Source organism: Schistocerca serialis, chromosome 1, assembly GCF_023864345.2.
Source record: "Schistocerca serialis cubense isolate TAMUIC-IGC-003099 chromosome 1, iqSchSeri2.2, whole genome shotgun sequence".
NCBI classification, from domain to species: Eukaryota; Metazoa; Arthropoda; class Insecta; order Orthoptera; family Acrididae; genus Schistocerca; species Schistocerca serialis.
The window spans coordinates 229,046,404-229,190,582 of NC_064638.1; the positions used below are offsets into that span (position 1 = coordinate 229,046,404).

Below are 144,179 nucleotides of genomic sequence, written 5' to 3' on the forward strand. Positions count from 1 at the left end.
GGACAGGGCTTGCACCTGGGTTGTCCACAGATGAATGACATGTGAGATGCAATGCTGGGACAGAGATGACACAGAAATGGGAAAAGATATTGGTGTACTGCATTGTTTGATGGACAGCAGATCATTATTTTGTGTGATGAAGGCGAGATAATACCTCATCCCATAGCACAATAAGAGTAATTGAAGCCCTAGCAAAGGATATGGTTTTTCACAAGCTGGCTGATGTTGGATCAGAAGAGAGTACTTTCAAGAAGAGCTTTTCACACAGGAAACAGCAGATGGGAAATCAAACTTATTTAACTATGGGAATTTATCACACATTCTGCCTTTATTTGCAATTACCACTAATACTGGAGGTCAGCTTTAAAAGAAATATGGCATGCACAGTGAAAGATATAACAATCTTTTTCACACTGCCTCAATTTCACACTCAGTAATTTGTAACACACTAATTCCCGTTTCATGTAAATATGCGGGAATTCTCCATAGACAGTTACAATTTTTGGCAGTAGTTTGAGAGGGGAACAGATAAAATTCTTTTCATGTAGCACTTATAATTGATATACTGATAAAAACCAGTTTAACTACTCTCCAAATAGCCAGAAAACATAACTCAGAGTAACCATTACATTCTAATTTTTCAATAACTCCAAAGAATAGTAATTTTTGTGCACTCCACACATTCCTCAGATATATTAGTACAACATTGTCATTTGTCTCTTAATACTTATTGGAGAGTGTCATATTACAGGATGTAATTTAAAAACTTCAAAACGTGTGTTAAGTAATTCAAACTTAGAACATTACTCCCTCACAGTATTGATGGGAGAATTAGTCTCATTTAGGCACACATTAAGCTCAGTGTATGTCTGAGTAACAGGTTTTAACACTGTACCAAAAGGAAAATCCACTTGAGAAAACAATAAAATTATGAGTCATTACTTACCTTCATGAGGTGGAATATTAGTACTGCCAATAGCCCCCCGCCCCCTTCATCTTTCCCTCCGTTTGTCCTCACAACAGGTGAGCCCCTATCATCTGGGGTCTGAGTGACATGCCCTTCCTTTCGTACCTTCCCCAACCTATCCCTCTCTCTTCCCCTAAGAAAGAACTAATAGTACCAAAAATAAGGATATTTCATGAATATTTTTATATGTGGCTGTCAGTAGTACAAGTATTTTCCATCCCAAAATATTGTAGTACTGCATAATAATTTAATGATAGCACTGAGAACAAATAAAAACAGACTTCCAGTCATTCAAGAAACAAATTCCACTTTCACACCACACCACAGGTGATTATTTTTAATAGTGACTTTATTCTACACACTGCAAGGTATATAGATAAATAAGATCTGAACATGTTATATAAAATGACATTACTAAAATGCAACAGAATATATCCAAAAGATAAAACAGTCAAAAATAAAATAACAAAGTTTAAAAAAATCTTAATTAACATTCAGTCTTTACATTCCACTAATATTTCATTTCTGCTGTTGGCTCCTTATTTGTCTTGATCCGTATGGAAATTCTGGGTTGTTTCTCCAATTTAATTCTTCCTATATATGTATTGTATGGGGATCCAAAATAGAGGGCGTCTTCAAACTCAACAACATCACTGATTCCTGAGAGAGTACCATCCAAGCAATGCATGCTCTCTAATACTTTTCCATCCTTACCTAGTCTCAATAAGGTAAACCGTTTTGGTTCCATAAATCGTACAGATTCAAAATGTCCAATCTGAAAAATAATTTTTATTAATAAATTAATCATCTTTAACTGACCATTTGAAAAGTTGTTATTTCAATGAAACAAACTACATCTTTTTAAATGACATTTATGTCAAATACAACTTAATTACACCAAAATGCATGCACTATAGATGCATTTTAAGTAATTCCTTGTGGCTTCAGATTTAACACTGTTGTTAGAGCAACATGAACACACAAGAGTAGCAAGAGATCTACATGTTTGTAGTCTTTTTGTAGAACAACACTAAGACAGTACTTATTTTTCAGCACTGGTACGAAAGAAAGAATATCCCACCACCATCTCCTTGCAAGTGCAAATGTGTCCCAAAGTCTGATTTTTAAAAGCTGTGAATTAACTCTGGCAAAGAGACTGTAAGTCAAACATCATGGCCACTAAGTTCTCTTAACTTATGTGAAACTCTCATCAATTGTTTATATTTCCACAGGATGCCTAGAAAACAAGCAACTAAATATAGAATACGAAGTTAAACATAGAGCAGCAGCATTAACACTCTTCTAGCAATATACTGATGATGATGATGATGATGATGCACTTTTTTTACCATGTTACCACCTGAGAGGATATAGGGGGATCGAATCTCATGCAAAAAAATTGAAGACTGTGGCAACTAAATACAGGCAAATTGTGTCCACCAACAAGATAGTATACATAAATTCCAGGATGGTACTTTTTATGTAAAACAATGTAGTAGACACATACTATGAGATTTTGTGGCAAACATTAGTGACCTCTGACTAAATAGTATTTAACACTTCCACGTGTATTGGTAGCAATGGTGATTCACTACAGTATGGACCACACAAGGTACTAGACATCATCAATGTCAAATTATTCCTGTCACAGACAACTCTTGAACATGGTAGATGGTGTGGTACTGTCTCCAACATTTAGAGACTGTCGAAGGAAATCCTGAGATTTTCCATTGGTTTCAAATCTTGAGACACTCAGGCCAGTCCAGATGTGTGATTGCTGCAGAATTTTCCTCATACCATGCTGCTACAGTTTCAACTTGGTAGATAATGTTACAGTCCTCACTAAGGTGTTGAGAAAATAGCAGAAGAAAAATTTGGTTTTTTAGCACCTCAATGTTCCCATTTGACTTCAGGTACCTCAAAAATCAACAAAAGAAGATTAAACCATCCCTAGAATATCAAAAATCGTCCATCAGCATACACCAACCTTTGAACTTAAGCCCTTCCAGTAGGCTTGCTGAGATTCATGAACTACACAAATGTATTTTGTATGTCAAGATAAGATGTTTTCAGTTCATAAAGGTTCACTGTTGGTTTCTTTCTCTTCAGTCCAATCACAAAAGTTATGATCAGGTGTAAGCAAGAGTTTCTATCATTCAACTCTGATTCACACCTCAATGCATAATGTTCATATCAGATAGTATTCTTTGATAGAATTCTTGAATACAGAAGATGAAACGCTCATTCACATTCATGAAAGTTTGAAAAATTTGTACATTGATGCAACAGTGGATATCAGCTCTGTCAGATGGTGGGTTCATCACTGTAATGGAGCTGAAGGGCAAACACCTTTGGCTGATGAAATGCGAAATGGCAGGCTGGTTACTGCAGTCACTCCAAGCAACATTCAGTGGGTCAATGACATCATTTGTGGAGACGACTGTGTGACTCAGATGACTTGTGTTGCATTAACTCCCTCAATAAGGGCAATGTTATGATGATTCTTCGACAACTGGGATACTCAAAGGTTTGTGCAACTTGCATACCAAGAATGTTAACCAACCAAAATAAAAAGAGGCAAGAAAAACAATTGACTCCCAACTCTTGCAGGACTTCTATTTGAAGGAAGAGGAGTTTCTGGAAACAATTTGACCAGAGATAAAACATGGGTTCATTTTTTAAAAATCAGAATCAGAGAGGCAGTCAACGGAATGACGTCACAGAAACTCACCAAAGAAGAAAAAATTCAAAACTGTGCCATGGGCATGGAAAGTTAAGGGGGAAGAAAAAGAAACAGAAATAGGAGGCATTACTTTTTGACTGGGAATTTGTACAACATGCATTAGACAAGTAAATGCTGAACGAGGTGTGAGGGATAATAAAGGACCACCACTGAAGAGATTATCGGAACTGTGTTTCCCCAAACTAGCTCGAATGCTTCTTTAAGGATTTGGGAGATTCCATAAAATACCTGTTGAGGACAATTTTGAAACTTGAAATTGTCATCATATAGAGTAAATAAGTCAACAAACCAAGCATTTCACTCAGAGATAGAGGAGCAGAGGAGATAATATCAGCGTCAGCAGCACATGATGCAGCAATTTGTCCATATTACCTGGTGTAGGTGGGACTTCATGGCAAACTGCATCTTTAAGAGTGCTTCCACAGGAAAATAAATCAAGATGAGTCAAATTGAAGGACCTGGCAGGCCATTTTACAGCATCATACCCAGTAGTCAGAGAATTTCTCATTAGTGGTGTTTACACCAAAGTCACACATTCTGGCTACCTTACATCTCAGTTTAGCACATTCTTTAGATACGTTTGTGAAAATGTGACTTGGCTCACCCTGTACACAGTTCTCTTTCAAAATGTAACTATACAAACAATAAGCAAGTAGTAGCAGTATATAAGCAGCTATTACTCAATATACCTGAGAAAAAAGAAGCAGTATTTTTGTTCATTTTATTATGCTAAATTGAGCCTGATTAAGCAGAACAAAATTTATTACTGATTGATGATACTTAATTATTAATTACATGAAACAAGGGAAATGCAACCATTTATGTATAGAGGACACATGCGTTTTGCACAGGAACACATAATAGAAAACAGATGACACTAGCTTTCGAGCTCTACCTAGCTAGCACAAGTGTGTACGTTTGGCTGTCTGTGTGGTTGTTTGTGTGAATGTGTTTACTCTCAACAGAAAAAAAGAAAGAGCTCAAAAACTAGTGTTAATTGTTTTCTATTACATGTTTCTTTGTGCCATGCACCAGTCCTCTATATGTAAGTGGTTGTCTGTCCCCTGTTTTACGTAATTTTCCATCCATAAATTTCTGTTATTAATTTTGAACAGCTGCATGTGTCTGTTAATGTGAACCTTAATTTGGGCCATATTTCTGAAAGTTTTTCACCATGACAGAATTTGTACACTACCACTGAATGAAAGGGCTGTTGATCTTCAAATAGTTAATACAAAATGCTTACATAAAGAGTGTACAGCTATAAAAAACATACCCAGTGAGTGGCTCTCTTGACGTAATAGTTAGGATAAAAACGTTCAATGAACTGAAATGGCATCTCCAGCAAAGCCAGCAACCTGGCAAGAAATTTTCTTAGGACAGGATATTCACTAATGATGTGGTTAAATGCTGGATGATCTTTATCTGCTAGAAATGCTAGTGCAACAAAGTAGCTTCCTTTACCATCATGGCTCAAGTTGTCAGGAAAACCCGGTAATTTATCCACAAATATATCATTTGACCCTTTCTTTGCACCTTTAAGATAGTATCTGAAAAAGAAGGAAAAAATTAGCACACAGTAGCACCTAAAAAAGAAGGAAAAAAGTATATAATCAACATTTCATGCCTGCATGTAGAACAGAATAGGAAAAAATCAATATTAATCGAGTGTAGCAAGCCTTCTATATTGCATCTGGTAACACCTCACAATTCTTTCTGTGCCATCATTATGGTGTTTTTTATTATCACACAAAAAATACCTTTTAGGTTCTCTGTTCCTTGGGCTGTTTACCTGATATTTAAACAATGAAAACTCCACATAGTCTGCTACTTACCATAAAGGAGATACAGGAAATTGCAGACAGGCACAACTAAAAGACATTTACACAAAGCTTTCAGCCACTACTTTCATCAGCAAAAGAGAAACACAGAAACACACACCATCTGTATGCACAAACAAGCACACCTCGTACACTCATGAACCCCAATTCCAGCAGCTCAGGCCAGGATGCAGCTATCTGTGAATGGCAGCCAGCTATCTGTGGATGGCAGCAACAATCTGGAGGGACCAGGGAAGGTTAAGGGGAAGGGATAGTAGTGCACTGGTGGGGGCAGGGTGGGGGGAAGGAGGCAGAGTGTACAGGGACTAGAATGCCAACAGGTGCAGTGTCAGGAGGTTGTGAGGCAGGGAAATGGGGAAAGAAAGGAGCTAAAAGGAGAGGGGTGAAGAAAGATGGGTGGGTGCGTTAACAGAGGGCAGCAAACAGAAAGGCTAGGAGACGAGAATGGGGAGGAGATGATATGACAGAAGGGGTGGAAACTGTTGGGTGGAGGGTGTGAGGACAGTATGTAATTGTAGGTTGAGGCCAGGATAATTATGGGAGAAGAGGATGTGTTGTAAGGATAACTCCCATCAGCACAGTTCAGAAAACTGGGTGGTGTGTGAGAAATCCAAGTGACTTTGGTAGTGAAGCAACCAGTAAACAAGCACGTTATGCTCAGCTGCATGTTGTACCACAGGATGGTCTACTTTGCTCTTGGCCACAGTTTGGCAGTGGCCGTCATCCTGATGGACAGCTGATTGGTAGTCATACCAGTATAATAAGCTGTGCAGTGGTTGCAGCAGAGTTGGTAAATGACATAGCTGGTTTCTAGCCTGATCCCTGATGGGGTACAATAAAACTGTGACAGGACTGTAATAGGAAGTGTTGGATGAGTAGAATGGGCAGGTCTTGCACCTGGGTCTTCCACAGAGATATGATCCTTGTGCCAAGAGGTGGCAAAGGAAGGTATATAAACAAATCTGCAGCACTGCCATTGGCACCACATGGTATCCTCATATGCCATCCTGTTTATGAGCTATCTACTGGAGACCTTCCTAGGCCCCCAAAATGCCAAACCTTTGGCCTGGTACATGTCCACTGATGATATCTTCATGATCTGGACTCAGAGCCAAGACATCCTATCTTGATTCCTTCAGAACCCCAACACCTTCCCTCCCATCCGTTTCACCTGGTCTGGGGCTTGTGGTCTATGTCAAGCCTTGCTACTTCTGGATCATGGGGTCCTGGGTTTGATTCCCGGCTGCGTTGGGGATTTTTCTCTGCCTGGGGACTGGGTATTTGTGTTGTCATCACCATTCCATCATCATTGATGAATGTGGCTAGATTGGACGGTGTACAGATTGAGAATGTGTATGGGTGCTGATGACTGTGCAGTTGAGTGTCCCACAAACCAAACATCATCATCATCATCATCATCTGCTGCTTCACCTGGACCTCCTCTACACAGTGTTCCATGTGCCTAGACGTTGACCTCCTCCTCTCTGGTGATTGGCTCCAACTGCACAACTGTCCACATGAAAACCACCAAGCGTACCTGCATTTTAACATCTGTCATCCCTTTTGCACTAAAAAATCCCCCTCCCATATAGCATGGCCACCCAGGTGTGGTGTATCTGCAGTGACAAGAACTCCCTTGCTCAGAGTGCTGAGGGTTTCACCAAGGCCTTCACAGAAAGGCACTATCCCCCAGGCCTGATTTGCAACCAGATCTCCCATGCTGTTTCCCCCTTGCATCCCCAGTCCTTCAACCACCCCCACGAACTCGCCACAAAGGAGTGCCCTCTTCATCACCCAGTACCATCCCAAACTGGAACAAATGAACCACATCCTCCACCAGGGGTTTGATCATCTATAATCATACCCTGAAATGAGGGACATCCTATCCCAGATCATTCCCACCCCTCCTAAAGTAGTGTTCCAGCGCCCACCCAACATCCGCAACATCCTGCTCCATCCCTATGCCACTCCCAATCCCACAAGGATCATATCCCTGTGGAAGACCCACGTGCAATACCTGCCCAATCCACCCATCCAGCACTTCTTATTCCAGTCGTGTCACAAGTTTATCCTACCCTATCAAAGGATGGGCCAGCTGGGAAACTATCCATGCCATACACCAGCTTTGCTGCAACCACAGCACAGCGTTTAATAGTGATATGGATACCAATCAGCTGTCCACCAGAATGAATGGCTACCACCAAACTGTGGCCAATGTGTGTTTCTCTGTTTCTGTTTTGCTGTTGAAGACTATGACCACAAGCTTTTTTACAAATGTCTTTTAGTTGTGCCTATCTGCATCTCAACATTTCTTCTATACAGTAAGTAGCAATATTTACCTGATATTTATTTTTATTTGTTTATTTAGTAGTGCACTATGGGTGTACAAAAGGGGTGAGGTTTCAAATCTCTTGCGCCATCACGCCCCCCCCCCCCCCCCCCCCCTGCAGTATTATAAGTAAGAGCTGGATTTTCCATTACATTAGCATAGGTCCAGCAGAACAGTGACACCATTGGATGTGTAGAACCAGCAGCCCCAGGTAGCAGACAAATGCATTAAGGAATCTTCTTAGTGTGCACACACTAAAGATGTGGGCTATGTGCATACTGACAGCAGGTGGCCAATGACACAGACCATCATTACAAATGAGGCTTTGCTGTCACAAAGAACAGCATGTGACACTTGCGGTTGTGCCCACAGGTGGTGGTCAGGCTGCAGGAACGAGTGATTCATTCTTTGCACTATGACTCCTCCAACCACACTTGAGGCCATTGCTCTAGATACTGCAAGCAAGAACAAATTTGTCTTGTTGTCTCAGAACATGCTTTTCTAAAACCGAGAGAGAGAATGGATCACCAGAAGCAGAACCATTAGACGTACGTAGACAAACACTGCATACTGCACCAGCAGACATTTGTTTGGCAAAATCAGCTGTAAAGTTATTCTCAAAAATCATTAGGTCACAAAGAGAAGAAACTCTTCTTTTTATGTTGGTATTTCAAACAAAGTACTAAAAAGACTGAAGAACATGGGATAAACAAGTGACCTCTAATTATAAAACTGTTTCCTTTCTTTTCTTGTTCACAAACATTTCTGAGTAGGTGACTTCCAACAAATTACTTTCCTGAGAATAACTCATTAACGACAGCAAGCTTAGTGGTCAATGCAATAACCTTTTGACAACAGAATCCTTATAAGTGGTCAATGTATAATGCAAGAATGGCAAGATCAATTTATGAGGCAGAACTGCTGGCCTTCACATACCTTCAGGAGGTGAAATGTGTCCTATTGTCAAAAGACACACATAAAAGTAAAAGAAGAACTAACAGATCCTTCTTCTGGAAGAAAAGAGGAATTGGTTATAGAAGGATAAAATGAGAGATAGGTCACACAGATCCAGAATGAGAATGATCCACCTGTAGTGAGAACAAGGGTGTACATAGATGAAGGGGAGCGGCAAAGGTCATACACAATGACATGTGTGAAAAACTGCCATGTCTTGCATGGTGTTTATATGTGTTACTTCTGTGCTGCTAACTTTATTTGCAATAAATTTTGCACCCAGTATCCACATGTGCTGCTAAATGTACCTATAAACATATATCATGGTACCACACACAGTTAAGGAAATATGACATCATAAGCACTGAGATGCATTTAAAACTGCTGCATTGTGCATGGTGTTTAAATTTATTACTTCTTTTCAACTGTGTTTGCAACAAATTTTGCATACAGTAGCCACACATTCTGCTGAATGTACATACAAAATTATATCATTGGATGACACACAGATTGAGAGATATGAAGTCATAAACACTAAGATGGATCGAAAACTGCCACATTGTGTGTGACATACTTCTTTGCTACTAACTCTGTTCATAACATATTTTGCTGACAGTGCCCACATATGCTGCTGAACGTACCTACATAAATTTATAATTGTGTGACATACAGTTCAAGAGATGTAATATCATAAACATTGACATATGTAAAAAAATACCACATCATCCATAAGGTTTTAATACATTTATTCTTTACTACTAAGCCACGTCTAATGTTGAGTCAGCTTAAGAAAATCCCTGTCATCTGGCAGCACTTTCGACAGCTTTCAACTGTGAAGCACAAATGGCTGTAGGTGCAAATGATGATCTATGAAGAGGCATTGTCGTAGAGATGCTTATAAAATCGCATTGTAACAAGCAAAGAAGCTGAAATGGAATCATGTTCCTTAATATCGATACTGTACTTAAATTTATGCACATCTATTTCTGCAGCTGTTTCATAATTTAAACCCTGTTCTCACAAATACATGGAAAACTGTCAGGAGAGCAGTGTACTGATCATATGCCTCTCTATACCACATCCACATGACAATGCAAGGCGGAGGATGACATGGCAACTGGCAGACATCTCTTGGGCCTTCAAGGCCCCTTAAGGAGCTCATTTCAAAGTGTTACATAGTCTGGTGCTACAAGGTTATATACTTGTCACTGCAATTTATTTGTCTACTGGATTTTAAATTAACATCCAGGGTTCCTAAGGCATTTTTAATACATCACTAACCTGAGCTTTGTTTGGAGAGATACTGCCTACAAAAATCGTATGTACATGTGGTCGGAGTCATCTTATGTCTTGTTGACTTCTGAGTGGTTTCTGCCCCTGGGATAGCAACCCATGTGACTGCCTCATTAGTGCTATCATTGTTGGTTTTTTGCAGCCCCACCATTTCTACAGATTTCCTTAGCTTTCTTACGATTGTATGGTATCTAGTGAAACTGATGAGGTGTTTCCAGAATATAATTTTCTCTCTGCTGAGGAGTGTGCACTGTTATGAAACTTCCTGGCAGATTAAAACTGTGTGGTGGACCAAGACTAAAACTCGAACTCAAATCTTGGTCCAGCACACAGTTTTAATCTGCCAGGATTTTCATACTGGTGCACACTCCACTGCAGAGTGAAAATTTCATTCTGGAAATATACACCCCGCTGTGTCTCAGCCATGTGTCTGCTCCTTTCTTCCAGGAATGTCTGTCCCTCAAGTTTCACAGGAGAACTTCTGTGAAGTGTGGAAGGTAGAGGATGAGGAAATGGTAGAAGTAAAGCCATGAGGATGGGCTGTGAGTCTCGATTTGGTAGCTTAATTGGCAGAGCTTAATTGGCAGAGCACTTCCCTGCGAAACGTAAAGGTCCCAAGTTTGAATCTTGGTCCTCCGGCACACAGTTTCAATCTGCCACGGAGTGTGATGATGTATTGTTTACGATTTGGTTTTGAATGTTGTAATGAGGATGATTTTGTTTCAGCAACAATAAATTTCTTTCAACCACAAAGCAATGCTAATGTGAATCAGAGCAGCCATCAAAATATAAAAATGTGGAACTGCTTAAATGTAACACTAAAGATCTAATGTATTCGACTAATATGTGGAGTTAGTAGGAATTTGTGCAGCAGCAGAAGTACAGAAAGACAGAACATTATGAATAAATGGTTTAGCACTATTCAGGATAACATATAAAAGTTTTGTGCTCAGTGCAATTACTTATGGAAATGTTCAACCTTAGTCAAATGTGTTATGCTATAGCCCATTCAGCCACTAGTAAAATGGATTAAAGTTAAGATACAGTTGGCTACAGTAAAGTGTGTGAAAGAATCAAGCGAGGTTTATAATTGCACTGCCCTCAGTCCTAAAAGGAAGTTATGATTTTAGCTAGTGATTTTTGTCAGTTGTGTAATGAGAGTAAAGTTTTCATATAATAATAGGATTTATTACTGAAGAAAGGTTATTCTGCAGATTCCTTATTTGAATATCAAGATCAAAGTAAGTTTATATTTTAGTTAATGGAATAATGAAGTAAGTAAAGAAGCAAGGATAGATGGTAGTAATGATGCATTGATGGAATAACGAAGCAATAATGAGAAGAAATGAAAAATATGTTAGTTAGGACACCAGTGGTTAAGAAGCCTGACTTTGCGTTAGGGTAATTTTGGTGAATGCACTCCTCTAGCTCACAAAGTTCATAAAGAAACTCTATGATGAAAATGGAGACTTGAGTAAATATGACATGGAAAATATGTACAGACACATATCATTTTTGTGTAGTAGGACCTTTTTGTCAGTTAGGAAGCACATTAAGTATTTGTTATGTGAAGTGCGGCACTCAAAAGAAAAAGTTAAATGAAAGAGTAATGATCTGAAAACATAACAGCTAGGTGCAATATAAACTGCTGCTTATTTTGTTTTACATGATATTGACTTTGTTAATTAATTATATGAATATCATAGAAAGAAACATTCCACATGGGAAAAATATATTAAAAAAACAAAGATGCTGTGACTTACCACATGAGAAAGCGCTGGTAGATAGACACACACACACACACCTGCACATATACAGACACAGGCAGACATACATAAAGGCAAAGAGTTTGGGCAGAGATGTCAGTCGAGGCAGAAGTACAGAGGCAAAGATGTTGTTGAGTGACAAGTGATGTACGAGGGATGGCAACTTGAAATTAGCGGAGGTTGAGGCCTGGTGGGTAACGGGAAGAGAGGATATATTGAAGGGCAAGTTCCCATCTCCGGAGTTCTGATAGGTTGATGTCAGTGGGAAGTATCCAGATAGCCCGGACGGTGTAACACTGCCAAGATGTGCTGGCCATGCACCAAGGCATGTTTAGCCACCATCCTCATTACCAACAAACACTGTCTGCCTGTGTAGTTCATGCGAATGGACAGTTTGTTGCAACCATTACACCAACAACCTGAAAACAGCTTTCGCATCCCGCAACTACCCTTCCGAGCTGGTACAAGAGCAAATAACCAGAGCCATTTCCTCATCCCCTCAAACCCAGAACCTCCCACAGAAGAAACCCAAAAGTGCCCTTTCCGGGACTGGATCAGACTTTGAATGTGGCCCTCCAGCAGGGATATGACTTCCTCAAATCCTGGCCTGAAATGAAATCCATCTTTCATTAAATCCTCCCCAATCCAGCAAGAGTGTCTTTCCGCCATCCACCTAACCTTTGTAACCTCTTGGTTCATCCCTATGAAATCCCCAAACCACCTTCCCTACCCTCTGGCTCCTACCCTTGTAACCGCCCCTGGTGTAAAACCTATCCCATGCACCCTCCCACCACCACCTACTCCAGTCCTGTAACCCAGAAGGTGTACACGATCAAATCAGAGCCACGTGTGAAAGCACCCACGTGATTTACCAACTGACCTGCCTACACTGTGAAGCCCTCTATGTGGGAATGACCAGCAACAAACTGTCCATTCGCATGAACGGACACAGGCAAACAGTGTTTGTTGGTAATGAGGATCACCCAGTGGCTAAACATCCCTTGGTGCACGGCCAGCACATCTTGGCACAGTGTTACACCGTCCGGGCTATCTGGATACTTCCCAGTGACACCAACCTATCAGAACTCCAGAGACGGTGGGAACTTGCCCTTCAATATATCCTCTCTTCCTGTTACCCACCAGGCCTCAACCTCCGCTAATTTCAAGTTGCCACCCCTCGTACATCACTTGTCACCCAACAACATCTTTGCCTCTGTACTTCTGCCTCGACTGACATCTCTGCCCAAACTCTTTGCCTTTACATATGTCTGCCTGTGTCTGTATATGTGCGGATGGATATGTGTGTGTGCGTGTGAGTGTATACCTGTCCCTTTTTCCCCCTAAGGTAAGTCTTTCTGCTCCCGGGATTGGAATGACTCCTTACCCTCTCCCTTAAAACCCACATCCTTTGGTCTTTCCCTCTCTTTCCATCTTTCCTGATGAAGCAACCGTGGGTTGCGAAAGCTTGAAATTTGTGTGTGTGTTTGTGTGTTTTTTATTGTGTCTATCTACCAGTGCTTTCTTGTTTGGTAAGTCACAGCATCTTTGTTTTTTAATATATGACTTTGTTAACTGTATTTTTTGGAACTGATGTTGTTGTTGTTGTGGTCTTCAGTCCTGAGACTGGTTTGATGCAGCTCTCCATGCTACTCTATCCTGTGCAAGCTTTTTCATCTCCCAGTACCTACTGCAACCTACATCTTTCTGAATCTGCTTAGTGTATTCATCTCTTGGTCTCCCTCTACGATTTTTACCCTCCATGCTGCCCTCCAATACTAAATTGGTGATCCCTTGATGCCTCAGAACATGTCCTACCAACCGATCCCTTCTTCTGGTCAAGTTGTGCCACAAACTTCTCTTCTCCCCAATCCTATTCAATACTTCCTCATTAGTTATGTGATCTACCCATCTAATCTTCAGCATTCTTCTGTAGCACCACATTTCGAAAGCTTCTATTCTCTTCTTGTCCAAACTATTTATCGTCCATGTTTCACTTCCATACATGGCTACACTCCATACGAATACTTTCAGAAATGACTTCCTGACACTTAAGTCAATACTGGATGTTAACAAATTTGTCTTCTTCAGAAACGCTTTCCTTGTCATTGCCAGCCTACATTTTATATCCTCTCTACTTCGGCCATCATCAGTTATTTTGCTCCCCAAATAGCAAAACTCCTTTACTACTTTAAGTGCCTCATTTCCTAATCTAACTCCCTCAGCATCACCCGACTTAATTAGACTACATTCCATTATCCTTGTTTTGCTTTTGTTGATGTTCATCCTATATCCTCCTTTCAAGACACTGTCCATTCCATTCAACTGCTCTTCCAAGTCCTTTGCTGTCTCTGACAGAATTACAATGTCATCGGCGAACCTCAAAGTTTTTATTTCTTCTCCATGAATTTTAATACCTACTCCGAATTTTTCTTTTGTTTCCTTTACTGCTTGCTCAATATACAGATTGAACAACATCGGGGAGAGGCTACAACCCTGTCTTACTCCCTTCCCAACCACTGCTTCCCTTTCATGTCCCTCGACTCTTATAACTGCCATCTGGTTTCTGTACAAATTGTAAATAGCCTTTCGCTCCCTGTATTTTACCCTGCCACCTTTAGAATTTGAAAGAGAGTATTCCAGTCAACATTGTCAAAAGCTTTCTCTAAGTCTACAAATGCTAGAAACGTAGGTTTGCCTTTCCTTAATCTTTCTTCTAAGATAAGTCGTAAGTTCAGTATTGCCTCACGTGTTCCAGTGTTTCTACGGAATCCAAACTGATCTTCCCCGAGGTTGGCTTCTACTAGTTTTTCCATTCGTCTGTAAAGAATTCGTGTTAGTATTTTGCAGCTGTGACTTATTAAGCTGATAGTTCGGTAATTTTCACATCTGTCAACACCTGCTTTCTTTGGGATTGGAATTATTATATTCTTCTTGAAGTCTGAGGGTATTTCGCCTGTTTCATACATCTTGCTCACCAGATGGTAGAGTTTTGTCAGGACTGGCTCTCCCACGGCCGTCAGTAGTTCCAATGGAATATTGTCTACTCCGGGGGCCTTGTTTCGACTCAGGTCTTTCAGTGCTCTGTCAAACTCTTCACGCAGTATCATATCTCCCATTTCATCTTCATCTACATCCTCTTCCATTTCCATAATATTGTCCTCAAGTACATTGCCCTTGTATAGACCCTCTATATACTCCTTCCACCTTTCTGCTTTCCCTTCTTTGCTTAGAACTGGGTTTCCATCTGAGCTCTTGATATTCATACAAGTCGTTCTCTTATCTCCAAAGGTCTCTTTAATTTTCCTGTAGGCGGTATCTATCTTACCCCTAGTGAGATAGGCCTCTACATCCTTACATTTGTCCTCTAGCCATCCCTGCTTAGCCATTTTGCACTTCCTGTCGATCTCATTTTTGAGACGTTTGTATTCCTTTTTGCCTGTTTCACTTACTGCATTTTTATATTTTCTCCTTTCATCAATTAAATTCAATATTTCTTCTGTTACCCAAGGATTTCTACTAGCCCTCGTCTTTTTACCTACTTGATCCTCTGCTGCCTTCACTACTTCATCCCTCAAAGCTACCCATTCTTCTTCTACTGTATTTCTTTCCCCCATTCCTGTCAATTGCTCCCTTATGCTCTCCCTGAATCTCTGTACAACCTCTGGTTCTTTTAGTTTATCCAGGTCCCATCTCCTTAAATTCCCACCTTTTTGCAGTTTCTTCAGTTTTAATCTACAGGTCATAACCAATAGATTGTGGTCAGAGTCCACATCTGCCCCTGGAAATGTCTTACAATTTAAAACCTGGTTCCTAAATCTCTGTCTTACCATTATATAATCTATCTGATACCTTTTAGTATCTCCAGGGTTCTTCCATGTATACAACCTTCTTTCATGATTCTTAAACCAAGTGTTAGTTATGGTTATGTTGTGCTCTGTGCAAAATTCTACCAGGCGGCTTCCTCTTTCATTTCTGTCCCCCAATCCATATTCACCCACTATGTTTCCTTCTCTCCCTTTTCCTACACTCGAATTCCAGTCACCCATGACTATTAAATTTTCGTCTCCCTTCACAATCTGAATAATTTCTTTTATTTCATCATACATTTCTTCAATTTCTTCGTCATCTGCAGAGCTAGTTGGCATATAAACTTGTACTACTGTAGTAGGTGTGGGCTTCGTATCTATCTTGGCCACAATAATGCGTTCACTATGCTGTTTGTAGTAGCTTACCCGCATTCCTATTTTCCTATTCATTATTAAACCTACTCCTGCATTACCCCTATTTGATTTTGTGTTTATAACCCTGTAGTCACCTGACCAGAAGTCTTGTTCCTCCTGCCACCGAACTTCACTAATTCCCACTATATCTAACTTCAACCTATCCATTTCCCTTTTTAAATTTTCTAACCTACCTGCCCGATTAAGGGATCTGACATTCCACGCTCCGACCCGTAGAACGCCAGTTTTCTTTCTCCTGATAACGACATCCTCTTGAGTAGTCCCCGCCCGGAGATCCGAATGGGGGACTATTTTACCTCCGGAATATTTTACCCAAGAGGACGCCATCATCATGTAATCATACAGTAAAGCTGCATGCCCTCGGGAAAAATTACGGCTGTAGTTTCCCCTTGCTTTCAGCCGTTCGCAGTACCAGCACAGCAAGGCCGTTTTGGTTATTGTTACAAGGCCAGATCAGTCAATCATCCAGACTGTTGCCCTTGCAACTACTGAAAAGGCTGCTGCCCCTCTTCAGGAACCACACGTTTGTCTGGCCTCTCAACAGATACCCCTCCGTTGTGGTTGCACCTACGGTACGGCTATCTGTATCGCTGAGGCACGCAAGCCTCCCCACCAACGGCAAGGTCCATGGTTCATGGGGGGGTTGGAACTGATAGCTTAAGGTAAAGATGATATAATAAAAGAAGAATATTTTTGGTAATTAAATTGATAACAGCAACTCGAAATTAATATGAATATTCTGACAAGATCAAATGGTAATTGATAATTTGGGAATTTTGTGAGAATTTATATTTCAGGTTTTACGGAGGTAGTAATCAAATTTCAGTGAAGTAATGTAATAATTTGAGACAGTTTCCATCCCCTTCTCTTATTATAACCAGTAATTATGTAACAATGTTATGATAAGTAAAAATATGTGTTTTGTCATGTTGAAAAGTGAACTGGATCAAACTGTTGGTTATACGGGCACAATTTCTATTGTCTTTGTATTATTTTAGGTAATTTTGTGTGTCAGTTTGAGAAGTAAGTACTGGTTCTCCATAAATAAAAGTTCCGGTTTCAAAATGTGGGGCTGTAGGGGGAGGGGAGGGGGGGGGGGGCAGGAGTGGAGAGGAAGTTGAGGGGGAATGGGAGGAGTTGGGGTGGAAAGAGGATTTAGAGGTGGGCATGGGTACTGGGTTGAGAGAGGGGGCGGATATAACATGGTACACCACCAAGCTACGCTGAAGTGCAGGTATGGGTATTGAAATACAGAGACATGTACACAGGCAGAATATGGCGCTGTGGTCGGCAAAGCCTATATAAGACAAGAAGTGTCTGGCGCAGTTATTACATCAGTTACTGCTATTACAATGACAGGTTGTCAAGATTTACGTGAGTTTGAACGTGGTGTTATAGTCGGTGCATGAGCAATGGGACACAGCATCTCCAAGGCAGTGATAAAGTTGGGATTTTTCCCATACCACCATTTCATGAGTGTACTGTGAATATCAGGAATCTGGTAAAACATCAAATCCCCAACATTGCTGTGGCCAGAAAAACATTATGCAAGAACGGGAACAACGATGACTGAAGAGAATCGTTCAATATGACAAAAGTGCAACACTTCCACAAATTGCTGCAGATTTCAATGCTGGGCCATCAACAAGTTTCAGCGTGTAAACCATTCAATGAAACATCATCGATATGGGCTTTCGGAGTCGAAGGCCCACTCATGTACCCTTGATGACTGCACAACATTAAGCATTACGCCTTGCCTGGGCCATCAACACTGACATTGGACTGTTGATGACCGGAAACATGTTGCCTGGTCAGACGAGTCTCATTTCAAATTGTATCGAGGAGATGGACGTTTAGGGGTATGCTGATAACCTAGCCCATCCAGCTAGCTGTGCAGTCTAATGCGCTGCTTCCCAAGCGGGAGGGCATGCTGGTCCCCGGCACAAATCCGCTCGGCGGATTAGTGTCAAGGTCCAGTGTGCCCGCCAGCCTGTGGATGGTTTTTAAGGTAGTTTTCCATCTACCTCAGCGAATGCAGGCTAGTTCTCCTTATTCCACCTCAGTTACACTATGTCAGCAACTGCTGTGCTAACACTGTCTCCACATACGTGTACACCGTAATTACTCTGCCACACAAACATTTGGGGTTACACTCGTCTGGTATGAGACGTCTCCAGGGGGAGGGTGGGGGGGAGGGGTCTGAAGGGGGCCGAACCACACAATAACCCTGGTGTTGGTGTGGGGTGGCGGTGGAGTGGGTGCACTGCTGTGGCCTGATTTGGGTTTTGAACCACTGAGGGCTACAGCGAGACGAAGGCTCTCTATCGTTTCTAGGTCCCCTGTTTAATACACAATACAATGATGATAACCTCATGAATCCATGGACCCTGCATGTCAGCAGGGGACTGTTCAAACTGGTGAAGGCTTTGTAATGGTGTGGTGCATGTGCAATTGGAGTGATATGGGACCCCTGACACATACGTAAGCATCCTGTCTGAGCACCTGCATCCATTCATGTCCATTGTGCATTTCAACAAATGTGGGCAATTCCAGATGTGGGCAATTCCAGCGGGACAATGCAACACCACACACATCCAGAATAGCTACAGAGTGGCTCTGGGAACACTCTTATGTGTTGAAATATTTCTGCTTGAGCGTATCTGGGACATCTTCTGATGTGCTGTTCAGAAGAGATCTCTACCCCCTCATACCCTTACGGGTTTATGGACAGCTCCGCAGGATTAATGTGTTAGCTCTCTCCAGCACTGTTTCAGACATTAGTTGAGTCCATGCCATGTCGTGTTGCGGCACTTCTGCGTGCTTGCGGGGCTCTACATGATATTAGGCAGGTGTACTAGTTCCTTTGGCTCTTCAGTGTATATTATGTACTTAAACAAATACTTCAATATTACATGAATATCCATTAAATTCATATTAATGTAGTCTTACTGCTCATAGCATGTGAAGATCTGAACCAAACATAATACATTCTATATACATTTTCAAGTATGGCACATGAGTGAACTATATTATGTACCTAAACTACATATTGCAGTATTACACAAATAACATTAATTTCATATTTCTGTACTTTTATTAAAGACAGTGTGTGAATATCCGAACCAAAATATAATGGGTTCTACATACACTCCTGGAAATTGAAATAAGAACACCGTGAATTCATTGTCCCAGGAAGGGGAAACTTTATTGACACATTCCTGGGGTCAGATACATCACATGATCACACTGACAGAACCACAGGCACATAGACACAGGCAACAGAGCATGCACAATGTCGGCACTAGTACAGTGTATATCCACCTTTCGCAGCAATGCAGGCTGCTATTCTCCCATGGAGACGATCGTAGAGATGCTGGATGTAGTCCTGTGGAACGGCTTGCCATGCCATTTCCACCTGGCGCCTCAGTTGGACCAGCGTTCGTGCTGGACGTGCAGACCGCGTGAGACGACGCTTCATCCAGTCCCAAACATGCTCAATGGGGGACAGATCCGGAGATCTTGCTGGCCAGGGTAGTTGACTTACACCTTCTAGAGCACGTTGGGTGGCACGGGATACATGCGGACGTGCATTGTCCTGTTGGAACAGCAAGTCCCCTTGCCGGTCTAGGAATGGTAGAACGATGGGTTCGATGTCGGTTTGGATGTACCGTGCACTATTCAGTGTCCCCTCGACGATCACCAGTGGTGTACGGCCAGTGTAGGAGATCGCTCCCCACACCATGATGCCGGGTGTTGGCCCTGTGTGCCTCGGCCGTATGCAGTCCTGATTGTGGCGCTCACCTGCACGGCGCCAAACACGCATACGACCATCATTGGCACCAAGGCAGAAGCGACTCTCATCGCTGAAGACGACACGTCTCCATTCGTCCCTCCATTCACGCCTGTCGCGACACCACTGGAGGCGGGCTGCACGATGTTGGGGCGTGAGCGGAAGACGGCCTAACGGTGTGTGGGACCGTAGCCCAGCTTCATGGAGACGATTGCGAATGGTCCTCGCCGATACCCCAGGAGCAACAGTGTCCCTAATTTGCTGGGAAGTGGCGGTGCGGTCCCCTACGGCACTGCGTAGGATCCTACGGTCTTGGCGTGCATCCGTGCGTCGCTGCGGTCCGGTCCGAGGTCGACGGGCACGTGCACCTTCCGCCGACCACTGGCGACAACATCGATGTACTGTGGAGACCTCACGCCCCACGTGTTGAGCAATTCGGCGGTACGTCCACCCGGCCTCCCGCATGCCCACTATACGCCCTCGCTCAAAGTCCGTCAACTACACATACGGTTCACGTCCACGCTGTCGCGGCATGCTACCAGTGTTAAAGACTGCGATGGAGCTCCGTATGCCGCGGCAAACTGGCTGACACTGACGGCGGCGGTGCACAAATGCTGCGCAGCTAGCGCCATTCGACGGCCAACACCGCGGTTCCTGGTGTGTCCGCTGTGCCGTGCGTGTGATCATTGCTTGTACAGCCCTCTCGCAGTGTCCGGAGCAAGTATGGTGGGTCTGACACACCTGTGTCAATGTGTTCTTTTTTCCATTTCCAGGAGTGTAGATTTTCAAAGTGACTTACCTGTACAGTTATTTTACAGATAATGAAATATTACATCCATCAAAGACTATTAGACATTATTAAAAATGACAAAATTACTATCTATTGTTGAAAGGTCCTATGAGACACATCTTCACAGTCATTTTTGAGTTCAAATTTTGTCGTACATCCAAAAATATTTTATTTGTATTCTGTTTTCAGAGTACTAAATTGTATCTCTGTATGAGAGTGTTATGAATGTGTATTTGTGGATATGTTAAGCACCTAGCCAAATAAATATCTACCTTCCTTTCCTGGTAATGCCCTGGTAATCCAAAAATCATGTGGCTCACACAATAGTGCCAGTTTGTTACAATCTCTGCCACTGTTATGACAAGTGTTAACATCTTTTGATGCAAGAGTGTGATAACTGCAGGTCACAGCAATTTATCGGCTGCTAAATATGTCCTACTGTGTGTTAATGGTTATTCACTGAGCACAGTGTCAGATATAGTGAAAGTAATGTTTTTAAATACTCAATGACTTATTGTTCCTTTGCCCTGCACTGCATGATAACAAGTTTTATTAATTTTCAATGCAACATGCACTTGAGAATGATTATAAAGCAAAAGTCATGATTGTGTGAATTAAATGAACAGTAATTTACATTCAAATGGCAGAAATTTCTTTCAAAAAGTTCTAAATCACTAGTTCAAAAAATGTTCAAATGTGTGTGAAATCTTATGGGCCTTAACTGCTAAGGTCATCAGTCCCTAAGGTTACACACTACTTAACCTAAATTATTCTAAGGACAAACACACACACCCATGCCCAAGGGAGGACTCGAACCTCCGACGGGACCAGCCGCATCACTAGTTCCCCATGAAGGAAAAATGGATAGTGCTTTCACCAGCATTGTGCTCTTTCAGCAAAGATGCTATGGACCGCTGTCCATCCTACTTTACAAAGCAGAGAAGCCTCTGAACCCTGTGTTCTGTGAAGAGTCATCGACATCCATTCATTTAGCACATAGTGGTAGTTTCACTGTCCTTCTGCCTCTTTCTGTAGAAGCTCACAACAGAACCACATGAACATTCAACCAAATTCATCGTTTTCAAGATAATCGTTCATAGGGTCTGCTTAATAATAATCTGCCCTTTGTCAAAGTTGCTTAGCTCAATGGATTTCCCATTTGCAATCCATATCCTCACTAGGGTGATCACCTGCCCATGTCTGCTCCACTTACATACTTTTGTTACTCTGTCAAGTGCCAGCAATGCCACCAGGTGACATGCAAGGTCATAGTGAGCACTGGTCATCATGTTTTGGCTGATCAGTGTTGACAGTGTACGTAACAGAAATAAACTTGAGGACAATATTATATAAAGACAAGAGCACGTAGATGAAGATAAGATGGCAAAAATGATATTGGGAGAAGAATTTATCAAATCACTGATTGACCTGAGTACAAACAAAGCCCCTGGAGTAACTCATATTCCTTCAGAATTGTTGAGATCCTTGGGAGAGTTAGCTTGGTGTGTAATCTATATGAGACAGGCAAAATCTGCTCAGACTACATGGAGAACACTCATTCTAATTCCAGAGAAACCAAGTGCTGTCAGGTATGAATACTACCAAACCATCTGTTTAATAAGTCATGATTGCAAAATGTTGACACAAATTTTTAAGGAAGAATGGGATTTTCATAACACCAGCAGGAGCTCTGCTCACTTTGTACACATGTAGTCAAAAGCTGTCATTATGTTACCAAGGAAAACATGTATGAGCTAAATCCCAGTTTAATTTTAGTTTATTTAAACAACAATACGAGAGACTTATATTACATTGCCAATTTACTATTTGATTAAACAAATCAGAAACTTTCATGTCATTTTATTACTGCAGCTGACATATCAATATATTACAACACTTTTTTAAATACATACTGAACAAAGACACTCTTTCATTGCAATATAAAAGGACAAAGGCTTTATATATTGAAGAAGTATCAGTTATCACAAAGTTCCTTCCATCTACACAGTTAGTTGTCTTGCACATTTTCGGAAAATGCTTCACACTTCTCACTGTATGCACTGTTTTTACATGTCCTTTGCAAACAAAGCTCTTACCACTAGTTGAGACTTCATAAGAGACTGCTAAATCTTAAAAAAAAAATCCTCTCTTCTTTTTTGGATTTGCCTCATTTGCAAGAAAAATCATTTGAGCATTGATTCTTGCTATATCCATAAGAGCATAGGATACAACCAATCACCAGCTTCTTGTCACCCGTGCGACAGAACACGCACCTCCCAGTTGATCGGCTGTGTCGACTCCTTCCTTTGTTATATTTCAATCCAAATCTATCTCTGGTTTATGTGTAACTTCATCAGTGGTTCCAAAATTGTGTGTAGTTGAAAGTAATATAACTGCCTTGTTTTGTTTCGGCACATTCAAAACTAGTGTCATATCATTCTGAAAATCAAATAAAAAGGAGTGGTTAGCCCTACATTTCCCAGGTAAATATTCTTGTCAGATCTTGCATTTGTTTTTTCTCAATGTGTTGATGCATGTTAGTCGCTTATTCAAAAGGGAGTTGGCTAAGGAATAGCTAGTGTACCAATTATTCATTGTAACACTTCTTCCTCAGCCTTCAGTGTGGGTAACTAGCCTTCCTACAATACCATGGTCCTTTAGGTTGTTTTCCACAATATACTTCAAAATTACTAGTGAAGAATGTTTTAGCATCTTCTAAAGCAAAATTCTTTATCCCGTACTTCACTGGTTTGTTTGGGATATACTAAACAAAAGAACAGCGACCTCGAAAAGCTTGCACCTTTTTGTCTACTGTCACAAATTGTCCTACATTATAAGCGTTCTTGCAATTCACCATAGAGGCATCCAATATTTGCCTTATTGCAGCAAGTCTATTAGTTACTCTTCTTTCTTGCCTTGTACTCTTGTCGTCAAAACAGATACATCATAAAAGGAACAGAAATCTTCTGTGCCTCATCACAGCTCTCATAATCTCCATGCCAGTAGCATCTGCTGTCCACAGTTCAATGACATTTGTGTGGTTTGTTTTTTTAGTCCTATTGAGATACAGCAATCCCAACAATGCCATTATTTCACACCTTGTAGTTTTTTAGCATCTGTTTCTCTGGAATATTGTACACATTCTTTCTTAGATTCAATGTATATGTTCGTGTATTTTACAATTTCATCAATCATTTCCAGGCTAAGTATAGTTCATAAAGCCTCTGTTTCACTTGTGACCCCTCTGGTAACACGTGCAGGCCCATGGAATATTTTCACAATATTTTTCTTTCTGTTTTTGAAGTCACAGTAGGACATATTTTATTCCATTTACATGTTCTGTCCCTCCTAATAAAAATATCACCAGTGGAGAGTGTCTCTTCACAGTCATCATCTGAATTGTGGACTTGATCAGAATCTGAATCGTGGTCACTTTGTGTGATAAATTCCTCTTCTTCTTCAGAGTTGTCACCGTTTTTGTTGTCTGATACAAGGCTGAACTCTGGATCCCTATTGAGTAACCAATCAAGCTCATTGTCTGTCAGCTTTGATCTCACCCTGCACAGTGATATACCCGCTTGTTATGTGTGACCGTTTGATTCAGTTAAAAAGGAACAAAATAAAAGTGAAGGAAAAATTACTTACATGACTTGGAATGTGGCATACTTTGTACACTAAGATGACACACTCGCAGTTTATTTTAAATAACTGTAACTCACGAGAACCTATGACAACACAACTTCTCACTGTGCTATCTGAAATAATAATGCAGGAATAGGTAGGGGCTTGCTATTGTAAAACAACAATGGAACTGTGCACGACAATGTTCTTTGCGGTTGGCGCACTTTATACAGAGGCGCGCCTGCTTGAGAGTTAAATTCACTCTTGTTATTAACCACAAATACAGTTAAGGGTAAATGTATTGGTACATAGCTGTGGAGAATCCCAAGGTCCCAGAAGAGGCTGCAATAAGATGTATGGTTATAAATTTTAAATGCTATCCTTACCAAGCAATTTTACAGAATAAACACTTCTTTGACCTTTGTTGTGTTGTCTCACAAGACTAAGCCACAGCAAAGAACTGTGTAAAAGTATGCTAGCAACCCCAACGGGAGGTCCACACAATGACTGAGACTTCTAAGTGTAAAGCTGTCAGAAGTGAGCTTTTTGGTTAGGTCATCCACATGCTGGTGTCACCACAGTTTACTATACATCTGTATGCCAAGGGAATTTACACATCGTGACTTATCCAATGTGTGCCCATTGATCACTACTTCAGGTATGTGTATGTCATTTTATTTGTTTGTAATTGCATACTATAGGTCTTTGTAGGATTATAGATCAACTATTTGCTGTGAGCCAGTTGTAAATTTGCCCCATTATTCCCCTGGCTCTGTCTGCTATGGGTGTGCAAACATCAGACATTTTCAAGAGTTGTCCACCATACTGGGCAAATCACTGTCTTAATATATATGCAGCTTAGACTATGTTTATATATCTGAAAACTCCTGCCAGGCCCCTAGACCAAAGTGGACCAAACTCATTTCCCCCAAGGAGACCAACACAGGGGCATTTATAACGCTCTAGCTCTAATACTTGCAGAGATACAGACATATAATAGCATCAACCGGCATTATCCACCTACTCTGCAGGGTAGCCTACACATCAGGTCCCTTATGGGTAATCAGGTAGGTAATCTGCCATATGTGGATGTATTGCCTCCCCCCTAGCATATGCCCATCCATTCCCTTCCTTCCGCAGCAAATAATGTGTCGTTTCCAAGTTGATGACCATCAGTACATCATAGTAAGAATACTAAATGCAATGTGATTATACACCCAGAGCGTGCCCCACATTGTGTGGTCGCTGGACGTACACCATGCTCTTAGTGCAGGTATAGACCACTGTATTAACCCAGTTTGAAACACTGTATCATTATATTCATCCAGTATGAAATAGCTATTTGCTTCCATCACCATTATACTTACGTACAAATGCTGCATTCATTATGTATCTGACAAGGACATGGCTAAATAGCGTTGATACGTTCCAACAATAGACATGTAGTTGACAATGCCTGGGTGAAGGGTGAGATGGAGAGAGAGAGAGAGAGAGAGAGAGAGAGAGGGGGGGGGGGAGGTAGGAGGGGATGAGAAGGGACAGCGGGGGCAGGAGGGGATGTACAGAGAGGAACTGGGAAGAGGAGATGGACAGAGAGAGGAGAGGACGAGACGGGCAGAGAGAGGGGGGAGATGCAGATGGACAGAAAAGATGGAGGGAAGAGCATATGGGCTGAGAGGTGGGAGGGAATGATGGGCTCATAGGAGTTGTGCACTTTGTATAATACATACGTGTACGCAGGTAGAGCAGGGGAAAAGTCTACTGTAGATTATGAACAGGAGTAAGCCAATCACTAAAACTTTTGAGATCTTGCATTTAATTTATTCTCTACTCCTAATTTAGTCTTATACCTGTAGCACCATTTGTTTATGTGGTCATCTCTTATGTATGGTTATGACATTACTCCAAAAATGCCTTTAACGCCAAAACACTTTAGTTTTGCTGGTATAATTTTTAAGGTACACAGCTGAAGGCCTTGGCAAGATCACAAAAAAGATCAACAGGGCAATTTTTATTGTTGAGTTCTATCAGAATTGCATTTGTGAGATTAGATATTGCTTTCTCAGTAGAAAATATTTATGGAAGCCAAACTCTTGTTTCACATACTTGCATTGACTACTGATAAGGATACTATTAGAGCTACATACTTAGGGTACTTTCATGCAATTTGTAATATCACATCATTCGTTGGGGAAAATGACTGAAAATATTTCTTGTTGCTTAGAAATGAGTAATCTGAATTCTTCGTGGAGTATGTCCACAACATTCATGCGAGATTCTCTTCTGAAAATTAGAGATTCTTATAACAATATCACAATAAATCTTTCCCCTTAAGTAGTAATCAGAATCAGAATTATTCCCTAAAAAATAGTGCCTATAAAAAGTCACAATACAAGATCAAAAGATGGCTTGCACAACATTTCAAAAAAACAAATGTGAGACTTGTACACTTCTACATCTACATCTGTGCTCTGCAAACAACTGTTAAGTGCATGGCAGAGGGCATGTAGCATCATACCAGTTTTTAGGATTTTTACCCATTCCATTTACGTGTGAAGTGCAGGTGTTGTTAATGCAACACCTCAATTTGACAGCCAATTGAAGAAACATGTTTTTGAAGAATCTATTTATTTACTTGGTTAATATTTAAGGTAAATAATTAAGCAAATGGAGTTCAATGTATTACAGAAATGACACATTAGCTAAAACTTCATCCAATCTAGCATGTAACATAACTTGATGAAGTGCTTAGTTTTCAATTGTAAGATATTTTAACTTATTGCAATTGAGATATGCATCAATTATAATAAGTCATTTCATGTTCACATCACTTCATTGGAGTCTGCTACATGGTCTTTTGTTTACAGCATTGTAATTCTGCCATGTAAAACTCCGCTCATTCCACATTTTAGGAATTCATTGCATCAATGGACTGGATATAAAAATAAATAAAATAAAACTGAATGATGTCTATAAAATTTTTCTGTATGTTGCTTTTAAGTAACACCCGGTATGAACCTTATTCCTGTTTCCAGATTACATCTGGTTTGTGACAGTTTCTAGCAATTAGTATGCACTCTACAGGATATTAGCCTGATCAAATCACAGAGATGAATCACATAATAATCTTAACAGTGTTTATTTATATGCCTAATTTTGGTTCTTCCACCTTCAGCATTGTTTAGTTCCATTTTAAGTGGACTTAAAAACGTGAAAACAATAATCTCATGCTGTGTGCACTCTTTTTTTTTAATTTCTAGATATACTAGTTACAATATAAAAAAGCATATTGTTTCCTTTTACCTGCGAATTTGGGAACTGAGTGTCTCAGAAACCAACACAAAATCTTCATCATCTGATAAAAGTACACCATTGGCAAAATGCAGCTTTTCAAGCAATACTTCACTTGTATTCGTTGTGGGGCTATACTTTAGCAACCTGTATTAAGAAGAGACAAGTGAAAATGTATCTGACATCACAGTTAAAAGACTCATTGAAATAATTAAGTGGAAAAATAATGAACATGGCCTTATCTTACACAGAATGGTTATTACTGCCACTGGTGAAACATAGACTACACTCATTTAAAATGTAGCTGTCAGGGACAAAAAAAAATTAAAATAAAATAATATATATATATACACTGCTGGCCACCGTAAATGCAACACCAAGAAAGACAAGAGGTAGCACAACAAAATTTATTTTGTAGATAACATGTTGACCAAGTATCAAATGATTACGTTTACAGACGTCTGTGACATGTGGTTCCTGCCAGAATCAGTAGCCAGAGTAGCCGCCATTGTTGGAGATCACCGCTGCCACACGTCTCAGCATTGAGTCAAAGAGACGTTGGATGTGTTCCTGGGGTACAGCAGCCCAAGCAGCTTCCACACGTTGCCAAAGATCATCTGGTGTGGCAGCTGGGGATGTAAACTGGGTCACTCGTTAAGCAACCATGGACCACATGTTTTCTATCGGCGAAAGATCCGGAGAGCGAGCCGGCCAGGGAAGCACTTCAGTCTGGTTATTGACGAAGAACCTTTGGACAATGCGTGCCACGTGTGGTCGCGCATTATCCTGTTGAAATATGGCTGTGGCCGAGCCCTGAAGGTAAGGAAGGACAACTGGCTCCAGCACCTTGGATATGTAGCGCCGGCTATTTAAAGTACCGGCAATGCGTACTAGAGGCATGCGAGAGTAATATCCAATACCGCCCCATACCATAATACCCGGTGCAAGACCAGTGTGGCGGTGCATAATGCAGCTGTCCAGCATCCTCTCTCCACGGTGTCTCCACACTCGAATCTGACCATCGTGATGCTGCAGACAGAAGCGTGCCTTGTCAGTAAAGACAATGTCATTCCATTCTGCCGTCCACATCCGTCTGTCATCGCACCATTGGTGACGGAGACGTCTGTGGTTCTGTGTCAATGGTAGACGAAGCAACGGACGTCTTGTGGACAGACCACTCTGCTGTAAACGGCATCGAATGGTACGCACAGGCACTGGATGATGCTTATATTTAGATTAAAGTTCAGTCTTGATCACGTTATGTCTGTTTTAATGAGTAACCGGTTTCGGTTTTTCTATAAAACCATCATCAGACCCATTGGCTCCCTTGGGTTGGTAGGTGGAGCTCTCCTTGCTGCTGTGCAGTTGACTACACAGCAGCAAGGAGAGCTCCACCTACCAACCCAAGGGAGCCAATGGGTCTGATGATGGTTTTATAGAAAAAACCGAAACCGGTTACTCATTAAAACAGACATAACGTTATCAAGACTGAACTTTAATCTAAATATAAAAATTAATTGATCACTGTATTCCAAAAATGTTTACCAAAGTTGTACTGGATGATGCGTTACAGACGCAATGTGCTGTGCTATGGTTCGGGATGTCACTGAGCGATCCGTCACTGCCATGCGCACAATTTGCCTATCAGCACGTGCAGTGGTGCACCGAGGTAAATGCGATTGACCATGTCGGTCCGTCGTACCCTCCTGCATCCAACGGTCACATATCTGCATTACAGTTGTTTGGTTTCGTCCAACACGACTAGCGATTTCTCTGTATGGTAATCCGCAATCTCGGTAAGCCACTATCCTTCCTCTGTCGAACTCAGATACTTGATCAAACGATGTTCGCTGTTGTCTACCAGGCATAACTGATCGTCTTGTGAAACAACCACAAGGTAAACACAAGTGCCGAACGTACACTCATCGAAATCGCCAAGCCTTAAATGGCGCTATGAGGTGGTGCCACAGGCGCGCGTGATGTGCGTCTGCGCTGAAATTCTAATCAGTTGCATATCTCATCACTGCAAACCCATGGTGTAAATTTCACTTGATTCGGATGCTTCCTTCAGGGTGTTGCATTTACGGTGGCCAGCAGTGTGTGTGCCTATATATAATAGAGGGAAACATTCCACATGGGAAAAATATATCTAAAACAAAGATGATGTGACTTACCAAACGAAAGCGCTGGCACGTCGATAGACACACAAACAAACACAAACATACACACAAAATTCAAGCTTTTGCAACAAACTGTTGCCTCATCAGGAAAGAGGGAAGGAGACGGAAGGACGAAAGGATGTGTGTGTATATGTGTGGATGGATATGTGTGTGTGTGCGAGTGTATACCCGTCCTTTTTTCCCCCTAAGGTAAGTCTTTCCGCTCCCGGGATTGGAATGACTCCTTACCCTCTCCCTTAAAACCCACATCCTTTCGTCCTTCCCTCTTTCCTGATGAGGCAACAGTTTGTTGCGAAAGCTTGAATTTTGTGTGTATGTTTGTGTTTGTTTGTGTGTCTATCGACGTGCCAGCGCTTTCGTTTGGTAAGTCACATCTTCTTTGTTTATATGTATATATATGTATATGAATATAATAGAGGGAAACATTCCACGCGGAAAAAATATATTTAAAAACAAAGATGATGTGCCTTACCATACGAAAGTGCTGGCAGGCCGATAGAAACACAAACAAACACATACATACACACAAAATTCTAGCTTTCGCAACCAACGGTTGCCTCGTCAGGAAAGAGGGAAGGAGAGGGAAAGACGAAAGGATTTGGGTTTTAAGGGAGAGGGTAAAGAGTCATTCCAATCCCGGGAGAGGAAAGACATATACAGAGGCAAAGAGTTTGGGCCCAAATATGGCTGTGGCCGAGCCCTGAAGGTAAGGAAGGACAACTGGCTCCAGCACCTTGGATATGTAGCGCCGACTATTTAAAGTACCGGCAATGCGTACTAGAGGCGTGGTAAGTCACATCATCTTTGTTTTTTTATATATATATATATATATATATATATATATATATATATATATATATATATATATATATATATATATATATATATAGTTATAATAGAGGGAAACTTTCCACGTAGGAAATATATATCTAAAAACAAAGATGATGTGACTTACCAAATGAAAGTGCTGGCAGGTCGACAGAAACACAAACAAACACAAACATACACACAAAATTCAAGCTTCCTGATGAGGCAACAGTTTGTTGCGAAAGCTTGAATTTTGTGTGTATGTTTGTGTTTGTTTGTGTGTCTGTCGACCTGCCAGCACTTTCATTTGGTAAGTCACATCATCTTTGTTTATATATATATATATATATAAGAAAAACAAAGATGATATGACTTACCAAATGAAAGTGCTGGCAGGTCGACAGACACACAAACATACACACAAAATTCTAGCTTTCGCAACCAACGGTTGCTTCGTCAGGAAAGAGGGAAGGAGGAGGAAAGATGAAAGGATGTGGGTTTTAAGGGAGAGGGTAAGGAGTCATTCCAATCCCGGGAGCGGAAAGACTTACCTTGGGGGAAAAAAGGACAGGTATACACTCGCACACACAAATATCCATCCGCACATACACAGACACAAGCAGACATTTGTAAAGGCCTTTACAAATGTCTGCTTGTGTCTGTGTACGTGCAGATGGATATGTGTGTGTGCGAGTGTATACCTGTCCTTATGTATACTATGTAATCTTGATGCAGCTATAGTTTCACCTTGAATGTGTTAATAAGAAGAAATGTTTGTTTTCATTTGTATTAATCATAATTTGCGTGAGTTAGATCTGTTTCTCCAGCAAAGTGACATAGAAAGTTAAATGTGCATTCAGGTACATGTGCTCTTACTGGTATGAGTGGTAGCAGCAGCTACACGGACCCTTATAGATACAAGTCCATAATTTAAAGCTATCTGAATGTAAAGATTTCCTTTGTCTGGAGAAGCCAAGTAAAAATAGAATATAAAACTTCAGTAATAATTGTATAAAACAAAAAATTCAGTTAAAATGGTTACAATTACACAGAGATGGAAAGGGTGACAAGCACTTAATATCAGGAAACATAACTCACAGCACAGGCAACAGAAACGCTTACAATAGATAATAATAATACTCCCATTTTGCAACTACACAGTTCTTTTTCTTCAGGGATGAAAGAGGGATCGACAAGAGAGGGTTGAAAAGGGAGGACAAAAGGGGGTAGAGGAAGTGATGAGGCACACATCAATCAGCCTCTCTTGAGGAGCTAATTCCTAAGTCTAGAAGTATTATTTTCTATGTTAAATTATTCTATTAGGTGTAATGTGAGTTACTCCTTCTTGAGGTAAATACTGGTCAGCCTTTTTGTTGATTTGCAATTTTAACCTCAGTATTAATCAAGACACTTTCATATGATTTGTTGACTCAAAAAAAGTGTTCTACAATGTAGAATGATACAAGATGTTTGAAATTCTCAGGAAAAATGAGTATAAGCTATAGGGAAACATGGGTAATATACAGAGGAAACAACACGAATAGAAGACCAACTGAGGGTGCTCAGATTAAAAAGTAAGATCAGGGCGCAATTTTGGCTCCTGTTGTTCAATCCATTCATTGAAGAAGCTATAACAAATAAAAGGAATGTTCAGGAATGGAATTAAAATTCAAGGTGAAAGGATGTCAATGATAAGATTCGTTTATGACATTGATTGTCTGAATGTAAAGATTTCCTTTGTCTGGAGAAGCCAAGTACAAATAGAATATAAAACTTAAGTAACTGTCAGTGAAATTGAAGAAGAAATACAGCACATGTTGAATGATAGAAACAGTCTAAAGAACACATTATATGGGTTGAGAATACATCAAAGAAAGGCAACAGTAATGAGGAGTGACAGAAATGAGATCGTAATAGGGATCAGTTAAACTGCCAGCTACTGCTGAGGGGTATATCAGTTCCTTCACACCTCCCCTTCCTTTCATTCAAGTGCCAATGAGAAGCCTTTGGGCTAGTCAGCTTGGTCCTTAAAGTTTTGCCATCATGCCATTTCTGTCACAAATGCCTTTCACGCAGCATTGTAAGAAGCAAAAGCTACAGAAGAGACACTTATTGTTAACAGCTTTGTTGGTAACCACTGCTTGCTTACACTTTTTCTGTATGGAACTGTTATACAGTTGGGAAGAGAGCTGTAATTTTCATCACATAATGTAGCTATTCTTGTGTGCAAATTAAAACGAATAAGTTACAAGACACATGCAACCAAACATAGGGAGTCATACATAAATTTCTTCATGACCTTAAAGAAGAAATGAAATCTAATCAACACTGTAGACTGCAATGGCAAATGTGTGTGGTATTTTACTCCTAACAGTACAGAGAATATGTGCAGCAGCACAGGGAATGGAAAACTGCAGATACTAAATGAATTTTCAATCTCCAACAAATCCAAGACTGCCATTGATTTGGAACATATGCAGAAATGTTGTTCATTGAACTGTATTGGAATTTTGTGACTATGCCCAAAAGGCAAAATAGGCAGCTGATGTTTTACACAGCAAGACTGCTTTCACAGGTGGCCACTTCTAAACTGGCAAACCAAGAACTTGACCATCCAATTGCTGAACATGCTGTGGTCCACAACATGAATGACATCAGCAGCTACTTCATTGCATGAGACATTTTGATACTTCCTTCCAGCACTAGTTTCTATGAACTAGCAGGTGGGATTTGTCTCTACAGCATATCCTGTGCTCTTGCAATCCTGCTGACCTAAACATCCACCACCTTGTTTCCCATTGCCTCACCTTTTCCCTTCTCTCTTCTGCTCCCACCAGTCCTTCCTCATTTAGATATTGTGTAGTGTCTTCTCCTACACCCCCCCCCCCCCCCTTCCAAAGGGCAGATTTTCTCTCTCTCTCCCATACTCTCCTTAACCTCTCCCTCCACCTCTCTCCTCCATTTTCCATCCTCTCTCCTCCCACATCCCTCACTGTTTCCCCCTTCATCTGCACCCTCATCTCTTCCCCCCCCCCCCCCCCCCCCCCCATCCTTTCCCCACCCCTCCCTCTCTCTACCTTCCATATGCTATACCCTCTGAACTCATTCTGTCTTGTTCTGCAGCCACTGATTCATCTGTTAAAAGGCCTGCCTTGTACCATTCTGATGCTCCCCCCCCTTGACTTGTGCATCCTTCCCTACCCCCTCCCCAACCCCAACAACCAAGCAACTACCCTCAATAACCGATAACCAACAGTCAGTTTCATCATGGCTGCAGGAATTATGGGTGTCATTGAGCTAGTGTGTTTGAATGTGAATGTGTACACTTTTACTACAGATAGAGCACCAGCTCAAAATCTAATGTAAATACTACATTCTGTTGAGTGTTTCTAAGCACCATCCATTATTCAGCTATAGTTGAGTGGTTGCCTTTCCTCTATTTTATATAAAAATAGTAGTATATAAGTCAATCACTTCATCTCTAAGACAGTATGTCATTTTTTCCAGACAGGCTACTATTTCACTGCAGTATTTTCTAAATACTTTCTTGGCACACAGTTTCGTAGCCATCATAAACTGTTTAAAAGAAATCATCATCCACTTCTGACTGTAAGACCTTTATTGCAATTCACTGTCTGTTGATCTAGGTTATCCTGTCATCTTCAAATGAGTGCCTTGTAATGCATTATGTATACAGGTACCAGACAGCATTGTTTGATGGCATAGTTTCTAGGTTTGGCTCGACATGCATGATACTTTGGACTGAAGCCTTATAATTTGGGACAGCTGAAGTACATGACAGGGACACGAGTGGAGGGGGGGGGGGGGGGGGGGGGAGTATGCAGAAAATGTTGGAGGGGTGGCTTTCTATACTTGACTCACTAGCCACCAGTTTTGCTACTCCTTAGTACAAAGATAAAATTAACATAAAAACTGATGACCACGAAGTAGACAATGTAAAGAAATTATGCTACCTGGAAAGCAAAATAATGCATGACACAAGAAGTAATGAGGGTAAAAAAAAAAAAAAAAAAAAAAAAAGGGCAGACTAGCAATGGCAAAGAGGACACTACTTGCTAAAAGAAGTCTATTATTATTAAACATAGGCATTAATTTTAGGAAAAATTTCTGAGGATATACATATGGAGAACAGGATTATATAAAGTAAATCATGGACCATGGAAAAATTAGAAAAGAAGAGAGCCAAAGCATTTGAGATATGGTGCTATAGAAGGATGTTGAAAATTAAGTGGATTCATAAGATAAGAAATGATGTGTTTCTCTGCAGAACTGGCAAAGAAAAAGTATGTGGAAGCCACAGGATAGAAGAACAGACTGGATGATGTGACATACTTAAGACATCAGACAATAGCTGCATTTGTACTAGAGGGAGCTAAAGACAGTAAAAACTGAAGGCTGAAGGGGAACATATTTTAAGAAATGTCACCAAAGATGCATCATGATAGTGTAAAAAAGAAATTAAATATAGAATGCAACACATATCATTCAAAAACCTGAGAATACAGAAAATTGCTTTGACACTGAGTGCATTTCACAAGTCAGGGATAAAGACTGAAGAAAACAGGAACAAAAATGTAAACAGACAATCACAGACTGTAAAAGAAACAAGAGAAGAGAATATAAAAGAGAAGAACGTATATAAAAATACTAAAGCATGTTAGGGAAGTGAGGAGACTTGAAAAACAAGTGATAAAATTTAGCGGAAGGTGAAGCCGGATGTATAATGGGAAATACATGCTTGTGAGAGAGCAGGTTTACAGATGCAAAAGCACTGGACGAGAGGATCCTAGGTGTCATCATTATCCTAGTTAAAGTGTTGTAGAGCTTCATTACTGACTGGCTAATACCGATTAATACTTGTGCTATCATTTTTGCTGGCAATTGTTATTCATGTCAATATAATATTCCATGGAGTCTGGAGCTTCAGATGCCTCCTCTTTCTCATGGTAATTCCTCCCATCAATGATTTCAATGTGATATTCCACAAGGTACATGTAGTGAAGGGTAAAATTGCAAGAACAATGTGACAAAAAATTGATTCTGATGGCATACGAAATCCATCTGCATGCCAAATTGGGGGAACAGTAGGGAAGCATTAAGATTGAGATAAGTTTGGTCCTTTATTAGTACAGAATTTGTGTGATGATGACAACAAGTCTTTACGGAACATAACACTCAACATAGAAGGGATGATATTTATTTATTTACATAGTTTACACCCACATTGGAGCACTAAAATCAAATGTAATACAATAGAGTCTACAATTAAGTTTGGGTCTTAGCAGTCAGCAATTTCTTTGTTTCCCAAAATTTCTTCATTCACTGTGATCTGCTTGCTTGTTCTTCTGAAGATATGACATACTTTTTCCATTCTGATGGCTTGAATGTCAGCCATATGAATTTGTTCTTCAGAAGCAGTTTCTCTTCTCTGTGTTGAATTTGGTCTGTGGTGATGTTCAATTCATCCAGATCACTTTGTACTTCTTTAAACCAGATGTTTTTGGTTTTACTGTTCCAGAAGTAGTCAAAAAGTTGCTTCAAGATCCTAGTATTTGGTAAGCAAGATATGTGGCCGAAAAATGCAATTCTTCTTTTCCGCTTTGTATCAATAATGGATTCACTTTCTTTGTACACTACTGAATTGGGCAAAAGTTTCCACTGCCCATTAACTTGATGTTTTTTACTGATAATTGTTCGGAGTACTCTTCTATCAACTTTCTGCAATTTGTCAGTTTTTGCTTGAGTATTTAGTCTGAATAGTGTTTCACCTGCATATGTTGCTTCCGGTTTAACGACAGAGGAGTAATGTCGAAATTTAGCATTTATTGAGAGAGACTGTTTTTTGTAGGTTGGCCATGTGGTTCTCTGTGCTCACTGTAGTTTTAATGTTCTACTACCTATTGGTGCTCTTTCATTATCATTCCACCTAATAATCTCTCCAAGATATTTAAACTTTTTTACTACTTTAATTTTTTGATCATTATGGAGTATGATATGGAATATGTCAACTGGGAAGCTGCACATCATTTCTGTTTTCTCAAACAAGATTTGCAATCCAACCTTTGCCATTAATTGTTCTAGTTGTTCTATCTGAACCTTTGCTTCATCAATATTGTTTACTAACAACACCAAACCATCTGCAAATGGAAGACAGTTAAGTCGAATCTTTCTTCCAATCTTACCAGATGGTGGGCATATCTTGTTCCATTCACGGATGATTTTCTCCAGCACACAACTGAACAATAATGAAGACAATCATCCGTCATCTTTTTGAAGGTCAATATGAATCTCAAAAGGTTCAGAGAATTCATCTCTGAACCATACTCTATTGTAGCCTTTTTTTAAATTGACAAAGGTGATCACTAGCTTCTTGTTCCTAACCCTTTGATGTTTCATTACCCATTTGAGACTGATAATTTGATCAGGACAGCTTTGTCCTGGATGAAAGCCTCCTTGATATTCACCTAGTTCACCATCAAGCTGTTCATGAACTCTGAAATACAGAACCCTGGAAAAAATTTTATAAGTAATAGCCAGCTGGAATTGTAGAGAGTAAAATAAATGGTGGTTATAATTAAAGTTCCAGTTTCAAAACAAAGTAAAAAAGAACCACTACTCAGCGTGCTGTGAAATTTGAGTGGAATATTATAAAAGTAGGGGGAAACATTACAGTGACAAAAAAAAAAACTTAATGAAAATTTTACCACTAGACAGAACTGTAAGCAGCACAATAGGCACAACAAAAGCTGCAGGGTACATAGCTTTTCCTCAGTTTGCATCTGAGATGCTTATCATAACTGTCTGAATGCAGGATCACGTGCTGCAGGTAAAGGCCTTGTACAAGAAGGGTGACTGTGTTATAGTAGCTCTGCAGAAGTTCCAGATGGGTATAAATAAAGGTGTCGGTCTGATGTCTGCTAAGGGTCTGGAAAAAATGATAACAAAATTTAAAAAGACATGTTCTTTTCAAGTGTAATGTGGAAGAGGGAGAAAAACAACTGATACAGCATCAGTAGAAGATGTAGCCACAGCACTACAGGAGGGTTCGAGCGGAGGTGTGCAATCATGCAGTGCATGGGGAATTGCCTGAACTTTGGATATGCTTATGAACATGTGCATAAAATTCTCTGAAACATCCTGCATTATTATCCATACAAAATTACCCATGTTCAGGACCTGCCAATAAGGCAAATGTTTGCTCTAGAGTTTCTCGTTTGCATGGAAGTGGATAATGAATGGCCATGGACATTCTGTGGACAGAAAAAGCCCATTTCCATCTCTAGGGACATGTAAACATGCAGAATTGCAGGATATGGCTAACAGAAAATCTGCTCACACATCAACTGGTACCCGTTCATCTGCAAAGGATGGTGTGGGTTGATGTCATCAGTATCATAGGGCCATATTTTTCATGGATGTGCAGGTGGGGTCATTTTTATGTAAGATGGCATTCCTCCACACATTGCACAGCCAGTGAAGCAGCTGCTACAGATGCATTTAAAAAATGCTAGAATTATCAGCCACCATTTCCCTACAGCCTGACCGTCCAGATCACCTGATCTCAATCCGTGTAACTTCTGGCTTTGGAGTTACTTGAAGGATTTTGCATTCGGTGCTCTGATTACAAACATAGCTGAACTGAAGACACACATTGCACAACACATTCTGAACAGGACCCCTGAGACACTCCGATCTGTTGTGGAAGATGCTGTTCCTGAATTTCAACTTGTGGCAGAAAATGGTGGACACCGTACAGAACATGTCTTGTGCCAATCTCATGATAATTAAAAACTGATTTCATTGTTGCTTTTTATGTGGTTTCTTACCTCTGTACACACTGGCAGAATGTCTACACAGATCTGGAAGTGAACAAATGCATGGTGAGGCTTTGATCAAGGCATCTATCATCACAGCAACAAAGTCTTGCAAACCTTTTCTCTCTCTGTATGCAGCCAGCCACACACAGCTGTGATACCTGCACTGTTAGAATGTACAGACACTCTCATTCAATATGACTGATGGATCACAATGAAACACCTCACTGCTCAGATGGACATCTCTGTTGGTAATGCTGACACACTCGTCCACCAGTTGGGGTACTCAAAGGTGTGTGCCAGCTGGGTTCCTCTCCACCTGACAGAAGGCCATAGAGAGTAATGAAGGTACATCTGTTTGGCCCTGTAAACTTTGTGTCATTGCTCAGGTCTGCATTTAACTTGGAGCAGAGAGTGTAGGATATTCAAAGAAGAAAAGAAAATCCAGAAATTGAAGGTGACTAAATGTTTCCACAAAGACATCACATACAGATTCTGATACCAAGAAATGCTCTTGCAAACACGCATGCAAAATATCAATGCTGATGAAACTGCAGCTGTCTCCATGCAAACTCCAATGGCAAGCACTGCTTTTGCCACTGACATGGATGCCACATTGGAAGGCCAATTGCTGAACATTAATTTACCACAGCCAAAATCGATGTCATCAAATCTCAAGGAGAAGACTAAGGAGAATCGTGCTGTCTAGAAAGTGGAATCAAAGTAGGTGGACCATCAAATCCAGAAACACTCAGAGGATGATGACTCAACCATAGACTTTGATGTTTGGTTCAATGAAGCCTTGATACCTTTTAGTTCTCCCTCTTCTGAAGTGGGCTCTCCTACTTGAAGAAGAGCATGGGAAAAGCATGAACCTCCCAGATAAATGACTCCTGTGCTTCAATAGGACATTAAAGGGTACAGAACACATATGGAGGAGCTGAAACTGTTGGCGCAGGAGAGACCCCTCCATATGTGTCCACAGCAAACACATTTTAAACACAGCGACACCCTTGTGCTCAGGGGATACAAACTCCATCAAAAGAATGACCTCAGTGGACAGAGGGATAAAGATGGAGTGACTGCCTTTGTGAACAACACTTACCACTCCACCTCTGTCTTTCTCAGAACATATATTCAGGCAGTTGCTGTCACTGTGTATATTTCATTCAATGTTACAATTTGTAGTGTGAAAACTGTCACTCAACAAAATTTTGGCTAGAGTGGCTCATTCTGAGCTGATTTCACAATGTCTGCAATCTTGCAGGAGATTTTAATGCACACAATGTGCTATAGGGATTACACTGACCTGCTGCAGGGGTCAAGTTATCGAAAACATCATTGTGTCAGAAAAGTTATGCCATTTTAATGCTGGTGGTAGCGCACAATTTAGCAGTGTCATGGGGTCATTTTGCCCATAGATCTTGCTTCCTGTTCTCTTGCCCTTATAGATCCTGCTCACTGAGAAATGGTCAATGACTTGGCATTCAAGTGACCACTTCCCTATCTGGATCCACCTTTCAGACACAGGTGTCTCTGAAAGGAAGCAAGTAGGTGGCTGATGATATAAAATATAGGAAATAAAATGTGTTATTGCACCACATGTTGTTTGAAATTAAGTGAAAAGTAGAATTCCCCTTCCAATTTATATTGTATAGGAAGGGTAACACTTTCTGAACTGAGCAAGCATTGTTTTACTATATTAGTGTTGTGTTCTGTGAATACTTTGAATGTTATATATCATCTATCAAAACAATGATGCTTTGGAGAGTCTGATTCTTCAGTTTTAGAACATAGTCTCTACACCACTACTTTGAATATTCATTCATGAGTAGTGCTCTTTTCATAATTTTGTGACATCTTAATGCGATGCCTGGGCTCTGGGGTCCATATTCACTAGTATTCTCCCCTGTTTTTGCAATGTTTTTTTTCCATTCTGTTATTTAGCTACCACTCTATCTCTCCCTCTTTCTCTTACTTTGTAGGACCATAATTTCTTTTGTTTTCTTCTCGTCCCAGAATCTGTGTGTGCGTGTGTGTGTGTGTGTGTGTGTGTGTGTGTGTGTGTACATGATGTGGATGAGATTTGATAAAATGTGTGTTTAAAAGCTAAGTTTAACACTTTTGTATATTTTGTATATGAGCATGTGGGCTACTCAACAGGGCTTACAGGGAGAGTGATTGTCTCCTCTTGTGACGTTTTATAGGCACTTATACTAGTTAATCTGGCAGTAATTAAACAAAGTGAAATGCTAAAGCGCACAGAAAATAATAAGAAATCTACATAATAAACAACCATATATATTTATAGGGCATAACACATAAATAAAAATAGCACACTGCCATATGTGAGCTGCCCCTAAATGTTTATTATGATGACTTCTGACACTTCATAAACACACTGTCATGATACCCCATTCTCACATGAACCTTACACTATCAGTCAGTACTCCAATGTAGCATTCAAGACGTTGAAATGCATATAAATGAATACAAAATAAACTCTTGCAAATCACTTGGTTGTACCATGATATTATTTGGCTTCAGCCTTTGTCACTACTCAAAGAGAAGCCTACATTTAATGAAGGAATACCTGCCACTCCCATCTCCTAACAAAGTATATACACCATCTTGCAGAGTTACATCTGATGAAGAATGGCTCCAGTAGACAGTACCATCACGGGCAACATCAACACTATTTATTAGTAATGGTTTTTTCCCATTTATAGGAATATCTGCAGATACCAGTTTAGTAACCAAACCTGCAAAAAAGTTAATAGAAACATAATATAATAACACTTCATACTTGACAGAAAGTGACATTACAGTCTACATCTACATCTACATCTATACTCCGCGAGCCACCTTACGGATATGGTATAGGGAGGAAAAAATTTCCAAAGAATATGCAATACCTACATGTTGACTGCACCTAAATCTTTGTGTCTTTTATCAGATTCCAACCACAGGCATGTGCTACAAAGTCAGCCAGTAAGAAGGTAATAAGGGTCTTTTTCAATAAATGTACTCTCTATGTGGCCATTTCAGAACATTTCACTGTAATTTTTTTATTTTATTTATTTATTTATTTTTCAACAAAAGGTTTGAAAGGAAGAATGATACCAGGTTTATTCAGAGAGCACTTGATGAAATAATAGTACACACACTATTCTCTATGAACTACAAGGGGCAGACAGAATTATCTGAGTTCTTGGCTCATACCAGCTCATGCCATGAGAACATATGAAGACAGGTCATTTGCATGGTCTTCTAGCAAGATGTAAAAAGGCATCCAATAAAACCTTTGAATGTAGCCTATGTAAATAAAGAAGCTTCAGCTTGGAGGTAAATTGTCTAACGTTAACCTCAGACTTAAAATGTGGTCAATAGAAGTGCTTCTAGACAGACATTTACTCTCATTGGTTTCCGTCATCAGATTGGTAATGTATGCTTGTCTATTCATTTAAGGACTTTCTCAAAAATGCACTGTGAAGAAAAGTTAACTTTACGTTTTCAGTATACTAAGCTTTGAAATGTTACATTACATGAAGTTTCCATTAATATTCAAAAACAAAAAAGCACTCCGTCTTCAGGCCACAAGTGGCCCATCAGGACCATCGGACCGCCGTGTCATCCTCAGTTGAGGATGCAGATAGGAGGGGCGTGTGGTCAGCACACCGCTCTCCTGGTCGTTATGATGGTTTTCTTTGACTGGAGCCACTACTATTCGGTCGAGTAGCTCCTCAATTGGCATCACGAGGCTGAGTGCACCCCGAAAAATGGTAACAGCGCATGGCGGCTGGATGGTCACCCATCCGAGTGCCGGCCACACCCAACAGCGCTTAACTTTGGTGATCTCACGGGAAGCGGTGTATCCACTGCGGCAAGGCCATTACCAATATTCAAAAACAGGAATCAAAAATTAAAAGTGGGCATTATTTGTTTCCATTTTGCTACTACTTCAGGCAGTCTTGCAGATATGAAGTTTTCTTTTTCAAATGATGATATGGAAAGGATAGATTCCTTTTCACTGCATGCAGGAAGTGTTGAGTTGCAGACAGGCACATTGAAACATAGTGTTGTTCATGACACTGGTCATGTTTATGTGTGTTGTTTTCGTGTTTGTGTGATTTGTGCCTGTGTAAATGTCCGCTTGTTTTCTGGTTTGCAAGAAGGACTTCATCCAAAAGCTATATCTATTTCTTTCATTGGGCCTGTCTGCAATTCAATAACTCCTCTATGTGGTGAGCAACTATCTATCCTTTCCATAGTGTAGTTATTCCATCCTGGTCTTTCCAGTGTTTCTTTTCAAAACAAAATATTTCATATAAAATCTTGTTTCATTTCATAATTAAACTTTCCTTGAATGTCAGCCAATTTTCAATATGTGACAGATAAGAGACATTCTGTTTTTTGTTAAATGTTATCCTTGTCTCAACTTGTCGCCTGAAGATAGCCTGAGAAGCCGAAAGCAGGTTGTGACTGAACAAATATAATTTTGCTGAGCATTAAGCAGTGTTATCCTTTTTAATATTAATAATATATTAATATATTTGCAGTGAGGAATAATCCTTTCACCTGAGAATGATTTATCCACAATTAATTTTTTGTCTATTTATTTGAAAAAAATACCCAAATGTAAATTTATTTGAATAATGCCCGTCTCTGGACTGTAACAGTAAAACTTGAAGGTCTGTAACAAGAAGGCCTTCAAGAAGACTGGTACATGTCATCTACAAACATACACTCTTCAACTTTGGCGGGAGCTATCCATTACAATTGGGGGAATCAGTAGGGCTGTAACAAGAGGGCCTTCAAGAAGAATGGTGAGTGTCGTCTGCAAACACACACTCTTCATCTTTGTCGTAGGCTATCCATAATGACCGGGGGCATCAGTAGGTCTAAAATGTATTTTTTGTAAATACAACACAAGGGGCTTCCCCATGACAGAAGTTGGGTTCTTCCACATATCCAGAATCCGTTAACATGTCGCTGAAGCATGCGATCCATCTTAGGCGTGAGGTTTTTCCTTTTCTCTTCCCTTTTGTCTCCATTTATTTGGGGAGCCTGTGATGGGGAAATAACATGAGGATAGATTTGCTGCCTTCCTCTGGTAGATTCTACTTCCAAGGACTGTGTGGAAAGACTGACATTCAGTCAATCAGCCAAATGAAATATGGCATGCGTTGATGGCTTTAAGGACATACTCTTAGTTTTGATATTGTTTATTATTGTATATTCACTACAAACTGCTTGCCCATTTTTATCATGAGCCATTTCTTAGCCATGTAACTGGAGGAACTCAAAAGTGTTGGGCTGGTTCACTTCTGCAGCTACACTTGTTACACACAGTGGAAAGTCAAGTATGGAATAACAACAGTATGGAAAGTATAGAATACTACTCAACACACAGAGGAGGTGGTGAATCGCAGACACGCACAATGAAAAGAACACTAGAAGTATTTAAGCTATCACACAAAGTCCTTCCTCAGCTGTAGAGCTCTCCCACATTCACACAATAACTCACACACCTAGTATTCTTTCAACTGTACCTGTCTGCTATGTGACGCCTTCTCTATGTGGGGCACAAAAGTAACTTGTGTTATGCCACAGGGTAGTGAAGGGGAAAGAATTAAAATTTTACTATAGTTCACACAAGCACTGACACACACAACTCCAGGAAGACGTGGTTGATATAGCTATGGAGCTGAAAGAAACAATCAACACTGTAAGTCAGTGTTGTATGTGTGTACACCATGCTACATTGGCATCAATCACCAGGCACAAGTTACACATTCAGCAAAATGTCCACTGAGAGAGAGAGAGAGAGAGACAGAGAGAAAGAGAGTTCACCTAACTGTCTCCCTCCTGTCTCCATTAAAACTGCAGTTCTCCACATCTGAATTCAGTTGGTCACTAGGATCGATGGCATTTGTACCGAACTACTTTGATTATTGTTGCGCAGTGACATATATGTGTTAGATGTTCCAGAACTTCATTTGAACACACTGCTTGCTGTTCCTGAGATGGCAACATGCAAGTAACCATAACTTGCAGCTCTTGGGAATTTGCACTGGCCGCCTATCACATTGGCGATGGAGAGCTTCAGGGTCTTCCAACACCAGTACATCTTTGTCACTTTAACATCATCATCATTGCTGGGTGAGAGGGCCATCCAGTGCCTCTGTTCCTGATCATCACTACAATCACTTCCAGGTGCCAAGATCTGCCTGTCCCATGGGGTGCAGTACAGCCAAGAATGCTCTGCACTGTGTGGAGGCATAATCTCATGCTACAGTTACTTCTTGTCATCAGTCTTCTGACTGGTTTGATGTGGCCCGTCATGAATTCCTCTCCTGTGCTAACCTCTTCATAACAGAGTAGTACTTGCAACCTATGTCCTCAATTATTTGCTGGATGTATTCCAATCCCTGTCTTCCTCTACAGTTTTTGCCCTTTACAGTTCCCTCTAGTACCATGGAAGTCATTCCCTCATGTCTTAACAGATGTCCTATCGTCCTGTCCCTTCTCCTTATCAGTGTTTTCCACATATTCCTTTCCTCTCCAATTCTGTGTAGAACCTCCTCATTCCTTACCTTATTTGTCCACCTAATTTTCAATATTCATCTGTAGCACCACATCTCAAATGCTTCAATTCTATTCTGTTCCAGTTTTCCCACAGTCCATGTTTCACTACCATACAGTGCTGTTCTCCAGACGTACATTCTCAGAAATTTCTTTCTCAGACTACGGCTGATATTTGACATTAGTAGACGTCTCTTGGCCAGTCATGCCTTTTTTGCCATAGATAGTCTGCTTTTGATGTCCTCCTTGCTCTGTCCATCATTGGTTATTTTTCTGCCTAGGTAGGAGAATTCCTTAACTTCATCTACTTCATGACCATCAATCCTGTTGTTAAATTTCTCACTGTTCTCATTTCTACTACTTCTCATTACCTTCATTTTTCTTCGATTTACTCTCAGTCCATACTGTGTGCTCATTAGACTGTTCATTCCATTCAGCAGATCATGTAAGTCTTGAAACTTCCCGGCAGATTAAAACTGTGTGCCAGACCGAGACTCGAACTTGAGTCCCGAGTTCGAGTCTCGGTCCAGCGCACAGTTTTAATCTGCCAGGAAGTTTCATATCAGCGCACACTCCACTGCAGAGTGAAAATCTTATTCTGGCACGTAATTCTTCTTCACTTTCACTCCGGATAGCAATGTCATCAGCAAATTGTACCATTGATATCCTTTCACCTGGAATTTTAATTCCACTCCTGAACCTTTCTTTTATTTCCATCATTGCTTCCTTGATGTACAGACTGAACAGTAGGGGCAAAAGGCTACATCCTTGTCTTACACCATTTTTAGTATGAGCACTTCATTCTTGGTTGTCCGCTCTTATTATTCCCTCTTGGCTGTTGTACATATTGTATATGACCCGTCTCTCCCTATAGCTTGCCCCTCCTTTTTTCAGAATTTTGAACATCTTGCACCACTTTTACATTGTTGAACGCTTTTTCCAGGTCAACAAATCCTAGGAACGTGTCTTGATTTTTCTTTAGTCTTGTTTCCAATATTAACCACAATGTCAGAATTGCCTCTCTCTGGCCTTTACTTTTCCTAAAGTCAAACTGATCGTCATACAGCGCATCCTCAATTTTCTTTTCCATTCTTCTGTATATTATTCTTGTAAGCAACTTGGATGCATGGGCTGTTAAGCTGATCGTTGCGATAATTCTTGCACTTGTCAGCTCTTGCCCTCTTTGGAATTTTGTGGATGATGCTTTTCCGAAAGTCAGATGGTATGTAGCCAGACTCATACATTCTACATACCAACATGAATAGTCCTTTTGTTGCCACTTCTGCCAATGATTTTAGAAATTCTGATGGAATATTATCTATCCCTTCTGCCTTACCTGACTTTAAGTCCTCCAAAGCTCTTTTAAATTCTGACTCCAATACTAGATCCCCTATCTCTTCTACATCGACTCCTTCTTCTATCACATCCGACAAATATTTCCTCTCATAGAGGGTTTCAGTGTATTCTTTCCATTTATCTGCTCTCTCCTCTGCATTTAACAGTGGAATTCCCATTGCACTCTTAATGTTACCACGCTTGCTTTTAATGCCACTGAAGGTTGTTTTGACTTTCCTGTATGTTGAGTCTGTACTTCCGACAATCATTTCTTTTTCGATGTCTTCACATTTTTCCTGCAGCCATTTCATCTTAGCTTCCCTGCACTTCCTATTTATTTCATTCCTCAGCGACTTGTATTTCTGTATTCCTGAGTGTCCCGGAACATTTATGTACTTTCACCTTTCATCAATCAACTGAAGTATTTCCTCTGTTACCCATAGTTACTTTGCAGTTACCTTCTTTGTACCTATGTTTTCCTTCCCAACTTCTGTGATGGCCCTTTTTAGAGATGTCCATTCCTCTTCAACTGTACTGCCTACTGAGCTATTCCTTATTGCTGTATCTAAAGCCTTAGAGAACTTCAAGCATATCTCGTCATTCCTTAGTACTTCCGCACCTCTCTCCTTTGCGTATTGATTCTTCCTGACTAATGTCTTAGACTTCAGCCTACTCTTCATCACTACTATATTGTGATCTGAGTCTATAGCTGCTCCTGGGTACACCTTACAACCCAGTATCTGATTTTGGAATCTCTGTCTGACCATGATGTAATCTAACTATAATCTTCCCATATCACCCAGCCTTTTCCAAGTATACCTCCTCCTCTTGTGATACTTGAAAAGGTTATTCACTATTACTAGCTGAAACTAGTTACAGAACTCAATTAGTCTTTCTCCTCTCTCATTCCTTGTCCCAAACCCATATTCTCCTGTAACCTTTTCTTCTATTCCTTCCCCTACAGCTGCAGTCCCCCATGACTATTAGATTTTCATCCCCCTTTATATCCTGTATTACCCTTTCAATATCCTCATACACTTTCTCTTCATCTTCAGCTTGTAGTGTTGGCATGTATACCTGAACTATCATTGTCGGTGTTGGTTTGCTGTCGATTCGGATAAGAATGATCCTGTCACTGAACTGTTCCCAGAAACCCACTCCCTGCCCTACCTTCCTATTCATAATGAATCCTACTCTTGTTACACCATTTTCTGCTGCTGCTGGTATTACCCTATATTCATCTGACCAGAAATCCTTGTCTTATTTCTGCTTCACTTCACTGACCCCTACTATATCTAGAATCAGCCTTTGCATTTCCCTTTTCAGATTTTCTAGTTTCCTTACCACATTCAAGCTTCTGACATTCCATGCCCTGACTCATAGAATGTTATCCTTCCATTGATTATTCAATCTTTTTCTCATGGTAACCTCCCCCTTGGCAGTCCCCTCCTGTAGATCCGAATGGGGGACTATTCCGCAATGGAGAGATCATCATGACACTTCTTCAATTACAGGCCAAATGTCCTGTGGATACACATTATGTGTCTTTAACGCAGTGGTTTCCATTGCCTTCTGTATCCTCATGCTGTTGATCATTGCTGATTCTTCTGCCTTTAGGGGCAGTTTCCCACCCTTAGAGCAAGACAGTGCACTGAACCTTTGTCTACTCCTCCACCCTCTTTGACAAGGCCATTGGAAGAATGTGGGTGACTTCTTATGCCAGAAGTCTTCAACTCTCAATGCTGATTATTAATCAAAATTTACATGTTGGTAGGATTCGAATCTGGGACCGGAGACGTTTTGATTATGATTCAAAGACACTACCCCTAGACCACGCATGCTGACAGTTAGAATCATCAAAATCCCTCCATTTCACTAGCGTGAGACGTCAGCTGAGGCTGACAACAAAATGCAGAACTGTAAATCTGAACAAATAAATATTTACTTGCTAATCATGTTTGAATAGTGCTACAAGATACTCTACAGGTTCCACAACACCATCCTGACAACATAGAGGTGTCTCCATTTGGTGCCCTCACACTGGTCATGACGTGCCTGTGAAAATATTATTAAGTGGATATACGGAACAGCAATTTCTGAATGATTAAATGATTCATCCAGAATGTACATTACACTGTTACATTACTGCCCCCTCCCCTCCACCCCAAAAAAAGTCATTAGTTGTTTAGCTTTCAGAAAATTTCTAAATTTAAAACATATCTAGTAGTGAAACAAGCAAAAGTAATTTCACAGATATAGACTTTGTATTTTCATTTTTTTGTATTATTTTATGCAATTTTTGCTGACAAATAATATTGTAACAGGCTGTAAATTCATGTGAGAGGTATGTAACTGCCAAAGAACACAACACAATATAATTCATTTTTAAAATGACATTTTGTAACCCTTACACAAGAGGAACTGCTGCACCAAAAGCTGCTTAACCAGTGTCTGCTGCAGAATTTTCTACACTCCCATGCAATATTTCTCCAAACAGAAGAAAATATTCAAACTAATCATTGTGCATTGTGAACCTAGGACATGTATTTTATTGTTGTGCTATCAAATAAATTACAAACTAAATTTCATATTTTATTGAGAAAAAATGTGTCACATACTGTAAAAGGAGTCATCTTACCAACTGGCCCTGCGTTTTCACTTTTGGATAAATACAATTTTATAGCAACACTACAGGGAATACACAATAATAAACCTTACATAAAGAGATCGAAAATATTTAATACAGTCAGATTTTTCAACACTGAGAAGTGGCATAAAGTTAACTTCAAAGAAAATTTAAAATCACCATATTTTCAGTATTGAATTCAGATTTAGTTCAGTTTACAGAACACTTACCAGTTTCAATGTTAACTTTGAACAGTCCATAATAAGTATCGGCAACATAAAGATTGCCATGTTTGTCAAATTTTAAGCCAAGTGGGCGTCCACAAATACTCTCTTCCCAGTAACCACCTGAAATGCAGCAAACTAATAAGAATAACAATAATTTAAAAAAAATTAATTCATTTTTTCTACCGACTTTACCACTTGCACTTAAGTTACTGACCAGTGAAAGAAACTGGTTTCTTGGCACAAATCCTTTGCCTCTGTTTCACTCAATGCGTACACTATAAGGTTAAAAGCATCTGGATACCTATATCTGTTTGCCGCAACTGTGCAGCTAAAAGAATGCACAACTTACTCAATTTTTCACGAAACACTAAACATTGATATAATGAAGACAAATTTCATTTCTGTTTTTTCTTAAGCATTTTGGTTAATTGCTGCCAGGGTTCTGGGTGAATTGATTTATCATGTAACAAGTTCTACTTCATACCAAAGATGCTTACATATCTATAGTTGTAAATTCTTCCATAGTGTGGGGAAACATACTGTTGTGTAAAACAGTTTTATAAATTATTTTATTCGTTTTACGACTGACTTAAATTAACGATATGGTATTGAACAGGAAAAAGCTCCAGTTTATCACATCACTGTCATGAAACTTTCCAGTAGCCCTTATATGCTTTAAGGAAGCGTTCCTGCTACACCTTACACAGTTTAAGAAAGTTTTCCTGCTAATCTTTTCACACTTTAAGGAAGCTTTCCTGTTACCCATTAGACTCTTTAAAGAAGCTTTCCTGTTACCCATTCCACACTTTAAGAAAGCATTCATGTCAACTGTTACACACTTTACAAAATGTTTTCACTACTCTATATGCTAAAGGAAAGTTTTGCTAACACAATGCACTCTTATAGGAAACTTCCATCCTACTTCTTTATACAGGATCTATTCGCACTTACCTGTACATTATAGAAGCCTACTCCCTCTACAAATGACTCTGCCACGGATGAAGTTTAAGTCTCTTTAATACTAAAGGTTTTGTAATTCAAGACAAGAACAACAATATTAGAAAAAGGAAAGTTGTTACTCGCCATACAGCAGAGATGCTGAGTCACAAGGCCTTTTTGGGCGAAAGCTTATTTGTGAGAGTCTCTTTGTTGTGCCTATCTGTGACTCAGTATCTCTGCTATATGGTGAGTAGCAACTTTCAGTTTCATAATATTGTTACATCCAATCCTGGATTTTCCATTGTCTAAACCAAGAATAACAGTAAGACAATCAAACCACAAAGAAAATTTGAGACAGTTATCACTGCCAGTAAGTCTGTCAGTATACGCCATAGTCTTAAATAAATGAGTAACAATGATGTTTCGTACTTATACCCTATTAAGGAGTGAACAATCCAACACAGTGTTACAAGCAAATCAGGGCCAATAACCTGTTAGTATCATGAGAAGCTTCTGTGATTATTTTCTACTCTTGACACCTATAAGTCTTGTTTCAAGATGACACAAAGGAAATGGTCTTACACAATTGAAAAGAAAATGTTCATTATTCTTGCATGAAATTGCAAATGATACATGTTTTTATTTATTAAGTACATGGAGAATTTAATGAAGATTTAAAAGTCCATGTTTCATCAAGCATGATGAACATAAATATCAGAACACAAATATCAGAGGGCGTGTGAAAATAGTTACATTGACTAAACATTAAAGCTTGTGTAATGAAAATATTGAAGTTGTGGTACAGGAATCTGACAACTTTAGGAGCATTTCTTTTAGACAATGAGTAATCCATACTGGCCTGCAATAGCAAGGTGTTGAAACCACTTTTTGGGGCCTGGTGGTGTCCATTCTGTAGGATTGCCGTCCATCTTTGTCCTCCAACATTTCAGTGGCAGTGAAGTAACCCCCCACCACTACCACCTGATGGTGGTGGTGGGGGGGGGGGGGGGAGGGGGGGGGGAAGCTGAGATGAGTATCTGTCTTTGGGGCTATCTTCTTTCCTTCTTCAGTGTTATCATTGCTGATTTTTTCTTTCTTCTCACTTCCCTCTTTTGGGTACCATCTCTATCATCCCCTCGTTTCATATTCAATAGTCCTCATTGTGAGACTATTCTCTTTGTGTTACAATTTTATTTCCAATTTTTTGGGAATTAGTCAGGATTACAAGAGCACTGAGAAAAATGTTTCCTTAGCCACTCATTGAGTCATTATTCACAGGATTATAACAATACTGTATCACAATATTTTTCTGTATGAAGATAATAATTATGACTGATTTATTGTGCACTTCTGTTCAAGGATGCTAGCAATGTCAGTTTTATGACAGGAAGAACAGGTGCATGCATTACAAAAAGCATAATTTATGGCTTGCTAGCATCAATGTAATATTAGACAATAATTATATGCTTTCACAGCAGCAAAAGTAACATTATGGTAAAGTAAAATAAATTTATATTGAGTGCTAGCTAAAATAATATAACTGTAATTTATATGCAAGGGCTGCTGGCTACAGTGGTACAAATGGGTACTTAGAAAATGGATATAGGATAAACTATGCATAAAACCAACCAACTAAGTGTGATAGCTGATAAAGTAGGAGTAAGGATACAGATATTTGTATGTGTATCAATGAAGGAGGAGCTACACCTTTGACGAGGAAAGGGAGGAAGAATGTGAATCTGTAGAAACATTTGATTAAACAGGAGAAATGTGTATGAGAAAGGAGGTGTAAATGATAGTTTCTGCAGAAGTCGAACATTTAATATTTTGAGACTTACTTCAATGTTGTGTGGAAATAAATTTATCTAACAAGGGGTGGCCACAATATTGGGACCATGGATTTACTTCAAACTTTGTACACCCTTAGAAGGCCATTAAAACAACATAATGTGCAAGTAGTAAGGTGCACTAGCCTGCCAATTCTGAGAAAATTTCAGGAGAGGTTTACGTGTCTATTATGTAACTGATGTATCTGTGCGAAGGTGTCGGTCATAAGAATTAATTGTGGTCAAACAGTTAGTGTTCACGCCTTGCAAGAGAGCCGTGGTCAAGGCAATGGTTTGAATCCAGCTAACACTTACTTTGTAATCTATTTTTTTTTTCATCACTGGCCCCTTTATTCAATTTATATGACATTTGACCCCCCATGAACCATGGACCTTGACGTTGGTGGGGAGGCTTGCGTGCCACAGCAATACAGCTAGCCGTACCATAGGTGCAACCACAGTGGAGGGGTATCTGTTGAGAGGCCAGACAAACGTGTGGTTCCTGAAGAGGGGCAGCAGCCTTTTCAGTAGTTGCAAGGGCAACAGTCTGGATGATTGACTGATCTGGCCTTGTAACAATAACCAAAACGGCCTTGCTGTGCTGGTACTGTGAACGGCTGAAAGCAAGGGGAAACTACAGCCGTAATTTTTCCCGAGGGTATGCAGCTTTACTGTATGATTAAATGATAATGGCGTCCTCTTGGGTAAAATATTCTGGAGGTAAAATAGTCCCCCATTTGGATATCCGGGCGGGGACTACTCAAGAGGATGTCGTTATCAGGAGAAAGAAAACTGGCGCTCTACGGATTGGAGCGTGGAATGTCAGATCCCTTAATCGGGCAGGTAGGTTAGAAAATTTAAAAAGGGAAATGGATAGGTTAAAGTTAGATATAGTGGGAATTAGTGAAGATCGGTGGCAGGAGGAACAAGACTTCTGGTCAGGTGACTACAGGGTTATAAACACAAAATGAAATAGGGGTAATGCAGGAGTAGGTTTAATAAAGAATAGGAAAATAGGAATGTTGGTAAGCTACTACAAACAGCATAGTGAACGCATTATTGTGGCCAAGATAGACACGAAGCCCATGGCTACCACGGTAGTACAAGTTTATATGCCAACTAGCTCTGCAGATGACGAAGAAATTGAAGAAATGTATAATGAAATAAAAGAAATTATTCAGATAGTGAAGGGTGACAAAAATTTAATAGTCGTGGGTGACTGGAATTCGGTAGTAGGAAAAGGGAGAGAAGCAAACGTAGTAGGTGAATATGGATTGGGAGTAAGAAATGAAAGAGGAAGCCGTCTGGTAGAATTTTGCACAGAGCACAACTTAATCATAGCTAACACTTGGTTCAAGACTCATAAAAGAAGGTTGTATACATGGAAGAAGCCTGGAGATACTGACAGGTTTCAGATAGATTATATAATGGTAAGACAGAGATTTAGGAACCAGGTTTTAAATTGTAAGACATTTCCAGGGGCAGATGTAGACTCTGACCACAATCTATTGGTTATGAACTGTAGATTAAAACTGAAGAAACTGCAAAAAGGTGAGCATTTAAGGAGATGGGACCTGGATAAACTAAAAGAACCAGAGGTTGTACAGAGATTCAGGGAGAGCATAAGGGAGCAATTGACAGGAATGGGGGAAAGAAATACAGTAGAAGAAGAATGGGTAGCTTTGAGGGATGAAGTAGTGAAGGCAGCAGAGGATCAAGTAGGTAAAAAGACGAGGGCTAGTAGAAATCCTTGGGTAACAGAAGAAATACTGAATTTAATTGATGAAAGAAGAATATATAAAAATGCAGTAAATGAAGCAGGCAAAAAGGAATACAAATGTCTCAAAAATGAGATAGACAGGAAGTGCAAAATGGCTAAGCAGGGATGGCTAGAGGACAAATGTAAGGATGTAGAGGCTTATCTCACTAGGGGTAAGATACATACTGCCTACAGGAAAATTAAAGAGACCTTTGGAGATAAGAGAACCACTTGTATGAACATCAAGAGTTCAGATGGAAACCCAGTTCTAAGCAAAGAAGGGAAAGCAGAAAGGTGGAAGGAGTATATAGAGGGTCTATACAAGGGCGATGTACTTGAGGACAATATTATGGAAATGGAAGAGGATGTAGATGAAGATGAAATGGGAGATACGATACTGCGTGAAGAGTTTGACAGAGCACTGAAAGACCTGAGTCGAAACAAGGCCCCCGGAGTAGACAACATTCCATTGGAACTACTGACGGCCTTGGGTGAGCCAGTCCTGACAAAACTCTACCATCTGGTGAACAAGATGTATGAAACAGGCGAAATACCCTCAGACTTCAAGAAGAATATAATAATTCCAATCCCAAAGAAAGCAGGTGTTGACAGATGTGAAAATTACTGAACTATCAGTTTAATAAATCACAGCTGCAAAATACTAACGCGAATTCTTTACAGATGAATGGAAAAACTAGTAGAAGCCGACCTCGGGGAAGATCAGTTTGGATTCCGTAGAAATGTTGGAACATGTGAGGCAATATTGCCCCTATGACTTATCTTAGAAACTAGATTAAGGAAGGGCAAACCTACGTTTCTAACATTTGTAGAATTAGAGAAAGCTTTTGACAATGTTGACTGGAATACTCTCTTTCAAATTCTGAAGGTGGCAGGGATAAAATACAGGGAGCGAAAGGCTATTTACAAATCGTACAGAAACCAGATGGCAGTTATGAGAGTCGAGGGACATGAAAGGGAAGCAGTGGTTGGGAAGGGAGTGAGACAGGGTTGTAGTCTCCCCCAATGTTATTCAATCTGTATATTGAGCAAGCAGTGAAGGAAACAAAAGAAAAATTTGGAGTAGGTATTAAAATCCATGGAGAAGAAATAAAAACTTTGAGGTTCGCCGATGACATCGTAATTCTGTCAGAGACAGCAAAGGACTTGGAAGAGCAGTTGAACGGAATGGATAGTGTCTTGAAAGGAGGATATAAGATGAACATCAACAAAAGCAAAACGAGGATAATGGAATGTAGTCGAATTAAGTTGAGTGATGCTGAGGGAATTAGATTAGGAAATAAAACACTTAAAGTAGTAAAGGAGTTTTGCTATTTGGGGAGCAAAATAACTGATGATGGTCGAAGTAGAGAGGATATAAAATGTAGATTGGCAATGGCAAGGAAAGCGTTTCTGAAGAAGAGAAATTTGTTAACATCGAGTATAGATTTAAGTGTCAGGAAGTCATTTCTGAAAGTATTTGTATGGAGTGTAGCCATGTATGGAAGTGAAATGTGGACGATAAATAGTTTAGACAAGAAGAGAATAGAAGCTTTCGAAATATGGTGCTACAGAAGAATGCTGAAGATTAGATGGGTAGATCACATAACTAATGAGGAAGTATTGAATAGGATTGGGGAGAAGAGAAGTTTGTGGCAAAACTTGACCAGAAGAAGGGATCGGTTGGTAGGACGTGTTCTGAGGCATCAAGGGATCACCAATTTAGTATTGGAGGGCAGCGTGGAGGGTAAAAATCGTAGAGGGAGACCAAGAGATGAATACACTAAGCAGATTCTGAAGGATGTAGGTTGCAGTAGGTACTGGGAGATGAAGAAGCTTGCACAGGATAGAGCAGCATGGAGAGCTGCATCAAACCAGTCTCAGGACTGAAGACCACAATAACAACAACATGACATTTGAGAGGTATTATAATTTTTTTAAAAAAAAGTGCTTTTTAGGAAGCTGTAGTAAATTTCATATGTTATTTGACTATTTACTCTTTGTAATTAAATTTTCAAGGACAAGGGACAGGCCTGGAAAGCCCACATCAAATCTCGATAAATAATTATGTGAGTGACATTGTTCACAATCAATAATACAGTATGTCACTATGTGGCACACCACATGAGTAATGTACAATTACTTGTCGGATGTACTCTCGATATCACACATTGCAGGATGGTATTTGTCATAAAGACATGGAAAACATAAACTGAAACTTCATGCAAATACATGTGTTTTTTTTGCATTGTATTATCTCTCAAGTGTCATATCAACTAAATAATATAACTAGTAATGAAAAACAAGATTAATAATTAAGTTTGAGTGGTAATTTAACCGTCACCTGGCAGACGTTCATTTTACAAAGCTCGAATGGTTATCAGTTGACCACCATGAACTGTAACGTCTGGCACCTATGCACAGATACATAAGTCAATTAATAGATTTTTTTCAAATTGTGCATCTTCCTATTCCCACATTATGTTGTTTTAACGACATACTGAAGGTGTACAAAGTTTGAAGTAAATCTGTGATTCCAATGTCATGGCCTCCCCTTGTGAGTTGTCATAGTACAATGAGATAATTGAATAAGATATTTTTGAAGGAGTAAAAAGTGTCAAGTTTGTACAGTGGAAATAATGAATGTTGAATTACAATACACACATATTAAGAAAGCAAAAGGTTTCTAAGTACTACATGTCTATTACAGAAACTTATGGTAGCCAGAATCTGTTGTGTTAAAAAAAATAAAACCAACTTGCATTTCTTAAATTATTACAACTTTATTGCAACAGCACTACAAGGAAAATACAATGAAGATAAAGTAGGACTAAACAAAAAACACAAACACATTGCTTGCAACAAGTATGTTTTAGTAAATAATAAGGTTATATACTAGTCACATTCAAAAAATGTTATGTGCATTAATAAAGGCACATTACTTTAATTACAACAGAGACATAATCACTGGAGTATTGTAAATCACAGCAAGACATCCAGCAAGGAGAAACACAATCTTAATACGATACTGATAAGATGAAAGTTGTTAACTTTATAAAATGTTCAAATGTGTGTGAATTCCTCAGGGACCAATCTGCTGAGGTCATCAGACCGTAGACATACACACTACTTAAACTAGCTTATGCTAAGAAAACACACACACCCATGCCCGAGGGAGGACTCGAAACTCCGGTGGGAGGGACAGCGCAGTCCATGGCATGGTGCCCCAAACTGCGCGGCCACTCTGTGCGGCTATTAACTTTATAATGTAGCAGTAGGCAGAGATTCTTATATAAAGGATTTATTGCAAATATAAAAGGCATTGATCCTTCATAGAAATTAACACCTGAGTTAAGTAAAGTAGCTGAATGTGTCATGAGATCATTCGTCTAAGCAGGGGTCTTTAAGCTGTTACATATCATTCTGAAAGACTGATGTGTATGCCTATGTATTTCTTACTGACAAATGATACTCATGAATGAAAGAACGATAAAACTAATTATTATACAGAAGAGCATAAAGCACGAGCATTGTTTTTTGCATTTCAAGAACCAGCCCAAGGGATTATGTGTGTCTTCAAGAGATGCCAGTGATCCGGTAACTTCATAAGAGGAAGTACATACAAAGGCCCAATATAGAGGCTCCACAAATTGGCGGCCTACATTGAAGAAGCATGTCATCCCTAGGATAAATAAGGCAAACATGACAATGACTCAACTGAGACTGGAAAAATTAACGTTTTATGGTTCATTCATTCTTAATCCTTCATGGTATGTAAAGGGAACTTGTACATAGTGTTTCCATGTTAAATATTTTAAATAAAGCCTTTGTTATCTGATGGACACTGTAAACTTATCCAGACAATATATGGAGTATATATACAAAAGGTGTCTGAACAATTATTGAAAGAAAGTGGAAGTTGTCACATCGCATTTCCTTCCAGCATAAACTGTCCCTTCAGGTGAAGAAGTCATAGATTACTGCACCTAAAGCAACAATCAGCTAAGAAGAATAAGAAAAATAAAATAATATTTTACCCTCACTGATTCATGTAAGTTAAATCCAAATCCTGTAACCCAACAAAACACTACAGACCTCAATGATGTCATTGGTCATGACATATCATTTCCAAGTTGGTTTTCTGGTTTCCATGAGACAGAGGTTATTCTCCAGGCTGGAGATAAGTGCCAGTCTTCCTTTAATCCAGCTAAACGAAAGTGGTCTGGCCCACCACAGCTGTTTTTAAACACAAGTATTTGTCATATAAAAGCAGTGTTTCCTAATACCCTTTGGTAAACAAATTCTGGAAGTGTTGACAGGCAGCAGCATTTTACAGCAGTACAGTTAACACAAACTGGCCAATGAAAGTGGCTACACTCTTGTCTGGAAGCTGATTGGCTGATAGGTCTGAAAGTTAAAATAACTTTGTGGGACAGACTGGAGCATGCACAATCAGATAATTGGCCAGCACCTCTTGTGGGGTGTACAAGGCTACTCTTCCCCCCTCTGAGGCAGAGGTGGTGTTGCCATGTGTATTTCAGAAGTAGATAGTCAGTGATCAATAAAGTTGTTCTCCCTGTGCTGACAGTTTTGAAAGTGTTCGCAAGTGGGTTTCCGTGCACAGGCTCAGGAACTGGTTTAATATGTCATCTGTTTTCAAGAAGGGTGCTGCTGTTTGGTGAGCACATATGGACTCTGGAGGAACAGGTAGCCTAGCAGAGTGTGGAACAGCTAGCTAGCTGGAGGTGTTGTTTGATAACAAAGAGGTGGACTTGGAGACATTTATTACGGGACAATAAAATCTATATAGCTCCAGCGGTAATTTGAAGTGTGGGCTTCTTGTGTGTATCCTTAGCCTTTTTAACTATAGATTGTCATCCTTTCTTGTTTACAGAGGAGAATATAGAAATCATAGGATATAGGTTCCACCTTTTTGTAAAAACACTGTTTTTTTACTTTTTACCAAACATGTTTTGTCATCTTTGTTTATTGAAAACTATAAAAAGTGAACACATTTTAAGTTGCACCCAATCTAACAAAGTGAGGCCTAATGAATATTTATTATTTATTTATTTTGTTGTGATTTTACATTGTATGGATTTGTAGGACCATCTTTATGGTGTCCTGCAGGGATAGCTTAACAACTGCAAACCAAACGATGCAAATGTGAATTTCATCGGTGAGGTAACACATCCCTTGATTTATAAAAAATGTGATTTTGCCGTGTCAAAAGTTTTATGCGTATATATTTGTTATTATTCCTGTTTTGTTGTGACAGATCATTCTTTTGCATTCTGAGGGCACTGCACACACATATTAATGTATTTTGTATAATTTTGTTCTTTATAAATGGCTTTTTAATTTGCAAAATGCAGTGAGCACTTTGTTGTTGTGTTCCCTAATCCCGTTGCGTTCATTTGTTTCCAAGAGAATTCGGTGACAAATCTGAATTTGGTTTACTTTTTGTCTCCATTTCTATGTATGTATGTATATGTGTGTGTGTGTGTGTGTGTGAGAGAGAGAGAGAGAGAGAGAGAGAGAGAGTGTAAGCTCCTTTGGCGTTCATTTGTTCCCGAGAGAGTTTCCTGCCAAATACGAATTTTGTTTACTTTTTCTCTCTTTTTCTGTGAGTGTATGTGTGTGTAAACTCCTTTAGTTGTTTGTGTTGCCTTTTCTGTGAAGTTCTTTTAATGTGTTAAATAATGTGCCTTTACAGAGTGTAGTGTTTTCATTTAAAACTTGTTTGCCTTGTGCTATTGCCTTCTGTATGTAGAAGTTATCTTCTATTGTCAGTTTGTGGTACAGTACATTTGCTGATCATTTAACAGCCAATAACCACCACCCAACTACAATAGCAACAGATTTAAAAATAATGAAATCCAGCCACAGCCTCTGTTTCTTCAGTATGTTGCCTATTCTGTGGATAATTTTGTTATTGTAGGTGATGACGAGCCATTTTGTTTTGTGTGTGTGTGTTGTTGTACTGTTGTGTCTTGCATGTGGTCACTGTTTGTATGTTGTGTTGATACGTGATGTGTAAGGTTTTGTATGTGTGTGTGTTGTGTGTTCATTCATTTTCTGTTTACAGATTTGTTGGTTTAATTTCTCTATCATATGGGGCTTGTAACCATTTTTCTCTGCTACCTGTTTTATTGAATTTAGCTCTTGTGTATAATTCTGTTTGCTCACAGGTGTTCTGTTCAATCTGTGGAGCACGAATCTGAAGCTTGCTTGCTTGTGTGCCACCAGGTGGTTTGACAGGTTGTGAATGGTGATGCTTGTGGCTGTCGGTTTCCAGAATATTGTGAAGTAATGGGTGTTGTTTGTTTTTCGTATGGTGAGGTCCTGAAAATTTAGTGTATTGTCTGTTTCTGTTTCTAACATGAAGTGAATTTTTGGGTGTAAGTAGTTTGTTTCATTGTGTAGCTGTGCGCGGTTCATCATTCAGTCATATTATGTCACCAACCTAAAAGTAGCAGTATATGACTTTGTAATTTTTAGATGTTATTACGTGTGTGAACATCCTTTCTCTAAGTTGTTTATGAATATATTGGCTAGGATTACCAATTAGTGGCCTCCTAGTCAACATATCCATGAACAAATTATAGAACAGTATATTCACACACATAAAAAGACCAAAAAGAAAAACAAGTACAACAACACACACAAATCAAAATGGCACATACTCACCTACAATAACAAAATTATCCACTGAATAGGCAACATATTAAAGAAACAGGGAATTCAAATAGGATACAGGACAGCCAACACAACACAGAAAAAACTCAAAACATAGGAGACTTCATTCCACATTTGCACTTGGCAGTTTTTGCTGTTTTGTAGTATTTCCTGTGCTGCATTATTTGAAGTTCACTTTCTTTAACTGTTTCTCATTCTGCATTCTGCAGAATGGCAAGAACTGCCATGTGCAAATGTGAAATGAAGCCTTTTGAGGCCAACACTTCTAGCAAGGAGGGAAGGAGCAGAATATGTAAAGAAACACCAATAACTACGGAGGATGCTTTATAAATAAAAGCGAAACACTTCTGTGTAGTTCTCTTAGTTAAATTGCAGTCAGTGCAAGATGTATAACCTATAGTAACACATTATTTAACACATTAAAGGAACTTCACATAAAAGGCAACACGAACAGCTAAAGGAGATTACACACACACACACACACACACACACACACACACACACACACACACACTCACACACATGTGCACACACGCACCTACATACACACACACACACACACACACACACACACACACACACACACAGAAAGAGAGAGAACAAGTACGCAAAATTCAAATTTGGCGCAAAACGCTCTTGGGAACAAATGAACACCAATGGGATTAGGAAACACAACAATGTAGTGTTCACCGCATTTTTGCGAAGTGAAAAGGATTTTATAAAATATTAAATTACACAAAGTACATTAACATGTGTGTGCAGTGCCCTCAGAATGCAAAAGAAGATTATGATTAATAACAAACATATACGCAAAACAGTTTGACACGCCAAAATCACATTTTTTATAAATCAAAGGATGTGTTAACTCACCGATGAAATTCACATTTACATTGTTTGGTTTGCAGATGTCAAACTATCAGTGCAGAACACCACACAGATTGTCCTGCAAAACCATATAACGTAAAATCACAGTAAGAAGCAAACTGAACAAAAATTCATTTGGGCCCCACTTTTTAGAGTGGTTACAAACTAAAATATTTTCACTTTTTATGGCTTTCAATAAACAAAACCTACACAGGCACAGATGAGCCGAAACATGTTTGGGAGAAAAGAAAAAAACAGTGTTCTTGCTAAAAGGAAAACTCTATATCCTATAATTTAACTGCAAATACAGAAAGAAAGACAAGACCTGTAGATCCAAAAGATGAATATGATAGAAATTGATTGGAAAGGGTGCACTGACCTTTTTCGGTGCTCATTTTCAAATCCCATGGTTGGATCTGAGAGTTTATTGAAAGTAGTTACATTGCTACAGGGTAGTGATTAGTGGTATAGAAGAAGTGGCTATTTTAACTGTGTCTCATGGGTCAAACCAAGGCTGATGACCCTTATTTAGCATGATAGTATATTTTTAGCAATGCACAGAAGTAATATGAGTCCACCAACAAATGTTTGGGAGGAATGTTACAGAGGAATAGAGGAATACATTGCTTTATTTCTCTTGCACTGCACAGAATATTTGCACTGTACATAATTAAGAATATGTGGACTTCATCTGCACTCACAATTGGGACATCACCAGACACTATGGCAGCTCTCTGTGCAAGAAAAGGTGGAACATTTCACTTGCCATAGCCTTTCAGAATTGGAACCACTATCCAGAATTTCACCTTCACAGGGCCCCGGCATTGACCATTGGCTGCACAATGCAGAAAAATCCAAAGGTAAATCCTATGGTTCAGCATACTGCAGTTTTCAGCAAGCTTTGGGTGCGGTTGATTCCTTTTGTGTTTGGGTTTGCTGTTTCTCTTTAGCGTGCCGGACTGCTGCAATGTATTTCTAGGGTACAACGTTTAGATGAGAAATGTTGGAATAAGTAGCTAGGGATATTTATTATGACTAATTTTGAGAAATGTGAAACAAGGACAATGGAAGAAAATCAGTTAAATATTCGGAAAGTAAGCCAAAAGAAATTAGTGGAGATAAAATGGATCTACGAGCAAAATAGTTGGCACAGTTGGAGGCAGATCAGAAATAGAGGAAGGTAGAAAAGAAAGAAGAAGTAGCTGGGAGAGCACAGAATGAGGCCAAAAGATAAGGGACAGAGAATAGGAGAAGACTGAGAAAGAACATAAGAGGAAGTAACTGAAAGAAGAGAAAAAGAAGTGGCTTGAAGTTGTATCCAAGCAGTTTAGATTAGAGCATGAAACATGAAAGAGATATGGAGGGAACAAGTTAAGAGATGAAACAGAGAATTTGAAGAAGGGAGTTCATCACCAGATGGTCATGACTATGACTGAAAAGTAGATGTCCGCCTCGATAGCTGAGTGGTCAGCGCGATGTAATGCTAGGCAAAGGGGCCCGAGTTCAATTCCTGGCTGAGTTGGAGACTTTCTCCACTCAGGAACCGGGTGTTTTGTTGTCTTCATCATTGTCATCATATCATCCCCATCAATATGCAAGTCACCAAAGTGGCGTCAACTCGAAAGACTTGCTCCAGGCGACAGGTCTACCCGACGGGAGGCCCTAGCCTCATGACATTTCATTTCACTGAAAAGTAGATGATCGTTCCCAAAACAATTGGGAGAAGGATTATGGTTTTTTTCACAAAGGAAGTGAAAGAAGCCTTGGTCTTGCCTCTAAAAGCAAAGGAATGGAAACTGAGGGAGAGAGAGGTTGTCCCAATACACACCTGAAAAGAGGATGCCAGATTCTAAAATTATTGGGAGATAATCAGACATTACTAAGGAGTTGGCAACAGCAGTTAATAATGACCCCTGATAAATATATTCTCTACTGAAGCCAGAATTACAAAATGAATTGGAGATCTGGGGCAAAAAAGCTGTCAACTTGTTATCAGGTATGGAAGAGTCTTACAGAAATAGTCCAGAACGAAAAACAAGTAGGAAGAAGAAACAAAGAAAATGGATGAAAGGGGATCAACATTTTCCAGTAATGCAGGTACCACAGGAAAACAAAATGAAACTCAGGAATCACTATAATTCCAGTATTGCAAGAGTACTGAGAATGCCCAACAGGAATTGCAGTCACAAGCACTAATGCAATTTTTGTCATGGCTGTGACATCAGTGACATAGAGAGCAGGGATCACAGCTAAGTCAGTGGTGAAGCAAGATGAACCTTTAGCAAGTTTCTCATTGGTGCATCATCTATCAAAGAAATTGTAACGTGAAATATCAAATCTTCCCCGATGGCCTTTGTGGCCTCCACTACATCAGACACTGTGGCTCTCGAATCCTCCATAGTGATCCCATTTAGTGACTTCAACGTGCAGTAAGTTTGCATATATTATATCAGTGATACATGTATCCAAATAAATGTTCCAAATGCAGACACATATTGTATTTAAAGTTTTTAGTGAAAGTGCATGTGGATCACGAATATCATGTGTGTTCAGGTGGCCTCTGGGTGCCAACATATTCATGCTGGAAAGCTGCTTGGTGAGTGATGTTCAATAATGAGCATTTTTCTTTGTGGTACTGGCACATTTACGTATTGCTGAATGGACTGACAGCTACAGTATCCATTTTTAACACACATGTAGACTTAATTTTAATGTTGTCTTCATTAAACACAGTAATTTATTTGTACTGAAATCTCTGTCTACTCACTTCATATGCATTTGGCTTGCAGTAATGTGGAGGACAGGCAGATCTGTAAATTTCACGCTCTAGTTACTTATTATTTCTTTTTTAGTGTTCTGTGGATGTTAATTTATCTGAAAGCTTTCAGAAATAGCTGCAATTAGTCACGTTTTATGATGGTTCAATTTCTATTTTTGACAGACTGATTTCAAGTTGCCTAGTGACTCATCATCAGATGGTTCACAGTTTTTAGTGACTGTTTGCAGTATTGTGGAGGTCACTATATAGAGTTATTATCATCCATGGGTTTAATCCTGGTTAGTTACATTGAGTACACAAAATTACATAAACTTTGCTATGCATAACAATTCCCATGTGTTTTTAGTTTGCTGGAATTTTTTGTCAGTTTTACTTATCAATGTGAAGGTGCAGTAAAACTCTGTTTGCTTCTTTGGTTAAGTGAAAATTGTTTTGTTTATTATGGCACTTAATGACTCTTGTGTGTATGGACTTCAGAAAGTTAGTCTTCCCAAGCTAAGGCCATTGTACAACAAGAGTGGCATATTATCACAAGAGAGCACATGTTATGGTTTTCCCGGGGGGGTGCAGTTCTGATGTGGTAAATATAATGGGTGCCTCACAGTAGATGACTAAAACGACATGAAACTGAAAATATACTCCAAGATTGAACTGTGTGGAACAACACAAGTTTTGTGAGATAATCATCTAAACTCATACAGATTCACCACAAAATTCTGGTGGTATATGGATCTAATGCAATGTCATGTCAAGTCATAATAGAAAGATGCCAACAATTTGACTGAGTCCAAATAAACATGGGTGACAGTGGTCAGGAAGTCCAGACTTTGCACATGTGATTTCTATGTTTTTCGTAAGCTGAAAGAACATCTAGGGGGAAAGAGATTTTCCAGTGATATAGACTTCACACAGTGGTTCTTGAGTGGCTCTGCGACTAAGAAGCGGGCTTCTATTGTCGAGGAATGGAAAGTCCCCTATAGATTGCCAAGTTCTTAAATTATTCTACTTTTCACAGACTGACCCAAGATTATTGTTTCTGAATTTATATTCTTGTTTTAAAATTAGCCTGGGGTTTTTATTTTTTATTTTTGTATTTATTTCATTTTATTATTTGTCGAAATGGTGTTTCTTGCAGAAGGCTGCTATGTTAGACACAATTCTATTTTACATGGAGAGTTTTTTGACAATATTGAGATAGCATAGATTGCTACTCACCATACAGCACTTACGTTGAGTCGCAGATACGCACAACAAAAAGACTGTTAACACATGAGCTTTTGGCCAAAAGGCCTTCTTCTGAATTAGACAACACACACACACACACACACACACACACACACACACACACACACACACACATGTACACACACCTCATGATGTGAGACGCAATCTGGGTGGTGGGGGCAAGGAGGGGGAGGGATAGCAGGGTAGTGGGTGTGGATGGTAAAGGGTAGGGCAGCTAGGTGCAGTTAGGAAGTTGAACAGAGGGCATAAAGGAGGGAGTGGTGGGGGGTGGGGAAGGGGGAGGGGGAGCAGAAAAGGAGAGAAGTAAAAAGACTGTGGGTGGGTTGGTGGAACATAGGGCTGTGTAATGATGGACAATGGCTAAAGAAGGGTTTTGACTACCTTTTGCCATGCCCTGAAAAGAGGAATGTCCTACCCGCTATCCTTCCCACCCTCCCACAGTGGTATTCCGCTACTCACTGAACCAACACAATATCCTCATCCATCTCTATACAAACCCTGTTCCAAACCGCTTGTTCATGGCTCATATCCCTGTAATACACCTAGATACAAGACCTGTCCCATACTTCCTCCCACTATCACCAACTCTAGTTCAATGATAAGCATCATCTTATCCATCAAAGGCAGGGCTACATTCGAAACCAGTCATGTGATCTACAAGCCAAGCTGCAACCACTGTGTTGCATTCTACCTTTGCATAACTACCAATAAGCTGTCTGTCTGCATGGATGACCACTGACAAACTGTTGTCAAGAAGCAGCTGGAACATCCCATTGCTGGGTATGCTGCTTCATTTTAATGACTGCTTCACAGCCTGTGCCATCTGCATTCCTCTGCATCAGCTTTTCTGGACTGTGCAGGTGGGAACTCTCTCTGCAACATATCCTACTGGTCTCAATCTCTATTGTCATTGTCCGTCACCCACCTATCCCCTTCCCTGTTCCCACTCCAGAATTACACAGCCCTCTATTCACCAACCCACCCACAGTCTTTTTACTTCCCTCCTTTACTGCACCCCCACCCCCACCCCACCCCTCCCACCCTCTGTTCAACCTCCTGACTGCACCTAGCTGCCCTACCCTCTCTCCAGCTTGTCCTTGTATGCTCCCACAAGCAGCACTTTACCGCCCCCCCATACCCTGCTATCCCTCCCCCTCCCTGCTCAAGCCTCCTCCTTAGTCCCACCACCTACATTGCTTCTCCCATCATGCACAGCTGCTCGCAGTCTGACCTTGGCAGCCAGAGACAATGGTCATGCATGCATGCACACATTTGCATGAATGTGTGTGTGTGTGTGTGTGTGTGTGTGTGTGTGTGTGTGTGTGTGTGTGTGTGTGTGTGTGTGTGTTGTGTTGTGTTGTCTAATTCAGAAGAAAGCCTTTCGCCCTGAAAGCTTACTTGTTGTGCCTATTTGTGACTGAACATCTGTACTATATGGTGAGCAGCAATCTATCCTTTTCATAATATCATCATTATTCCATCTTGGATTTTCCAAGGAGAGTTTTTTCTGTTTCTGAATTTTCAATTCTTTATGAGTAATGATTGCTTATTAATTACAATGTATAGTTTAGTTCAATTATATTGCACTGATTTGCTGTTTTCTTTGTTCCTTTCTTGTTTTATAGATGACTGGTTTTAAGAAGTACTATAATTTTTACTTTTTCAAGTATTTTACCTTTATTTACTTTTCTTAGAAAGATCAGGCATCTGATGAAAATCTTTTTTGTTCAATATAGAACTGCATGTCCACTTCGACTGTGGTTCTAGGGATGACCAAATATCTGCAGTTCTACTGCTAATGCTGCAGTTAAATCGGGTGGCCCAGCCTAACCCAACTACTTTCAAAGATGACTGACTTCCACAGAATGGCTGGTGTTTCCTAATACCTTTCCAGAAGAAACTTCTGAAATGTCAGCAGGCAACAGCACTTGACAGCTGTACAGTAATGGCCAAAGGGTCTACATGGTGCTCTGGAGAGTGATTGGCCAGAACAGTCTTCATGTAAAAATATTTCATGGAGCAGTTTGGAGGATGCAAATTCGAGGAGATGGCCAGCAGCCATTTTGGGTTGCACAAGGCTATTTTTCTGCCTCCTGGGGCAGAAGCTGTGTCGTGGTATGTATTTCAGAAGTGTAATAAGTGATCAATAAAGTTATTCACTCTGTCTGGAAAGTTGTGAAATTATCTGGAAGTGTGTTCCTATACGTGGGCTCAGGAATTGGTCCGGTGAATTGGCATTGTTGTTACAGAATTTATTTATGTTCAATAAACATTGTGGGCCAAAGTGAGGGTTACAATGTTGGCAGTAAGACAGTTGTAGTACTTATTTAACAAGTGCTACTGTGGACGTTTGTGATTTGTAGACCTACTGCAGCAATAGCTGTCGCAACGGAAAAAAGATAAACTAGCAACATCAACAGCAGCAGGGGGTGTTACTATTCAGTGAGAATATCTGGACTCTCTAAGAAGAGGCAGCCTAGTCAGAGAAATGAAAAATTCATACAGTACAGGTATTTTTAATATGTCAAACAATGTATTGAAAGAAATCATATGTTACATTGCAGCACCATTAACATATTCTATAAACCTATGTCTCATAGAAGGGTTTTTTCCTTATCCTCTCAAACTATCCAAGGTAACTCCAGTCTTTAAGAAGGGTATCAAATCAGATCCTGCAAACTACAGACCAATTTCACTAATTCCAGTACTAGGAAAAGTCTTTGAAGGCATAATATATCGGCAGATGTATGAGTACCTGGAACTAAATGGTATGCTAAATGCATCACAATTTGGTTACAGAAAAGGAAGGTCAGCTATACATGCCATAGAGCTCTTAGTCAGAGATGTTTTAGCAGCATTCGAGGACCATGCTCACACACAGGTAACCTTATGTGATCTGAGCAAAGCTTTTGACTGTGTTGACCACTCACTTTTGTTCTCTAAACTTGAGTACTATGGAATATGTGATAAAAGCTTAAAAATCATCAAAGCATACCTCAATAAAGGGAAACAGGTTGTGAGTTCAGGGAGTCATCTGTCAAACACACTCGATGTTCAACACGGAGTGCCACAGGGATCTAAATTGGGACCACTTCTTTTCCTTGTACACATAAATGACTTACCAGGAAATATAGATGTAAAGACATATATGTATGCAGATGATACAACTTTTCTATCTGTAAACCATGTACTTGATAACCTTGTAAGTGATATGAAATTGGCAAAAGAAAATGCAACAGCATGGTTTAATGCAAATGGTCCCCTATTAAATGAGGAAAAGACTCAGAATATGTGGTTCAGTCTATCAAAGACTACAAAAATAGAAAAACAAAAGGCAAAGTTTTTCGGTATCGTACTTGACAACAGTCTAACATGGAACTCTCATGTTGATCACATAGTGGTTAGGTTGTCAAGAGTTATATATTTGTTGAAGAGACTGATGTGTTGTGTGACATTTGAGTACATAAGGACAGCGTACTTTGCCTTTTTTCAATCTATTTTAAGGTATGGGTTAATACTCTGAGGAAACAGCAGAAAAATAAATGAGATTATGGTGATCCAGAAGAAAGCAATCAGAGTAATGGCTAAGGTAGATAATAGAACACATTGTAAACCATTGTTCATTAAATATAGAATTTTAACAGTTATTAATTTATATATTCTTGACAGCATTAACTACATACTTGCTGAACTACCTAATTTAAGTCTAACAAATCAAAGGCATGACTACTATGCAAAACCTGTACTTCTCTGCTGTTGCCATAAAATAGATTAGCTAAAACTAACGATAGTCATAAGTATACGGCAATTAAAATATATAACATACTGTCTAAAAATGCATCAATCAAGCCTGATAGATTATTTAAAGAAAATGTACATAAATTCTTGTTAACTAATCCATTCTATTCATTAGAAGAATTTTTAGAAATGCCCAATATCAACTTAAATATGTAAAAATTTATTTTGTAAAATTAATAGGTTAAGTGAACTGACGAAGTCTATTTCATGTAATAATGCTGAATGACTAATAAAGAATCTGAATCTGAATCTATGGAGTAGTTAGTTAGCTGGTGGTGTTGCCTGATAACAATAAGGGACTTGGCAAGGTTTATTAGAGGATAATAAAATCCATTTGGCTCCAGGGGAAATTTGAAGTGTAGACTTCTTGTGTGTGTTCTTATCTCTTTTAACTGTTATTCTGTATAGTTTATAGAGTAGAAAATAGATGCTAGAAATTGGCTGGAGATGGTGAAGAGTCTGTTTGCGGTGTTTTTCTTCCAAATTGGTTGGAGATGGTGAAGAGACTGTTTGTAGTGCTTTTCTTCCAATCACGTGGCCACACCTGAAAGGTTTTTAAAAGTGTTTTGATAGCTAAGGGGCAAGGAAAAATGGCATGGAAAAATGACTATTTTAAAACTTGTCTTGCTGGTCAAAGTGAGGTTGGTGGGTCTTACTTAGCTTGATAGTATATGTGTAGCAGTGAAAAGACATAGACTGGGTCCACCATTTTGGGAAAAATCTACAAAACAATACATCACATGACTTATTTTGCACAATGCACACTGATAAGAACATATAAACTTTGGCCGTGGTCACAAATGGGACTTCACCAGGTGCTACAGAAACTCTGGAGACAGGACAAAGGAATGTTTAATTAATTACTTAATTAGTTAGTTAGATATTTCAGGGCTCATTTGAATCATTCTTTTCTTGAGATGATGTGAAACAAGTCAGCTTATACGATATGTATACATAATTAGTGATAACACTGATAAACGTATTATTTTTCCATGGACCAGAAGGAGTTGTTCTGGAAAAATGATTTTAGGTTAGATTTGGAGCAGATCTTCATAACAGGGTGTGCAACCCACATTCTGATGATGACAAATGGTTCTCAGTTCGCAGCTGGTCATTCCAATAGTTTTTCCACTCACAGTTGTATTACGCAGCTGACCATACCCCCTCTCCATCAATCCACAAATAGTGTAGCAGAACAGTTTGTTCGCACCTTTAATGTGCAAATGTTGAAAGCTTTAGGGTTTGTTAAATTGGCTTCAGCTCTACACTTCTTCTGGCTTCTTGCAAGTCCACATCTGTTGTTGTTGTGGTCTTCAGTCCTGAGACTGGTTTGATGCAGCTCTCCATGCTACTCTATCCTGTGCAAGCTTCTTCATCTCCCAGTACCTACTGCAACCTACATCCCTCCGAATCTGCTTAGTGTATTGATCTCTTGGTCTCCCTCTACGATTTTTACCCTCCATGCTGCCCTCCAATGCTAAATTTGCGATCCCTTGATGCCTCAAAACATGTCCTACCAACCGATCCCTTCTTCTAGTCAAGTTGTGCCACAAACTTCTCTTCTCCCCAATCCTATTCAATACCTCCTCATTAGTTACGTGATCTACCCACCTTATCTTCAGCATTCTTCTGTAGCACCACATTTCGAAAGCTTCTATTCTCTTCCTGTCCAAACTGGTTATCGTCCATGTTTCACTTCCATACATGGCTACACTCCATACAAATACTTTCAGAAACAACTTCCTGACACTTAAATCTATACTCGATGTTAACAAATTTCTCTTCTTCAGAAACGATTTCCTTGCCATTGCCAGTCTACATTTTATATCCTCTCTACTTCGACCATCATCAGTTATTTTACTCCCTAAATAGCAAAACTCCTTTACTACTTCAAGTGTCTCATTTCCTAATCTAATCCCCTCAGCATCACCCGATTTAATTTGACTACATTCCATTATCCTCATTTTGCTTTTGTTGATGTTCATCTTATACCCTCCTTTCAAGACACTATCCATTCCATTCAACTGCTCTTCCAAGTCCTTTGGTGTCTCTGACAGAATTACAATATCATCGGCGAACCTCAAAGTTTTTACTTCTTCTCCATGAATTTTAATACCTACTCCGAATTTTTCTTTTGTTTCCTTTACTGCTTGCTCAATATACAGATTGAATAACATCAGGGAGAGGCTACAACCCTGTCTCACTCCTTTCCCAACCACTGCTTCCCTTTCATGCCCCTCGACTCTTATAACTGCCATCTGGTTTCTGTACAAATTGTAAATAGCCTTTCGCTCCCTGTATTTCACCCCTGCCACCTTCAGAATTTGAAAGAGAGTATTCCAGTTAACGTTGTCAAAAGCTTTCTCTAAGTCTACAAATGCTAGAAACGTAGGTTTGCCTTTTCTTAATCTTTCTTCTAAGATAAGTCGTAAGGTTAGTATTGCCTCACGTGTTCCAACATTTCTACGGAATCCAAACTGATCTTCCCCGAGGTCCGCTTCTACCAGTTTTTCCATTCGTCTGTAAAGAATTCGCGTTAGTATTTTACAGCTGTGACTTATTAAACTGATAGTTCGGTAATTTTCACATCTGTCAACACCTGCTTTCTTTGGGATTGGAATTATTATATTCTTCTTGAAGTCTGTGGGTATTTCGCCTGTCTCATACATCTTGCTCACCAGATGGTAGAGTTTTGTCATGACTGGCTCTCCCAAGGCCATCAGTAGTTCTAATGGAATGTTGTCTACTCCCGGGGCCTTGTTTCGACTCAGGTCTTTCAGTGCTCTGTCAAACTCTTCACGCAGTATCTTATCTCCCATTTCATCTTCGTCTACATCCTCTTCCATTTCCATAATATTGTCCTCAAGTACATCGTCCTTGTATAAACCCTCTATATACTCCTTCCACCTTTCTGCCTTCCCTTCTTTGCTTAGAACTGGGTTGCCATCTGAGCTCTTGATATTCATACAAGTGGTTCTCTTCTCTCCAAAGGTCTCTTTAATTTTCCTGTAGGCAGTATCTATCTTACCCCTAGTCTATCAATGGTCAAAACCCAGCAGAATTCCTATAGGTGCCCTCACTGGATCTTTCTGGTTTTCCAGTGTGCACTCCCAGAGTATGAAGTGGGTGCAGCTACACCTTTCTATGTGGATGCCCAGGTGTGGTCATGCACATTTGGACAGAGTTGTTGGTGGATCCAGGGGCCATGGCAGAACAAGAGGGGCTCCAAATGGTGTGAGTAACCAGATTGCAGTACGTTGTGGTGTGAGGATGTAAGGGACATGTCATCTAGGTCCATCCCTCCTTTTCTACCCTCTCCCCTCCAAACATCTGAACTACACTTAGCAACCCTTTCCTGTCCCCACCAAGTCCCCACACACTTGCACAAGCAGTAGTACACCTCCCCTCACTCTCAGGCAGCCTTCCTTCCCCCTCCCCAACCTAGCACCCTCCCTACCCCCACCACCCACACCAGGTTGCTCCTCACATCAGGCACAGCTGCAGTCCACGTCTGGCCATGATGGCCAGAGGCAGTGGTCATTTGTGTGTGAGTTGTGTTTATGTGAATGTATATGAGTTTCCTACTTCAGAAGAAGGCCTTTAAGCTGAAAGCTTAATGGGCAGCAGTTTTTTGTTGTGCCTAGCATGACTTGAGGTCTCCTTTATATGGTGAGTTTCAATCTATCCTTCTTTTAATATTGTTATTATTCCATCCAGGGCTTTCAATTGTTTGTTACAATTTATAAATTACTTACACTGAGTTTACATCCACGCCTGAACAAAACAGAAAATGTCAGCAATACTTCAGTAATGCATTAATCAGTATTTATTTTAGTATCAGTTAAGACTGAATAATATAAATAGTATAAAGAGAGAGAAACATTATACAAATGGCAATAATGGTTGATTCTATCAATGTGAAGCAAACAGTTTATTCACAGGTTTAACGTATTTTCAATAAAATTATGATCTATCTCCAGTGATTATTCAAAACAGGAATGTAATTTGTGACAGCAATGAAGCATACAAACATTTGATCCTAAAAGCACTGCAACACAGTTTACAAATACTGTAATTCCAATCCTTCAAGACCTGTTTAAAAGCAAATGCAAAAACTAAAACATAATAAGTTTAAGTCTATTGGGGATATTTACATGGTGTCATCTAAAGAGCAAGGTGGTAAAGTAACCATAAGAAAAGAAACCTCTGGAAGCTACATCGACAGATAAGTAACAATGGTGTAGCCACATCCAGAAACATTTTGCTACAAGTACACTGCTGCAACAGATCTTCTACTTACGACCGCGCAAAGTACCGCTCACTCTAGTCCGTGGTCACTGACTAAGATGACAGTTTTGTCTTCTAGAAGGCCAACTGTGTGATCAATGTATTAAGCAGGCTACTACATTAAAATTATTGTCAAATGTACTCTGAGTGAGAGACTTGTATTTTGTCTGTATCAAGTGGTACGTTAATGTTCAGACAGTTGTAAATACTCATAACATCCCTGGGGAAATGGGTTTACAAAGTTAAGTAGTTCTTCTTATTCATGTTGTAATAAAGCAAACTAATATTTTATGTGTTATAGTATCCACTCGGTCACCTCCCAGAGCAAGCCAAAGAACCCACCGTTTTACAGATGAGTGTATTTTCATCCAGTACAACAATTTTGTTGTCCTCAAATTATTCTTACAAGTTATCTTTATTTCGTTCTGAGCACTTCACTGTAATTGTTTGTCCTTATCTGTGCTACATATTCTGCTTCATATTCTTCCAGCACAAATTTCTCACATAAGAATGGAAACAAAGGGAGTAGATAAAATCTTAAATCAGAATATTAGTTACCATGAAAAATACATGCAGCAAGAACAGTGACGGTACTCAAATGGTATTAATATTAAATTTTTCCATTCCCACACTGCAACTGGTAACAAATCAGTACAGTAAGAAAAAACTGCAGGATTCAATGATGATTTTTATTCTTTTGTTGCAAATTACAATATTGATTACAATTTGGAATGTACGTACCACATGGTTTTCCAAACTTTGCTACATGCACTAAACTGTTGTTTACAATTTTAACTACTTCTCCTCCATGTATTCCTGTATAAATTTCTCCATTGTGTACAGCAAATGCTTCAGGCCCCTTAAGAAGATCAACAAATAAATGTTCTGCATTGTTTAATCTATCATTTAGCTGTAATGGTCCTTCAAATGGCATGTAAGTAGGAGCACTGCAAAAAAAAGTAACAAAGCTTTGTAAATGACAAATTAGAGCAATTTCTTCACTAGCAATTTAACTCATAAATAGACTCATTTTAACACTTCTGATAACATCTTGTGTTCATTCCATATCTCTATTCATTTACCTTATTTGGCTTTTTTACCATGAAACAAAACAAAATTTTCAGTTGTACATTCAGTAAAAAAACTGCTCACTGTTGGTTTAGATGTTGTAATGAATTAATTTCCTGCTTCTGAACCCCACGGTTTTTATTTTATTAGTTATAATATGAAGCTGCCAACTGCCTTGCCACCATGGTAACACCGGTTCCCATCACATCACTGAAGTTAAGTGCTTTTGCACTTGGTTAACACTTGGATGGGTGACCATCTGGATGTGCCGAGCACTGTTGGAAAGCCAATTGAGGAGCTACTTGATTGAGAAGTAGAGGCTTCAGTAATAAAAAATGACAACGGTTGGGAGAGCAGTGTGACCACATACCTCTCCATATCCACATCCAGTGATATCTATTTGCCAAGGATGAAATGGCATCCGGTCAGTACCATTAGGCCTTTTGAGGCCTGTTCAGATAGTAAAGTAGTATGTGGGTCAAAAACATTCACACACTGAGATACAACATGCATGAAGTTGCTATCATGAGTACTCTATATGGCCACGGTACCAGGGTTATATCTGGTCACATTCTCAAACTAGGTGCTGCCTTAGTTTCCACTGAGTACATAGAAAATGAAGCAGTAAAACCATGTAACAAATTTGTATTTTATTATTGACTTATTTTCAAAGCATAAACAGACTGAAGCATACAGTCATAAAGGGTATTTAAAAATTCATTAAGTTCCCTTTTATTCTGTTCATTGTTTGTGAAACAGGCTGTTCCAGCACCAAATTTGTAAGGAACCAGTAATTTTCTTTTCTGTAAAGAGTAATGACCATTATGTATTTGGCACCCTACTTATTTCTTTTATTATTTTTTATTTACTTTTTTTCCTTCCTTGGGAAGTGTAGATGGTACATGGTGAGCTGTAAAGCAGTAAGTCACAACACTGGTCAAGACTGCTTCCAGCTGTCACTGCCCAACCAATGGAAATGATGTATTACTTGCAATTGCATAATAAAGTGTTAAGGAACATGCTACTGCAAGATCTGCTCTATGCACCCAACCAGTATTCCACCCAGCATATCCTATTCCAATCTCATCATAGGCATATCCTACCCTATCAGAAGAGGGGACATTTGTGAAAGTAGTCATATCACACAACTTCCACTGTAACTTTTCTGTATTCTTGGGATTGGGCCACTGATTATCTCTATAATTTACATGTGAGTCTTGATGTGAAAAACATTTGCTGTCAAGAGTATATGACACCACTTACACCAGAAATAAGAGATTCATCATTCATAGTGCTGTACACTGCTTCTTGATCATTTGAATTTCAAAATAGATATTCACCATCATAACTGATGACAAAATGTGGCTGTTATAATCTGATTCAAGGAAAAATTAGTAATCAATGCATCTGGATCATCTGTGATGGTTTTTCCCCAGCATGAGAGGAGTGTGTGGAAAATGAGGGTGCAATTTCTTGATTGTAGGAGGACACATTGCTATATTCACATTCAAAGAAAGTACAACAACAACAACAAATTGGAATACCATGGAGTTCCTTTGAAAAGTTCTTGAAAGAATTCGTGAGAATTGATTAACGAATGGGCTTGCGTCATATCTTGTTTCACTATGGCTACAGGACAGTACCCAAGACACTCAAAATACGAGCATTTCTTGGCTAGTCCTAAATCTGGACAATTCTATGACCAATTTAGGGCTGTGACTGGCCCCAAATAATTTCTTCCTTTTGCCAAAAATTAAAGAAACTTGCTATTGGCATCATTTAGAATTTACTCACATGAATGTATCTGCATATGTAGCATTTTTGACCAATGTTCCTAAGCATACATTGTGAAGTCTTTGCAGAATGGTTTAGGATGAAGAATTAGTGTGTACAACCATAAGTAATGTACACTGAAAAGAAGTGCAGAAACGTTTGTGAGAAAGTGAGATTGTGTATTACTTCCTTCAAACTATCAGAGTCTCTTTATATAGCATTATATAGCACATTTAAATTGATGAGAGCTGAACTACAATGTAATATGATGAGAGCACTAACAAGTCTAATATGGCATTTACAAGATGCTGAATAGAAGATTGATAACTCTAGTACCCTTTAAAGAAAAGGCCATTGTTTACTGGTAGCTATCTTAAGAGAGTAGTGTCATATGTTCCATGGGAATGGGTACAAATGAATATCATTCAGTGACAAACGATTTTTGTCAAAATGTTGAACTGCACTCCACTATGCTGAGAAAAGTTCAAAGAGATACTGCAACAGCACTCAACACAAATTATTACTGGTTACATGAATTTAAATGTGATTGTATGAGCAATGCATAGGTGGCACATTCCATACACCCTATTGAGCTTTCTTATCTATAACTGATACATAAACCATTTCCACCCAGTCCATTCCCCATATTGCAAGCTATTGTTTGTATAGTCCTTATGTTAGCTTCATGGGTACTTTTGTGAAACCAGCTCTAGGCTGACTTACTGCAACAAGAGTTGATTTTTATTTAAATTTATATGGTGTATCGTAACTACTACCCTGCTCTTCATTATGTTTCCAACTGTTAAATAAGCAGTAAAATATATATGGCAGCTAAACAATTTAACCAGAAAAGCAGCAGTATTTTTTTTTCAAAGTAGAACCTTTACTGTTGATCATTAAATACATTATATGAGTCAATGATGACAAATGTCCTTCACAAATAACATTAAACAACATCCTGATACTTAGCTTTTTGCTAGAATGTGGGATTAGTCCATCATTATATTTTATTTTGATATTTCCCACATCCTTGAGAATTTTTCCTCATAACTGGATCTACATAAGTAAGTAAATATTGCAGAGTTCAAAACAGAACAGCTGTCAACATGAGTCACTTAATAGCAGCAAAGCAATTTAATCAATTAATAAAAACAAGTCTTCCAGTCCAGAATGTATACAAACTGGGTTCTTTTCAGAGTAAGCTGACATAATAGCTCCATACTTAGCAGTCATACACAACTGCTCACTTGGTGGAAGATTCACACATATAGACTGGAAAGTTGTACAGGTCACATCAACACACAAGAAAGGAAATAGCATTAAGCTGCTGAAATACAGACCCATATCCTAAAACAAAAATAGAGGGGTATTATGCGAATGCTTAATAAACTAGCAGAAGGCTACGTATGTAGATCAAATTTAAAAAGTTTTGGCTGTAGCTCCTCTACACAGAAATGAAGATGGCAGAAAAATGTGAAGACTGGAGGTTTGCTATTATTGGTACTGCTGCCAACCTGACTGCTGTTGACCTGTCCTTGGACTGAGTGCAAGAGCAAACTAACTTTGTTTCATGTATCACAATTGGCCATGAAATAACTTGTTTAAAAAATGCTGACTACAAAAATATCATCAGTGAATATACATAATAATACATGTGCATAAATATCCTGACTGTCCTGAAGAGGCAATAATTGCAAGGTTTGTAACTTACAGTTCTTCATTGTAGTCTCAAAGCTCTTTTGTACAATATAAAAATTTTGTCATTTATTGCAATATTTCCTCAGGTTATCCTGTAGGACAGCACAAAAAGAATTCACACAAAAATACAGATGTACCCCACACTTGTCACCAACATGAATTTCGCATTTACCAGGGCCAGAGACAAGGAAATGAACACACTGACCTCCAGAGTAATTACAGTGAAATTGATTTGTGATGGCAATAGTTTGCTTTATGCCCTCGAAGATCACTGTACATCACAGCAACATGGTGTAAGATGGGCAGCACCTCTTGCTATTTAAGCAGAGCACCAGCCACAGTCAAGCAGATCTTTGTACTCTATTAAGCTGTGTGTTTTGCTGAATTCATTGTTTGCTTTACTGACTTTCCTGATGTATTTTGATTTCTCTTGTTTTGGATTATTCACAATAGCTCACAATTTCTTGGATATTCCCACACTTCTTTGAAGTAAGAGAATCATACCTGGTTTTCTCGAGCTTTTTGTAAAAGTATGAAATATGTCATATGCTTGAACAGAGTGTGTGCGCATCTGAAGGAATACAAAAGTGATGATAATAGTTCCTGCAATGTTTCATAGTTATAACTGGTGATAGCTTGATTGAGATTCCTTAAAATTGTGTTCATATATAATAAACATAGCTCAAATTGATGAAGACTACATAAGAATTCTATATCTGTCGAAGATTTATTTTCTTCTGGCATACCAAAACTGTTGTTTGTTTATTTGTTATGTATTGTGGTGATCCTTGTGCAGGCTGCCATTATACAATGATTGGGAAAAAAAAAAACGAAAAAGAAAGCCTCTCCAACATTCGTGAAGATAAAAGAAGTTATCAGTCAGCCACTACAACAAAATGTCAGACAAACATAATCAAAATTAAAATGGTAACTTAAACATAATATTGTGAACTATAGTAATATACAGAAAGGTTGAGCCAACAGATGACTAAAATGGAGTCCAGAACTATTTAACATAACATTATATTAGTAGCCATAGCAAGTACATGTGAAATGGTTAATAACAGATCAGAAAATTCATTGCAGATAAAAAATGTTATCAAAGCACATGGTTTCTTAAGTAGCCCATTATTTAGAAATGAGTTTATAAAACAGTCTTCATATAAAAATAGTTAAATAACAATCCTAAACACAATCCTCTTAAATAAGCACCCAACTGTTACTAAAACAATTCTTGATATCTCATACATTCCTTTTAGTTTATTTAACTTTTTTATTTTTATTTTTTACTTGAATGTGAACCCCAATTACAAGAAGTTACACAAGTATCTACTACCTTGTTGTTTACTATCTGGTCCTCTCAATATCAATTTTGATAATTCACTACTAAATAAACTTCCTCTAAGTCTCACCACTATAAGAAGTTTGAGTGAAGCTGATATACAGAATAGATTTACAGTTCTTAAGACAAACCTGTAGGCCGTAAATTCCATGTAAGGTGGCAGAGGCAGCACTGTAATAAGTATGAAGCAAATAGTGGCTTCAAATAGTCTGGCACCAATGAATTTTATAAAACCCATTTCCTGAAAAGCAGATTATGCAAAAATTACACATTCGTGTAAGAAAACATTACATTACACCCAAAATTCATACAGATTTTATTTCTCACAGGTTTATATGTCTGTGGATAAATAATCATCAAAGGAATTGCTACAACATGCTATAATGTCCTACAAGTGCATGCTTCACAAGAGTAACCACATTGTTTATATGCAATATGAAGGTAAAAATTAATACTAATCATATTTATTTATTAATCTTTATATCAGATACAACTACATTCAGGCAAAACAACAATAAAAAATTAAGAATATGACTGAGCATCCAGAGTTCAGATATCTTTTAAAATTACTTCAACAGGAGCAATATAAATTATTTAGAATAAAGGAATAATCAAGAGCAGGGAAAGGACTCCCAGAGTCCAACCACTCGTCCAAGTAGTGGGACATGGGCAATGGCAAGAAGTCGTGCACTACCAGCTGGAGTGCAATACAGTGGTGACATGTGCCCCATTATCATTACAATTGCTGGAAAGACCTCACAGAATCTTGGGAAGTGATGGCAGGGCCACCCATATGAGGGAGGGGCGGGGGACAGGGGAGGGGGGGGATTCTGACAAGTTCGGGAGGGGGGGGCCATTGAAAAAAATTATCTCTCTATATCTATTTTCGCTCACTATTCAACTGTGATTCTCTTTAATATTGAAATTTTCATCAAGCTGTCTGTGCTGGGCAATTGTACAATCATGTAAGGTCAACGTTGCTAGTGATGCTTTTGCTAGTTTATAAATTTAAAATAAAAGAAAATCAACACAACAAAAAGATATTATACCTTGTCCAACTTTTCTTGGGGCAATGCCCCCTAGTACTGCTTGACACTTGTCAATGGGATTCATAAGTTTTTGTGATGCTTAACACTGCTGCCAATTTATGCAAGCTGACACTGAGTGGTACTGCAGTAGCAATACTATTCTGTTCTTTGACCTTTATTGTGGCCTTACTTTAATTTCATATCCCTTTCATTGTTTCAAATAATTACCACACGTGAACATGAATGTCACTTTAATGGGCTTTGATAAAACGTTTGTACTTCTGTGTGTTACTTTCTGTATGGCAAATGGTCACAATAGGGCGTGAGCTGCAAATGTTGTCACCACTGCCAGAGACATCCCTGCACAACACTTCTTGCCTTGCAGCCACCAAACTGCTTACCTCTTTTTTCCCCATACTGGCATCTGACACGACTCAATAGTCAACTAACTATCAAACTCAATTTTACAACACATATTAATAATCAAGTATGGCAACGACTGAACACCCCCTACTGCGAAATTAAATGATAAATCCCCACAGCCATCATTTGGCACATTTGTGAGCAAGAAATAATCGAAACTTTTCTGGAGATTAAATTTATTTAAATATGGACTGACTGATTTTCTTTCGATAGCTATTACTACTACTATTATTATTATTATTATTATGTTATATTAAAATTTGTAACTATTTAAAGACAGTACATTCAATCAATCAATAAATAATTGACAGAGGACTGTGCAGGCAGCATTTATTTACCACTCATGTGTAAAACAACATACTGAAGAATTAATATTTGTGATAATTAACCGCTTTGGGCTGAGATGGCCTAGGGACCCTCACAAAAATTTGTCTAGGGGCCCATGAAATCTATGGCAACCCTAGGTGTCAGTAAATCATTGAAGGTGAACATGACTATGGAAGGTAAAAAGAAAGAAAGGTTGTTGTTGTTGTTGTTGTGGTCTTCAGTCCTGCGACTGGTTTGACGCAGCTCTCCATGCTACGTTATCCTGTGCAAGCTTCTTCATCTCCCAATACCTACTGCAACCTACATCCTTCCGAATCTGCTTAGTGTATTCATCTCTTAGTCTCCCTCTACAATTTTTACCCTCCACACTGCCCTCCAATACTAAATTGGTGATCCCTTGATGCCTCAGAACATGACCTATGAACCGAGCCCTACTCCTAGTCAAGTTGTGCCACAAACTTCTCTTCTCCCCAATTCTATTCAATACTTCCTCATTAGTTATGTGATCTACCCATCTAATCTTCAGCATTCTTCTAAAGCACCATATTTCGAAAGCTTCTATTCTCTTCTTGTCCAAACTAAAGATCGTCCATGTTTCACTTCCACAGATGGCTACACTCCATACAAATACTTTCATAAACGACTTCCTGACACTTAAATTAATACTCGATGTTAACAGATTTCTCTTCTTCAGAAATGCTTTCCTTGCCATTGCCAGTCTACATTTTATATCCTCTCTACTTCGACCATCATCAGTTATTTTGCTCCCCAAATAGCAAAACTCCTTTACTACTTTAAGTGTCTCATTTCCTAATCTAATTCCCTCAGCATCACCCGATTTAATTTGACTATATTCCATTATCCTCATTTTGCTTTTGTTGATGTTCATCTTATATCCTCCTTTCAAGACACTATCCATTCCATTCAACTGCTCTTCCAAGTCCTTTGCTGTCTCTGACAGAATTACAATGTCATCGGCGAACCTCAAAGTTTTTATTTCTTCTCCATGGATTTTAATACCTACTCCGAATTTTTCTTTTGTTTCCTTCAAAATGGTTCAAATGGCTCTGAGCACTATGGGACTTAACTGCTGAGGTCATAAGTCCCCTAGAACTTAGAACCACTTAAACCTAACTAACCTAAGGACAACATACACATCCATGCCCGAGGCAGGATTCGAACCTGCGACCGTAGCGGTCGCGCAGTTCCAGACTGTAGTGCCAGAACCGCTCGGTCACCAGCGGCCGGCTTTGTTTCCTTCACTGCTTGCTCAATATTCAGATTGAATAACATCGGGGACAGGCTACAACCCCGTCTCACTCCCTTCCCAACCACTGCTTCCCTTAGATGTACCTCGACTCTTATAACTGCCATCTGGTTTCTGTACAAATTGTAAATAGCTTTTCGCTCCCTGTATTTTACCCCTGCCACCTTCAGAATTTGAAAGAGAGTATTCCAGTCAACATTGTCAAAAGCTTTCTCTAAGTCTACAAATGCTAGAAACGTAGGTTTGCCTTTCCTTAATCTAGCTTCTAAGATAAGTCGTAGGGTCAGTATTGCCTCACGTGTTCCGATATTTCTACAGAATCCAAACTGATCTTCCCCGAGGTCAGCTTCTACCAGTTTTTCCACGTGTCTGTAAAGAATTCACGTTAGTATTTTGCAGCCTTGACTTATTAAACTGATAGTTTGGTAACTTTCACATTTGGCAACACCTGCTTTCTTTGGGATTGGAATTATTATATTCTTCTTGTAGTCTGAGGGTATTTCGGCTGTCTCATACATCTTGCTCACCAGATGGTGGAGTTTTGTCAGGACTGGCTCACCCAAGGCTGTCAGTAGTTCTAATGGAATGTTGTCTACTCCCGGGGCCTTGTTTTGACTCAGGTCTTTCAGTGCTCTGTCAAACTCTTCACGCAGCATCATATCTCCCCTTTCATCTTCATCTACATCGTCTTCCATTTCCATAATATTGTCCTCAAGTATATAATTTCCATAATATTGTCCTCAAGTACATCGCCCTTGTATAGACCCTCTATATACTCCTTCCACCTTTCTGCTTTCCCTTCTTTGCTTAGAACTGGTTTCCATCTGAGTTCTTGATATTCATACAAGTGGTTCTCTTTTCTCCAAAGGTCTCTTTAATTTTCCTGTAGGCAGTACTATCTTACCCCTACTGAGATAAGCCTCTACATCCTTACATTTGTCCTCTAGCCATCCCTGCTTAGCCATTTTGCACTTCCTGTCGATCTCATTTTTGAGACGTTTGTATTCCTTTTTGCCTGCTTCATTTACTGCATATTTATATTTTCTCCTTTTATCAATTAAATTCAATATTCCTTCTGTTACCCAAGGATTTCTACTAGCCCTCATCTTTTTACCTACTTGATCCTCTGCTGCCTTCACTACCTCATCCCTCAAAGCTACCCATTCTTCTTCTACTGTATTTCTTTCCCCCATTCCTGTCAATTATTCCCTTATGCTCTCCCTGAAACTCTGTGCAACCTCTGGTTTAGTCAGTTTATCCAGGTCCCATCTCCTTAAATTACCAAATTACCACCTTTTTGTAGTTTCTTCAGTTTTAATCTACAGTTCAGAACCAATAGATTGTGGTCAGAGTCCACATCTGCCCCTGGAAATGTCTTACAATTTAAAACCTGGTTCCTAAATCTCTGTCTTACCATTATATAATCTATATGAAACCTTTTAGTATCTCCAGGCTTCCTCCATGTATACAACCTTCTTTTATGATTCTTGAACCAAGTGTTAGCTATGATTAAGTTGTGCTCTGTGCAAAATTATACCAGGCGGCTTCCTCTTTCATTTCTTACTCCCAATCCATATTTACCTACTATGTTTCCTTCTCTCACTTTTCCGACTGACGAATTACAGTCACCCATGACTATTAAATTTTCGTCTCCATTCACTATCTGAATAATTTCTTTTATCTCATCATACATTTCATAAATCTCTTTGTCGTCTGCAGAGCTAGTTGGCATATAAACTTGTACTACTGTGATAGGCGTGGGCTTCGTATCTATCTTGGCCACAGTAATACGTTCACTATGCTATTTGTAGTAGCTTACCCGCATTCCTATTTTCCTATTCATTATTAAACCTACTCCTGCATTACCCCTATTTGATTTTGTGTTTATAACCCTGTAGTCACCTGACCAGAAGTCTTGTTCCTCCTACCACCGAACTTTATTAATTCCCATTATATCTAACTTTAACCTATCCATTTCCCTTTTTAAATTTTCTAACCTACCTGCCCGATTAAGGGATCTGACATTACACGCTCCGATCCGTGGAACGCCAGTTTTCTTTCTCCTGATAACGACATCCTCTTGAGTAGCCCCCACCCGGAGATCCGAATGGGGGACTATTTTACCTCCGGAATATTTTACCCAAGAGGACGTCATCATCATTTAACCATACAGTAAAGCTGCATGCCCTCAGGAAAAATTATGCCTGTAGTTTCCCCTTGCTTTCAGCCATTCGCAGTACCAGCACAGCAAGGTTGTTTTGGTTAGTGTTACAAGGCCAGATCAGTCAATCATCCAGACTGTTGCCCCTGCAACTACTGAAAAGGCTGCTGCACCTCTTCAGGAACCACACTTTTGGATGGCCTCTCAACAGATACCGTTGTGATGCACCTACAGTACGGATATCTGTATTGCTGAGGCATGCAAGCCTCCCCACCAACGGCAAAGTCCATGGTTCATGGAAAAGCTAAACGGACTATATCAGCAACAGAAGAGCTAAAAGAACCATATCAGCAGAAAGTAAGAAGAAAAAAGCCCTAGGTGAGTTGCAAACTGTGGAAGAAGAATGCAGGAGTTTTAAAGAGCACACTGGTAGAAGCATAATAGGAGGTGCATGGCAGAACTAATTAACAAGAGAAGATACAAGAAGTTAACTTGGTGAAATTCTCAAGTTAAAGAAGTGCTTTTCAATAACAATAAGGTGTTTAGAATATGGATTTTAATAAAGGATGTCAGAAGCAAGTGAAAAATATGAGGGCTATCTACAAAGTACATTACATTTTGGAATTAAAAATAAATAAAGTATTGGAAATTTTTTTTATTATATACAGATGAAAGCCACACTTAAATACTACTTTTCTACATAGTTGCCATTTAAATTAAGACACTTATCGTAACGATGGACGAGCTTGGAAATTCCTTCGTCATAAAATTCGGCCGCCTGCGCCTTCAACCACGTGGTTACCTCTTTGGGACAGAAAAGGTGTGATTTTTGTGGATTTCCTGGAAAGAGGCACTACAATAAACTCTCAAAGGTAGTGCCAAACTCTGCACAACGTCAGAAGAGCAATACAAAACGAGCGCAGGGGAAAGTTGGGCTCAAAGATATTGCTGATTCACGACAATGCCCGGGCCCACACGGCAAATGCCACTCGTGAAGTTCTCGAATCTTTTAAGTGGGAGTTGTTTCCTCATCCGCCGTACAGTCCCGACCTGGCACTGAGCGACTTCCACTTATTCACAGCAATGAAGAAGTGGTTGGCTATGCAGCGTTTTGATGATGACGCACAGCTTCAAGAAGAGAAAGATGAGGGGTGGAGGCAAAATTTTCAGAAGCCAAAGAGAAGACAAAGTCATTTGAAGCTGTAAATTAGGAGATACACAAGTCAGAGGAAAAGATTATGACATACCATTAAGTAAAACCTAATTAATTCTTCAAGAACTACAGATTTTAAAGGTCCAAATGTAAATGAAATGAAAAGAAGGAAGATTACCATTTATCATCTCATCACAATCAAATTCATTTGAACTGGGGCCCTATCTTAGCTGGCGAAGAAATTGGCAATAGCCTTTTCAAACAATCATCTCAGTACTTGTCTGAAGCAATTTAGAAAGGCTGCAGAAAACATACCTCTGGATGTACAGATAGTGATTTGCACCCTCCCACCACAAACATGAGTAAAGAGAAAAGTAAATCACAGTTAAGCTTTGAGGATAAAAGTGGAGGAAGATGAAGAACAGACATAAGTAATGTATAGTATATTGCCACCAGATGAGTGACAGGGCTGAAGCACACAATGGAAATCAGTTCCCAATTCATGAGCTCACAGCAAGTGCTGCTGAAATAGATACCCAGATAGTAAATAATCAAATATCCAGAGCCGTGCTGTTATGATCTGCAGAATTATCAGCAACAGGGTAATAGAATATTGCCACTTACAGCAATTTGTATATAGTTATGCATTATGACTTGACAATGCCCACTCAAAACAAAACCTTGAACACAACTTACATTTCAGATATGCTTCAATAGTTTGCCTTTCCTTTAGTAACCTTCACTCTGTTAGAAACGGAATCTGAGTATGCCTGCATGTGGTAACAATAGAGTACACTGACCATGTTTTACTATAAGGCAGCTCACACAGGCAGCTTCCATAGTGGTAAGGTATATAATTATGGGTAGCACAGGACCTAAGATGTATACTGCAGTTGATGCCTACGAAAATTATTTTGGAAATTTAGGATATATTTTTTGGCATAACCTAAAGATTTCATATCTCTAGCATGTAACCTGATTAAAAGATCATTGTCCACAATGTTTTAGTGCAATAAGACTAATAATTATTTTATTTGGACAAAGCCTCAGTTACATAATAGATCCACTTTCCACTGCTCCAAGTCTTTCTGTTTTAATTTTAACTGTAGCTGCTAAGTGGATATTTCTCTTCCGAAAACCTGTTTCATCCCTTTCTCTTGAGTTTCATTCCAAAAGTAAGTTACACATACTGATTTCCAATGTTAAGGGTTTAGTGCAAAAATTTTGCAGTATTATCCTTAAAAATATAAACAATTTCTTAAGTTGGCTATTTGAACTGGTGCCCTCACTATAAATGGAGTGAATAGTTTGTTATCAATAAGAAGTGTGAGCATTATCGCTGAAATGTGCCCAGCTAGTATTCTAGTATAATACTGAGAAGCTTTCTCATGTCAATTCTGTCATTTCTAATTGCTCTTCTGGGAAGAAAAGGTAACCACTAACTGTGAATACCAAACCCAGTTTCAGGACAAAAATAATGGCAGTGGAAGAATTGTAAATACCTTGTTCAAATAACTTTCGGGAATATATCTGGGTGATGTCATCAACGGCCGCTGATATTTGGACAGGACGTGCCCTGCCATTTCCAGTGCATAACTGCTGCTAGTAAGCACTGTGCAACGGAACTACTTGCTGCGTTATGCGTTGAAAATGGTAGGATCTGCTCCTGTCAAAATTTCGGCAGCTGTCGATGGGTGCCCTGCCATTTCCAGTGCATAACTGCTGCTAGTAAGCACTGTGCAACGGAACTACTTGCTGCGTTATGCGTTGAAAATGGTAGGATCTGCTCCTGTCAAAATTTCGGCAGCTGTCGATGGTGTCATCCGACTGTATTTGCTTAAGTTCTTTGAACATTGTACAAACATTCATTGCTTCACTATCATGAACAACAAATTTAAATGAGAAGATCAATTAATAAGATCAGACATAATCAATATGGGAATAAACTGGCATACCTGATTGAATAATCCTTGTGCATACTACCTTCCGCTACTTGTATGATCTTGCAAAGACTGTAAGATAGGAATAGTATGACAGAAATTCCTAAAAAGAGTTGACTTTTGGAGAATCTTCTTTGCAGATTCAATGGAGTCCTCCAATTGAGACCTTTTTCAGAGTTCCAGAATTGCGGACCATGTGCATTGAATTGAACATAAATCTATCACAGACTAATGAATAAACAGAGGAATGTCACATTATTTGTGAGGCGATTCTACATCTACATCTACATCTACATCCATACTCCGCAAGCCACCTGACGGTGTGTGGCAGAGGGTACCCTGAGTACCTCTATCGGTTCACCCTTCTATTCCAGTCTCGTATTGTTCGTGGAAAGAAGGATTGTCGGTATGCTTCTGTGTGGGCTCTAATCTCTCTGATTTTATCCTCATGTTCTCTTCGTGAGATATTCATAGGAGGGAGCAATATACTGCTTGACTCTTCGGTGAAGGTATGTTCTCGAAACTTTAACAAAAGCCTGTACCGAGCTACTGAGCGTCTCTCCTGCAGAGTCTTCCACTGGAGTTTATCTATCATCTCCGTATCGCTTTCGCGATTACTAAATGATCCTGTAACGAAGCGCGCTGCTCTCCGTTGGATCTTCTCTATCTCTTCTATCAACCGTATCAGGTACGGATCTCACACTGCTGAGCAGTATTCAAGCAGTGGGTGAACAAGCGTACTGTACCCTACTTCCTTTGTTTTCGGATTGCATTTCCTTAGGATTCTTCCAATGAATCTCAGTCTGGCATCTGCTTTACCGATGATCAACTTTATATGATCATTCCATTTTAAATCACTCCTAATGCGTACTCCTAGATAATTTATGGAATTAACTGCTTCCAGTTGCTGACCTGCTATTTTGTAGCTAAATGATAAGGGATCTATCTTTCTATGTATTTGCAGCACATTACACTTGTCTACATTGAGATTCAATTGCCATTCCCTGCACCATGCGTCAATTCGCTGGAGATCCTCCTGCATTTCAGTACAATTTTGCATTGTTACAACCTCTCGATACACCACAGCATCATCTGCAAAAAGCCTCAGTGAACTTCTGATGTCATCCACCAGGTCATTTATGTATATTGTGAATAGCAATGGTCCTATGACACTCCCCTGCGGCACACCTGAAATCACTCTTACTTCGGAAGACTTCTCTCCATTGAGAATGACATGCTGCGTTCTGTTATCTAGGAACTCCTCAATCCAATCACACAATTGGACTGATAGTCCATATGCTCTTACTTTGTTCATTAAACGACTGTGGGGAACTGTATCGAACGCCTTGCGGAAGTCAAGAAACATGGCATCTACCTATGAACCCGTGTCTACGGCCCTCTGCGTCTCGTGGACGAATAGCGCAAGCTGGGTTTCACATGACCGTCTTTTTCGAAACCCATGCTGATTCCTACAGAGTAGATTTCTAGTCTCCAGAAAAGTCATTACACTCGAACATAATACGTGTTCCAAAATTCTACAACTGATCGACGTTAGAGATATAGGTCTATAGTTTTGCACATCTGTTCGACATCCCTTCTTGAAAACGGGGATGACCTGTGCCCTTTTCCAATCCTTTGGAACGCTACGCTCTTCTAGAGACCTACGGTACACCGCTGCAAGAAGGGGGGCAAGTTCCTTCGCGTACTCTGTGTAAAATCGAACTGGTATCCCATCAGGTCCAGCGGCCTTTCCTCTTTTGAGCGATTTTAGTTTTTTCTCTATCCCTCTGTCGTCTATTTCAATATCTACCATTTTGTCATCTGTGCAACAATCTAGAGAAAGGACTGCAGTACAGTCTTCCTCTGTGAAACGGCTTTGGAAAAAGACATTTAGTATTTCGGCCTTTAGTCTGTCATTCTCTGTTTCAGTGCCATTTTGGTCACAGAGTGTCTGGACATTTTGTTTTGATCCACATATCGCTTTGACGTAAGACCAAAATTTCTTAGGATTTTCTGCCAAGTCAGTACATAGAACTTTACTTTCGAATTCATTGAACGCCTCTCGCATAGCCCTCCTCACACTACATTTTGCTTCGCGTAATTTTTGTTTGTCTGCAAGGCTTTGGCTATGTTTATGTTTGCTGTGAAGTTCCCTTTGCTTCCGCAGCAGTTTTCTGACTCGGTTGTTGTACCACGGTGGCTCTTTTCCACCTCTTACGATCTTGCTTGGCACATACTCATCTAATGCATATTGTACGATGGTTTTGAACTTTGTCCACTAATCCTCAACACTATCTGTACTTGAGACAAAACTTTTGTGTTGAGCCGTCAGTTACTTTGAAATCTGCTTTTTGTCACTTTTGCTAAACAGAAAAATCTTCCTACCTTTTTTAATATTTCTATTTACGGCTGAAATCATCGGTGTCGTAACTGCTTTATGATCGCTGATTCCCTGTTCTGCGTTACCTGTTTCAAATAGTTCGGGTCTGTTTGTCATCAGAAGGTCTAATATGTTATTGCCACGAGTCGGTTCTCTGTTTAACTGCTCAAGGTAGTTTTCAGATAAAGCACCTAAAAAAATTTCACTGGATTCTTTATTCCTGCCACCCGTTATGAACATTTTAGTCTCCCAGTCTATATCCGGCAAATTAAAATCTCCACCCAGAACTATAACATGGTGGGGAAATCTACTCAAAATATTTTCCAAATTATCCTTCAGGTGCTCAGCCACAACAGCTGCTGAGCCAGGGGTCCCATAGAGACATCCAATTACCATGTCTGAGCCTGCTTTAACCGTGACCTTCACCCAAATCATTTCACATTTCGGATCTCCGTCAATTTCCTTCGATACTATTGCACTTCTTATAGCTATAAACACGCCTCCCCCTTCACTGTCCAGTCTGTCTCTGCGGTATACATTCCAATCTGAGTTTAGGATTTCATTACTGTTTATGTCTGGTTTCAGCCAACTTTCTGTCCCTAGTACTATATGGACGTTGTGACCGTTTATTAATGAGAGCAGTTCTGGGACCTTCCTATAGACGCTCCTGCAGTTTACTATTAGCACATTAATATTGTTATTCCCTGTTGCATTTTGCCTACTCCTACCTTGTCTCAGGAGGCGTCTTTTCGGGCCTAGGGAGGGAATTCTCTAACCTAAAAAACCCCCATGTGCACTCCACACGTACTCTGCTACCCTTGTAGCCGCTTCTGGCATGTAGTGCACACCTGACCTATTCAGGGGGACCCTACATTTCTCCACCCAATAGCAGAGGTCGAGAAATTTGCACCTCAGATCTCCGCAGAATCATCTGAGCCTTTGGTTTAAGCCCTCCACTCGGCTCCAAACCAGAGGACCGCGATCGGTTCTGGGAACGATACTACAAATAGTTAGCTCTGATTCCACCCTGCGAGCGAGGCTTTCCGCCTTCACCAATTCCGCCAACCGCCTGTACAAACTGAGGATGACCTCTGAACCCAAACAGCAGGAGTCATTGGTGCCGACATGAGCAACAATTTGCAGTCGGGTGCACCCAGTGCTCTCTATCGCCGCCGGTAGGGCCTCCTCCACATCTCGGATGAGACACCCCGGCAAGCAGACAGAGTGAACACTGGCCTTCTTCCCCGACCTTTACGCTATTTCCCTAAGGTGCTCCACCACCCGCCTAATGTTGGAGCTCCCAATAACTAATAAACCCCTCCCCCTGTGTGCCTGCTCGGACCTTGCTGAAGGAGCAGCCACATGTCCACTCACAGGCAGAGCGGGCGATGCCACACGGCCAGCCTCCACATTTACCCTCCACCTTGTGCGCCGCGAACGCCGCTGAACCCGCCACTCCCCTTGGGGAGAGGGTGGCCCAACCGTGCCCGGTACCCGCGAAGATGTCTCGACAGCAGGGACAGTGGGTGAAGCATGTAACACCTGGGGTGTACCTTGCAACGCACCAGACTCCCCACTGCCGCTACACACCGAGGCAGCAGCCTGAAGACGGCTGACTGCGGCCATCAGCCCGTTCAGCTGTTCGCGAACAGTGGCCAGCTCCTCCTACGTCCGTACACAGCAGTCACACATACTATCCATCCTAAGGAATCAGTTTACTGAAGAGAGTTAATCAACCTTTAACTAGACTGCTAATTCACTAAAGGTGGCTGATTATTGACTAAACTGTGATTGCCAGCCAGTTCTTGTAGAAAACAATGAAAATAGCACTACCTGTCTCTGGACTGTATTGAAAGCAAACACTAGCACTACTGGCACTATGGTTGACTAAAGGGACTCTCTCTGACTGTATTCAAAACAAACACAAAATCTATGGAACACTATTAATGGCACTCGACAATTAAAGCTTCCTAAAAGCAAAAACACACATGTGAAAATAAACTGAAAAAATTCTATGAAGATACATGCGTCCGATTTTTTATCATTATAAAACTAGAGCAGGTTGAAGATTACACACATCCAAGAATGAGTATGGAGAAAAGTGTGAATATTACTTACCAAAATGCTGTGCAGGCATTGTGGCGGACAGAATAATGTTGGGACAGATGACTGATCCTTCCTAGAAGTTTGGGGTTTCTCCAACAGATGGCAGAACTGTGACATCGCACCAAGGCAACAGACGCAATCATACCCAGTGTGCAGTCACAGGTTGGATCAGCGAGCAGTCGTGAGGCTGTGTACATGTTGTGCCTGAGTGTTGTTTAACTGAGTAAGTCCAACAAGTTGAAAAGCGCATTGAGATGGGTAGACGACTTCTTGAACACCTCTTGCACGATTGATCGGTTGCCTGTCCCACCACTATACTGCCCACCACAGTGCTTCCACAGCATTTCAGTAATATTCACAGTCACACTTGTCTTCATACTCATGCATGGATTGTGTAGTCTTCAACACCCTCCAGATCCATAATGATTGAAAATCGGACACATGTTCATAGGATTTTTGCGGTTTATTTTCACAAGTAGAATCACCTCACAAATTATGTGACATTCCTTCTCAGTCACCTTGCACACAGTTTAAATCATACAAAATATCTTTTACTCTCTAGTTTACCAGATAGCAAAAAAGGTGGTCATTCCCTGATATAAATTTTGTACTGCAGATAAGTTTATCATATTAGTGTTCAACTCTTTTATTTTTTATTGGAAGCTTCTACATTCATATAATTTACAAAAATACTGTTTAATTTTGGCAGTACATTTGGTCACATCTAAGAATAGGGTTGCAATGTTTTACATAATTAAAACATTCCTTTTGTCATGCCACTAGCTCAAAGAATTTGAGCACCCCAGAAGGAAAAATTTCTGTTTGGATTTAAAATTTGCTTTACTATTTGTCAGAATAATAATGAATAAAAAAAATAGGAGTGCGGGTAAGCTACTACAAACAGCGTAGTGAACGCATTATTGTGGCCAAGACAGGCACCAAGCCCATGCCTACTACAGCAGTACAAGTTTATATGCCAACTAGCTCTGCAGATGATGAAGAAATTGATGAAATGTATGATGAGATAAAAGAAATTATTCAGGTAGTGAAGGGAGACAAAAATTTAATAGTCATGGGTTACTGGAATTCGACAGTAGGAAAAGGAAGAGAAGGAAACGTAGTAGGTGAATATGGATTGGGGCTAAGAAATGAAAGAGGAAGCCGCCTGGTATAATTTTGCACAGAGCATAACTTAATCATAGCTAACACTTGGTTCAAGAATCATAAAAGAAGGTTGTATACATGGAAGAAGCCTGGAGATACTAAAAGGTTTCAGATAGATTATATAATGGTAAGACAGAGATTTAGGAACCAGATTTTAAATTGTAAGACATTTCCAGGGGCAGATGTGCACTCTGACCACAATCTATCGGTTATGAACTGTAGATTAAAACTGAAGAAACTGCAAAAAGGTGACAATTTAAGGAGATGGGACCTGGATAAACTGAAAGAACCAGAGGTTGTACAGAGTTTCAGGGTGGGCATAAGGGAACAATTGACAGGAATGGGGGAAAGAAATACAGTAGAAAAAGAATGGGTAGCTTTGAGGAATGAAATAGTGAATGCAGCAGAGGATCAAGTAGGTAAAAAGACGAGGGCTAGTAGAAATCCTTGGATAACAGAAGAGACATTGAATTTAATTCATTAAAGGAGAAAATACAAAAATGCAGTAAATGAAGCAGGCAAAAAGGAATACAAACGTCTCAAAAATGAGATTGACAGGAAGTGCAAAATGGCTAAGCAGGGATGGCTAGAGGACAAATGTAAGGATGTAGCAGCTTATCTCACTAGGGGTAAGGTAGATACTGCCTAACGGAAAATTAAACAGACTTTTGGAGAAAAGAGAACCACTTGCATGGATATCAAGAGCTCAGATGGAAACCAGTTCTAAGTAAAGAAGGGAAAGCAGAAAGGTGGAAGGAGTATATAGAGGGTCTATACAGGGGCGATGTTCTTGAGGACAATATTATGGATATGGAAGAGGAGGTAGATGAAGATGAAATGGGAGATGTGATACTACATGACGAGTTTGACAGAGCACTGAAAGACCTGAGTCGAAACAAAGCCCCTGGGAGTAGACAACATTCCATTAGAACTACTGACAGCCTTGGGTGAGCCAGTCCTGACAAAACTCTACCATCTGGTGAGCAAGATGTATGAGACAGGCGAAATACCCTCAGATTTCAAGAAGAATATAGTAATTCCAATCCCAAAGAAAGCAGGTGTTGGAAGATGTGAAAATTACTGAATTATCAGTTTAATAAGTCACAGCTGCAAAATACTAACATGAATTCTTTACAGACGAATGGAAAAACTGGTAGAAGCTGACCTCGGGGAAGTTCAGTTTGGATTCCGTAGAAATGTTGGAACACGTGAGGCAATACTGACCCTACGACATATCTTAGAAGCTAGATTAAGGAAAGGCAAACCGATGTTTCTAGCATTTGTAGACTTAGAGAAAGCTTTTGACATTGTTTACTGGAATACTCTCTTTCAAATTCTGAAGGTGGCAGGGGTAAAATACAGGGAGCAAAAGGCTATTTACAATTTGTACAGAAACCAGATGGCAGTTATAAGAGTCGAGGGACATCAAAGGGAAGCAGTCTTTGGGAAGGGAGTGAGACAGGGTTGTAGCCTCTCCCCGTTGCTATTCAATCAGTATATTGAGCAAGCAGTAAAGAAAACAAAAGAAAAGTTCGGAGTAGGTATTAAAATCCATGGAGAAGAAATAAAAACTTTGAGGTTCACCGATGACATTGTAATTCTGTCAGAGACAGCAAAGGACTTGGAAGAGCAGTTGAACGGAATGGACAGTGTCTTGAAAGGAGGGTATAAGATGAACATCAACATAAGCAAAATGAGGATAATGGAACGTAGTCCAATTAAATCGGGTGATGCCGAGGGAATTAGATTAGGGAATGAAACACTTAAAGTAGTAAAGGAGTTTTGCTATCTGGGGAGCAAAAAAACTAATGATGGTCGAAGTAGAGAGGATATAAAATGTAGACTGGCAATGGCAAGGAAAGTGTTTCTGAAGAAGAGAAATTTGTTAACATTGAGTATTAATTTAAGTGTCAGGAAGTCATTTCTGAAAGTATTTGTATGGAGTGTAGCCATGTATGGAAGTGAAACATGGATGATAAATAGTTTAGACAAGAAGAGAATAGAAGCTTTCAAAATGTGGTGCTACAGAAGAATGCTGAAGATTAGATGGGTAGATCACATAACTAATGAATAGAATTGGGAAGAAGAGGAGTTTGTGGCACAACTTGACTAGAAGAAGGGATCGGTTGGTAGGACATTTTCTGAGGCATCAAGGGATCACCAATTTGGTACTGGAGGGCAGCGTGGAAGGTAAAAATCGTAGAGGGATACCAAGAAATGAATACAGTAAGCAGATTCAGAAGGATGTAGGCTGCAGTAGGTACTGGGAGACGAAGAAGCTTGCACAGGATAGAGTAGCATGGAGAGCTGCATCAAAGCAGTCTGAGGACTGAAGACCACAACAACAACATTTGTCAGGCCTTTTACGATATTGGGCAAATGAGCAAAGATTTTTTGCAGCATATCAATCACCTTTCTTATGTCATTAATAACTTTAATACCAAGCAACTATGGTACATGTTCTTATAGACATGTACATCATTATCCTTTTAGAATAGTATTTGAACTAGCTATTACCCATAGCTATACTCATGTGTCAGTAGTTTTGTTATAAAGAGTGATGGTGAGTAAGTAAGCAAGCTATTGTACGTGCAATAATGTCAGCTGGCTTCACATATCTGCCTCTTCGGGTAAGCATAGTTCTTGATGGGAGTCCTCTCGGCCCCCCTCGATGCATGACGACATGGTGCATGCAGCGTCATTGCCAAGCAGAGCATGCAGAGGGGCTTGGGCATCTATAAATTATACAACATGTGTACATTAACAGATTTAATAATTTTTTTGACATGGTTCATGTTCACTCAAGAAAAAAAAAGATGTTCCATTCCTTACTTCTTACTTCGTCCTCTTAGGGGGTCAGCTTCTTTCTTTTTACATCCTAAAGTAGCCTGATTTCTTTCACAAAGTTCAAGCTACCTCCATAGCAAATTTCATCAAAATTGGCTCACCAGTTTGGTTGTGAAAATGTAACTGACAGAATTACTTTCACATTTAACAATATTAGCATGGAAATATAGATAAACACACTGAGGATTGTGTAAGAATTGTACTCTAGCTGTTACATGCAATTGTGCTCCCACACCAGCAAAATGAAATGTGCCTGTGGCTTTATTGGCAGGAAGATTTCGGATGTTCAGCTGCTTGGTGCAAGTCTTTTATTTAATGTCACTTTGCTGCCTTGCATGTCCATCATGATAAAACGATGATGAGGTCAACACGCACATACCCATTCCCCAGAGGGGAAAATCCAACCCAGCCAGGAATCAAAGCCGGGACTCCATAATTGAGGGGTAGAAACTGTAACCACAACACCAAGACCTCTTGATCAACATCAGTAGTTTTGTCATGAAGAGTGATGTGACTAACATAAAATTGGACTTTCTAAAATTATTAAGAAGCTTTAAACTGACAACAACGGAAAATAAATAATTTCTAGTTTGGTGCAGTGCAAATTTTATAATATTTGTTCATGCAATAAAGAAAGCTACCCCCACATGTATGCCTGTTACCCATGGCTGCGTTCACATATCATAATCGAATACAGTCTCACTAAAAGTCCCCCATGTTCTACATCTAAGGACACAACATCTCTCTGTTTGTCATACAGCAATTCAAACGATGCTGTTGTTGTGAGTCCGCAATCATCTCAGAAACTAAAGGGTGCGGTACCGTTCATAGTAGGATATTAAAAACACACCATCAGGCAGTAACTGTAATTTATTTATTACCTCTTATGTCAATTAATAATTAAAGGTATGCCATTTACTAACATGTAAGTCACTGTCCATTCCATGGATTACTTTTTGAATATGACTCCTGTCAAATGATGCCCCCTCTGCGCAACACTTTCATCTAGGTGGTGTTGGAAGCTTTCCATAACTCGGCATAACGTATTCCCTGGGACATTGCCAACGGCAGTTCTGATGTGATCCTTCAACTCAGGAATAGTGGCACAACGTGTTCAGAACACTTCTTGCTTCAGGTAGCCCCAAAGGAAAAAGTCTGCACATGGAAAGTCAGGTGAGTGAGGTGGCCATGAAATGTCACCAAAATGGGAAATTACTCTACCGGGAAATGTCTGTCACATTCTGGCTGATGCGAGGTGACTCTGTCTTGTTGAAACCATAATTGTTCCACATTCACATCGACCATACCTAACTGGGGAAGAACAAAGTATAGCAGCATCTTTAGGTAGCATTCACTGGTGATAGTTATAGCCACACCGCTGTCATCCTCAAAGAAGTAAGGGCCAATAATCCCAAAGGACACAACTACACATCACACTGTGACACGAGAAATGTGCAAGGGCTTGATGTGCAGTTCATGTGGGTTTACATCACTCCAATAACACATATTCTGTTTTTTCACTGAACCACATAACTCAAAATGAGCTTCATCTGCTATCAGGATGGTGTGCAACATTTGTGAATTTTGGCTATGGAGATCACACATGGTTAAGCAGAATGTTTCATGTAAAACCCAATCGTGAGGCCTAATTTCCTGAACAATCTGCAGCTTATATGGGTGAAAATGGAGATCTTCGTGCAATATTCTCCTGAATGAGCGATCGGATGCACAGTTTGTGCATGATGACAAGCGGTGCACGTACCCACCTCACAATGGTCTATCCATCTGCAACTTTCCCATGATGTCCCTAAGTTGAAATGTTGCTGAAACAGATGCTGGGTAGCAATAACAGAGTTATTATTCTTGAAATAACTTTCAACAGCAAAGGCACGATGCTGTGCACTCCACTGCTCCATATCACTGTCACATTCGAAATGGCAGCTCTTTAGTGCACAAATGCGGCACGAGCTAGCATGCATTCCTGCAGTACATCATTGTACTATGCAAGTCAAATTATGCAATGAACACTGCCATACCCTGTATAAGAGGCACCTGACACTCAGCGGCTAAAATGTGATGGGAATGTGACTGGTTTTAGGATGGAAATGTGGACTAAACACATTCAAGAGTGTATAAGCTTTGTATTCATTATGCTGAATCTTATTATGTAGAACATATCAAACACGAAAAGCAGTCATGATAAAGTTCGAAAATCATAAGTCAAAACTTTCTCAATGAGTAATTATTGTTCCGTGTTTCGCTGTACATCTTCAAATCAATAAATATGTCACACTACACATTTTCTAAAGCAACCTATTTTCTTCCTCAGTGTTCAAACTATCGCCAAAGCAAATTTCATCAAAACCAATTCAGCAGTTTAGTCATGAAGTGTAACAGAGTTACTTTCACATTTATAATATTAGTGTGGAAGTATGGATTTCATTGGTGAATGTGTGTGTGTGTGTGTGTTTTGTTTGGATGTAATTAGGATAGCCTAATTAAATCCTTGAAGAGGTTCAAATGGCTCTGAGCACTACGCAACTTAACTTCTGAGGTCATCAGTCCCTCCTTGAAGAGGTATATTGCGTTATGGAACAATACATAAAATAAGACAAAAGCAATCACTCACCTATAGTAGAATGATGTGTGGTGCAAGACAAATGTAACAGAGAACAGTGTTCACTAGCCTTTGAGTTCTGGCTCTAGTTCTATAAAAGTGGATACATTCACACATATAGCCACATTGGGAAAAAAAAAAAAACTATTTCATCATGATGTAAGATATTAATGAGTCTAAATACCCAAGCACGTTAAGGTGATTCTTTTGTTTCCGATACAAGCAGTTATGCGTGGATCAAAAGATGAATTTGACAGCTTGAGCAGCTTAATCTGTTTCCCCTTGCTCAAATACCCGCCAATACATAGTTCCAAAAATTGGGACATTCTGTTCTATTTGGTGATTCTCATTCATCATGTACTAAATTTATTGTTGTTTTTACTCCACTGAATATACTTTTAAAAAAATTGCAGTACAGACCATTTTCTGAGAACCACAATACAACTCCATGAGAAATGTGTGTAACAGTTTCTTCTGTTTCTGTAATTCCAAAATTAAATATGTTTGTGTCATCTTCAGAGAGTACTGAATCTGCTTGATGTATGTTAAGTGGATAGTGGTTCACCTAAACAATGAATAAGAGGGGATGCAACACTGAACCCTGTTAGATGCCACTCATGACTTCTACCCAGTCATTAAAATTTTCCCATCTCTATCTCTGACTCTATTTTCTCATAAGAGTCACTAGGTGCATCTTGTCCTTTGTTTTGCCAGGTAACTGTAATGGGTAGATGGAGTCAGCTTAAACAAATACTGCTCATACTATGTTTCATGAGATGCCCAGTGCCAACACGAAACATGTTTCTATCTTGTTACAATTCCCCACCCCCCACCCAATGCAGTTTTATGTTCCATTTGACAGAACAGTACCAAATCACACTCATATGATGCAATATTGCAATATTTGGTTTAATAGTACAAGACCTGTCTTAAAAAGTATCTGACCTTTGGCCCTAATCCCCTTTAAAGTAGGCCCCTTGTGCTTGCACACACTGCCAGAAACACCTCTGTAAGGTTTCTTTTGGAATGGTGTTCAGCTCCGTCAGCATGTTCTGTATTATCTCTTCTCTACTCTCAAAATGGGATCCTTTCAGTGGCATCTTCAATTTTGGAAACAACCAGAAGTCACATGGAGCCATGTCTGGAGAGTAGGGAGGATGGCGAACGGCTGTAATTCCATGTTTGGCAAAGAAATTTTGGATCAATTGGGATGAATGTGTGGGAGCGTTGTCGTGATGCAGTTGCCAGTTTTTCGCCGTCATCTCCAGTTATCATGGTGTTCAGAAACCCAGGATTAGTGTTGGCGGTGTCCATAAAGTCCTGTGCAACGTCAAAATGGAGGTCTTTTTATTCCAGCGACAACAACTTGGGCATGAATTTCACAGTCACTCAGTGCATGTTCAAATCATCATGTAAAATTGCATGTGCAGAATCTTTACTCACTCCAACCTCTTGGGCAATCTCCCGCACGGTCAAAAGACGATCTGCCATCACCAAATTTTACACACTCTCAACAACAGCTGCACTCTGAGCAGTTTGGGGCCTGCCAGAATGCTGGTCACTTTCCGCTGATGTGCGGCCATTTTTGAATTGGTTGAACCACTCCTTAATTTGTGTTCACCCATCACATCTTCTCCAAACACCTGCTGAATCTTACAAATTGTTTTGCTTTGAGAATCACTAAGCTTTTGACAAAATTTTATGCAGTATCTTTGCTCAACACGTTCAGTCATCTCGAGAGAATTGGTAATCCAATGAACACGTTGTGTAGCACCTCCCTCAGTGACCGACAGGCAACGACTGGCACGCTAGAAGGCGTGGACAAAATTCATGCATGTGCATAAAGGTCTCTTCCTTTACTGTGTACAGTGGCGCTGCACTATTGTCTCTATTTTATGTGGGAAAATCAAAGGTCAGAAACTTTTTAGACAGTCGTATGTGCCAGTAGGGCAGCAAAACAAGGAGAGTAACCATTACTCCAGCCATGAATGAGTAACCCTGTTACATGGTGGCAACAGATAGTATGTTGCAAGCTGGCACGTGTGACATATCAAGTTGAAGAAGGAAAACGTGGCAAATGAGTTTTAACCAATCCTTCACTGTCTGTTGTTATCAACTATTTTGGATACTGACTGAGAATTAGCCATATAGGCACCATACTAGCAAAGTCTGGTAAAGTATTCAGTCGATGCTGGAGTACTAAGTTATGATATAACTATGCCTAGATAATACCCTTTTAAACTGTCATACAAATTCAGTCCTAGGAAACAAGGCGCCTCCTGTTGTCATCTGCAGTGTTGTGACAGTGACAATTCATCAGCCTGGTGTATAATACTTGTGATGAGATCTACTACATTCATGATGCTGCCTCATAAACATGTAAAGGGTTTAATATGCCAGGAATTCTGAGGTCATTAAAAATGAAAGGGAGTCCAATTGCAGAAATAAGAGGGAGAAACTGATTGCAGCTCAAGTAAAGGAAGCACCTCAGCACTTTTCTGAAATCATTTTCAGAAGTCACAGGATACAGAAATCAGGAACATCAGTCACAGGGATCCTATTCACAAAAAAAGCAATTTGCTGTTCAGTGTGCAGTTTGCTCTGCTAGCTATCCATCTCTGTAGCTTTCTCTCATGAACTACTCTGACCAAATAGACAAATTCTGACTGGAGAATGGTTAATGGAATGAAAATCATTAAAAACTTCCCACTACGACGAACCTACAATGATGGGGAAACAAAATTGTGGCAGAGGAAGATTCTGTAGCAACACCAAATTGCATGTTGTGTCACCTATTGCACATACATAGCTTATAGGACATCATGGGAATTTCATCAACTTGACACCTGAGAAAATCTGATGTTGGGTCTCCTAGCATATCAAATACATTAAAGGATGCGAGAAAGAGTAATAGTAGGCACAGATGTGTTACAAGGTCATTGATTAATTCATAATATGTAGCCTCTTGTGTTGTAAACTAACTGAGACATACTTTGATCCCAAAAAAAAAATACAAGCATTAGCAGCCACTGTTTGGATGCCTATGACATGTAAGGGGCATTAAATGTTTTTTTATACAGGAAGCCATTCCACATTTAGACATATTCTCTGTGAGGTCAACCTTTAAGTAGTGATAGCAGCCTCTTAGCTCAAGTGTGTTACATGATTAAAAATGCACTTATTCTAGAGAAGCAAACATACTTGTAGGTCTTCCTTGAGTTTCAGTTTTTTGAGATGTGTGCTGAACCTGCTCATTTCCCACTGCAATGTGAGATCTATTTCACAGATGATTTTTTTATCCTGTCCACTTACTTTCCTGTTGAATTTGGGTCCTCTGATAACCTTGTGTTACTTGAGGAACCAGATTATTCTTTTAAGCATACTAGATACTTCATTGTTTCTGTACAATGGCTGTCACATAATGGCTGATGAATAAGTTTTGTCTGATGTTTTACACCCGTTTTTGTTTTAATCTCTGCCTGACCTATAGCAACACAGTGGAAACTTTATAACTGTTTGCAAACCAGTTGATTTCTCCACATGAAAACTTCCATTTTGCAGCAGACTGGCCACTGTTGGGAAACTTTCTCTCAGAATAAAACTGTGTGCCAGAATGGGACTCACATGTGAGCCCTATCCTTCTGCAGGGATTCTTCTTACCAACTAAACTGTCCAGACATTTCTTACGAGCTGCCTTAAAGCTTCCCTACACACATCAAAAAAAGTTTTGCATCACTTCAGTTCCAAGAGTTCCGGAACCTGTATGGAAAACTGGAATAGAGATCAACATAAACATCATTTTTTCCATTTTTATTGCTGATGAAAACCACACATTGCATGTTGTACCACCATACAGCTAGATCTTCAGAGGTGGTGGTCCAGATTGCTGTACACACTGGTATCTCTAATACCCAGTAGTAAGTCCTCATGCACTGATGCATGCCTGTATTCATCGTGGCATACTGTCCAGAAGTTTATCAAGCCATTGTTCGTCCAAATTGTCCCACTCCTCAACAGCGATTCGGCGTAGATCCCTCAGAGTGGCTGGTGGGTCACGTCGTCCATAAACATGCCTTTTCAAACCATCCCAGGCGTGTTTGATAGGGTTCATGTCTGGATAACATGCTGGCCACTCTAGTCGAGCAATGTCATTATCCTGAAGGAAGTCATTCAGAAGATGTGCACGATGGGGGTGCAAACTCTCATCCATGAAGACGAATGCCTCGCCAATATGCTGCCGATATGGTTGCACTATCGGTCGAAGGATGGCATTCACATATCATACAGCCATTACAGCACCTTCCATGACCACCAGCAGTGACGTCAGCCCCACTTAATGCCACCCCAAAACAGCAGGGAACCTCCACCTTGCTGCACTTGCTGGACAAAGTGTCTATGGTGTTTAGCCTGATGGGGTTGCCTCAGAACATGTCTCCGACGATTGGCTGAAGGCTTATGCAATGCTCATTGGTGAGGAGAATGTGAGGCCAATCCTGAGCTGTCCATTCGGCATGTTGTTGGGCCCATCTCTATTGTGCTGCATGGTGTGATGGTTGCAAAAATGGACCTCACCATGAATGTCGGGAGTGAAGTTGTGCATCATGCAGCCTATTGCACACAGTTTGAGTCGTAACATGACATCCTGTGGCTGCACGGAAAGCATTAATCAACATGGTCACGTTGCTGTCAGTGTTCCTTCAAGCCATACTCCATAGGTAGCGGTCATCCACTGCAGTAGTAGCCCTTGGGCAGTCTGAGCGAGGCATGTCATCAACAGTTCCTGTACCTCCAAGTCTGAACAACATCACTTTGGTTCACTCCAAGACACCTGGACAATTCCCTTGTTGAGAGCCCTTCCTGGCACAAAGTAACTACACGGACGCGATCGAACCATGGTATTGACCATCTAGGCATGGCTGAACTACAGACAACACGAACCATGTACCTCCTTCCTGGTGGAATGACTGGAACTGATCAGCTGTCGGACTCCCTCCGTCTAATAGGCACTGCTCATGCATGATTGTTTACATCTTTGGATGGGTTTAGTAACATCTCTGAACAGTCAAGGGAACTGTGTCTGTGATACAATATCCACAGTCAACATCTATGTTCAGGAGTTCTGGGAACCGGGGAGATGCAAAACTTTTTTTGATGTGTGTATTTCCACTTTCCAAACTCCAAAGAAGCTCTCCTGCATTCTACACTGAACTTACGAGCCCTATGAAATAGGATATGGCTATAAATGCTTTGCCAAAAGCCTCTGTGGTTGTATCAGTATATAAAATTTGGCCTTGCAGCAGAATGCACACTATTAGGAAGGCTCCTCAGAGATTAGTGCAGTGCGTTGGACCACAGGGCATAAACTTCAAGGCAGATCAGAGTATTTGGATGGATAGTTCCGTAGAGGATGGATATGACCCCTACTGTGGTAGATGGATTAGTTGCTACTGTGTTGTGATGGAGTGCTATTTCCCCTACCTGGACCTGGGTGCAGTTGTGGCGGTGAGCTGGAGTTGAACAGTAAACTGTCAGTAAAACAAACATGGTTAAGACAGACATTAATTCATGACAGTTATACATACAGAATTGTAGCTGGAGAGGAGATAGCTGCCATCGGTGATACTTGTTGACCACAGTCGCTGAAGTGTGCCAGCTTAGAAGTAGTCTGCCAGGAACGTGATGCATGCTTGGGTCATCATATGTTAGTAACAGCACAGTAGCAGAGAGCTGACGTAAGGTGGCGCAATTGTTGGCAACACATGAGAGAGAATGGCTCATGCAGCTGACCGCTCCCATAGTGGCAGTGTGCTAGATTGGGCAATGCTAACTGAATCCAGGCTCACCAGGCATGTGGCCATCAACAGGAGGTAACCACCCAGCAGATGACACAATGGTACAAAGGCACAATATTGACTACATGCAGACTTCACCTGAGGCATATGCCTGCAGCTGCTGACATCTAAGAAGTAAGCCAACTGGCTAGTGTTTCTCTTACAGTGGGACTCCCACTCTAGAATGCATAGCAGGTTGGAGTGCCTGGACATCACCATTGGGCAATGATTACTACATTTCTTCCAGTTTTTCTACCTAGTCAGCTCATTCAGAAGTACAGCCAGAGCTGTAAGATTTAACAACTTCAGCTTTCAGAGGTGCTGGATTACACCTATATTGTCAGCATCCAGAATGAATGTTCTTGGTACTAAACATGTCCTGCTGTTACATAGTGCAAGCTTGGTCATCAGGCTGATGAGCACCTCTCCTCTACGACGTCATTCTGCCAATCAACACAGGAACAGTTCATCGACCCAGCAAAGCCATGGTCCAACAGTTCAAGTGGCAAGAACAATGTCCTCAAAAAGCAATGTTATCTGTTTAAAACAAAGTTTGATTTTGTCATGTCTTCTCTCAACAGAACTAAACCAGCATGGTTTGCAGAAGGATCTCTGCGGAACATGAAAAAGAGGATAGCTGTTCCAGTGGACAACTTTTCAGGCAGGCTGAAGGAGAGAGTAGTATGGAAGCAAGTGTACCTTTGTAGCGGCACTTGCAAATACAGATATTTGTGCTACTGTTACTTACCTGCCTCTGTCAATGCAATACAGCTAAACCTGTGGTATTTCTTCATAATATATCACATTACTTTGAGACATAAGCCAGTCTTAATATGGTCTGGGAGAAGTAGCTTATTATATGTCAAAATGAAGACACCTATTTTCATCAACTCCTAATTTTCTTCACATTTTTAAGCTTAGTCATACACTTCTCCTGTAATTGATTGACAGCCATTTCTTTGACATCTTTATATGAAAGAAAATCCCACCTAAAATCTAGGGTATTGACCAGCAAATGACAGTTAGATATAAGCCACACAATTTTGCATTTCAGAGGTTTCTGAATTTTTCCTATTAAACAGTTGCATTTCATAACTTTGGCACAGATTTCTAAATAGCACCTGGTACTTGAAAAATCTTCTGGGTATAGCAGGTTTCCGCTCCTTAAAAGTTCAATCATCTCATTTAACAATGATAAATACATTTGGCAGTTTGCCTGTTCTCTTAATATCAGTACTGTAATTCTTGCCATTTGCTTATCCGAAACATAAGTCGGGGTGAACGCTCGTGGGAGTGTTGTACAGTTGAACTACAAGAAGATAATGAGACGAAAACAGAGACTTAATAGGACACTGCTGACTCAGGAACATCTACATCTAAAACAGAGGTCAGGTAACATGTTTCGCTTCAACACTCCTTCATCTGCCAGCATGTAGCTAAATCTAAGCTTGAGGAATTTTTCTGCCTTAATATAGTTGTTTTTGCAATCTTTTCCATTAATTTAAGCCAAGGTCCCAATTCACTGAAACAGAAACTGATCAATAAGAATACAGTGGTGGGCACAGAAGTATGTACGGAGCTCACAGTAATACAGGAGCATTAGCCAGTCCCAGTTCAGCAATTCCACATTTGGTAACCCATACCAGCCTCTGCTGACAAGGTCGATGAGTCTTTAATACTTCTTCACTACTTTCCGCTCCCAGTAGCTGAATGGTCAGCATGACGGATTGTCAATCCTCTGGGCCCGGGTTCAGTTCCCAGCTGGGACGGGGAATTTTCTCCACCCAAGGACTGGGTGTTGTGCTGTCCTCATCATCATCCTATCATCCTCATTGACTGCAGGTCACTGAAGTGGCATCAAATTGAAAGACAGGCACCCGGGGACCGGCCTGCCCGATGGGGGGTCCTAGCCATACGATTAAATAAACAAAAAAATAAACTACTTTAGTGCTTTTGGTAACTCTGAGTCTGAGATTTCTTCAGTAAGTGAGCATGTACAAAACTGTTAACCATTCTATGAAATTAGAGGCCGGCCTGAGATCTGTAGTTGAGGTTCCGCACAGAAAAGTCAGTCTTCATGTCTTCTCATTCAACACCATCAATTTTTTACATTCTTATTTTTACAATATACAATGTTCAGTAAATTAGTGTATTACACAATAAACAACCCACTCGTGGACTTTAATAAAGCATATGTCTGTATCCATGTCTGCTTCCTTCAATGTTAAAAATCTTAAGAAATTTTGGGCTCCCTATAAAATTAATCAAATTGATAGAACTCACCTTAACCAACACTGTACCAAAGTCAAGTTCAGGGGGGAACTCTCTGAGCCATTCATCATAAAAACAGGTTTAAGACAAGGAGATTGTTTGGCACCCCTGCTGTTCAACTGTGCTTTAGAATACATAATGAGGGAATGGTACAAGATTAACCCAAAGAACATCCAAACTGGAAGAACCAAAGACAACAAAAGTTTAAATTGTCTAGGATTTGCTGATGACCTTGCTCTCTTGTCCAACAGTATTCAGGAAACCAAAAAATTTATCTCACTACAGGAAATAGCACAGAAAATTGGTCTTGGAATATCCTTTGAAAAAACAGTCATCATGTTAACTGACCCACCAATCATAAACAAAATTGCCTTAGGAAACCAAGAAATGAAAATTGTAGATAAATTTAAATATCTGAGAGAAATCATAACATATAACCTCAATGAAAAGCCAGCATGGCATAACAGAATAAACAAATTTATTAGAGCACAATATATCACCAAGAACATCTACAACAAAAAGAGCCTGTCAGTAGCAACAAAATTAAAACACTACAAAACAGTCACTCAACCAGAAATAATGTACGCAAGTGAAACCATCTTCAAAACAACTAACACTGCACAAATAGAAAAAATACTCAAAACAGAGAGAAGAATCATCAGAATGTGCATCAACAAATTGTACCAGAAAGATGGACACTGGAGAGTAGCTACAAATGAAACAGTCTGCAAGGAAATAGAACCGGTAATGAGAACAATCAGGAAGAAAAGCATTTCACTTTTCGGACATCTAATCAGAACACCAGAGAAAAGGATCATCACGAGATTTATAGAAAAATTGTGGAATAGTAAGTGCAACATTAAATGGATTACAGAAATCAAGGAAGGTATGGATGAGCTACAGGTTACATTGGAAGATCTAAGAAATAAAACTGACAAAATCAGGAAACTCACAGACAAACAAACCAGATTGAAAACAAGAATCAACAAACAGACAATAGGAAGGGTGATTTCCGATGAAGAAGGAAGGATGAGATCCGAAAGAATTAAGAAGTACTGGGCCGACAGGAAACTGAAAAATTCTTTGTATAAATTTGGCTAGAGTGGACCAATGAAGGCCATAAAATGTAAATAAATAAATAAAAACAACCCACTACATGTTTTAATAAATCAGTCTTTTGAACAAGTTTGTTTTCCTGATTTCGTGAAATGTCCAGGAATAAAGTAATTCTTCAAGAAGGGGTCTGTGGAAGATAGGGTTATTTATTACTCAAACACTTTTCCTCCTGTCTGATCACAGGTGTTTGAGAAAGTAATTGCAAGTAACATACAATATTTTATTGGAAAACACGAGATTAGTTTGAACAAACGAAACTGATTTCCAGAGCAGAAACAGTACTGTAGATGTCTTTTTATGACTTCTTTCTCAAGATCAGCAACTCACTAGTAAAGTGGAAGGTATCTTCTGAGACCTTGAAAAGGCTTTCAACTCAGGAAATCATAACTTGCTAATACAAAGGTTTAGGGGGCAGTGTGCTACAGTTCTTATATTGTACCTACATGACACAAGACAAAGAGTAATTACCTCCTCAAAAGCAGCAAATTATCCTTCAAAATTAAGAAAAGTGACCATAATGTACCTCAAGGCTCTATTCCATCCTACTCTCTTCTGGTTCTTTGTTAATGTCAACTCTCCATCAGTTCCATTTGCAGATGAAGCATTTGTTTTAATCAAAATTGTGAAGCAGAAATAATCTGACTGCATCATTAATATTTTCTGTAACATGGTAACAGTTAAACAGATTGTCTCTGAACATCTCAAAAATGCATATGGTACTTATAGCTCAGGGTGCAACTATTAACTATTGAAATCACAAAATTAAAATAAGTCATAAAAAAGGGTACAGCAGAAGTGGAACTAGTCACATTACTGGGTCTAAATCTGGATAAAAATTTATACTGGAATATGCAAAGGGAGTACATATCAACTAAATATGTTAGCTTTGCATTTGCAATGCAATTACCCAGTGCCACTGACATTGTCACAAAGACAATTGAAAAATAGACTTATTTTTAATCAGTGCTGGTATGGCATTGTATTTTTGGGAAATGCTGGTAATATATCATATATATTTAAGTTCCAGAGAACATATCATCAGAAATACATGTGCTGCATGTCTAAGAGAATCCTGTTGCTCATTTACTCGCAAACCTGGTAGTTTTAACAGTCCCTTGCCCCCCCCCCCCCCCCCCGCCCCCCCCCCCACAACAACTACAAAACAATAATCTTTTAATGTAACAAACCAGAATTATTAATGAAAAATCATTTTGATTATTCATATAATACAATAAACAAAGATAAATTTATACTTCCTACCCAAGGATTAAAATTATATAACAAGACTCTCCAGTACTTGATACTGAAAACTTTCAATAGAATAAAAGGCAAGAATATTCTGAACATGCATCAAGTCTAGTGAAAAAGAAACTGTGTCACTCAGTGCAAGAGTTTATGAAAGATGAATTGATAATTTAGGCTCAATGTCACTGATCATTAGCCTTATTATGCAACTATAGTTGTACATACTCATAAAAAATTTTAAAAATTCTGCATTCACAGTGCAGCAGTTCAGTTTGCATGCTTCAAGTATAACACAGAGGATGCAAGGCAAAGGGAAACCATGTGACGAATACCACTCCATAGCACTAGCTATTATCTTACATAAGGCTTAAGGAATTAAATAACTATTTTTTGACATTTTTCCTGTATCCTGATCATATGATTAATAAGTGTATGTTATGTGATGTATAAATCACTAATCATTGTAACGTGAAAGAACATGCAGCTATGCTGACATTTTCTGCATTCCAAACTATCGCTTTCCTAAATTAAAAACAAAACGCAACTTAAAAATTAGGATTTGAGCATTGTCCAGGAGAATTCGGGGTGAGCAGGGTGTCCAGCTGCCATGACTTAATTTTCTAATGATTTCCATAAACAACACAGGCAAATGCTAGGTGGTTCTCCAACAAGACCATGCATGATTATGCCTAATTTTCTCCACATTCTTGTCCATTCCATGCAGAAAATTAAAACCTGAAACTTCCTTTGTTCCGTCTTTATATAATAGTTGGGTAACCTTCTGCATGATTCTGCTAGTTATACAACAATATGAATGACTGCATTCACAGTGCAGCAGTTCAGTTTGCATGCTTCAAGTATAACACAGAGGATGCAAGGCAAAGGGAAACCATGTGACGAATACTACAAAGATAGCAATAGCTTTTACATAGGATGATGAATGAAGAGGAAAGTGCATGCACACAAGCATATGCTTACATATGTGTGCGTGCACACATACGAAACCGGGTGCCCCTTTGCGCGAAGTTTTAAAAGACTGTGAACATTCTTTGAAGCTGGGAAGCAACCGTCTAATAATAGGAGGTGCTAATGATGTTTATAGGAACGAGGGCAAACTCGCCACAAGAGCTCTAAGAAGTACATTACAGAAAATTACAGATGTCAGCTTCTTCATTGCCAGTATCCCCCAAAGACATGATCTTATAGAAGAATCCTGTGTCAACAAAGAAATCACAGTTACTAAGAGGAAATTTGAGAAAATCTGCCGAAGCCTCCCAAATGCCACATATGTGGACGTACCATCCGCAGAGAAAAGTCATTTTACAAGGCATGGGCTTCACAGAAATAAACTCGGAAAATCATTCATCAGTCGAGAAATCCTTAATGCAGTGAAGGCAGTTAAGGACAAGAATAGCACGACCACACCACTTCCACCACCAAACACAGCAACTGAAAATTTCCAACAAGAAAATGAAACTGAATCACTGACAACAGGTCCAGCACTAGAATCTCCACTTTCTTCAAAAACAGTTGAGATAAATGATTCAACTAGGACAGAAGTTTCCAAAGCAACTTCAGCAGATGCTGCTACATACTACGCAACTGCATCATTAACAAGAAAAAAACGCCTGATGTGCCAACAGCCAATGACCTTTCATCAGTATTGGCCGCTCCTCAGTCTTCAACAGTGAAAGACTTTTCACCAGCTTCTCCATCATCAGCAGTAACAGAAGCAAACAGAAGAAGCACAAGAACCAGGAAACTTACAACTCTGCAGGATTTTTGGTACCTGGCCTCAGTTACAAGACTAACATAAGGCAGATACCTTCAGATACACCAACTTCCAAGTCAAACTGGCAACAGACTCACCTCCACTGTCATCAACAGAAGAATAACCATGCCACCGGCTCATCTAAAGGATTGTTTAGCATCAGGTTTAAAAGGAAAGGCGCCACCAAGATAAGTGAAAACAAATGCCTAACAGTGTTTCACCAAAACATTCAAGCCATAAAGAACAAAGCACAACAGCTAGAAGTAGAATTGGAAAAATTTGATAGCCAAATTTTGTGTATCACTGAACACTGGTGCAAAGGGAAGCAAACTGAACACATTGCATTAGCCTCATTTGACCTTGCATGTTACTATAGCAGAAACTCAATGAATGGTGGAGGTTCAAGTATCTATGTAAAAAAAGGTATGTCATTTAAAGTAAGATATGATCTTTTAGATCTAGGTGAGGACAAACATTTCGAACTTTCCGCTGTTGAAATAATAGGACCTGGCCTAGCAAAAAAATTAGTCATATTTTGTGTGTACCGCTCTCCCAGTGGAGACATTGATATATTCTTCTCAAAACTGAATCAAAGCTTAGACAAGGTTTCTGGACCAAAAGCAAATGTAATTATCTGTGGTGACTTAAACATTAATATGATGAAGCCTGATAAGGCTAGCAACATATATGTGAATATTCTAAGCTGTTATGGAATATCCTCCCTTGTTAATTGTCCAACTAGAATAACGAAAGAATCCTCCTCATCTATAGATCATGTAGCTACAGATATTGATAGTAAAAAATGTCATATTGTTGTCCAAAACCTGGGCCTAGCAGACCACCTCTGCCAGATCTTAAAAACTAACATTCATGTAGAAACTCCTCCTTAACTTTGTACATACAAAAGAATGTTTTCCAAATCAGCCCTGCATCAGTTTAAATCCCAGCTAGAATATGAAGATTGGAGGGAAGTCTATGCAGAAACCAACGCAAATCAGAAATTTATCAAGTTCATGTCAATTTTCAAACTCAGATTTGAAGAGATGTTTCCCAAAACTCTTTATCAAATTAAAACTACAAAGAAAAATCAGTGGGTGACTACAGGTAGCAAAAAATCCTCAGAAACTCTTAGATATCTCAACTCCATAAAAAATAATCAATCTAACCCAGAAGTTCTGCAATCCTACAAAAAGTACAGGAAAATTTACAGAAAGGTGTTGCTAGCCGCAAAAAAACTTTCAAACAACAAAATTTTTACTTGAAGCTGAAAACAAGAGCAAAGCAGCCTGGAACATCGTCAAACAGGAAACATCTAACTCTGCTAAAAAGGACCTCAATTCACATATTAAAAACAAAGATGTACCAGAAGGTAACCCTAAAAAATTAGCTGATTTTGTAAACTCATATTTCAGTAGTATTGCAAAAAAATTACAGCAGAAATTTCCAGATACGTATGATTTACCTACTCAGAACCAGCCAACAAACTCAATGGTGCTCTTGCCAACTACAGAAAGGGAAGTGGCACTAGTAGTACACCAAATAAAAAATAAAACTTCAGTAGGACTTGATGAAATCCCAGTCTGCGTAATTAAAGATTGTATAGACTCCATAAAGGGCCCATTAACAGACATAATTAATGAATCTTTCGAATTTGGATACTTTCCGGAGTACCTAAACAAGTAAAAGTTATACCTATCCTTAAAAACGGAGATGTGGAAAATGTAGATAACTACAGGCCGATCTCTATACTGTCTATCATTTCTAAAATAATAGAAATACTAGTCGAAAAGAGACTGCTAAATTACCTGAATAAATACAATCTTCTTTCCAATGACCAATTTGGTTTTAGGCCCGGAAAAGGCACACAATATGCTACAGCACAGTTCACTAAAGTAATTTTAGAAGCACTGGACAAAGGTAAAAATGTAAGTGGTATCTTTTTAGACTTGTCCAAGGCCTTTGATACAGTTGATCACAAAGTCTTACTTCATAAATTAGGGCAAATAGGAATAAGAGGTGTGACAAAGAAGTGGTTCAAATCATACTTGGAAAACAGAGTTCAACGAGTTGAGATATCACAAGTTTCAAACAATTCCCTTATAAAACACCTGTCTGACCCAGAAAATATGAATATAGGCGTCCCACAGGGAAGTGTGCTAGGGCCAATATTGTTTCTTATATACATTAACGACTTCCCACAAAGTATCAGACATGGCGAAAAAATACTTTTTGCTGATGACAGCAACATAGTAATAACAGGTGAAAATCCAACACAACTGTCAGAAAGAGCAAACGAGGCTCTCAATGATGTCCACAACTGGTCATTAAAAAATAAAGTAACCCTAAATGTAAAGAAAACTAACTATATTAACTTCCAATTGAACAAAAAACACAATGCCACTAGAATATAAGTTAATAATAATGAATTAGAATGTGTAACAAGTACCAAATTCTTAGGTATGAATGTAGACAGCCAACTGAAATGGACAAACCATGTCAACATTTTGGCAAAGAAATTATCCACAGCATGCTATGAAATTATCCACAGCATGCTATGCTCTTAGAATCCTTGCACCGGTATGCAATAATACCTGTCTTAAAATAACATATTACGGATATCTACACTCAGTCCTCAGCTATAGGATCATGTTTTGGGGAACAAGTGCCAGTAACATACAAACTATGTTCAAAGTACAAAAAAGAGCCATAAGGATAATAACAAATAGCAACAACAGGACCCACTGTCTAGAATTATTTAGAAAGCTAGGAATTCTAACTGCTTCTTGTGAGTATATCTTTCAGAACATAATGTTCATTAAGAAAAATCTCAACATGTACAACACAAACAGCCTAATACATGACCATGAAACAAGAGCTTGTCACCACCTCCATCTAGATAGAAATAACAAGGCAAAGACGCAAAAAAGTATATTTTATAATGGGATAAAACTGTATAACAAATTACCACAAGAAATTAAAGAAATAAATAAGCCCCTCACTTTCAGACAAAAGCTTAAAACCTTTTTAGTAAGTAAAAGTTGTTATAGTGTAAAAGAATATTTAACATAGATGTAGATTATTAGCAACATATGACATTATCGCCAAAATATTATGTAATTATAAATATGCGTATGACTAGTTATAAAAACTACACAAAATATGAGAAACCTGTTTAATTGTAAATGTATGTGTGCTCATGTGTTGTAATCTGACGACATCCATACAATATTTATTGTTCCACGGATGAATAAATAAATACGCATGCCCCCCCCTCCCCCGCCCATACACACACACACACACACACACACACACACACACACGCACAAAACAGAGTAGAAGGGGATTGCAGCAGGACTAAAGAAGAATGCTAAGAAAATACTGTGGATGGTGGCTAGAAACCACAATATTGATAAAAATATGGAAGTTGCGTTAAATGGACAGCAAGCAGAGTCTGTCATGGCATGAAAATTTTTCTTCCTTTTACAGAGTATATATTAAGTTGATTACATGTAACGAATTAGAAACTATGTACAGAGTGGGGTTAAAACACAAATGTTTGTATTTCATGGATAGTGTATTACCATTTGTGCTATCCATGTATACCTTAAGGGTCAATTCAAAGATTCAACCGTCCACTATAGTGTAATAAGACAGCCTCTGCAGTGTTTGCAAAGGCATGCTTTCTGTCAGTCCATCACGCACACTTGAATAGTGCAACAAATTGCACACTCCTTGCAGATGGGAGAAACCATGTCCGTTAAAGCAGTCTTACAGCCACATATAACCAAAACTCTCATGTTTAATCTCTTGGGAAAACACTATACTTTTAACGTAAAATAGTATGAAGAGCTTTCTAACAGCAGCCTATTTAATTCCTTAAGACAGTCCACACTTTTTTTTAATTGTAACCCAGCACTGTGAGTGACTACTTCTGGATATAGGGCTATGTGTCATCAAGAAATTGGTTCTTCTCTGCAGCAACGAGTGGCTACACAATCCAACACTGAACATACTGCACTCACAGAAAGCCTTTTGCAGTCTTGGTATGTCATCTCAGTAGTTTTTAACACCAACAGATTCAAAAAATTTAAATACTTGAGCAATAATTGATTGGTGTGTATGTCTATCATAAATTAACCCCCACTGGCATATGACCTCTCTTCAGCAAAGGAAATCGTAAAGTTTTAAAGGAGAGAGTAAGAGGATGAGTGTCCACAGAATGTAAACAGCATGTGAAACTCTTAATAGGGGTGGGTTACTAAGTTATTGTGACAAGTTCTAAATTCGAATTAATGATCTGAAGAGCTGAAGGGACGTTGTCTGTTCCTAGGTGCTATTTTTATTTCTTTGTGTTTAAGGGTTTGTTAAAACACTGACAGCTCAGTTATATACATATTGGGGAAATTCATCACAACTGGTTTTGTTAAAGAACCAGCCTTGGCAAATGCTTGAACATCTTCAGATGAAATGGTGATAAAGATCTGCAACAGTTCTTGGTATTTGTAGATCATTTATAAAATGGAGTGGAAACAATTCTGCAAAACGAATTCATTCTGGAACATGTAACAATCTGCTGCTTGCCTTCCTCGAAAATGCGTTCGAAATGTTACAGATGTTTAAAGATACCGCTATACGATCGGTTAACAACACAGCAAATAAATGAAAGTGAAAACTTTTAAATGATTTTTTTTTAAGATTGCAGTTATTTCACTAGACAATACTGTAAATTGTTGCGACGTAATGTGTGGCTGTCTGAAGACAATTAAGAGGGTGCTTCCATACCCAAAAGCTTTTAACAGCAGTTTCAGGCTCGTATGTGGCATTCCGATAATATATTTCTGGCAAACACGCCATTAAGAATTTGTTGTTACGTTTGGGATGAAAACTCTGCTCAGATAATCAAGTTGCAATAACAAGAGTGATCTAACTCCTATATAGGTATACTGCTTGCGCACTTCCGCAATTGTTGTCCCATGGACTAGTGATCTCGGCGTTCTTGTTAAGAGCTGACATGTAAATAATACATTACTATATAAAACGTCTAACCTTTGGATGAAGTACTGCGAAAGGAGGCAGATAAACATTCAAAATTTTTTCGCCGCACGCACTACCTCCGCACTTCCACGCAACTAAATACTCGTTAACAGGAGCGTGACTTTCCAATTCTCCGTATGGCCCGATGACAAACAAGTTCTTAAATTGCTTCTGCTGTATCTCATTAACAACTCGTGTTGACAGGAGAGCTAATCTAATGCAGACGACGACGAATTAGTCACTCTGTGATTATATACATTTAATTGATAATTTCGTATTGAGATTGTGATAAACAATGTCGTCAATATGTGACTTATGTTCCGAAGTCCATGCTGATGTTAAAGGGCAGATCGTCGACTTGATCAGCTCGTTAAGTGTCCATTACAATAATTACTATTGAACGATGCCTGTTTCGTCGCAGTTTCGCGACACTTCTTTTTTTTTAAATTCGACAGATACGGTACCCTGTCTTAACTGCTTGTTATCTCCCTATGAAGCATCCACGAAACCAACAGGTCGGCAAATTAACAATTCGGTAACACATTCCTCTTTCGTAGTTATTTTTAATTCCATGTTACGCACGCAAGTGCTTCTGCGTTTTCTGCAATTTCCAGCACATAACAGCTGGTGGTGACTTAGTACTATCGAAAATTGAAAATATTCACCCAACCAGTAAAACGCGACCACACACACAGATCGATAATATCGACGAATCGAACTGGTCAACCATGGGTAAATCTCTTCGTTTATTTCAAGAGCAGTTCACAGTTCACGCACTATGACTTATCTGCGCAAAAATTCTGAGAAGGCAAATCATAGGGTTTACACGGAAATTTTCGCAAGTTGGAGCAAATGCACTCTAATTTATGGGCGCAGTTTACATCTATGCAGACAAATCGTCGCGTATGGTCAGGAAATTGCCGCTAAACTGGTGAGCGAAATGTTTTTTAAGCCTGGTTTCCACACACTCACATGTCCATGCCCCCCATCACCGCTTGCGTAAAGCCGGGTGTACACTGAATTTGAAACATGTTTTGCAACAATGTTTGCAACGTTGTTTGCGGCCACTAACTGGTTGTCGATGATTGCAACGTGTTGCGAACCCAAAACGGTCTTCCATGGCTGTGTCGGAACAGATAAAAGGAAACACTGTTTCTGAACTGCTAGAACTAAATGCAGCTATACTGCGATAATGTTCATTTATGTTCTGTCTTCTTTATGTAGTGTTGTGTGATCCGTTTATTCTTCATCAACGTCACTATAAGTTCTTCAGTTAAAAGTTACATAACTCCCGTACAAATAATGTCACACCTCGCCATTTTGGAAAACACATACAAAGAAAATAGGCTCTCTAAGGTAGGACATTTGAGGTGGGCCCGCTGACAAGGTTCCCACGGTGCCCCTCACGCTGTGACATCATTCAGCAGACAGCCGGCTGCGTGCGAATGGCGTGTGCACAATCAAGACGCAACTCGAGGTGCAGTCTGCGAGCTCTACGCTATGAAAACAGAGATGGGCGAAAGAGGCAGTTGGTGTCTTGGAATCTGTATCGCAAAAGAAGAGGAAATTAGCCCAAGTAACAAATGCAGTGCCCATCTGTGAACCCAGTGATTTAAGACTTAAGGTTGAAGAAATCAAAAGACTGAATGAAAAAACAGAAGTTTTTATTAGAGTCGACTCAGGTGAATAAGTAATAGTGAGGAAAATACATTTAGTGCCAGTAACTATATTTGCATTTCCAGGTAAAATACATTGAACACAACAACCAAGGAACATTTAATTACATATGTAAAACTGCGAGCGTACAATAGCACCAGAGAGGTCTATTATATTCCACATGATGCACTTTGCTGCCATTTCATACGAAATATATTATTCACACAATTCCAACACCCCCCTTTGAACATATATTTTGTGGCTTGCCTTCACAAGATAAACCAAATAGTCCTACAATCTTTTCAAACTTCTCTATGTCTAACACGTCTTCTGTGTGCAGGTATTACACGGCGATGTTCTGTCGCTCTATGTGGTCCTGAATAAAATGGTGCCTTATATCAATATGTTTTGTTCTAGCACTAGTGACATCATTTTTAGCTAGGTTAATGGCTCCTTTATTGTCACAGAAGATCGTTATGGATTCCACTATTAAATTGGGTTCTATTTCACATATTAATGTTCTTAGCCACAATGCTTTTTGTAAGGTGTAAGACAGCGCCATATACTCGGCCTCTACGGTACTCAATGGAACAGTTTTTTGCTTTTGACAGGACCATGAAATGAGGCCTCTCATTAATTTAAAGCAGCAACTCGTAGTGGAGTGCCTATCTCCCAATTCACTCTCCCAGTCTGCATCGCTGTAGCCTTCTAGTTTTGCATTACCTCCTCTATGGTATCTTAATTCGTTGTTTGAAGTTCGTCTTATGTAATTTCCTTTTCACAGCTTTCCAGTGTTTTTCCTTTGGGTCTCTGCAATATCTGCTCACTGCACTAGTGGCAAAAGCAATGTCGGGTCGTGACATTTGAGACAAATATAACAGACCCCCTACTGCATCCAAATATGGAACATTTTTATCACATTCCAATCTGTCTCATTATATTTAGCATCACTTCTGCTTCCATTGGAGTAGTTATGGGTTTACAATCACTCATGCCAAATTTCTTTAAGATTTTTTTCTGTGTATGATAATTGATTTATTCTCAATTTTTGTCTCTCTTCATCCTTAGTAATCTGCATACCTAAATAACGTTTAACTTTTCCCAAGTCATGCACTTTAAACTTGGTTTGCTTCTGTTTCTTAAAAATTCTCATTTGACTTTCATTTTTAGCCAGGATAAAGAAATCGTCCACCCATATTGCCATTATTATTATCTCTTCTCGTTCACTTTTATGGTATATACTGATCTGCCTTAGATTGCTGCATATTCATATTTACTAGAGTTTTATGTAGACATCGATTCCAACAATGTGCACTCTGTTAAAGTCCATAAATACTTTTCAGCAAACGCCAAATCTTTTCCCTTTCCGATCTGGGTTTCATAGCTTCTCTTGGTGGAATGTGGAATGACATATATCTCCTCGTCCAGTTTCCCATTTAAATATGCTGTTTTTACATCCATGTCAAATTTCGTTTTGCTGCCAAGGCTAAAAGATATCTCAACGAGGCATACTTGACTACGGGTGAAAAAGTTTCTTTGTAATCTACCCCCTATTTTTGCGAATATCCTTTTATTACAAGTCGTGCTTTATATCTTGGTAATTAGTTTTCAGAGCTCTTCAAAGTGAATACCCATCTTCCCTGTAATGGCTCCTTATCTGCTGGCATAATTACCCATTCAAAGGTTTCGTTCAGAGATAGAGATTCCAATTCTCTCTCCATCGCTTCTTTCCTTTCTTGAGAGTTTGGACTGCTCATTACTTCTTCTACTGTTTATAGTTCATCATTAAAAGATTGGGCTGCATACATTTCAAAATCTGGATATTCTTTCAGTGTTGGTAGGCGATAAGAACGCCTTAGATTGTTCACTCTATTTTGTTTGTCCTCAAACTAAATGTCATCATAAATGGTCTCCATTTGCCTTTGACTGTCCTCTTCCTGTTCTTCACTTTTTCTTTCTTCACATAAGGTTTCACTCTTGGAACTAGGTGCAGTTACTTAGTAGTCTTGCCTTCTTCAGAGTCCTTTCTATTTTCAAAGAATGCTACATCTCTGCTTGTAACAATCCTTTTATTCAATGGATCCATTAATCAGTAGCCCTTTGAATTCTCATAATAGCCTACAAAAATATACTTTTCAACTTTTGGGTCCCATTTTCCTCTTAGCTGTTTTCGAATGTACGCCATTGCACCACACCAAAAAACCCTTATATTGCTTAGGTCAGGTTTCCTTCCTATCCATACCTCATAGGGGTTTTTATTCCTTAATTCTTTTGTTGGTGATCTATTTTTCAGGTATATGGCCATTGATACCGACTCTGCCCAAAAATCTTTTGATAATCCAGCATCAGTTATCATGCTACTTGCTTTTTCGATAATGGTCCTATTAGTCCTCCAGCAACCCCATTTTGAGATGGGGTGTACCTTATCGTAGTTTGATGCCTGATTCCCATTTTTGCCAGAAGTGCCTTGAATTTCTAGTTAATGTATTCTCTCTCATATCAGACCTGATGATCTTATTCTTCTGTCCCGTCCACCTTTCGACCATATTTCAATATTCCTCAAAAATGTCACTGACCTAGTCTTTGGAACTAAGGAAATAAACAAGAGTATATCATTAATAATCATCAACAAATGTAAGAAAATAATGGCTCCCACATATGAATTCGCACTCTATCGGGCCACATACATCTGTATGGATTAACTGCAAGATATCCATAGATTTACTTTTACTAGTCTTAAAAGGTAGTCTCGCTTGTTTTCCTTTTATGCATATCTCACAAGGGTCCTTGGTTACACTATAATTCTGTATTCTCTTCACACTATCCCTCATTAAAGACATACTCCTTCTATTTAGGTGTCCAGGTCTGTGATACCATAAAAAACCTTCTGCTGAGTATACTGAATGACTAACATTTCTATGTTTACTGTCAATGGTATCCAACTTAAAAATACCCCTTTTGTTACTGGCTGTAGTTATAACTTCACCATTTTCGTCGATTACTCTAGCTCCGTGCATGTCAAAAATGACTGTATTTCCCTTCTTGACAATTTCCCCTACAGACAGTAGGTCAGTTGCAACATTTTTACATAATGAACATCATGTGCTGTAACTATATCGAGTTCACCATTTACACTTACATGTAGGTCTAGTTGCCCAGCCAAATGTAGTAGTAGTAGTAGTATCTTTATTCATCCTTAGATCTCTTTTTATGAGGATATAGGAGATGTCAAAGTATTTACAAATTTAGATTAATTTAAAATAAGCTAATTCGTATACACATACATTTACAGACTTCTAGTTAGAGAAACTCATTAGTTTTACTTCTGACATACAATACTTTTTTTACAAATAACTTATTAAATAATGTAATGCCACATTGTTCACTCATATCTCACTATCAGTCTCTGTACACACTGTACACACATTGTTTCATTACACTTCACTCACTACAACACACACACACACACACACACACACACACACACGGTGATCTCTGGCCATTTTCTGTACCTCAACTTCTCATTTGCTATTCTGAAAAACTGAGTCAGCATCCCTCCATATTGAGTGAGATGCTGAACTCAGAAAGAGGAAGAGGTGTTAGTATTGTGCATCATAGTTTGGGGGTAAGTATTTCTAGGGAAGAAAAAAAGAACAAAATAACATAAAGTGAAGGCGTTATGTGGAATGCTGAATATTTTATAATCATTATTATTATTTATTTGTATAACATTTTTTATCAAATCCCTACTTTGATTCAGCTAAGTAATCCTTCAATGTATAAAATGTATTGCACAATAGATATTTTTTAGCTGCATTTTTAAATAATTGTATTTTTGCAATTTATTTAATCTCTTATGGTATTTTATTGTACAGTTTTATTCCTTGGTAGAAAAAGCTGTTTTGAGTTGTATGTTTATTTTTTCTTGGTAAATGTAAGTTGAGTCTATCTCTTGTTGTATGGTCATGGACAGAGCTGTTTGTGCAGTAATTACCAATGTTATTTTTGATGTGTACAACTGACTGACCGTAAATGTATTCACATGGAGCAGTTAAAATCCCCAGTGTTATGAACAGATCTTTAGAATGAGCTCGACTAGTATTTTTGGTTATTATTCTTATGGCTCTTTTCTGGACCTTGAAAATTGTGTTCCTATTTCGTGCATTTGTTCCCCAAAAAATAATGCCATTGCTAAGATTTGAGTGTATATATGAATAATATGTAACTAAAAGACACTGCATGTTACACACTGATGATAAGTTTTTAAGGGCATAACATGCTGATGACATTCTGTGTGCAAGTACCTTTGTGTGTTCACACCAGTTCAACTGAGAATCAATATTCATTCCTAGAAATTTTGCATTTGTTACTAGTCTAGAGAGGTGCCACCTACATTTAATTTAACTTTGCTAACATTCCTTATATTAATGTATTTCGTTTCTGATAAGTGTTTTACTAAATGTTTAGATCTATTTGAAGTATGTGTTATCTCTACTCTTTGACCCTATCTGTTAGTTATGATCGGAACCACTCATCAAGTACAACTTTTGTGAATTCTACTATGGCTGGCTGTATTTTTGCCACTTCGGAAACCAAACTGTGATTTGCTTAAAAGATTGTTTTTATTCAGGTAATTCATTAATCTGTCTTTCATAATTGCTTCTATCATTTTTGAGAATCCTGACAGCAGGGAAATGGGCTGGTAATTTCCTATGTCTTCTGCATTACCTTTCTTAAGCAAAGGTATAACTCTTGCCTGTTTTAACTGCTCTGGAAATGTCCCTGATGTGAAGGATTCATTTATTATATTTGTTAAGGGACCTTGTATAGCCCCTATGCATTGTTTCAGTACACACATTGGTATTTCATCTAAGCCTACTGACTTTTTAGTTTTTGAATTGTTTTATTGACTTCATTCTCTGTGGCTGGAAATAACATCATTGTATTTAGTGCAACAGTATTTACAGGCGTTATATTTGTTTCTCTGCAATACTTGAAAAATGCTCGTTTACATAGTTTGCCAAGTGTTGTAGATCATTTATTACTTTATCCCCCTCCCTTAGCAACAGAAGCGTCCGATTCCACCAGTTGGTTTTGACCTGTGATGAAAGGCTGTTGTGTTGTGTGATGTCATGACAACGCAGAGTTTAGTTTGTGAGAGTGGTGTGTTTGTAGGTGTCGTTTTGATGTGAATGGTGGTGCTCTCTGGTGGTGTGTTTATGGGTAGCGTGTCATGTGGCATATGGGGTTCATTTGCGTGGTAGCATTGCACGTGTGTGATATTAGTGGTGTCTGTGCTTTCAGTGGAATATTTTTCAGTGCGTTAACGATTTTGGTTTTGTTATGTCGACGTTATAGTAGTTTTTTTCTGTTTGTTGTGTGAATTTTGGTACATTGTTTTGTTTATGTCTTTGGTATGTATGGATATGAATGACAAGGTCAACAGTTTTCGTTTGTCGGCAATGATGGGGGACAGCACGTCGTCTCTAATAAAATTTCTTCAACTATTCGGATGTTTGGATGAAGTCGTGAAGAAATGAGGCTTACTAAAGTTCTGGCGTTTCAGACCAGGGACGGCTATTTGTGGAGATGTCGTAAGGATAACCGCTCAAGGGAATTGTTCGATTCCAATGTGAGGTTGTTGTGAGTGTTCCGGTATCGGTTTTTTTCGTCGTTTTCTGTAGTTTGGTATGGTGGTGTGTGTCTAATGGCTCTGAGCACTATGGGACTTAACTGCTGTGGTCATCAGTCCACTAGAACTTAGAACTACTTAAACCTAACTAACCTAAGGACATCACACACATCCATGCCCGAGGCAGGATTCGAACCTGCGACCGTAGCGGTCCCGCGGTTCTAGACTGTAGCGCCTAGAAACGCTCGGCCACTCCTGCCGGCGGTGTGTGTCTAAATTTGTTTATATTTACTTTGTCTCCACTCAAAAACCCCCATTTTCCCACTCTTGTCCCGTTAGTTTCATTAGGTTTTTGTGGAATGTGTGTATGTTGGTTTTTCAATGTATTTTCGTGTTTGTGCTCATGTTTACATACTGACGTCATAGGCGCCATATTGGAGTCGCAGTATATGATCGTTTCCGCCATATTTGTGATGTCATGGGAAAGGCAGACGGGTGGAATCGGACGCTTCTGTATTTCCGTATGTTACTCTGTGCTTGTTTGCCTCTCCCCATTTCCTTTTTTATAACATCCCAGACTGCTTTGCTTTTATTCTCTGCATTATATATTATTTTGTCATTAAATGACTTTTTTGCATCAGTCAGCACCTTCCCATAAATTTTTTGTATCTGTGATAGAAATTTAAGAATTCTGGATCATTGCGCATCTTCTTCATGGAACTGAGTTGTTTAATTGTTTGGGAGGACTTCTTAATACCTGCTGTCAGCCATCTGTTTTTCTGAGATGTTGATAGAGACATGCACTGACACTGAAGCTTGCTGCCATCAACAGTAGATATTCCCACATGAGTCTTATCTTTAACATCATAAAGAAGAGATTTGTCTTGAACAATATGCAGAGATACACCTGAGTCTAAAATCCATTCCAGTTGACGATTACCCACATCTCCAAAAGAATAAAAACATGAGAATGCCTTACCTTTTCATTGGTCCCTCTCTCTAGGCTAGCAGCAACATACTTCTTTTGCTGCGTGTCTGGCCTTGGGTTTACTTTTTCTCTGCACTGAGATGCAATACGCCCTTTCTTCTGACATCTATAGCACCTCACTGATTTCTTTCTCCAATACATGATAGCTTGAAGTTCTCTTTACATCCTGTACGATTTTCACTTTAACACTGTCACCTGTGATCGGACCGAGCGAGGTGGCGCAGTGGTTAAACACTGGACTCGCACTCGGGAGGACGACGGTTCAATCCCGCGTCTGGCCATACTGATTTAGGTTTTCCGTGATTTTCCTAAATAGCTCTAGGCAAATGCCGGGATGGTTCCTTTCAAAGGGCACGGCCGACTTCCTTCCCCGTCCTTCCATAATCTGATGAGACCGATGACCTCGCTGTCTGGTCTCCTTCCCCAAAACAACCCAACCTGTGATCGGCATACCTGTGCTTTCTAGCCCTATAATCATAGGCTTACACCTCTTGGGCAGTCCTGCCAACAGTAGTTTCCCTATCCATTCGTCAGCGATCTCAAATCCAATGTTTCTCAGTCTGTTCGATGTGGCTATTATTTTGTTGACGTATTCGTCTGCAGTCTTGCATTTGTCCAGCCGGGTGGTAATTAACTAACGTAATAATTCTTCTTTCCTTGTAAGACCTCCATCCTCAAACACACGTCGTAATTTGTCCCAGACTTCTTACACCGTTGCAGCTTTTTAACGTGAACATATTCACTGGGTCAGCTAGTAATATCAACATTGATTTTGCTTTCCTATCCTTACTTGAATAATTATGATCTGTGGATTTCATTGCCCCATCCACCACATCCCATAGATCGTCTAAACGTAAAAATGTTTCTACTACAAATTTCCACTTTGCATAGTTTTCGCGCCCCTTAAATCTTTCAGTCTGCAGAATTTGTACCACGCTCGTTTTAACGTTTCTTTCTTGATGAAAAGAATAATACCGAAGAATAATACACAAGAGTTGCGTTCGTCTTGTAAGGATAGCTCGTACTTCACGCAAGTGCACTACATGGAACTTTTCCAATACTTTCTCACTACAATGTTATGTATATACTTATTCCAAATGCATCGCTGGGCTCAAAACCTAATAGAGTCGACACAGGTGGAGAAGTAATAGTGAATAAAATACACTTAGTGCCAGTAACTATATTTGCACTTCCAGGTAAAATACATTGAACACAACAACCAAGGAACATTTAATTACATATGTAAAACTCAGAGCATAAAATAGCACCAGAGAGGTCTATTATATTCCACATAATGCACTTTGCCCCAGCTTCACACGAAATATATTGATCACACAATTCCAACAGTTTTGAAGAAGAAAAATGCAGTGTTAGAAATTACCTTAAAAGAACGCATTGCACCCCCGAGAAAGATCAACACTGTAAGCTGCGTCTTGTTGAAAAACCGTGAATTAAGTACAAATGTTAAAGAAAGTGTGGTGATCAAGAGGGTAGAAAATTGTTTTCTAAATGTTTCACTCTGGGACAAATTCTCTGTTTGTTACATAGCAACATATGGTTTAAATGAAGTTCCCAGGATGTTGACAACAGACTAACTATAAAGTTCTTTTCTCGAAGACCTTGTACGTATTTCAGAAAGCACAACATTCCATTGCCCTGTCGTGCAACGCTCCAGAATTAGACTACAGATTTTAAGTGCAATCCAGGTGTTTCAGAAGAAGTTACGACTATTTTGAGAGCAAAGACTCATACATTTATTATGTTAGAAAAAAAACAGTGCTGTGTTTTGACGAGATGAACACTGACGGCTGCATCTGCTACGATGTGATGGAAGGCAAGATTTTAGGACATCACAGCTATATTAGTTGTGATGATTTGTGGTTTATGTAAATCTTGGATACAACTATTTTATCGTGATTTTGATGTGACAATGAACAGTAACCTGCTGCAAGATATAATAATGAAAGCTGAATGTTCAGGGCTACATGCTGTAGCCATAACGTGTTGTGTGGGAGGAACAATATCAATAGAGTGTGGAATGAGCTTTGTGTTGACACATCCAAAACATTTTCCACAAATCCAGCGGACAATAAAAGGAAGATCGTGGTTTTCTACGATGCGCCTCACTTCCTGAAGCTTCTTTAAAAAAAGTAATTCTCCCTAACGTTCGTTGAGAGTCTTTTAGACAGTCAGAAAAGTGGCCTGAATATAATATGCCTCTTATCAGCGCAATAAACCGTTAGCATGGCTGCACGTTATTTTCACACTACTCGGCTAAAGCTCTGTTGTATGTTCCAGGAAAAGAACGTGAATGTATTTTTTTTAAATTAGTCAATGATGAGTTCGACGTTTTGAATTCTAGAGTTCCCTTTGAGCATGGCACGCCTCTATGCTGTGGGCTCATTGTAAATCTTCCAAACCTAGAGAACATTTTAAGAAAGTTTCTAGACGTTTGTCATGATATACGCTTTGGAAACAGAAAGGGGTTTATCATATCTCCATCACATCGCCTCTAGGACTGTTTGAAGAAGAAAGGAAAGATAAAGGAAGGTATACCTTAACATCCCAACTAAATGAAGTCTGTCTCGAAAATTTTTCGAGAATTCGAGATCTTAGTGCTTTCTATAAAGAGCCTTCAGCAGTCGAGATCAAGCACAGAATTGGGCTTCTTGTTTTAACAGGAAATGCAGACGATGTGCATCGGTTGCTGATGAGATAATCAGTACAATTGCTATGGGCATCGAAACGCATGGTGATGAATTGACGAAATTCATTACCAGTGAACTTTGTATTGCCGTGATAGAGGAAAACCAAGTGAAAGCCAGTGTACAAGTATGTGTTATATTGCGCACATTATGGAAGAGGAAGAAGAAATCCTGAGAACAATCCACGAAATAGAGGAAGTAAATTCTGATGCAGAAGACGTTTCGTCTGACTTTGTCCGCTACATGGCAGGCTATCTTGCATTTCCCAAGTGTTGAGCCACTGACAAATCCTTGGGATTGCGAACTTAAAAGTGCTCAATTCCTGGAGTAGGTTCTGATACCTGGATATCTAGTGTTTCTCAAGGAGGTCTTCTAAATCTGACAACAGACTGGGTGAACACAGTAAAACAGTTTGAAATTATATTTTTTGAGTTTTATGAACATGGTACACGAAGATGTAATCAGTTTGTCTGCAATAATGAGAACATTAATTTGCATTAGGCATTTGACGAAAGAGCATGGAAGAAGAATGTGGCATAGAAGAATTTGATGCGGACAGCACCTTGACCATGTAAAAATTGAAGATTGTCCTTTTACTCACGACAGGAAATTCACACACTTACAATTACAGGATGAAGACATGTTCGTTTTCCGAACTGAATTACTGCATCTAGTGCAAAATTATTTTTATTATGCACTTTTTTGGGCCTAATATTTATTTATGTTTCTTTAACACCTTTTATAAGCACTTCATTTACAAAGGGCACATTCTATCTAAACCTTCCCTCAACCCTCATACAGCGAGCTGCCTGCCACAGTCTGTTGACGTCACGTGAGAGCAACAAATCACAGTTCCTTTTTTGGACTGGCCCCCCTTGGAAACGTAAGTAGTATTTCCAACTTCAGCGTGTGGAAACGCTATGAGTAGTGAAGGTGATTGAGGAGGGGGTGGGGAGGGGGTACAACTGTAGATAGGGTGAATCACCTAAAACTTGCACGGCACATATTGTAGAAATGGAAAGTGCTTTTGATGTGCAGTTTTCGTTGAATGGATTGGTAGTCGTATTGTTAACCAATCAAACAGATTGTAATAATATTAAGAAAGTGTATTTTTGTGAAAACATACACTTTTTAAATTGAACAATGTCTATTGAGATTAACATATTAAAAGTAGGGTAAATTAAAATGTCAGTGGTGTTTATTGCAGGGTTCTAGTGACAGTCTTCTAAATCCGACAGCAGACTGTGCGAACACAGTAAACCAGTTTGAAATTAGTTTTTTCCAGTTTTATGGAAATACCACTCCTCTGGTACATGAAGATGCAATGAGTTTGTTTAGGAGATACCGTATTTTGAAAAGTTTGTACTTGTTTGAGCCATTCAACCTGCATTGTTGCTAGGTACGATTTTGTTATATATGCTTACAGTGTGCTAGTTTGTCCCTTGAATGTATTGCGACTTGCTTGTCAGTGAGTCGTGAGTAGGTGATGGGATTTACCAATTCAGAAAAAGCTGACATGCTCGTCGAGTATTGAGAGTGTACGGAAAATGCAGTCCAGTCTTGTACAGCGTAAGTAGCAAGATAGCCCAATAGACATCAACCATGTCGGCAATTATGTATCAGCCTCTTTAAACAATTATGTGAAAGTGGTAATACCTAGACAACGTGACAGAAGGAAACAATTGACAACCGAAGAGAGGGAAATTAATGTTGTTGCTGCTGTTGCAGTTACCTGCACATTATCTCCTGCACTATCACATGAAGAAGTAGTATAAATCAGGCAGGTGGCCTATGCAGTCACCAACGACATAGGTTCCATCCATATCACATGTCTCGCCATTGAGATCTGCATGGAAATGATTATGAGAATCGTGTTAACTTCTCTACATGACTATTAACACAGGATATGCCAGATGTATCACGTGTCTTGTTTAGTGATGAAGGCACATTTACCAATCATGGTCAGGTAAGTCACCGAAACTCGCACTATTGCCCTGCTGACAACTCCCGGTGGAACATCAGTGTCGACAGAGTGTAAACGTGTGGCGTGGGATGGTGAACCATCAGCTTATAGGCTCGTTTCTCATAGATGGAGCACTGAAACTGCACAAGCATCACAGCCTACTAACAGGGCATCTTCCACAGACGCTAGAACACGTTCCTCTGCAGACTGGGAGGAACCTGTGGTATCAACATATTGGCTGTCCAGCCCATAGTGCTTGAAGTACTACAGCATGTCTTCACCAATTGCTTTCTGATCGTTGGATTGGACTCAGAGGATCTGTATCTTGGATGACTTGTTCCCAGATTTAACACCTGTAGAGTTTCTTATGGGGGAAAAGCTAAAAGACGCTGTCTATAAGGACATACCAGCTATACTCAATGATACACAACGATGTATTAGTGAAGCCTGCTCAGATATCTCCGTTGAGGTACTAACATGTATGCAGCAGTCAGGCTGTACCAGATTGGAAGTGTGTATTGCCACTGCCAGTGGTCATTTTGAACACTACCTGTGATGGCCAATTGTCTTGTTAATGGTCAGAATCCATATAACTAGTGTATACAACTGTGTTGTTCTTTGCTTTGTGCAAACACAGGTACAGGTGTCAGTGTGGGAACAGTACAAAATATATCTCGTCAACGACTTGCACTAGCATCTTGCAACAAACACCATTAACATTCTAATTTACCCTGCTTTCAGTTTGTTACTGTCAGTGGGAATTGTTCCATTTTAAAAAAATGTGTGTCTGCAGAAAATATACACTTTCTAAGAATTATTAAAATCTGTTGATTGGATGATAATACAAGCCACTGACTGCCAATCCAATCTGTGGAAACTGCACAACAGTAGAACTTTCCATGTACACAATATTTGCACTGCACTGCATTACAAGATCCCACAAAACTGGAGACCAATGAGACTGTTCATTCTCACAACACAAGGAACAGAAAACAATTGTGATGCATTTCATGTAGTTTTCAGATTTATGAAAGAAGACCTAAATACTGTGGTATAAAGTTAATACATGCATTGCCAAGGAACTTAAAAATCCTCAAAACTGAGAAGATGTTTTCTGCATCCCTAAAAAAGTTTTTAATAGCAGAGGTATTCCAAAGTGTGACTGAGTACACGAGCAGATGGCGAGAAAAAGTTAATACTGTGAGTCAAAAATGTCATGTTCAACATTAAGAGAAACTAGAATTACAAATTAGTGCAAGAAACTAAACTGGAATTCGAACTACTCTGGTGTATGTATTGTAAATCGTTAATATATACTGTGCTAGCTGTTGTGTGTTTTTATTGTGTAACCTATTATATGTATATTGTCTAGGTGTAAGCAAAATGATGTGTCCTATATTACAGGTACATACCCATATAAAAGCCTTAAGTAATAGCATTTGCATGGACCCTGGACTACCAGGCGAAGTCATAGATGTATCTGCAATCTGCTCTTGTGCTTTGGCCCTTTCTAGCAGGCCTCCACACATGACAGTTGGATTGCAATAATCTGTCACATGTAGATATGATGGCTTTGTAGATCACACGATGTAAATTGTATTGATCAGTCACTGACTGCATAGAAAACTCAGGCAATCTGATGGATCACATGTGACTCATGCAAGGAATATGGCTGCTTGGCTGTGCCCCATTTGTATAGTTACTGAGCATGATGGTGTGGTTTTATTTTTTTTCACTTTAAACTAAAATTTACACCTATTCAGAGACGATCTCCACTCTGAGAAGTGTAGTTAGTGTTGGAGTTTCCATTTAAATTAATAAGAAATGCAAATGCCAAAAAAAATTGACACCATCTAATTTTGCAAAGGTTAGCATTTTGAATTGATGGGCATTTTTAATTATAAAACATCTACATGGATTAATAAACTTTTAAACTTCTAAACAGAATTATGTAACGATACTATAATGTTAAATGAATAATTCAATTTGAATGTTCAGGGCATGTCTATTACAGCTATACTCAAGTCCCCTTTCATAACATATAATCTAACTCTTCCTTACACAATTTTCAACAAGAGTTATGGAAATCAGCAGTGCTACTATTGACAACATTTCTGATTATTAAACAAATTGTGTACATACTTGCAGTTAACCTATATGACAAATTGATGGAAAACTAAATGAGGACTAATAAATAAAAAAACCAAACTGTTAGTACACTGAAAAGATGTGCACAACTTACATAGCATGTACACTGTTGTCCAAAATTAAAGCAGCAAATTCAATTTCCTCACCCTGAATCTAATTCACATTATAGTCATACAAACTGTCAACAGATCTCTTTACGATCGTGTTCTTCATGGAAGATGGCATACCAACCAACGGACAGCAACACCAGCAATGACGTCGGGGCACCTATCAAGCGGGGTAGACGTTGCAGGATAGTCCCATATCCATAATCACTGTGTAAACAATCACAGATGGTGCAACATGGCACAGAGAAGACGCCTACAGACTTCCTGCTGTGGAGGGCCATAGGAAGGGTAGAAGCAGTAGAGACACAAACTGATGTGGTCTGGTGGCTTAATGTGAATCGTTCTGTCGTTTCTTGCATGAGGCGACACTTTATAGAAACCGAAACTGTATTTCACACAATGGTGAAATGATCACAGTTCATCACATCTGCAGTTATCAAGTACACTAACGTGGTTTGGTGTGGATTAAAGGCTTTAAATGACCTTCATCAAACCCTGAAGGTTTCTCTGAATGTGATAAGTCACTAAGTCAGCACGATCCTCCTTAAAACGAGAAAAACAGTTCCTTACCATACTCTGTCCAATGGCATTACCCTCACACCTGGTGCAAATATTTCTGGCTCCTTCCACTGCTGTCATTCGTCTACTGAATTCAAACATAAGAATATGATGGAAATGTTCTGATTTCTCTACTTGGCACACCCTTTCCTAGTGTTCACAGCTTCACTCACTATATCCAAATAGCAATAAGTAAACTCAAATAGCAACAGTGAACTACAAATAAAAAATTACAATCGATAAATAAACCTTCATCAACCGAATACAAACATGGAGAACGAAAACGCTATGAATTTATGCACCAACCTAATACAAACAAGGTTTAAACTATGTGCATACCTCGAGAAGATTATAAAAGACTGTGGAAAACACTACATTTATGTTAAGAATAGACAACAGTATTATGGTTGAAGAAGACTGATAACTGTAATCTTTGTGTTAAAGAACAAGTCCACAAAATCCTAAGATTTGTACTAAATTTAAGCCACATCATTTATTTATTTACTTACTTTTTATAGAGCCATCAAAGAGATAGGATTTTGCAAATGTGAGTTTAAAAAATAGTAATATTAAAAATTATAACCCATGTTGCAATATGTTGTACAATTTTTATGTGTTCTATGTGTAGTACTATGTCACAGTTGAAAAGTTGCCCCTCTTGCATTGTAGACAATAAATCATCAGTTATATTTTATTTTTGTGTTAATTCTTTGATTATTGATTTTGTTTCTGGATTTCAAACATGTGAATCAATGATGTGACAATAAATATAAATTTGTAACAGTAGTGTCTTTCCAAGGACAGGCACAGAAAGATGTTTCTATGGACCAAGTATTTTGATCCTACATGGCAGAAGCATTTCTAGCAGACAAGGTAAATCAATAGCTCATTATAACTTCAAGTAGGACTTTTGGAAACTATTGCTGTCTTTTCTTCCTTCATAAATCACAACCTGCTGACTTCATTCTTACAAGATACACGTTTTTTATGAAAAGTAACTAGAAGTTCACAACTAGTAAACGACTTTATAAATATGTTTAGATAGCAGGAATTGTTGGGCTCTGTCACTCAGTCGACATGCTAAACCTTTAACCTAAAGCTCTGGGGTTCAATCGCACTTTGGTGCAAGGAGTTTTTTTCACTCCATCATCTCTGACAAGGATTTGCTAATGTGAAAAATTCCAAGCTACACCGTGACATAGAATCTTTGTTAAACTGAATAAGGTTGGAAGAAGGCAAAGGCATACCCGAGGCAACAGGCTCATTCTGGTGGTGGCAATATTCACTTATTTGAGTGACCTCTGCAAACCACACTCACGTACATGGGAAATTGTTCTTCCCATTGTGAAACATATTAGGAGTTTTTCCTTTCCATTCACATATAATGCATATAAATAATGGCTGCTGGAATACCTCTGTATGCACTGTAATTAGACTAAAACTCATTGGCACCATTCCTTCAGGAAAATACATAGGGGCAGTGGTATATTTGTAAATTTGCTAATCCGCACCCACAAATTGAGCAAAATTCAGTTATTTCAAATGTGTTGTCCTTCCAACACACTGAAAAAGAGAAAAAATATCATATTGATTCTAATTAATTCTATAAAGAAAACCTTCACTACAAATGATGCTCTGATAGCAACGAAGAATATCGTGGATCTGTTTAATATGCGACATAGTTGTTTGAAAAGTTGTGAAACTCTTTCAGCACTTCTCACTCTTAGTTTTGTAACCCATTTTGAATGTTAAGCAATCTGTCGCAAGTGATTATTGTGCAATCAGCTGCTCATTTCAACCCTGCCATGCACAAGCGATTTTCCAAGCAATTTCAGCCAGTATTATGAAAACCATTGTACTGAGAATTTCTCCTATAAAAAAATAAACTGCTGTATTTAACACCAGAGGCAATTGATGTCTGTATCTGCATGATTACTTCCAAGAGCTAGAAATTCTGACATATCTGTGTTAATTCATATATAACCACATAATTTATATAAAAAAGAAGTCTTAATCTGTAAACCACAAACATCACAATATTGACCATGGAATCAAATCCAGACACTATTTACATCTAAACAGAAGAAACAAGTCAAAAACTCAAAATAGTTTATTACATAATGGAATAAAATTGTTCAAAAGGCTGCCACATGATGTAAAAGTTGTAAAAGATCGCCACACTTTTAGCCAAATGTTAAAAACACTGTAAATGAATTCTTAAAATAGCTACAAATAGTGGCTTCATGTATATGAACATTATACTATGTAACAATTTATCACATGATTAGAAAAGTAGGACTCAGTAGAAGAGCTATAAACACTGTAAGAGGCACGTTTATTTTAGTAAGTAATATTGTACAAACATTTTAAAACATTCATACAATGTGTATCGCTCAAAAAAATGAATAGATCACTAAATCAAAGCATCAGTCAAAATATATATATAAGAATATCGGAGCTGTAATTTATCAAACTTGTTTTGAAATGTACTTTTTGGGAATTGTGTTTTACTTTACAGAAATGTTGTACTGGTGTCCAAAATTAAAGCAACAAACGGAAATTTTGTAAGGTTGCGTTTATTTTGCCATGAAACAGTATAAACAGGTGACAGTAACCAGAAACAATGTAAAGTGTACAGGACATAATCAACTGCAATATACATAATGGTAGACGAAAATGTTCTTCGTTTTTTCAGCTTAACCGATTTTTTGTGCGCTCAGGTTGGGGTGTGACCACCTCTATTAGCAATATAAGCCTGACAACGATGGACTGTGCTGTGAATCATGTCATCAGTTGTAAGGTGTCAGGCAAATCCAACACCTTCCATGAAAACCCTGACATGATGGCAAATCCGGCAGTATGTCACATAGCTCCAAATAAATCCTGACATTAAATTAACCAAAGTAATACGATCAACGAGTGAGCAAATGGAATACCACAGACTAACACAAGAGCGCCTAAATGCATGTCATACCTTCCCACCGTGAAACAGACGCAGTTCCGAGGGGAGAAACGAGAACAGAAGCCAAGAGCAGAGTTGTGTAAGTTAGAAGGCCCTACGATAAAGGACACCCACATCGCCGGCCAACCCCCAAGAGCAGCCCCCAGCCCATGTTAAAAGATAGAGCCCTCCAGAAGAACAGTATAGATCTTACGATAACACCAAAAGGGCCACACCAGCTGCAAGTTTTAGCGTGAGACTATACACGTTTCTGTTACGTTGCAAACATTAAAAACATTGCCCCACCACGAAAAGTATAACGTTTCTCATTGGATAGACGGAATTTTTGTAGGCAGAGCTTAAGGTTAACATTGAGACCCTGATTGGTCAGTTGGAAACACAGCCAGATACCTTTTTCTTAAACCAACTTCGGTAAATTCTAGTAAAGAGAGGTTAGAAAGAGTTGCTTCCGAGACGGCGAGGTGTGTGGAGGTGCGCCGCCCCCTAACGCTGCCTAACCACAGACAAGGTAATGAACGCACGTCATGCTGCATAAGAGCGCACAAGGCTTCACTCAGAACTGCAGAAGTCTCATCTGTTACATCCCCTTTCTGCGTAATACTAGTGTCGATCGTCAATTAAAGCTCATGGTATTCACAATTGCTAATTGAAGTTAAAATCTGAAACGCGATGATTTTTCTGTTATATAATTATTGAGAAGCCACATCAGCCACTGTAATTTACGACAAGTTAAATAAGTAATTAAAGATAATTGAGGGTAACTGTAGACCATTTTGATAGTTTTCTCTTTTATGAAACTTAACTTAAACCTAGATTATAGATGTCATATGGCATAGGTCATCCTTCAATCCATTATAGAACTTGGAAACCCATTCAGGGAATATTCGTTCACATTTTTGTTGAACGCAGTTGGTTTTTAGCATCCTGTATTAAAATATTTCATTTCATCAATAGTGCAATTTATAAACAATGTTTTGTGAGTAGAATAAAAATTCCAGTGGTAAAATTAACTGATTTTTCGACGTTATTTTACCAGCTAACTAAAAATAGGAAAGCCTTGAACCCCTTCCATTAAATTTAGTTAGTATTAAGATTCTTTTACAGGGAGTGCTGACGCTGAAATCATTAAGTATTTGATTATATCATCGCTAGTCTCACTGAACTCTTCTGAACTCTACATGTCATGTGTGGTCTGACGTCTCCTTACCAGCAACAGGTCCCAGGTTCAAACTAGTCAATTCCCTAAAAACACGCTCAGAGCGTCGTTGCGCGAAAGTGGTAGGGAGGTACGACTTAGAACAAACAGACACCATGCAGAATGTTAGACAGTCTCATAGTGAGACAATAACGCACATTCTTCCTACAGAGATGCTCGCCATTCTTATAAAGTGGTTGGTGGAAGCTGACGTGATGCAATCTTTCTCCTTAGTGCATCCCAGACATACTCTATAGGATTCAAATCGGGAGAGTGAGCAGGCCACACCATGGATGCAAGATCTTCTATTTCAAAGAAAAAAGCCACGAGATCGAGCTTTATCATTCATCAGTACGAAGTCTGGGCCAACAGCACATCGCAACAAGCATGCATGATATCTCAAGATCTCCTCATGGTAACTGACAGCAGTTAAATCTTGTCAATTCACCTGTAAAATTTCATAAAGAGGTGTTCCAGTGGTCAACATAATCGCTTCCCACATCATTAAGGATCCTCCTCGATATTGGTCTCTTGCCACAATGTTTGGGTCCCAAAGTTATGTTCCACATGCTCTCCAGATGCGAATCCGTCGAGAATCACTCGCCAGATCAAATTGGAACTCATCTGTGAAAAGAATATTGGCTCACCATTTGAACACCCAGGTGGCGTGTTTGCGGCTCCACTGTAGACGTTCTTTTCTGTGAATACACAGCAAAGGTAAACGGACAGCGGGTCTCCAACAATAAAGGCCACTCTGCTGAAGCCTTCTGTACAGTGACTGCCTCAACATGACACGTCCAGGGGATGCTGTGAGGTCAGATGCCAGTTACAGTGCAGTATTAATGCCGTCGTGCCCTTACAGCCAAATAACGGTCCGCTCTTCCTGATGTCACATGTGGTCAGCCCTGTTCCAAAATCGGATAATCGGTACTGCACCAACCATTTTATCCCGTATTGTTACTTGTGACGAGAAATTGTGTTTTTATGCTAACATGAGGAAAAGAAGGAATGGTTGGCTCCAAACAAAGCAGCAACTCCTCACACATAGACCTGTGTACACCCACAGAAGATAATATTATGCATCTGATGGAACAGCGATGGTCTGTTATATTCGGAATTGCTTCACCGAGGTGTAACCTTCACTACTGGCATTGATTGTCAACAACTGAGACGTCTTGCAAACGCATTCCAAGAACAACGACCAGGAAGACTGCGTGAAGTGATATTACTCCACAATAACACCCGCCTACATTTTGATAGACTAACAAAAAAACACTGTACATTAGTTGGTTTGGGAAGTCATTTTGCAAACACCTTATTCTCCTGATCTGTAGTCCTCAGAGTATCTTTTCCGCTCTCTATCGCGCAACCTTCAAGGAAATTCCATTCTGGATGAAAATGTACTCCGAATATGAGTCGACGAGTTTGTTGCTTCAAAACCACGTGATTTCTGTAGTCACAGAATCGAAAAGTTATCCCACCATTGGCATAGCGTTGTAAGTAGTGAAGGAGAATCTATTCTTGATGATTAAAGCCTCTGTTATGTTATGTGTTGTTTCTATAGTGGAAAAAACCTACAGACTTATGCACCAAGCTGTGAAGAGTCTAATCTCACCTTTCTGCTGATTGTTAACTTAGCAGACACTTTTTTCATTTGATGATCACTTTGTATAGGGGAAGCAAGTATATAGCTGGCAAACAAAAAAAGCGATTTTTCACACCTGTCTGTCGAAGTCTTATTTGTTTGCTTTCTTTCTCTTTTTTCTTCATTTTTTTCGTCCTGTTAGCTAGCTCTGGAAGAATATGAGACTGTCTGTTTCATGAAGTGGTTCCTTTCGTGTTGTGTGATTGAGTTTCTGGTTCATGTGTAAACAGAGTCTCAGACAAAAGTATAAACTTCGAAGCTGGTAAAAAAAGGGGTTACTGTGATTACTGTCGTAACCAGCTGAAATAGTTGTAAATACTTTTTAATTCAAATAAAATCAAGTTCATTTGCTTCACTAACTGGAATGAAAATTAAATTCAGGATAAAATGGTCAGTGTTAGTTAACAGCGCACTTGTTGATGAATGACCGTGTACACAGTTAATGTTTATACAGAAGAGATTATTTCGAAAAAAGTTAAGGGTTAACACCACTGCAATAGCCTAAAAGAGCGTTTTCTTGACAATTTTTTGGATGGAAGGAATGCTTATAGGCAAATAATACTTGGAGTAGTTACTGAGCAGATATTTAAGTTTATCACAAAAACTTTTTGTCAGAAAGTATTTCAGTGTGGTGACACTACAGCAATTTCCCTGATGTATGTTGAATTTGAGACAATCTGCAGCACACTCTGTAACTAGTGACAATTTTATGCAGATAAAAGAAGAAAACAATGTTATCTGCATGAGTGCAGCTAGTGAACCACTTAAAGAATTTGAGAACTATTGATTTTTATTCAATTGTGCAGTGTATGGGTAAAGTTGTTCAATTTTCACCAAAAAGGATAGTCATTTGTTTATAAATATAGTTTAAATTAACTAACTGGAAATTCCTTATGTGGATTACTTTGGAATGTTGTTTCAAAACTGATGTTAAATTTTCAAATAAAAAGAGTGAAAATTGTTGGAATTATGCTGTGTGACATTTTGAAAAATCACATTTCTCAGAAAATCTCTTTTTGAAATGTGTCACAAATAGGAACAAATGAAAAAATTCAACTTTTAGAAAACTCTTACCATTACTCTATTATCTCAGGACTGACCTATCATATTGGACTCATTTCGATTGAAAATAGTAGTTCATCAGATAACGATTGAAATATCAGAAGTGATAATTCTATGAACGCACAAACTAAACAACATACCTCCTGCTGAAAAGGCACCTAATAAGATATCCTGAACTAAAATTAAGTGATTTGACTATTAGGAGAAGCACAATAACGAGATATCTAGGGGTATTTCTGGACGAACATCGTAACTTTGCACATAATGTAGAGGAAGCAGCCAGAAATGGTACAAAGCTGATGAATGTAATTATAACCATTGCAAATAGGCAATTTCGGCTTGCCTTGAAGACAGTCAGAGTATACCACCAATCTATACTAGCATCAGTCGCATGATGTGGTGTGAGCGTTTGGGCTCATAGACTGCAGTTAGTGAAGCCAGCCTCAGTAGTGAGAAGAGTTAACGAGGCGAGCTACTGAGATTAACGGACGCCTACTGCACTACCCCAAATGATGTTTGGTTAGTAATTCTAGGAATATGACTAATGGACTTGGAAATTAGGAAAAGGGGAGCTTTCTACTAGTTAAAGAAAGGTAATCAAATGGAAGTAAGAAGAGTGCTTGAAGCTGAGGCCAGTTCGAAAATGGCAGTAAAAGGCCAACAAATGTGGCGAAATAAATGGAACATTTCAGTTACAGGCAGGAGAAAATACGAATTTCTCACTATCATCAGGGAGAGATTAAAAATGAAATTTCTTAATTCATTGTGGATTGATACATTACCTGACTGGTCATGGCCCTTATGCCACGTACCTGTACAAAATCAGAAAACAGATGACTGATAGCTGCGCCTGCGGCAATGTGGGCCCATCAGAACACGCATTGTGGGACTGTGCACTCTAAGAAGATGCAGCTGGTAATACACGTCATGTATTAAGAATATTGGATACCAAAGCAGCACTAAGGAGTGAGTCGACCTGGCGCATCTCGGACGATACTGCAGCCGCAGTAACCAGAAAGGCCATGGAAGACTTTGTGAGGTATTCGACCCTAAGGCATCATGGTGCCATCCACGCTAGACAACATATCTTGTAGATGGAGAGAAGATAGCTGAAGTCAGTGACTACCAAGTGAAATACTATCCCAAGAATCTACATTGCGCCAGTGCAAGAGATCGTGCAAGTGTGGAGTTTAAGAAGTAACAGTGAAGTGTGGAATTACTTGCAATAGTGGAAATCCTGCTGATGTGCTGCTCAATGCCTGAGGAATCTAGAATATTATGGCTGTTACCCGGGGCAGTAAGGGTGGATCCAGTCGCAGAAACAACCATTTACAAGTTAAATGCACCAAAATAAATAAACAAACAGAGAACTCGTCCTGTAATGTATGTAATAGATTAGTAACTGGGTAATTGGTTAAAGCTTTAATGTAGTTTTGTAGTAGGAGATGTAGTTGTAGTTTTTTTATATCTATGCATATTTTTAATTACGTATCAGAAATAAATAATTAATACATAATTTGTTACTATCCAAGAAAATGTGGTTTGTATGGCATATTTTGGGTTTTCAGATAATAGACCATAATTATGAAATAAATAAAAATAATGCACAAAAATTAGCAATTCCGTTTAGCCCTACTCCATGCAGGTGCATTACTAGGACGATTCGATGATTTATGTCATTTGCATTCTATATAAAAATACTACTTGGTATAACAACTTCTGGACAGATTGGACAATCAATAATTATTGGGTAGTCTAAGCCTTTAGAACTTAGTTCATGCGAATTGTGATATCTGCTTTGTATGTTTTACATTTTGTGTGTGAGAAAAAACAGTGCAATAATAAAAATGGCAAGAAAAATTACAACTCTTCAGCTCAACCTATAATTCACAATGGACTCACATTTGTGAGGAAGATTATTCAAACCTGCATCTGGCATCATGATTTAGGTTTTATGTGATTTTCCTTAATAGCTTCAGGCAAACGTCAGGATGGTTCCTCTGAATGGGCATGGCCGACTTCCTTCCCCATTCTTCCTTAAGCTGATGGAATCAGTAACCTCGCTGTTTGGCCCCCCCCCCCCCCCCCAAAATCAACTAACCAATCAACCAATCATAATTCACATCAAAATCCTTGTTACTGTCTTTCAGTTTCTTCACAGACCCATTGACTCGTTTCAAAATGCTCTCAGGTTCATATCTATGCTTCAGACGCTTCGATGACTTACTGCTTTGGCACCGCATTGGATATGCCGCTTTCGTACTTTTTCTGCCAGAGTAAACTTTCTCACCATTCATTCTTACTTGAAAGATAGAACTATGTACAATAAGATCACAAATAAACTATCAAAAGTCAATACCGCAAACAAAAACAAATATGTGAAGTGAAAGAATTGTCTTTTTCGTACACATATTGACGCTTGAGGCCTCCAATCTAATGTATTATATTTTTAAAATGCTTCTGGCTATCCTCAGACACTAAAGGGGGTATCAAAGTGGCGCAGGTAGGATCGTCCGAAGCGCTAAATGAGGAGCTCGAAATTCCATAGAACAATTTTTTTCAGGGATTTGACCTTTCGCCTCATATTTCAGAAGTTTCAATGCATCTTTTAAGTCAATAAAACAAACTATTTTTTGCAGATTCTACAGTGGTTTTAGCCCTTAATTTAGAAGCAAGTTCGACTTTTTTTATACAAAATAAATAACAGTAGAGGGTAGATATAAACGACCAGGAATTACTTGGATTACATACTTAAAACAGAAGAACAGAGAGGTTGTTCATTTTACAAGATAAAACTAAGTTTGAAAAGCAATCATACAATTATTATTGGCAACACCTTTGAATGAAGAAACATCCGTATCATGTCACTGCCAGAAAGGGAAGAAGGAAAATTCTAATGTCGCTTTTTTCATTGTTGAAACAGGTACAGGTTTGTAAAATAAAGAGTAGCATCACAAAAGGGTTTTAGAGGTGTTACATTTCTGAAGACTTTGCTTTTTATAAATGTAGATAAAAGAAATACTTTTTCTGTTCATTCAATGTAGTTGCCGTGATTCCACAAACATTTTAACTGAAAGAAACACTAGGAATTATTATGTAGGCGTCTATAAGCTGGAATATCAGTTGCCATTATTATTATTGTCATGACCCTTAAGGTATGAATCCAGCACAGCAATTCACATCTGTGGTTTTATCAAAAGATATGTTATACAGCACAGACAATATCTTTTGCTTTGTGCAAAGTTTCTCTCTTCTTTATAAAAGAAATTGGTGGCCATCAGAATTAGCGTAGCTTTAATAGGAAATGTTTGTACACTAGAAATAGTTTCAGGTAGTCAGAGATGAAGCTTTACCACTTTTCCGTGTTGCTGCATTCCTAACAACTGAAAAAAGCTTCACATCGGTAAGTTCGGCATGAGTCAGACTCCACTGGGGGGTTGCTGCATGCCCTCTCGACTTTTCAGAGTTAGTAATCCTGCAAATACGGTGTGTGCTTCGACCAGTCAGTGGCGTTGCAGTTATGGGATCGCCTGATGTCACTAGATCTCACGTCAATTTGTGGTGCAGCGAGTTCAGTGCTGGCAGTCGACTGTGGTGAACAAGATGCATAACCGACTGGCACTTCAGCCTCTTCAGGCAGAGACTACATTACTGCTCAGTAGGCAGCTGGTGGGTAAGTGGTGGGCACTGCAGTATCACGTCAGTTCGTGACTGTGTAAGCGAATAATATGCAGATGCATTTTGTAAAGTAAATAAACGTTCCTATCCTACTGCACATGCTTTGGCGGTTGGACTCTGCTGTGGGGAAAATTGTTCAAATCTGAGCAGCACAGGGGACAGCAGTGGTGGTGTAGGGGGCGACATGTAGGTGGAGTGGGTACAGTGCCAAACTGCCTGGAGTGGTGTTGGCAGTTGTTTAAACGAATAAAATACTGATGAAATTGTTCGTATACTACCCTACTCCAGTGGTGGCCCAGTTGTTTAAAAACCACAAATATCCTGGCAGTGTTGTGGGAAAACTCTTTAAACATTAAATATGAGGATTTTTGAATTTGGAGGCTTTTACACTTAGGACAATTGGTCTTGCAGAGATCTAGTGGAGTTTTTGAATTCCCACCATTTTTTATATTTCTCGTCATTTTACACTGAAGACTCACATCTGACATGTAGAACTGTGACATCAAAGCAGTGGAAGGAAGAGGAGGGAGAAATCTGGCAACGTTACATGACATTATCAGGTGATGTGATCGGCAATGTAATTGGAAATCCGGCAATTACCTAGGTTGCGCCAGTACTCCCTGGGTTAGTCGTAAGCTTTTAATTATCATCTCAAAAAAATTAAGTTGTGATCACAATAATCCATATGGGAGCCTATGCGATCGTCAAGCGCCGTTATGTTTGGGCGATTCTCCTGTGTGGAAGATATATTGAATGTGAAATTTAAAACTTTGGCTTTACTTTTGCTATCTTCAGCTGTTGTACCAGACTGTTAACTTTCGCTCGTCATAATTTGCGAGTTTTCTTTTGAACTGAAAGTGTAATAGCCACTGCTTCCTCAGCATGTTTCGAATTTCATTTTTAAACCATAGTGGACCTTGTCTGTCCTTAATCCACTTACTCATCACCTACTTCTCTATCATACGATTTACAATCCATTTCAACTTTGCCTATATTCCTCTATTTCAATCGCACTAGCACTAAATGAGCTCAATTCATTGTGTAAGTGAGATGCTACCAACAATCTATCTGCTCTTTCTAGCAGAAGCATTCTGCTATCTTTCTTGATTTATTAACTTTAGTAACCAAAGACTTATCAAGAGGCGTCCTACAATTCCTGAGGTGTTAATGCATGTCCATTAATCTGCAACTAAGACCATCACAGAGTCGATGAAGCATTTGGCTGAGACTCTCCACGTGGCTCCAAACCAAAGGACCCGATCGACTATGGAAACATTGCTGCAAACTGCGAACTGCACTTGTACCCTGCCTGCAATGCCAGCAGCACTTTCTGCCTCCGCCAGCTGCCCGTATGAAATGAGGATTTCCTTAGAACCCAAACAACAGGCATCATTGATACCAAAGTGTGCCACAACTTGCAGATGACTGCACCTTCCACACTCAATAGCCATAGGCAAGGCCTCCTCCACGCCTCAGATGAGACCCCTTGGCAGACTTACCACACTGGCTTTCTTTCCAGCCCTAAATGCTTTTTGCCTAAGGTACTCAATAACACACCTAATGCTGGAGCTTCGAATAACTAGTAACGCCTTCCCCCCTTGTGCCTACTTGGACCATGCTGAAGAAGTGGTCAGCTGTCCAGTCACAGGGTGAATGGGCCAGGTCAGATGGCCAGCCACCACATTTGCCCTCTGGTTCAAGCAATGCAAACACATTACCACCAGCCACTCATCCTCCAGTGACGGTAGATCCACCACATCAGGTACAGAAGGAAGTCATTTGTCAGCAAAGCCCATGGGTGGATTAAGTGACACCTGATGTGTCTCACTCGACATACCAGATTTTCCGCCACCGTTACATCCTGAGGCATCACTCTGAAGACAACTGACCACAGCCAAACAATA

At 39.3% G+C, this 144,179-nt stretch overlaps 1 protein-coding gene across 3 annotated transcripts; it reads right to left on the reverse strand.

Annotated features, from left to right (window-relative positions):
• Nucleotides 1-1,298: 1,298 nt before the first annotated feature.
• On the reverse strand, nucleotides 1,299-116,582 carry LOC126466399 (adipocyte plasma membrane-associated protein Hemomucin-like). 3 transcript variants are annotated; one of them, XM_050096383.1, is made up of 8 exons: nucleotides 116,559-116,582; nucleotides 79,427-79,536; nucleotides 74,156-74,361; nucleotides 49,225-49,341; nucleotides 41,042-41,210; nucleotides 27,639-27,773; nucleotides 4,987-5,260; nucleotides 1,299-1,742 (listed from the first exon to the last, which is right to left on the reverse strand). In XM_050096383.1, exons 2-8 carry the CDS (start codon nucleotides 79,531-79,533, stop codon nucleotides 1,479-1,481), a joined length of 1,272 nt encoding a protein of 423 aa, XP_049952340.1. In that variant the 5' UTR covers nucleotides 79,534-79,536; nucleotides 116,559-116,582; the 3' UTR covers nucleotides 1,299-1,478. The 3 variants fall into 3 exon arrangements, with proteins under 3 accessions (XP_049952340.1, XP_049952341.1, XP_049952339.1); XM_050096384.1 differs by lacking the exon at nucleotides 116,559-116,582 and adding an exon at nucleotides 116,441-116,468; XM_050096382.1 differs by lacking the exon at nucleotides 116,559-116,582 and adding an exon at nucleotides 115,989-116,434.
• Between the last annotated feature and the right edge of the window lie 27,597 nt (nucleotides 116,583-144,179).

Bases quoted from the DNA above. Each gene is read 5' to 3' on its own strand.
- LOC126466399 (XM_050096383.1), bottom strand. From the start codon at position 79,533: ATGGGTTTTATAAAATTCATTGGTGCCAGACTATTTGAAGCCACTATT. The intron at 74,362-79,426 runs GTTTGTCTTAAG...TTTTTTTTGCAG, and splicing joins ATGGAATTTACGGCCTACAG to TGCTCCTACTTACATGCCAT. The intron at 27,774-41,041 runs GTATTCCTTCAT...TTCTTAATACAG, and splicing joins TTAGGAGATGGGAGTGGCAG to GTTGCTAAAGTATAGCCCCA.